Below are 144,179 nucleotides of genomic sequence, written 5' to 3'. Positions count from 1 at the left end.
CCTTCTGTGCACTTTTAGGCAAATTATGCTATGTTTAGCGAGGCGCTAGCGGGTGAAAATGAGTCCAGCTTGGTCGTGTAGTTTTTGCAAATGCTCGCTCACAAAAATAGCGTTCCTCGCAGATACAAATGAAAGCTTCGCCTTTCACATTTTTCACACATTTTTCACATTTTTCACACATTTTTTTTTATTTTAGCTTCTGTCCCAGCTTCTCGGATGTGCAAGGAGGCTGCGCATTTACGCTTGCGCAAACATGGCTGCCGTAAAGAATATGAGATTACAGCCCCTCACTCTACAGAAAGACATCTCGGACAAACAATAAGGCTTGATAACGCCCTGGTCTTATCACGTCTTGACGTACGAGCACCACAATTACGTTGCGTTATCTTAAGGGCACAGCTTTCTCTCCTGCGACAGGACCACTGGGCCACTGCGATTCACGAAATTTCGGCGTATTGCCCAAATGCGGAAGAGCTGGGGCGTTACAAGGTGGCTATGGTGCAACGTGTCGCAAGCCCTGTAAATCCTCCGGCCGGGCAGCCCAATGTATTGCTTTGATGAAGACAGCACATTGCAGGTGATACCCCGTGTAGAATGGAGGCTTCCTTGCGGCGGTCACAAGCGCGCCTGATATTCTGGAGAAAGAGGTGAGCTTGATTCATTTCGCTCTTGTCTTTTCAATTTGTTCGCTGATCTCGGCTTGAAATTCCTCAGTTGAAGCGCACAGATCACCTTTGCAGCTTACCTCAATACCTCACTGTCTATGGTGATCTGCGCCCGAGCTATGAATAGACGTTTTCATATGCATGATATTCTGTGAAGATGACAATCAAGGTACGGTTGTATTATCACAGTCATTCACGCTAATCTGCGTGAAATACGAATGAATTTTACTTCTTGCCTGCTCCAAGTGAGCAGTCCACACCCTCCTCCTTGTTATCACGGGCGGCATATTTATACTTTCCTTTGAAAAATATACTCGAAGTTGTGGGGCTCAGAACCTTCCAAACCATATATTCGTCCACAATATTGATACTCAAAATTCAACTTCAGTTCAATTCAATTCAAAATTCAATTTTCAGTTTAAACTGAGAAAGGAAATGAAAAAGAAAGCATTCCGAATTTTTCTGCAGAACTCAGTTTTCGCCGAAAAGGGCCAGTGAAAGCACATTTACTAGAACTAAGACGGCGATCGGCGCACCGTTGCTATGCCAGATGTGCTCCGTTAGAGTGAGCACGGCAAGGTCGTGGTCACGGGTCCTCTTGTGCCGCACAAGCAATCTTATTTTTTTTAAGTGAAGCTTTCTTTACCTACCCTTCCGTGTTTGGCATGGCTGTCTGCTGTCTTCTGCTGGGTCGGTCGATATCTCTGTGGATATATTCATCGGGTATATACACAAAGGTGTTATTTTTCACGATTGGCCGGTGCCGGACCTACTGCTTGCAAGTACCGCATATAGCGCAACCGCAGGTGGTCAGAGGCTGCGGGAGATGTTTTTAAGCGCGGACGTGAGCTCTAACACAAGCACGCTGTCGTCACCATGTCGCTGTCCTCATTTCGTCGCCTACGTTGTGTTGTGACCATTTTCTTCATTGTCATGCCATCATCACTGTTCCGTCGTCTTCATCCTGTCGTCCTCGCACCCTGTTGTCCTCGTCCGCCAGATTCATGACCCCGTCGTCACGCCCTCCTCTTCATTCCACAGCCGTCACTCTATCATCATCATGCTGTCGTATTCACGCCGTCGTTACCATGCGGTCGTCGTCATTGCGTCATCCTCATGCCGTCGTCATCACGTGAGCATAATCATGACGTCAACATTGCGTCATTATGTCGTCATCGTCATCTCATTCGTCGTCTAATTTGACGTCGTCATCGCATCGTTGTAATACAGGCACCATCACCCATTCGTGGTCATACCGTAGTCGCCATGCCACCCTGATCGTTCCATCGTCGTCATTCCAGCCTCATCATCCGACTATCGCCACGCCGTCTCCGTCACGCCGTCGTCATCATACTAGTTAGTTAGTTATGGGGTTTTACGTGCCAAAACCACTTTCTGATTATGAGGCACGCCGTAGTGGAGGACTCCGGAAAATTTCGACCACCTGGGCTTCTTTAACGTGCACCTAAATCTAAGTACACGGGTGTTTTCTCATTTCGCCCCCATCGAAATGCGGCCGCCGTGGCCGGGATTCGATCCCGCGACCTCGTGCTCAACAGCCCAACACCATAGCCGCTGAGCAACCACGGCGGGGGTCATCATACTGTCATCGTCATTACAGCGCCGTCATCCAATCGACATCGTGCTGTCGTAGTCCTTCCATCGAATTTCGACATAGCTTGTGAGAAGTGTAGTGCGTAAGCATGAAGAATGCGCTGCACCAGACTTACGAGCTTTGAATTGTGGATAAACTTAAACATGGCATGAGATTTCAAGGTGCACAGGAGGACTTGGGCGCATCGCCATTAGTCCAATAGCCTTTATTTAACCGCTTTACCGAAGCTTGGCTTCACGTAGAGGGAAAAAAACCACGTGAACGTTTGAAAAATAAAAACCAAGAACGCTGCACCTTGGCTATGGTGCAACAGCTCCGCTACTAAAGAAAAGCAAAATATCTCACAAAGAAGTTGAAGCGAGAAAGATGGAGTGAAGGAGGATGGCTCCAGATTGGTTTATGGTTCCAGCTATGGTTTATAAGGCATATCACTTTCCCCATATAGGCTAAGAACATATTCGTCGTACGGTACTCCATGGATGGTTATACAGCCTTGATAACATGAGTATCAAGGCAAAATGATAAGAGCCAGTTGTCTCTTCGAAGTGTGAAAGCAGAGCGTTGTCGACAATAATTGCCGCCATTAGGCAGAGATAACTGCACGGCTGCACCTCACGTAGGAAATGTGAAGAAAAACTTCTCGACACGTGCTTGGCTAAGCAATGTCACATGTGACATGGCAAGCGCAGCTGCTAACCTTTTCCAATAGTGTAATTGTAAATTGAGCAATTACGTTTCCACAATTTGGCGTGATTTCTTTATTCCTTTGTCGTCTTTCGTCCATAAACAATCCCTTCATCCAATATGAGCCCTTACTGACAACTCGTCCGTGCGCATGATAGAGCACAACATTTTAAAGGGACGCTAAAACAATCCACTCAATCTGTTTAGACTGATTAAGTGTTCACGCAAAGCTCCATTTTCGTTAATTTCGCAGGACTGACGTTGTTTCACTGAGGAGAAAATCAAGTACGTGTTTCCATTTCTTGCATTTCGGGCGGAAAGCCAACGCCGGCCCGACAGCGTGGCGTCACTCCTTTGAAAGCACTTTGTCACATTTGGGCTGTTGTGACGAGATAGAAGTTCTCAAAATTTGCTAAGTTCAGTTTCTTTTTTTTTCTTTTTGCCCAGTTAGCATGCAATGTAGTCGGTCATTGCCGATAAACAATTAACTAGGCCCTAGCAGGCGCTTTCACGATCTATGACGTCACCGCAAGCCAGTACGGGATTTTCACGGTGGTGTCGCCACGGGTCCTTCCTTTTTGCGCTTTCCTTAGTTCATGAATCCTCTTCTCGCGGTAAAAGTGTCTTTTCTGGGAGTGTTACTGTATAATTTACTATTGAAGCTAGACTTCATCATCATCACCATCATCAGCCTGGCTACGCCCAATGCAGTGCAAAGGCCTCTCCCATAGTTCTCCAACTGCCCCGGTCATGTGCTAACTGTGGCCACGTTGTCCCTGCAAACTTCTTAATCTCATCCGTCCACCTAACCTTCTGTCGCCCCCTGCTACGCTTTCATTCTCCTGGAATCCAGTCCGTAACTCTTAATGACCACCGGTTATCTTCCCTCCTCCTTACATCTTACTCCTGCCCAGGCCAATTTATTTTTCTTGATTTCAACTAAGATATCATTAACTCGCGTTTGTTCCCTCACCAAATCTGCTCTCTTCTTACCCCTTAACGTTACACCTATCATTCTTCTTTCCATAGCTCGTTGTGTCGTCCTCAATTTACGTAGAACCCTTTTCGTAAGCCTCCAGGTTTCTGCCCCGTAGGTGAGTACTGTTAAGACACAGCTGTTATACACTTTTCTCTTGAAGCTATACTTATATTGCTCCTAATTGTCACATTAAGCTCAACCTTGCCGTCACATGCCTAGGCGGTCTTACTGGAAGCCTGATTTATGCATTATGTTACCGAGGTTGTTTCATGACGATTATATTCACTGACCCCTAAATGTAGGTTGTAAACAAAAATACTTCTTTATTGTCACATGCGCAAATGTAAACAAAGGCGTCGCAGCTATATCGAGCACCTTGAGCTGCTCTCCGTTTTCTAAAAACTCAGTAAAACAACGGCCGCTGACTTCAACCTAGACACATGTCCGTAGCCGTCATGTTAGAGACTCAGTAAGGCTAAGTTTCTTCGCTACAGATCAGCAATATTTACACGTGGGCTTGTTTGTCTTTCCACGGCGACCGCTTTTCACCGGCTAACAAATGCCAAACGTTATCACTCGGCGCAATAATTTTATCTGGTTCTGCTTTTAAATATTGGCTTTATACATGTTACGTCACTGTCGAAAAGCATTGTACTCATCAAGGGATGACTACCCATTACTGTTTTTTTTATTTCATTTACATATTGTAGGCGATACCCGTGAAGGATTTGCTCCGTATACGTAATATAACAAGCAAACTAAGGACAGAAGCATCATAAAGGCGTTATAGCCTAGAACAGAAAGTCCATGAACTAACATCGGCAAAGCACGACAGACGTCGCAGACAGAACGCAAGACGATCACAAGTAAGCACAAACCCGGACAATAGGTGTCCATGGTTCCCGGTCCCAGTATAGAACAAGCCAACTTTGAGCCCCACATGTGGGAGTGCTCGGGCCTTGGTGTTATTCGCTACCAGGTAATCAAAGTTTTCCACGTGGAGCAAAGACCGCATACCTTCCGGGAGGGGGTTTACTCCGTGGGGCAGCCGCCGAAGCTAAAAAATAAATCCGTTCCATTCCACCCTGTGAAAGTGGATGTACGGCGAAGCTGGTGTGGACGTTTAACAAGGTACGACCACCTCACAACTGACGTTTGACGGCGTTACACAAGTACCACCGCCACAAGCAACGTACGTTGCGCGCACGTGTGCGGAAGTACAGCATGCATCCTCGTTCTTCTAGGCCGTCCGACAAGCGCAAGTGCCTTATTGAACTAAATTAATTTTTTAGAGTAAATTGCGTCAGAAAAAAAATGGCTGTGGCTTAGGTAAGGTTAAGCCCAGGATGCGAAGCATACTATCCTTTATTTTATTTGTTGAACCACTGTTTAGCTTGGTGAACTGCTGTTGCTTGGCTATATTTGGTTCGGCTAGACGAAGAAACAACTCATGCGTTACTCTGCTTCGCCTTGGACGCCCCGCATTGGACGCGGTGAGCGTCGAGCAACGCAGCGTTCGGCGCGGCAACGAAATGTGCGCCTGAGCAAGCGACGCACGCCTGAGCCTTAGAAACAGCTCGTTTCTAAGGCAACACCGCATTCACTAGAGGCGCTTTTGTACCGCTTTGAAGCATCGTACTCGTTACTCAGTGGTAGCGTCTCCGTCTCACACTCCGGAGACCCTGGTTCGATTCCCACCCAGCCGATCTTGCAAGAGTTGAGCCAAAGCCACTTCTCCTCTGTCGTGACGTCACGGTGTCACGTGGTATTCAAGGCGACGACGCCGCGCCTGAGGAGCTGGCTTGAGCTCTCGTAATATGCTTCGCATAAAATTGGAGGACGCTTGAGCTTCGCCTTCAAGAGTGGAACGCGATAGCGTTCCCGTCGACCCGCCAAGGGGTGTAAGACAGTGGGCTACGGCGCAGCGACTACGCGCCCCGCATCGGACGCGGTGAGCGTCGAGCAGCGCCGCGTTCGGCGCGGCAACTAAATGTGCGCCTGAGCAAGCGACGGACGCCTGAGTCTTAGAAACAGCTCGTTTCTAAGGCAACACCGCATGCACTAGAGACGCTTTTGTACCGCTTTGAAGCATCGAGCTCGTGGCTGAGTGGTGTAGCGCCTCCGTCTCACACTCCGGAGACCCCTGGTTCGATTCCCACCCAGCCCATCTTGCAAGTTGTTGTTTATTCATGAAGTGCCTGCTGGGATTTATCGCTCACGGCCAACGCCAACGACGCCGACACCGACGACACCGGCTTTTCTGCGACACGAGCTCCTTAACGCTATCGCGTTAAAACACGTGAAGTACGACTTAAACACAACCTTCAGGTGTGATAGCACCTGAGTGTAATTCCAATATATGAGAAAACATCATTCTGTTGCGCAGAAAATCAAACACAAAGCTTACTAGCTGACCTTTGTTTTGGGGCCCTCCGCCTGGCGCAAGTGCGTTATTGAACTAATTGAATTTCTAAAAGTAAAATATGTCAGAAAATTCTTGAAATACGGCTTACGCGCAACCGACAGATATGATAGCATTGAATTGTAATTCAAATATACGAGAAAACTTAATTCTGTTATGCGGAAACTCAAACACAAACCCCTTTTCCAGCTGCTGCTTTTTTTTTTATATGAGCTCGCCACGAAAAATCCCGACCTACTAAAGGCTAACAGCTTCGCCGTAAAGACACTAGACAGCCTCTGGGACGTCATCAGGAAATCACAGTTCTAGGATCTCATTTACTCCTGGCAACGCCGACGGGACGCAAAACCGTAAGACCCAGGTCCCTATTAGCTCCTCAGTCCAACAATATCATTTACAATCAATCAGGCATGAAAATGAGAAGGCTAACTAAAGATAACTTACTGGAAGATGGGAAAATTCGGTGATTTCACTGAAAGAAAATTAAGCCAACACAGGCACTCAGATTGATAAATCTGGGGAAACCAAATATATACATAAACTACGCCCTAGTTGTCACTTCGGAACTATAGAAATACAGTATATATTGATAAATCTGGGGAAACCAAATATGTTCACAAACTACGCCCTAGCTGTCACTTCGGAACTATAGAAATACAGTATGTGTACAATACTCTTCAGGGGAACTGTACTCAGGTTCTCCGGAAGCCGCGTATTTCGCGACCGCACGCAAGAGGAAACGATGATCGCGGCTCAACCTCGATCGGGAGAGGGAGGGAGGGGGAAGCGTTCTCCGGTAGCAACGGCGTACTTTGCGCAGGAGCGCACGGTCGCGCGCGCCCTATTATGAAAGCGATCTGCAGACGGCTGATACCTCTGTGAAAGCTGTGTTCTCGCCGCCCAGTTTGCGTTGAAGCGATAGACAGCAGGAAGGTCACTTCGCTCGCTGCTGCTGCCGCGCTTCCTCACGCTAGCGTTTTGACAGCGAGTGCCGGTCATCGAGTGTGATGTGTTCATTTTTGCCTGTGCGCGCTGACATGGTGCTTGTTAATTTACTTAGTAAGCGAATGTTTCCAAGTTTAAATGGCTGATATCCTTACTTTGTATAGTTGTCTACTAATATGCTATCGCAGTCGATGCTTCGCCTTTCGGGCTAAACTGCGGCTTTCTTATGTTTTTTATAATAATAGTTGTACGATTCATCTCCAATAACAGCGCGCACAAGTCTCGGTTTCTAAAATTTGTACAATGGAGTTGTAGAATGTCCTTCCCGTCATTTCTACAGTTTGCCGGAAATATTCTGCACAGCATTTCGAGCTTTTAAGATGTCTCATTTAAGCTGCAAGCACCGCATCAGTGTACATTATTCGAGATCAGATTTTGGGCATGAATTGCCTGCCAGGATGTTTGTGCTTTAAGGTGCCTGTTATTCACTTACAGCACCTCACATGGTTTACAGCATCTGAGGTGCAACAACAAGAAACATATTCGCACAGTCACAACGTTATGCATTGTTGTGTTTAAACTGGAGCCGACAGACAGGTTTTCTCATATATGTTATAGAAAGCTCCGTTGCTGCCTTTATATTTTGTCGGGTGAAAATGAACCGTGCCAAGTCAAATGACCCTCATTGGAGTAGAATCGCTCGCCAAGAACGAATAATCTGCAAGATCATTTTGCTCTGCTGCAGCCACGGTGTTTTTTTAATCATTTGGCGATTCTGCTCTTTTTTTGTTCCTCTTTTTCTAGACTTAATTTAAATTCGCGACCTCTCAAAATTTATTTATCTGACCTTGCCCGTTCTTCCGTAGTGGGCATGTTTCACTGTCCCTGAGGTCATCATCATTGCCATCATCATGCAATGAATTAATTTCGTTCACTGATTCATTCGCTTTGCTCGTGTTCGTTTACGTTCATTCTGTAGTGGCTAACGTGCTCATAAAGCAAGAGGAGAGGATAAAAAAACAGGAGTTTTTAACGCTACTCGTACATCGCGCGAATCGGCCTCGCAGCGACACTAGCGCCTCCTGGTGATGGTAACCTAAAACACATGAGCGCCTGGCGCGCTTTTTGCATGTAGCGGCTGATAACAGAGAGTGCGCAGCAGTCCTGTCAAACAGCACGTATACGACATCGAATGCGGTACCGGGGTCGCTACACAGCGCTCGAAGGCTTGAAGATGGTTAAATGCAGGCTTATTGCGTTTTAAACCGTAATAAATCTCACTAGCGGAGCCAAGTTACCTTTCTATTACGGCTCTGTTAGTTGACCCTGTGATGAGGCCTGCTAGCATTTATTAGACTGCGCAGGGTCAGCCAAGCACAGCGGCGATGAACTGACTGAAGAGTTCATTCTTTTCGTTCGGACGGAGTTGCCAGCGTGGTTTGTCCTCCGTTCTCCTTCTCTTACTCATTTCACTAATCCGCGGACGCGGATTGTGCAACGTTCAATAACAGAGGCGCTGCTGAAAGGGTGTTCTTTCTTCATGCAGACCATTCGGATTCTCCTTTGTTCGCATGTAGCTCCCCTCCTCCCGACATGTGATCTAGCCTAGCTCCTCGAGCATACGGTCGCCGCACTATACGCATGCAATCCTCGGTGCCCTGCGCTGCCAACGTTTCAATTTGCGGTGAGATCAAATTGGATGTAGTGCTCTTCGTCGCATTGTTTTAAACGGTCGTGCTGACGAGACAGAGAACAAGCCTCGCTGCGAGAGACAGATGCGCGTCAAACCGGATCAGCAGCAACAGCAACCAGTCTTATCGCGGGAGTGAACCGATAAATGTCCCGTTCTGCTGGAGTACTTCGACTGGGACGCCAAGCTTGTTTTCTTTTTTCCGTGCGCCATGGCCCGCAGACGGCACAATAGCCTATCTCGGTTTCAGATAATCGATGTGGAAATCGCCACTACGCTGTTGAAACGCCCTGACTGTACTTCGAATGGACCCGACTGGAGCCTCCATAATGTAAGTGAGCATTCTGAGGCGCCAAATTGTTTACCCCGAAGAGACACAAGTGACAGCCAAGGGCGAAGATTTTTTTTTTGTGTGTGTGTTTATGCCACTGACAAGTTCTTTCTAATGGTAACGTCTCTTTAGACAAATACGGGTATTGGCAGGACTTCAGTGGCTGGCTAGCTTCACGTCTAGATAGTGCCTGGCAGCTTCGACATTCTGGCTTTGCCAATCGTGACTTTCCTGTTTGAAGCTAATCATATTTATGACCTGTTCATGTTCTGTCTCAGTGCAATCCCGAATAAGTTTGCACCACTGACCAATTACGGCGTCTATTTTGACGAGCGGTGCTCACTCTAGACAGGAGGTGTACTGTGCGCGTGTGGTGTCAACGTTGCTGTCTTACTTCTTTTTCTGATGTAGGCGATGAATGTAGCCTAACGTTTTCATATTTGCCCCCTATTATCACCTGCACGCTCTCGGACTTCACGCCTTAGAGCACAACGATTATCAACAGCGTTTTATATTTTTAAGGAATAACGTCCAGTTAGTTTGGAAGGAGGCCTCACGACGTGATGACGCTATCTTACATATTCGAGGATTCTATAAAAAGAAAGAAGCAAAATGTAACAGGAATTCAAATTTGCACTGGTGTCTCTGTACGCGTCAAAAGTGACAAGCAAGTCTCTAACACATTGCGCAATGCTCTATCGCAAACAGTGCAGCTCTCTGGTGGTTTTCACTTTTATATTTTTGTGGGTTCTAATTCTTCAAGTGCACATGTTTTCGACCATGGTGTTGGCAATTATGCGCGAAAAGTAGTTGATTGGTGCTTAGCGTAACTAATAACGTGTTCTCTCGAGACATTTCTCTAAAGTACTTTATCGACATTATAGACACTTTGAAGCACCCCCTCCACTTCATCTCATGTCGCCATTTTCCCAATCTCAGTAGTACTTCCACTCGCTCAATGAAATCCGGCGACATTAACCGCAACATGTGTACTTGGACCACTGACACAATTGTCGACGCGAGCACTTTGGGCGGAGGGTGTCGTGTGTAGAAAGCTCTTTCATCTTTTACTGTTCCTTGCGGAAAGTATGTTTACAGTCCCTTTTGAAGGGACACGGTGTCTTCATAAGTGCATCTAATGGCTAATGTAGGGCACTAGTCGTTCGGCCAAGGACAGTTTACATTCATGGCGCCACTGGAAAAACGTTCTCCGAGTATACCACTGATATGTTGTGTTCTTCAGAAGCAAGTCTGACTACTTTCTTTTTTTTTCTACACGCGTCCATTGGCACTTCCTCGATCTCAGACACCAAAACTGCGGCTCAAGGGTGTCTCCCTAGCGCCGTGCATTGAAGCATTATCTAAAACGCTTTTGTGTCTGGACAATCCCAGGCCTAAGCCAGGCCAATGCTATAAGCTTCTACTCTAAGTTTGGCGGAACTGTGCGCAACCGCAATGAGCTCGAGAAAAAAATGTCTTCATCTCAGGTTCCGCGAGTTTCGTGAAGATTATCATAGAGCTTGTATCGAGGAATAGATAGCAAAAATATTGCTACCATAGTGCTTAATCATGTCTCTTTAGTAACAAAAGTTGAAGTAATAAAAGTACAATAATGATCAACTAAAGAAAAACATTCCCAATAGAAACAGCCAGAAAAGTAAAAGGAGAAAGAAGAATAAGCAATGACTTCCTCAACGTTGTTTTGACACGAGAAGCTATAAAGAAATGTCAGGCCAACAGAAAAATGATGCATTCATAGAGCAATGTACGCTACACGTATTTCTGGATGGCTCATAGACCTTTCTTTCAAACCAGCTGCTGTGTCTAAATGGTTATTTGATTGTGCTGCTGATCGCGAGGCTGTGGGTTTATTTCCCGGACCACTAGTGCCACATTTCTTACGATCTAAGTATGCTAGAACACTGACCTGCTAAAAGAAAAAAAGAACAAGGCTCACATAATGTGACGATTGCATTTCAGTTGTTCTTGTTTTTGCACTAGTGGGGGTTCAAGAGGTGTCACCTTCGTTATTTTAATAGGAAGGGCACATGCGTTTTGTTGAGCGTACAACTATTTATTTGTCAGTGCATCAGAAATACGTTGCACCAATATGCTACGCGGAATGCGAAGTTGTTCGCGTCCTATTTCCGGGACTCATATATGAAAATTGACGCTACAGTCTCAAGGTTCTTACTGAAGAGAAACTCTTTGAGTTCTCACTGGCTTTTATTGTACAATAACAACTACATGCGCGCCATATTTATAACGTACAAAATACAGCAGTAATATATAATCAAGTATCTTGTTGGATAATTTTAAATTTCTGTATACACTGCCTAAAGATTGCGTAATCGAAAGAAACGACTTCTTTATCTGCACTGCGCTACTCTTAGGACCCAATGGATTCGCTGCAATACCCGTCATAACAATAATGCACGTATGGCACTTGATAAATCCGGGGCTCTTGCGGCTGTATACTCTAGTATTGTGCCCCTTTGAAAACACTTGCGCTATAAAATTTCGGCGAACGTTGAAGCAACCTGAGTTGTTGTAATTGCAATGCGCAGCTCCTGGATGTATACATCAAGCAATCGTGCAATGAATTTCGTTGTTGATTTATTGTTTCGTTAGCCCCACTTATTTTTTTTTTCCTTCTGTAATCAGCATTCACCTTTTCTTTTCTTTTTTCTCCTCATTGTTCCCTGTGCAGCCACTATCATTGCCTCTGTGCAATAAAGGGAATGTGACAAACTGTCGTAAATTTGGAGAAACAACAAATAATAAGGATAACAACATCGTGAGTCCCGTCCTCGTCTCACCTCCGAAGCCAGCTGAGTCATGGCACCTGCAACGGAGCAGAGAGGCAGCTCCAAGCCAACCGAGAAGAAAGGGACGTGGCAAGCGTTCCTGGACTTCTTCACCAAACCGGTGTGCTACATGATCTCTTTCTCGGCGCTTGGAATCCTGCAAGGCTGTTACTACTCCTACCTCATCGGCGTCAACACGACGCTGGAAAGGCGGTTTGCCTACGGCAGTCGCACGGCGGGCTTTGTCTTCTTCTCCGACAACTTCGGCCCCATCCTTCTGGGTGTCTTCATCGGCACGTACAGCCCGAAAAGACACAGGCCCAGGTCAGTGCTACCGTGTGTATTCGTTGCAACCATTGTACAGGTAGCTTTCACCATTTCAGGTAGACAAAAAAAAACGCAGCGAAGCCAGTAAGAAGGCCGATATTGGTAAAGGGTTCTTACACTTCAACTGGACGTAAGAGCCGATTGCAGCTAATTGTAGTGTTGGGTATACTATTAGGGAAAATGGTTGGCCCATGCCAAACGGCACATAATTACTTGAAACATTCAATTTTCTACCCAAAATGTACAAGTGCTTAATTCTGCAAATATTGAAAGAAGAGAGGGCAGGGCTACCATTGCGTGTAAGGTCCAATTCGAAGGTGTTTTGGGGGGAAAAGCTACATGACATGCGCCTTCTTTAGTAACAAAGTGTGGAAAGCATGGGCCAACAAAACAGGACCCTATTCACAGGAACGTTCTTATGTTATAGGGAGAGCGGTAAAAGGCAAAGTAAAGGCAGGGAGCTTTACCAGCAAAAGTCTGGTTTGCTACCCTACCCGGAGGAAAATGGAAAGCAGGTTTAAAAATTATGCAGATCCCACGCACTGCGGGAATCGATCTAAGTGAAACTTTCTGTTCTGTTTGCTTTGATCGACGATAGTTAACGGTAATGATGACTGCGAATGTTTAATTTCTTCAACGTTTTGTCCAACACAAGAGTCGTGAGATAATGTTAAACATTACCTTGCGTACACCACTGCTGCTTGTCTGCGTAGTATACAAAACAGAAAGGAAGAGGTGTTTGGTTGAGGCGTTGTTACGCGCAAACAGGAACAAACAGGAATCGGCGCACAAAACCAAAGTGGCCCAAGTCACTATCACAGTCCATCTCGCAGCTCCGTAAATAGCAGAAAGCAGGCTAGCACTCTGGTTTCCTTTATCGACAAAACAGACTGGTGGGCTAATTGGTATTGCATGTTAATAGTTTTTAGTGCAAAGAAACGCACGACACGAGAGAAGGCACGCTGGACACACGGGACATTTAGCGCGCATGTCCGCTGTGACCACATTGGCGGATTGTCCCGTATCTCTAACGCGGTACATAGCAACTGCCTATCCGGTTCATAAACTGTGCAGATGCTAGAGAAGATGTGAAATGTTTTCTTCACAGGCGCGCAAGTGTCACAGGTAGGGCTGCCGAACCCACCCAATTATGAACAAGTATGACTTAAAAACGCGACGCCAAGCCACAGCCGGTACAACAGTCTCTTCACACCTTGGTAGACCAGGTGGTAGGTATTTCTTCACACGAAGAGTCAATGGACGTAGGCGACTGTTGATGAAACTCGTTGACTTCCCCCAAGGTCAATGTTCTATCGCGTGCCACCGAGCCAAGTGTAGCTGCTGCGTCGCTACTTGATAGTGGAATTGACACATATCTGCCACTGACATGCGCACAATGGACGGATTGGTTGGTGTGATCGTGTCCGCTGACACCGCAGTGGGCCGGCAACGACAGATAAAATATATCGTGTCCATGTTATGTTGCTCGATTGTGCAAATGTTGTATCTCTGACAAAAGTCGTTCATGAGAACCTCAGCACATAGAACTCTTTATACTTTGGAGGGCTGCATTCCCGTCACAAATAATGGCCGAGCGATGAATTGGCTCCTGAATAACAAACTCGAGTGCCGCTCGAAGCAAATAGAGCGCCGCTCCTGCAAAACTAACAAGGCAGGATGCCTGGATCTTGATTTCCTCAGACTCCACTGATATGAAAACTGTTCCTGCCAAACGATAACGTTTCACAGAACTTTCAGCATAAGCATGGGGTCGGGTGCTGTGTTCCTCCTGCAGAAATTGTAATGTTGCTTGTTTAATACAGATATTAGCACCCCAGCTTTTCTTTTGGAGCCAGGAATAGTGAGTTATACCTTGGGTTGATGCATAGGCCACAAGAATACGACGGCGCTTTTGCGCCTCACTCGGCTGCTATCGCATCATCTGGCCTGCCTATGCCTGCAATGAGGCCATGTACACGTATGCCAACATCGCTGCACAGCAATACTACTCTCTGCCATCATAACGGCAGAGAGGAGAAAATTTCATTGGTAAGAATTGCTTGTAAGAGAACGTCCCAGTTATTCGCGATGCTGAACGTACGCAAACAGCTCTTACGAATGAAAAAGTTTTTTTGAATTTGACAATAGGGGTAACACGCGCCTATCGTAGCGCTAAAAGCCCCGTGCCCAAGCCGTACTCTAAAGGTGAGCAGTAAATGTGTTTTCACTTGCGTAAGCGGAAACTACTTCCGCATCATCTCCTCACATTATCACTCGACCCAACATCCCCCCGTCCATGCCTTACATCTGGGCGAGCTTAGCCTGACCAATCGAATACCTTCACCAGACTCTGTGGCTCTTCCTAGTGCGCCACGTCCACCACATCTATGGGGCGCTGGCACCCGCTGCCAATCCGCCACAGTTAAGCACCACGTCCACAGGCAGAGACGACTCGGACTAATATCGTCATGCAATAAAGCGTTCTTTCCACTTTGCCACAGATGGGTGGGAGTCGCTGCCGTCCTCATGGGCGCGTCGTGCCTACTCGCCTCGCTACCCTATTGGCTGTTCGGCAAGGCGGATGAGGCGTTCAGCATGACGGACCCCGAGGTCGAGTCCGACCTGAACCACTTCTGCCACGACCAGGAAGAAGACCGGCGTTTCGGGGAACTCAACTGCGCCCAATCACGCAAGACTGAGACGCTTCCCGCGCTGCTACTTCTTGTCAGCTGCAACTTCCTCACGGGCATTGGCACTGCCGTCTACTACTCGGCGGGCACGGCCTATCTCGACGAGCTCGTCAGTAGGAAGCACTCGGCCGTCTATATGGGTGAGAGAGTAATGACAGTACCTATTGTCAGGGCTGAGTGAGTGAGTGAGTGAGTGAGTGAGTGAGTGAGTGAGTGAGTGAGTGAGTGAGTGAGTGAGTGAGTGAGTGAGTGAGTGAGTGAGTGAGTGAGTGAGTGAGTGAGTGAGTGAGTGAGTGAGTGAGTGAGTGAGTGAGTGAGTGAGTGAGTGAGTGAGTGAGTGAGTGAGTGAGTGAGTGAGTGAGTGAGTGAGTGAGTGAGTGAGTGAGTGAGTGAGTGAGTGAGTGAGTGAGTGAGTGAGTGAGTGAGTGAGTGAGTGAGTGAGTGAGTGAGTGAGTGAGTGAGTGAGTGAGTGAGTGAGTGAGTGAGTGAGTGAGTGAGTGAGTGAGTGAGTGAGTGAGTGAGTGAGTGAGTGAGTGAGTGAGTGAGTGAGTGAGTGAGTGAGTGAGTGAGTGAGTGAGTGAGTGAGTGAGTGAGTGAGTGAGTGAGTGAGTGAGTGAGTGAGTGAGTGAGTGAGTGAGTGAGTGAGTGAGTGAGTGGATGTTGTTTCACTGTCCAGGTATGATGCCGGCAATTTCCTGCCTGCCCTCCTCATAAGAAGTGTTCTGGCCGGCGGTGAATTTATAGTGAGCCTCCATTGTGATGCCCTAAACATATCTCGCATGTCCGTGGTTTGATATGACCTCTTCGAACCTCTTCGAATGCCCGAAAGGATTGAGCCCTGCGACTACAAAGGTTCTAACGCCTAAATACTGTGACCTAGAGGTTCTCTAAGAGGACCGCCTAAAGAATACAACGTTGAGAGTTTCAGAAAATGTGTGCCGAGCTAACATGCTCCGCCAGCACTAGCTATATATAGAAATCTATCAATGTATGTCCTACACACCAAAACTGACAGTCTGCTTCTCGTTATTATTTACCTTTCTTTCCCACGCTGTGTTAAAAGTGCTCCAGTACTTTTGAATATAACGCTGCCTTTTCTGAATATCTACATTGAATAGTTTTACTCAGGGCAGCACAATCATTGGCGCTGCCCTGAGAGTGCTTGAGTGGTTGAGCTTTGGTGGCTGAGACCATTTAGTTATCATTTATACGAATCTTTTCTAACAAGATATTCAAAAACATATCTGGTAATGTAAAGCTGCACTAACATAACTTATATCGGCCAACCTTCGTCACAGTTATCGAGTTTTTTTGTTTTCTTCCTTCTTTGATATGGTAATATTCACATAACAATGATGTGAAATTTTTTACAGCAATCATCACTGTCGTTCGAGGTTGTGGGCCCTGCCTGGGATTCATTATCTCAGCGCTCATTCTCGCAATCTACGAAGATCCGTTTTGTGAGTACCGACATCTTTGTTCGACGCTGATATTGAGTCCCCAAAAAGGGATCACTTGAATAAAAATAGTTGTAGTGACCAAATCAACTTCACTAAAAGTCGCTTGTTAGCCAATCCACTATAGTAAACTGCCTTAGTATAATCAACAAAGCCCACGTTAGCTATCACGGATGCCATAAACAAGCTACAAAGTCATAAGGTTACCGCAGGTCGCAAAAAAAAAACAAGCAAGTGGTAGAAGTTAGTTGGTTCAGCATTCGGAACAGAATTTTGATATTTTTTTTCTGTGCATTCGTACGTGCTTTTCTTTCTCAGCACAGAAGTGCGCATTTCCAACCTTAACTTCCCAGTATTATACACCACAGCTTCGCAATCTTTTTCACAAGCTTTCTCGCCCGCCGACATATATAATTGTTCAAGTGCTGATTGTTTTCGTTTTCCCGCAATATCGGCCCCTCGAGGATTAGGCGTTTTTTTTTTCAAACCACGGTATTACTTATTAATGACCACTTAAAGTTTTCGATGTACTTGAAGTGTACAACCAAGACCCTTGAACTTGAGTGTTTTCTTTTTATGTATCAAACCAGACAACCCAGGATTTGCAGACGAAGACCCACGGTGGATAGGAGCCTGGTGGCTGGGCTTCGTCATTCTCGGCTTCCTCCAGCTCGTGTTCTCCGTGCCGCTCTTCTTCTTTCCCAGACGCATGAGTGACGATGAATCGGACAAGCCCAATGAGGAAGAGAAAGATATGAGCATCAGAGGTATCTCACTGTGTCAAAAGTGCTTTTAAGGATAATCTTGCTTTGCCTACCATCCGGGCTTAGTGTGGTGAACATTATAGGTTAGCTCGTTTTTAAGCTCGTTGGTATGTGATGCTAAGAATCAAAACAGCGCAAGAAACTGGATAACTAAGGCGAGCAAGCAAACCTAATATCACAGATTTCGGGTCTGCTGGATATATATGTAGATATACATACAGTCTGTGCGTGTGTGGTTTTTTTCTTCAGGCAAATAGCTTCCTTTGTCTCTTTCGCGTGTTTTCATGGTTGGTCGGGGGTCGGACTCGGCAAAAAAATCGTTCGTTCGTTCGTTCTTTCAAAAAATAATTTGGGTATCACTTATTTTTGTATACGTGGTCATTTTGAAATGCAGAAACACGGAAATAGACTCTTATAATGATTATCTTCCACTTTTCAATATAAGCATGTGCCGTAATATTTATGACTGGAAAGGTAAATAATGTAGTCAGTTTATTTGTGAATTATTTGCTTTGGGTTTCTTTCAAATGATGCCTGCCTCGGCAGGTTATTCATCTGTAGTGACTTAATTCACGTAATGCTTGCAGTCAGTTTTTCATCTGTTCGAAGTAATGAAGTCCACCATACATACATACATACATACATACATACATACATACATACATACATACATACATACATACATACATACATACATACATACATACATACATACATACATACATACATACATACATACATACATACATACATACATACATACATACATACATACATACATACATACATACATACATACATACATACATACATACATACATACATACATACATACATACATACATACATACATACATACATACATACATACATACATACATACATACATACATACATACATACATACATACATACATACATACATACATACATACATACATACATACATACATACATACATACATACATACATACATACATACATACATACATACATACATACATACATACATACATACATGAAGGTAATATATGTACCGATTGCAATTACCCTTAGACGGACATATACAGGGCATTTCAGCACAACTTCAAAATTGTTTGAAAACTGCCGGTGGCAGGTAGCACCGTTCTAGTTTATGAGCTGATCTACTCGAAGAAGCGGACATTACTTGCACAATAAGCTAAAATACATAATCAACTAATTAGCAAGTATTCACTAAGTAAGTATCTAACTAAGTACCTTATGACACATATATCAATTAACAAATTCTAGCGGGTGAGACTGCAAGGCATATCCACTTGAAAATAATTGCGTGGATGACACCATTTACAAGACACGCGCCCTCAAACTTGCGATAGAAATGCATGGCCCTTCTATTTAATTTCTTAACAAAGCGTCGTTTCCTGCATTGAAGCACAAAAGTAACTGGAACGCCAATGCAATTCTCCGCAAGGTTCGGGAATTAGTATCTCGAAACAGGAGTCATCATGAAAATTCCTTCCAAGTGGATCCGCCTCGCGAACTCCCTGGCTGAAATTTATAAATTGCACTACATGCCATAAAGTAATTAGTTAAAACATAATTAGCGATTTTTTTATAATTGGTAGATGATCCATTTCATTTTTTCGTTCACGTAATGTCCGCCTCTTCAAGTAGACGAGCTCATGGACTAGAATTGTGCAATCTGCCACTGGCAATTTAAAAAATAAATTTGAAAATGTTCGCTGAAACACCCGGTATAACCGTCCGTGCACTGACCGACAAAGCAGTGTTGTTGATGTACCTCTTTTCTGCCTAAAAGAAGAATCTGACGTAAAACCGGACCATAAGTCAGTTCATAGGCACCTCTAAGGCACAACGACCTCTTAATAATATAACACGTTCTATTGAAGGAATTCCTTAATTTACATAATTTTCTTTAGTTCAACCATTCGGCATCGGGTATGTGCCACTTCAGAATGGTTATGTATCACTGTGAAAGAAGGAATAGAAGCCTCAAATGCATTTACATGGATGTGCCGATGTGCGCCGATTGATATGAAGTTGTCACCATTACGGTGCATAAATATAAACATTGCATGATATTGCACGTTTGCATAGGATGAAGGCAAACACAGCTGTACACATAACCGTTACTTGCTACACCGCTTGACTATAGCTTCAATATCCGTATATTCGAAGATGTGCATTCTATCCACACATTTCTTTTATCGTCGCTTTTCAAACTTCGCCGATTCCTAATGGGTATGTAGGCCTCTCGGGTACAGCAAATAGATTTCCGAATTCCCGCATGCGTACTGCGCTGTGTACCATTTCGAGATATCAGTAATACGGCACAGTAGGAGCAGATGTGATAAACAGCACCTAGCTGCTGATGACAGAACCAGACGTACTGTCTAGCCACCTCAAGAAGAATAAAGAAGGCTCTGCATGCTCAAACGGCGGGGTTGTCTGAATCTGGAACTGACAGCGCGCAAATGGGCAGTTCACAGGCGATGTCGAGAGCTGCTCCCCCACTCGCAGCTCAGCATTTTTTTTTCATTTCTTGTGAGTGTCGAGCCGATTTTCGAGGATAAAGCGGTAGCCCGAATAAAGGAGGCCTGTACGGGTTCCTGCCCTGACCACATGCTCGTAACCTCGTTACGAGAACCCAATCAGAGCTCACAATCCCGGCGGCTGAGCGGTAAGAAGTTCACGTGAAGAACAGACACATACTTCTGCAGCACTAATGGAAGCATGGCTCAGTGTCTGTGGCACTGGCCGGGAGTGAGAAGTGGAAAGAAAAAGGATAGAAGAATGAGGGAAGGCTTAGTGGGAAAAGGTAGCGTGCCATAGTGGGACTGGCAGTGGACGACAGCAGACTCCTGCGAATTGTCCTCCATGAAGTCGGCGACTGCATTGAAGACGTGGCTTTGGCGACAGATGGGAAAAATGAGTTCCGCGATGGCGGAGGTGTAGAGGCCATGCTGGCGGAGGGCAGTAGCGAGTTTTGCTCTTTACGCCGCGTGGGCTGGGTAGTGACACATAACGTGTTCCAGTGTTTCACCTGCCCCGCAGTCTGTGCAGGCAGGGGAGGAGGCCTTGCCCAGTCGGTGCTTTCATGCAGCCGTTACTTGTATATCAGCCAACTCAAATTCTCAGCAGGTGGATCAGCGCTTGATTTCACACGGTGGTTGGGATGCCCCTTCCCCCTTTTCGCCCTCTGTTCTTGCTTGAGCCACAACGGTTTTCCGTAGTTTTAATTTCATTTGCATCCTTTGGGTACTTCATGAACTTTCTGCGGGCTGTCTGTCTATCTACCTCTTTGTCTATCTATCTATCTGGAATGTCCCTAACAGTTTCCCTCAACTTAAGTCACTGGGCATGCGCCATGGCCTAATGCGCATTGGGCTGCTGCGCTTAGGAAATTTAGTTCGAAACGAACCGTCGTACCAACTTTAGGTATTGAGTATGTGGCCCTGGGAATGTGGCACTGGGTATGTACCGCGGTTCAATGAAACCCTTTGATGCAAAGTTGAGTAGGTGGGCGTGTTCCAGTGCACATGTGCTGCCTCTTCATGGACAAAAAGGGTGCATTAAAATTTCCCTGGTGCTCGGCGGAAACTGGTGCTCGGCAGTGGTGCTCGGCGGAAAGGCCCACGCCGCGCGATATGATGATGATTTATTCGTATCCCTCTTGAAACTAGGTGGTGAAAAAAGTCACCTAGCCTGCTCGATTGTATCCGGTATTCTGTACGTGCTCTTCAATCTATCATTTTTCCATACATCTCCATAATCTTTTTTTTCTTCAAAACTTCTCTATCTACCTATCTACCTTCTCTATCTATATGCAGCCCCTCTCGACGTAATGCTTTGTGGTACACATCAGAAATTTTTGGGAAAGAGCAGCGCAGAAGGAAAAGCCTACTCTGTTGCCTAAGTGTACAGAGTTTCCGTCTGCTTTCGCTCTCCGTTTATCTTAAGCCACCGATCAACTAGCCTAGTTGGTATTGCTAGCATTTCTTTTTTTCTTTTTCGGCAGTATAACGTGTTTATTTACTAAATGCAAACCTCCCAGCATATGTTCTAAATCTTTGCGGTTGTATATAAGTCCGAAAAAGTAGTTAGAGACATATACATATATGCCTTAGGAATACATATTTCCTTAAAATTAATCTGGAGTCCCCCACTTCAGCGTGCCCCATAATCAAATCGTGGTTTTGGCATGTAAAACCATAGAATTCAATTCAATTCAACAATTTTTTACGAATTATTATTGTGCCAAAAGTTCGTGTCATTGCTTTGTGTGTGTTTCTTTTTCAGATGCATTCCACGCTTCAAAGAGGCTCATTAAGAACCCGATATTCGTCGCTCAGATGTTTGCCCACGTCTTCAAGTGGTTTGGCGTCCTGGGCTTTTGCACCTACGTGCCCAAATATGTGCAAGAGCATTTTCAGCAGTCTCCTAGCGCTGCTTCAGTCTTAAGTGGTAAGGATCAAGTTGCTATCACTTTTGCATTTTCTGCGTCAACGTGACTAAGGTGGTATTACATCTGCCAGGAAGCAAGGACACAATATTTTTCAAGAATGATCCTCGCTTGTTTGCCCCTTTTCTTTTCCTGTCACCTTTAATAGAGTGAGGATGCCTCTTTTTTCGAGCTCAGCCAGCGCCCAGTGCTTCTGATCCAGATGTAATCGGCATCTTTTCATAGCAGAACACATGGCACAGCATAACATAGCATCGCGCAGACTTCCATAGCACAGCTAGTCCATGCTTTGGTTACAACAGCACATCGTAACACAGCCAAGCACAGCGTAGCACAACCTTACAATGCATCGCACAGCCTCACAGTATCGCATATCCAAGGATTGTAATGTTCAGATCAGCACTTGCGTATTACGCGAGTTAAGCATCGTACAAATTTGCGTTGAAATGAATTGAATGCCGTCCGCCATAAATATGCCTTTGTATCGCAGACAAATTAGGGTATCCGTCCCGAACTATAACAGTATTTTTGCAGTTGGAATCGTAGTCTGCTTATTACTTCAAGGTCTTACACAAAATGATATTTCTGGAAGTAATTCATGACCAACTCAAATAAAATTAGGGTCTCAATCCCCGCTGTGTAAACGGAGAACATTGCCAACGCGGTTATAATATATAGCTGCGTCTTTAGTTCATATTCATTGACGCGCTTTCCACTTTTGATGAGGCAGCAAGACAAATAATGACAGGCCGGAGGAAGTGTGGCTAATAGGGCAGTATCGAAAACGGCGGCCCCACATGGATGCACCGCATAGCCGGCACGTAAATAAATTTAATGAAACAAACTTCGTGAAGCGGTCGTTTGTGCCCCTAAATATGATTTTTTTCTGAAGCACTTGAAAACCACATACACAATGATGTGGCGTGACCTTCTGTGAATGAATATCTAATAAACCACTTTACAGCTGTGTCTCTTTCTTCGCTTCGTAGTTCTTGCTTTTACCAGTGTTTACTCGCGATGTGTTGTATTCGCTTTCAAGAAATAGTGGGTATATTCTACTGCCTCTCCTTTCGTGCGCGTGAGTATGTGTGCGTGCGTGAGTGCGTTATAGAATAAAGTTGTTTTCACTTTCGAACACATGCTTCTTCTTTCTAGTGTATATTTTGGTTTTAATTGAATCATGTGCCACCAACTCTAACGCCTTCATGCGAATGCAGCTATGTCAATAAGTAAATTAATAAATCAGTTTGAATCCTGGTTTCGCTCTTCTTAACCGTTCCGTTTTCCCCTTGCAGGAACGTTTCCAATAGGATGCGCCATGGTGGCGACGCTTGGCGGCGCATTCCTGATGAAGACGTTTAGGCCTTCGGCTCGCATACTTACTGCCATCATTTTCGCAACGGAGCTGATAACAGCGCTGATCTTCATCTCGCTCATGGCTTTCAGCTGTCCTCAGCCGCCATTGAGAGAAAAGGGTGAACTCAGATCAAGGTATTGTCTAATGTGCCAGAAGGCTAGGCGCAAAATGCCTTAAATATCGGAAACTCTGCGTATGGACCCCTGAACAATAATTGGACAGTAGTCAGCGCCTTATAAACAGACACGCAAATACTTACTTCATGTGATTTACATATTTTCTTTCGTTTCCTGTGTTATCGATCTCATAACATGCTACAAAACTGTGATACGCGAAAAACCTCAACTTCGTTCATTAGAGCTACCACGTCTGTTCAGCTCACGCCACATTCAGGTATGAGCAGTGTGTTGGCTGCTTGTGCCTATCGGAGTTATACATGCAATCAGAAATAATTTTGTCAGTTCACAACAAGAAGGGCTGGACCTAATGGAAAATGATCAAAGTATCCATATTCGCATTTGAACTGCTTATTGTACACAGTTTTTTTTTTCTATTGGCATATGTAATTTTTTTTCAGACTAGAGCTGAACGGTATTGTTGTTGTGTTTTATTGCATTAGAAGTATGCTAATCAGAATAGGAGTGATATCAATAGTACAAATGCACGATTTAGTGGTAGCGGATTTAGTGGTAGTCTACGCCACACTCTTGTTTCATTTCTGGGCTGAGCACATTGCCTTGTGCCTATTTTCTTTCCAGATTGGATCTCGTCAACAGCTGCAACCAGAACTGTTCGTGTGCGACCGAAGTGTTTCACCCAATATGCGAAGGCAAGACAACTTATTTTTCTCCTTGCTTCGCCGGATGCTTCACCAAAGGAACCGATGGCACAGCGCAGAGAGGGGTGAGGACCAATGGCTCAACCATTGTAATCCCTGGTGACAAAATTTCGCATTCTTTTATAGGTCTCAGCACAAATCTTTTGATGATAAATGCAACAAAATTAGTCAAATGTCCCTCTACTTCAGGTTATATTTGATAATTTCAGGATTCAGTCGAGGCGCGCTGTAGTGCCATTTCAGATACACGTGACTTAGTGATAAATATTGGTGCTGTTAACGTAGAAATTACAAAGATGGAGGACGAGAAGTTATGAAAACTGGAAAATAGTGTTCTTTCATTCACAGCAGCATTCAAACGATGCTTGAGGCAGGAGTTGTTGGTAAGTGAATACAAATAGTGCATGTGCCACAGGAGAAAGAGGTCTGCTCTAAAGGCAATATATTTTACCCAGAGAATATTATAACACGAAATGGTATTGCGAACTCGCAAAATGGTCTGAAAGACACCCATTCCCAAGCAAAAAAGCTAAAACCTACCTGGCTTAATCTTGGAGCCTCCTTGTATAAAGATGGCAACTATACCTGACGCATGTTTATTGCATATGCTTATGTTGTAGACTTACGATAACTGCATGTGCGTCGACGCATTCGACAATGACGGCTTGGCCCGACGAGCGAAGGATGGATTCTGCGAAAGTGACTGCCCGTTCTTGACCTTCTACATACTGCTGCTGTGCATCGCCTATGGCTTCTCATTCAGCACGAAGGCTGCTCAGATAGTCATTCCGCTCAGGTAAAACACGTTTCTTTCATTTTCATTTTGATTTGCGTACAACTTTATTCAGCTTTTGGCAATGAAACTAAATGTAGCACAGTTTGTGTCACTCGGAACGTTGCAAACCCCCCAGTTGTTGGAAGTCATAAGTAACTTTCAATCCGTGTATTGGTTATAGAAAAAAAAACCTGCTTAATCAGTTCCAAAATGTTATGTAACTGCTCGCTTAGCATTTTATACACGGAAATATTTACATACCTGTAGATACGCTCGGGAGCTATGGTGGCGTTAGTGCTGGCATGACAGTTGTGATGACATCATTACTGTAATAACATTTTGTTTCCTACCACGAGGCTTCAAAGTCATCCAATTTTACTGCAATAGTCATTGAGCTCCTTAGTATTGTATTGGTTATTGCATAATACGGTTGGTAAAAAGTACAGATATATAAACAAAACCTTGTACAGACTTGCGACCTAGCTTTATTCGCGTTGGTATGGTTTACGCTAGACGAAACTGCAAAACTAAGAATAATACTATTCTTGTTTTATTCAGGTGCGTCGACCAAAGTGACAAGGCATTTGCACTCGGCTTTGCTGAAGGAGTTCTGGCATTATTCTGTAAGTTACCCGAAATGAAACACATTGTCTTCTGGGTCACTACAAAAGCGCGTAGTAGTTTCTTGGGTGTCAACATGTTTTTCAATCTATAATGTAAAGCATGAGACGGGCGCACCATCGCCGTACCATCCCCGGATAACATTGAGACATGATCTCTCCCAGAAACAGCCGCTCTCGTGGCGAGATCTTGTGATTTTGTGCATAGCCAGACAGCCAGGGCCCGTATTCACAAAATGCTTTTGCGCTAGAATTGTTCGTAAGAGCAAATTACAGTCAATCCTGATACTCGACATATTATTAGCGAAGGTGACCAGCCAGTGGCTGGAAACGTTTACGAACAAAAAGCTTTGTGAATTCGGCCTAAGAACGCTTATTGCAATTGGCTATACTTAACTATGCATATCCATTAACGTAAACGCGTTGGCACAGTCCGATAACACAAACCTTCTGATCAGATATCAGTCTGATATCAGAAACCTTCTGTAGAACAACTTTGGCTTACCTTAATAAGTGTCTGGTTGTCACTGCTGCACCAGAATTTTTCATCGCACCTGTTTATCAAAGTTCTTGTTTAATAGCAGGCTCGTATTCGAAAGTTTATACTATCAGTTTTCGTCGAACAGTTTATTAGAGTTTTTAAAATCAGACCCATGTGACAAAGTTCCTGATAGTAGTCTGGTATCGGAAGCTTTCTTACATGAGTGTGATACTAAAAATTGTCTGAGAAACTATCCCACGAAAAGTTATGGCATTCATAGTAAGACGCCCATTAAAGTAAGCCCGAAGGATCGCTTGGCGACGCCCTGCTACAATTATTGTAGAGCTGTTCCCTAACTGATCGCAGAGGGAACCAAATCTATTATCGAGGATTTCACGATTGCTTCTTGCTAATTTTAATCATTCCCTTTTGAGCAAGCTGTACCCATTGCTGCTCCCATGTTATATGTGTTTGCACGAATATGTGCCTTTCTATCGAGGTAGGTTTTCCGCCCGTAAAACTGCCAGCCTACCCACCTTTCGGTTTGCGCATTGCTTGCTCATTTTCAGCGTTCCTGCCCTATCCCCTGGTGTACGGCTCGCTCGTGGACTCCACGTGCGTCGTCTGGGAAGAAAGTTGCGGTCAACGCGGCAACTGCTGGGTGTACGACCAGCGCACTTTCAACTACTCCTTGCATGGCACCACTTTTATCCTGCTCATGGTCGGAGTTGCCCTGAACTTCGTCGTGTTCCTCTTGAGCGGTCGGCTCGGAAACATCTACGGACGAGAGAAGACCTTCCTGGCAGACAGGAGGCGAGTTCCAGCCCCAGGAGAGGCCGACTTGAATTCGTCATCCCGAAGATCCTCCAAGGGATCCTTCAGAAAGCTGACGAGAAATGAGATCTTTCACATGGTGGCCACGAGTGATCCCGACGATGAGTGAAAAAAAGCAAGGACTCCAGTGTGGTCCCAGTAGCAACCCTTGGCCGGAATAGGCTGCAGTCTGCGCACACTAGATTCGTTCGACGGAAGCAATAGGCGGTCGCGGTTGTCACGCGAAAACAGACAATACTCGTTCTGCAAGTTTGTTTGCTTTCAGGCCTTCCATCAGCGATGACTTGCTGTGTGACTTGGTTTGAGTGACAACAGGTTTAATGGGCATTTAGAATCAAGCATTGTGTTCTTCTGTTGGATCCAAACTGCCTTTCGAGCATCGACGCCCGCTGTCTACAATGGCGTGTTACTCTGCAAATCACTCCCAGTAGCACACACATCAGTCCCAGACAATTTACCTTGAGCAGCAAAGTGCATCTCTCAGGATTGTGGTACTGAACGAAACATTATATACAGATTGTGGCTTCGAGGAGCTTTGCAATGTGCTTTGTTTACTGCTTCATATACACATGCGCTGAAGTGCCTTTCGGCAACATTTAACAGGAGCTGCAGCAGACTAAGCAATCATATAGTTTTCTTTTTTACAATAATTTAGACGCACGCCCCCTGTCAATATGTACTTATTATGTGTAGTATGGCTATAATTTGCCTCCTTTAGTTGTGACGATCTCTAGAGGCTTGTATGCCGAACTCGGCATCGTCAGTATCTCGTGAGCTTCAATTTCGGTAGCGCCTGCAACAACAGGCCTCTGTGACTGTTTTGCTTTTGTGTTAATGATGATATCAAAAGCACCGATGTCAGAATTGTATGCCCTGTCTCAGTCTCTGTTCTTCAAGTTCGCATTCTAAAATCGGACACTCATGCCTGACACAGCAGCCTTTTATATGTGTAATCGCAAGACTAGCGATCGCATGTGCGATTTTGATATATATAAAGTATTTAAACTTGACGCCATAGTAATGTGACAATGCAAATTTTTTTATGCTTTGAAGGTCAAAAATTCAAAATTTTTCCTTTTTTTAGAAGTTGCACTGATAAAGGATACTTCGAGCTCCACGGTGACATGCCAGTGGCTGCCAACCAAACTGCATGTGGACTGCTTCACAAATTCAGGACAGTGTAAAGGCGCTTCAAACACAACGTGCAGAATAAGGGCAAACGGATTATAATCTTAACCTAATCTGGACGAGACCATACCACCTTATGTACTCTATTCTAACACAAACTTTTCTGCGGGAAGATAAACAAAAAAGTTCATGCTTGCTAGATTCGAGTATGAAACTACATCAGTAACTAGCTATCGTCACTGGCGTAATACAAATTTTTGTAATCGAATTTGATGCACACGTCGTTGCATCGGTGCAGCTGTGGGAGCTGGGTAAAGCTATGGCAGCTTTATGGCCACTCGGGAAGTTCTTCAGGATAGCATTATACACAGAACATTTAAGAAATGCGGCATCTTAAATATGATGCAGCTGCCGAAGATGAGGTCCTTTTGGCTGTTAAGGAGATCCTGAATGCTATGAAGAGTGACGCTCGGGTCACTGTAGATCATGTGAAACACGTTGTTTTTTCGTCCGCGTGAGAACTAATTGCCATAACTGTCTGTTTTTTACTGCAAAAACAAGTAAGTAAACAATTAAGTGCATTTTCACGAACTAGGCCTGGAGGTAGTTGAAGGTAGCAAACCAGAAGCTTCTCCTCCAGTTAACCTCCTTGCCTTTACCATCTCACTTTTTTTTTATCTCTCACATTATATTTGCGTGACTACCGAGGCAAGCTACGAGACCCACCTCCGACTTCGTTTCAGAAGCACTGAAAACAAAACTTGTATTCGAATAGTCAACGTACGCCTAACGTTCTGCTCAGTTGTTTCTAAGCGCGCCTATGTTACTGCACGCGCACTTTTTGACGCACTCAACGCCTTTGCCACAGCTGCGGCCAAGTGCGGCCTACACCCAACTGTGAAGGGTCATGCGTATTCATTTAGGCTTAGCGCGGTCCGCCGATGTGCGATGGCATGGTGCACGATGCCGCGCAGTCAAGCAGCTGTGGCAAGTTCCGCTTGGGAGCTGCAGTCTGAAAGTTCACGAAATACATATTCAATGTAGCCTCTCCGAACTTTCGAGGTTATGGCCAACTACGACCAAGATTGTGGCAGTGAGGGCATGGGGTCACTGCAGCTGCTAACCGCCTACGTTAGAAGCAGCATAGGGTGCATGCATGCGTGCGTGCGTGCACGCGAGAAAGAGAGGGGAATAAAGGGAACGGAGGGAGTCGTTTTTTGTTCGTCACAGCCAGACGAAGTGACAGACCGTAAAGCCAGAGAAAGCATAGGGGAAGTTAACTATTATGTTTCATTAAAATTTAGAAATTATAAAGTGGATTGTTCACTAAAGACTGAGACTGATGCTCTGAGATCGCTGTTACTAAAAATTAATATTCGGAACTTTTAACCCTTTCTATATGCTCCCAAGAGAAATTCACGTGCACAACCTTTTCTACCAAGCGTGTATAGCATGAGCCAAATTACCTTTTGACACGTCTTGAGTAGTAACTTGGCCATCCCATTAGAGATTTAGACGGAGCTCTTGCATTACTGGGCGTGACAAAATCATTTGATATTTTACTCCATTGAGGACCAACGCTCTGGTTTTGATGCTCTTGCTCTGACACGGGACGATTACCTCCGCCCATTCATGGTGCACTTGTTTTTTTGCCGTCGTATCGATACATACACTACGACTGGAAAACCTTTCACTGGGTTCAAGTCAGAAATATGTTTCTTGTTCACAACGGTGATGGAAACTCCACTGTCAACCAACGTGCCGACTTCTTTTCCATTTATATGTAGCGGAACATATACCAAGTTGGTGCGCTCTATAAGAAATATTTTGTGTTGTGGTCGCGGTGAATTGTAATCGGACGTGTGTATCAGCTTTCCTGCTCTCCTCTTAATATGCGACTTGTTTATTCGGTGGGTTCAGTTCATCTTGGGATTTCACGTTATCATAACGGCTGTCAGGTTGCTCAATATATAACATACGCTTTTATATTCTGTAGTAACTCTTCTGTGTTATTTGACTTTCGAAGCTGGACACGACACCGCATGTCTTCCGACAGTCCCAGCATAATGAGCATGACCAATGAAGCCTGGAATAGAACAGAGTCAGCTAAATGCAGCAGTCTCCATTTCTCAAACAAATATTCAAGAACCGGCCCGGAGTTGTACTTGTAAGACATAGCGTTATCCCAGCTTCACACACACACAGTGAACTCTCACTTGAGTGAACTTAAAGGGACCGAAGGAAATAGTTCACTTAACTGAAAGTTCACTTAACTGAATATTCACTAGACCAGCATAAGACATGGCATACAGAGTCAAAAGTTTGAAGTTCAATTCATGGAGCAAAAGACATGGCATCCATAGTGTTAGAAATGTGTGAAAAGGAATTTGTACATATCAACAAGTACAAGGTTCATAACAGTAATAATGCTGCCTTTCCCACTTGGAAAAAAAATCTGCAATCTTCTTCTGCACTTGTGCTTTTAAAGCACAGGAAGTCACAAAACTGTCCAAAGAGTCAATGTTTTTGTACACTTCTGGCACAGCCTGCTGTTGTGCACAAAGTCTCTAAATTTTCCCATGCACCCTACCTCAGCTACAACCTCATCCCTCCAGGTTCTCGCTGCCTCTTGGTCGGCATCCTTGCTTTCGCCACAAATTGTTTTCCACGCGATCCCATGCCTATCCCGAAATCGCGTAAGCCATCCACTGCTTGCTTCGAAGCCGCGAACGTCCAGAAGAGCAAATTCCTTCGCTTTGCCCTGTATCATCGGGCCGGACAACTGGAATCTTTTGAGATCGTAGGTTGCGAAGCCATACCGCAACGGCATCGTCCACTTCTTTGAAGTACCCCATGCAGAGTCGTTTCCTGGCGGGATTCATCGAAGTTTCTCCTTCAAGCTTCGATGTTTGTTTCACAATCGCTGACAACGTCAACGGTGCAATTCCATAGTCCTTTGCAACGTCCTTGCCTTTGACTGTTGTCCAGGCGCTGAAGGTTTTCCAGCTTGTTCGAGAGAGACAACCGCTTCCGTTTCGTCGCACTCACCTCGAAAGTGGGCACTCAAATTGCCGTTGTTACTTAAAACTGGAAGCCTGAACGGAGCCGATGAAAAACACACCACGTGGGTCGTAAAACTAAGCCTTAGTCCTCTGAGCGAGTTCGTTAAACTGAAATATTGACTGTCCCGAAATTCGTTTAAGTGATACATTTTTGCATAGAATCTATAAGAAAACTGCCTGAAATTTTTAAAAAGTTCGTTATTCTGAAATATTCGATAAACCGACGTTCGTACAACTGAGAGTTTACTGTATATATATATATATTATAAACGAGATTTATTACATGAAGGGCCAGTGATGGATAGAGCACTTCACAGAGCAGTCTCCAAGCTCAAGCCAAGTAGCAATCCTGCTGCCCACGTCCAGGCGTGCTGCTTTATTACAATATATATATATATATATATATATATATATATATATATATATATATATATATTGCTTTTTTTTTACAGCAAGGCCCTGAAGGGCTCTTAAGGGGGGAAGAGGAGTTTCGCTATAGTCTTCATGCGGCGAAGGTTGGTGTGGGATGGCGTGATCAATATTTCATGCAATGCAACGAGTGTTGGAACCCCAATTTGATTTTAAATGTAATAATAAAACGTTACCTTATGCATATCTCATTCGATCAGACAACTTGTATACGTGTATATATTTACCAGTTGCTTTAAAACGTAATTATTTATTATAAAATAAAGGTTGCCTTCCATATAGTGGCTCCGAAGAGATTGAGAGTACTGCTGCGTTCTGTTTGATGTATCAGTTGCTCAGAGCGGCCGTATATCTGTGAAATATATAAATATATTTACTGACGTTCAAAAACCGTTTTTCTTTCCTTTTTTCTCCCAGGAAAGCTCGAGTGCGAACTGTATGTTTGGGATGAAACAGTTGGAAGGAATGTGACCAAATGTAAAAACGTTTACAAGAATTACTGTAAGTGTAGAAAGCACCGGGTTTTCTCTCGCAAGGCATGCACTTAGAAAAATAAACAAAGGTGAATTCTCAAGAAGTATGCTTCTTGGCGCTCCTTTGCAAAAGGTGTTCAGCGACATTTTATGCCATCCCACGGATTCCCGCATACCTAAATACTTGAACTTCTTCAACAGGAAACTGTGCAGCGAATCCCGCTTCTCACTTCCATCGTGTCCTATCATACGCATCACATGCTTTGTTAACGTCATTACCCCACATTGCATCGCGGAACCATACATTTCGTCACAACTGATCCACACCCTCGATCGATGTCGCCAGAGCTCGAAGGCACGTGAACATTCACGTTGTCACCAACTCTCCTTTGCTTTCCTGGTCTTCCGCCTGAACAATTAGTGTCGACAAACTGTCACAATGCCTGTGACAGTGCCACAATGCCTGTCACAACTGCCTGTGACGCAAGGCTGCCCTTACAAAGTCATGATTCTTTCTTATAATGGCCAACGGACCCGCCTATATGACACATTCGGGCTGCGATAAGACTATCACGCATCAAGCTCATCTGCGTCTATCCAGTTTCAGTGAGGTAAGACAACTATCAAGCACCTCACTTGACAGAATTGGCCGATGTTAAAGAAGAAAGGTATACAAACAAGCGGTGAACCTACATTATACAGTAGAATCTCGTTGATACGTTCCCGTTACGTACACCCGTGAGCAAAAGTATAAGGACCACAGGGTCGCCCAAAAAGCTGAATTTATTCGTAATTTACAAGCATAAACGGGAATTAACGAGTACGTAGAAAAGTTCGCAATGCCAAGTTTGGACTGCAGTCCTCAATTTCAAGTTGCGTTCACAGGCAGAGGGAAAAAAAAGGGTTTTACCACGCAACCCCTGCTTCGTATACTTTTGCGCACGGCTGTAGTTTCCCTACCCCAACGTTCGCAATCGAGAACAAAAATAACGCAACAGAGTTACGCTCACTTTTTACCGGTTCATCCGTTCCCGGAAAACACGATTTTTCAGCACCAATGTTCAGTACATTGCCATACTGCGATCGTATACGTTTTCTGGCCACTAGATCCAATGTAAACAAGAAAATTCGCGAGGCACGCATGATCGAGAGCAGTATATAGCCGCCCGTCTCACGCGAGAACGACGACGCGAAGTTTCTTATTCCGGTACCAGCAAATCTCCGTCCATGTCATCGCACGCAGCATTCACAGCTATCGCCGCCAAACATATTGCGATAAGCATCTTCACCTATCTTTTTTACAGCACGTCATCAGTAGGGTCATTGGTAGCGTCCTGCATGCTTGTAGTAGGCGATAATCCGTTCCCTGCTGCAGGCAGCGTGATGTGGGCATCACGTTTCGGTTTGGCGGCATCAATGTCACCCAACAATACGATTTAGTTTTGGTTTCCCATCGCTTTCTTAAAACACCGCACAATAGGAAACAGCAAAACGCGTCTCGGGCAGCTGGAGCAACAACAGCTCGACAGGCTTCGGTGTCTCGTGCTGCAACGATCCACGCGATGCTTCGCATTGCGTAGGTGCCAGCAATAGCTAAGTCTGTCAAATTTTTTTAGTTACTTCAGATGGGACATTTTCCTGCTTAGTATGTTTTTCCCGCAGTTTTTTCCAAAACGTATGAACGAGGTTCAACTGTATTTGTCTTTCCTGCATGAAATAAACACTAGTGTCCCTCAGGCACACTGGAAATATTGTCTGCAAGGCTAAGATGACTTATCTACTGTTAACATTATTTTTGCACATATGTGGGCCGGTGGCGTTTTCGCGGTGCTATGTTGGCAATTGAGTCAGTTGAAAATTTCTTTTAATGCTGCACCAATTTTCGAACAAGAGGAAAGAGCTTCTCAAAGCACCACTTCACCAGCTTGGATTGGGCTTTATTGTCCCTGTTATACCATCTCTTGTGATATCGGTCGGTAGCTGAACAAGCGATATCCCACTATATTTAATTTCCAGGGGAAAAAAAAATAAATAAAGCTTGCCTGCTTATATCTTTCAGTGTTAACTTTTTTTTTCTCTGCAGCAGCACTTGATCTTCACAACTCTTCGAAGAATTAAGTTCTGTTAGTCTGACTTCTCAATCTAGTAAGATCTGTTCATGTTTGTCTCTGTGTGCGTGATGCTATGCTTGATATTTAATTAAAGCAAATGTTTAACACAATCTTCCCTACATTGTGCAGTTGTCTAATATTTTGCCATAGCTATCAAGGCTTCACCTTTCAGGTGAAACTGTGACTTTATAATTAGTATACTGCAAGTTGCCAAGTTGCAAACCAAATGGCTTGAAACTTGGCATGTGCTGCTGCTGTCACATGACATAACAAAATGTCCATTATGTGGACCACACTGTTTGCTAAAATTTTGTAAATATAGTTTGGCTATATGTTGGACAGGCCAGCTTCATAGCTGTACTGTACTAAAGCAAGTCTTTCAATAAAGGGAGGATTTTATTTAAGACTTAGCCAAACACACACGCACACACCACACAACAGTTTTATGTTATGCCCAGTTTCCCACAATAATGCACACGCATGAAGTGAAAAATTGGGTAGTGATGTAGTCTAACATCTACTGCCGATGATGCCAGATGAACCAATGAACTATAGGTGCTTTGCAATCTGTCGCCCAACTGAACCAGACACCAGGAGCCAAGGTGTGAGCCCAATCCCACCTGCAAGATAAAATACCAACGACAGCTCTAGAGGCGCACTAAACAGATTTCTCAGATTTGCACTAGACATCATACTGCATACATGGTACATAGGACTTAGTGGTCCACTCTATAGCATGCTCCAAAAAAATAGGTTCCACTGGTCTATTTAGAGTTTTTCTTTGCTTCATGAATTAAAATGCATGTTTATTTGTTTCGTTTCGTGCAAAAGTGTATGTTGTGTCAGTTGTTTTGCAGAGCTTTGCTTTGAGGGCACTGGAAAGGCATAAGTCGGCAACAAATTAATTGTATCAACGTACATTCTTATCTGCACATCACAAATAACTGCTACAAATAGACCAGTCAACCTCACCGCAACGCTTCAGGCACCTTCGATACATGGGTAGAAGTGCGAGTGTTCAAGAGGGCAACGTGAATTGCATAAAACATCATTGCGGTTCACATGAAGTTAAGACCAGCGCAACAGAACTTTTTGCCTAAGACTTGAAAATAAAGGTAGAAAAAAATTGGACTTAGTGGATTACTGCAGTTTTGCGCGTGTAACCCACCTCGGCAAATAACCAACGCACCCAATTCCAACACCTCAGAAACAAAAAAATATCAGAGCCTATAACCTGCAGAGGTAACTTCATACAACAATGATCAAATCTATGTCAATTCGAATCTCAAATCAACACAGTCTTCAAGTCCCCGATCGTGAGTAAACGATTCGACTACGCCGTATATTCAGCCAACAGCTCTGCTCTCTACCTCTTAAGCTTCTGCTGTGCTAAACCACTACTACTGTGCGTGTGCTATTCACTAACTGCTAACACCGCCATACAGCAAAATGGCAAGCAAGAAGGAAGGGGAGAAAACGGACAGAGATGAATGGGCGACCATGAAAGAGGGGAAAAGAAAGAGTGGGGTTCCATAAGAGATAACTAAACTTTGAATAGCAGAGAACTTCACTTTGAAATGTGGCTTTCTGGCATCATACTCTACTGCCATGAAGCCACACCTCAAGGTGAAATGCACATTGTTGTGAAGTCATACCTCAAGGCATATAACCTGCACCCTAACTTAAGTGTTATTGAATCATTGGTGCAGGTTATATGCACAAAAATGTGTCATTTTTAGTGCCTAAATCATGAAATTTTGTAATGAAAGAGCATCCTGGCATTGCAACATCTATTTTCTCTTCTCTTGTCTGTACGAGTGACGATCTAGAGGCTTTCTGGGTTTCCGTAACTCTTGGTCACAAAAAAATTCATCATAGGCGTGTGCTATCGCTCACCCTCTGCACAACCCACGTTTTTCCGTGACCTACACGACAGTATAAAACTTGTTCGCATGAAGTTTCCTTCACCTTAAATTTCCTTCATCTTCCGTCCCACTTCTGGGCGATTTTGATCTTCCAAACATAACCTGGAACCATCAACCTTCTTCACTCTCTCCCCTTTCCGGCACAAGCTAAGGAGTTTTTAGACTTGTGTGCAGCTTTTTCATTGTCACGACTAGTAACACAACCTACACATGTAGCTTCTAATGCCGCAAGCACCCTTGACCTAGTTTTGACATCCCACCCTGATACAAGCTCTGAGATTACACACCTACCTGGTATAAGCAATCACTGCCTACTTCCATTTTCAATTAATGCTTTAGCCCCTAAACCAACCAAAATCATAAAAACTATACATATTTACAAAAACGCTAACTTTACCGCCATAAATAACGAATTAACTGCATTTCCCGACACTTTCTTACCGAATTTTGAAAATAATTCGCTTCAGCACGATTGGGATATGTTCGCCGCTAAAGTTCAGGAACTAACTGAAAAGTACATTCCATCCCGCAACATTACCTCCAATTCTGATGCTCCTTGGTACAATACCCATCTTAAGCACCTATGTAACCACACGAAACACCTATATCGCTCCGCAAAACACTCACCAATTGCCACACACTGGTCTGCTTATAAGTCCACATTTGACACGTACGTAACAGCACTAAAGAAGGCTAAATGTAACTTTCTATCTAACATACTTCCAACAGTGTTAAAGACTGACATTAAAAAGTTTTAGGGTGTAATCAAGCCCTTGCATGATGAGCACCTAACTCTGAAAGAACCATTGGGCATCCTTATACCTAAGGAACAGTGCGCTATCACCCTTAATGACACATTTGTGCAAAATTTTTGTCCCCTACAGTGACCGCCTACCTCCTACTCACCAGTACGATTATGTAGTTATGCCTCCAGTGATCATGGATACAGCTGGTGTTGTGAAACTTCCCCGAACCAACACTTATCACCTGGTTATGACTCTATTAACTCAAAATTTCTTAAAAATACCAACGCTGTTAGTTCAGTTATAATAACAAAACTTTTTCGGCAATGACTGAATGCACCTACTCAACCTAGCCAATGGAAAATTGTGGAGGTGGTTCCACTGCAACAATTTGGTAACAAAAATTTAACCACCAATTATCACCCCATCTCACTCTCAAGCACTTGCTGTAAATTGCTCGAACATATAATTTTCAAACATCTTGTTGACTTCCTGGAATCCGATGCATTTTTCACACCAGCTCAGCATGGATTTAGAAAAATATTTTCTTGTGAAACTCAGCTTGCAATCTTTATGCACAAATTGCATTGTACATGTATTCTCGATTGTTCGTCATTTGCAGATTGCATTTTTTTAGACTTCGCTAAAGCATTTGATAAGGTCTGTTATAAACTTCTACTTTATAAACTAAGTCAGCTGAACCTTCACACTAATCCTGAAGTGGACTAAATGCTTCTTATCTGATGGCTCTCAATTTGTAACTGAAAACTGCCATAGCTCCCTGCTTTGAAGCATAACTTCCGGTGTACCTCAATGTTCAGTAGTTGGGCCTCTCTTGTTTCTCATCTATATTAACGACCTCCCTTTGTCACTATCATCTAAGATTCACTTATTTGCTGATGATTGTGTTATCTTTCGTGAAATAACTAAAGCAGAGGATGCTAACCGCCTTCAGTCTGATCTAGTTAGTGTCGCTAACTGGTGCAAGCATTGGCTTATGGAACTAAACATTGGCAAATGTAAAGTGAGGCGTGGATACCGAAAAACTAACAGCATGCATACATATTACCTAAATAATGTTCCCTCAGATTTAGTTCACTCTCATAAATGCCTAGGTGTGCATATCTCTGCTCATTTATCCTGGAATGTTCATACCGACTAAGTAATCTGCAATGCTAACCGCATGCTTGCCTACCTATGCTGCAACGTTTCAACTGCCCCTTCATCCCTAAAAATGCTTCCTTATAGGTCTGAAACTTGAATATGCATGTGCTGTTTGGGATCGTGCCACTGACAAGCTAATTAATTCATTAGAACTCATGCAAAATACCTTAGTTCGTTTAATCATAGGTAACTACAACAGAACTGCAAGTGTGTCTGCCATGAAAACCAACCTTGCACTTACCCCACTTTCTTCTCATCGTAATATCGCACGTTTAGTTCTTTTTCATAAAGTATACCATCATTCAACACTCCGCAACAATATCATTTTTCAGCCACAATACGTATCGCTTCGAATCGACCACTGTTATAAAGTTGGTCTTGAAACATGTCACACTAAAACTTTCTTGGAGTCATTTTTTCTGCGGTCATCCACAGATGAAACAATCTTCCTGGTGAAGTCGTATCCATTTACAATAACCAAAGATTTCGAGCAGTTCTAGCTAACATTGTGTAGTTGAAGCATTTGTTTTTGTTGTTCTTTACTGTACAGTTGTAACCTAAAAACTTTTTGTATTTGCCACTTTACTATGTTAGTTTGCTACCAATTTATCATGACGTTGTTAACCCTAGCTAAAATTGTATAATCAGAAGTCTTTGTACTTAAACGTTTTAACTGCTTATATTTGTTTCTTTTCTAATTTGCTGTAACCCACTCCCCTCGTTAATACCTTTGGCCCTGAGGGTAACAATAAATAATAAATAATAAATTTGTCTATCGAAGAACATAATTCTGCTGTTTGTTTCGAGAATAGGCGGTGTCTACACATGACATTAAACATGACACCTGATTCTTGTGGGTTTTAGGCACTTGGTTGTGTATAGTGCTGCACTGGTGTAGAAATTCCAAACGATGTTTTATGGTTCCCTCAATCCCAGTCATAGCTTTGATGCTGACAATATTATGCAGCGTAAAAAATTCTTATTTTATGAGTTTCAGTATTTCCACAGATGTCTGTATGCTCTTGTAGCAATAACGGCCTGCAAAATAACATCGCTTTTTGTTATGCCGACATTTGTGTTCTTGCAAGCCATGCAAAGCAGTCGTAAGTGCTACCAAACTTGGGAAGCTCTTGATGGAAATACGTTGATGTATGTCTCTTGGTGATAAGTCTCAAACTTTGAGTATGCCAAGCAACAGTTCACAGATAGTTTCACATTTGTTTTCTGTAGTGTTCATTCCACACAAAAATTTGTTTGCAATTTTATGCTTGACAAGTTGTTTCACATATCGTGAGGAAGACAGATGCCCCTTTGTGTGGTTTGGACACCGCCTATGTAACTGTAAAAGGAGTAGCAAGAAAAGAAGTTAGACCTCCTTTTAACTTTGTTCAGCAAGGCTCGCCATCATGCATATCTCAGTAATGTTGAAGGACTTTGCTGAAGACAGTCCTGGTCACTAGGGGGCACTCATTGCCTAATCTCATAACGCCAACTGTAACAAATAAAATTATTTCTTTTGAACTCAACTAGAAATTTTTGGTGTTATGAGGCACATAAAACAAGCAGTGACTTTCCAGATGCATTGTACAGCACCACAACAGAGGAGCACTGGTATCAGAAAATAATCTCAGCTTCAATGCTTCCCTGAAACACACAACATATCAGTGATACAACTTACATCTGTAATGTGACACTAAATGTCACATGCATGGTATCGCACTTTACCTCAGCAACAAGTTCTATGAAATGCAAGATTAATATCTTCAAAAATTGTAAAGCACATTGCTGCATTTCCACCTAAGAACATGGCCCAGTGGCAACAAGAAAGGCAAAATAACCAACTACTACAGTAATTTAGACGCAAACAAAAAATCGCTTGAGCACTGAAAAGATGTTGCAACTTGAAAAAAACATTCTGAACTTGTTTTGGCAAAGTGCCACCTCCACCTTTAAAAGTTGTGCCATCTTGGTTACCTATAATATACAAAATATACACATCTTTCTTTACCCAAAATCAGCAGCAGTATCAGCAGTCATTAAAGGTTCAATGCTTGGGCAAGGATGCAAATATCATGTTTCTTGAATATTTACAGTGTTCTTGTAGCTTGACCAAGTGCTTTTGTTGAACATTATAGCACTACTAATGCAATAGAAAGAAAACTGATGCCTTGGAACTTGGGAATGGCATGGAGCTTTAAGCATTCCATGAACTTCAAAATGAATTAATCATTCAATCTCATAATAGATAAAATCAAACCTCATATTGAAGTGAGTTCGGAAATGAGTTTCCATTTTATGGCTGTACAAACATTGTGTACTGCTATTCAATAAAAAAATTTTAAAAATGAGTGGTTGCTAACTTGAAGGCAGTAGACAATGCAGTCACTAGTGTGAGAAATGGACAGATGGAATTTTTCAGACAAATGTTTCGGTGAGCGGTGTTTCGATGTACATGTGGATCATAGGTCTCACAAGAGGTCATTTATCCACGTAGTCACCAGCTATTGAGCAAAACTTGATAGCACTTGACAATAGCAATCAAAAGACCTAAGATTATAAAGTAAACATTTCAATTTCTATGACGATAATGAATAACCTAACACTGGGTATAAGAGTTTCTTGCTAGCTGTAATAAATTATGCACCAATCAGCATCATTAGGTGCTGGAATATAAGTTCAATATATAGATGAGACACATAAGTAGTTCAACACAGAAATTTATGCACAAGATGACCAAAAGATATACCGATTTCTGAATGCAATAATCTAGTCCTTAGCTGTAGGACAGCACGATACCTTCAGACGACAGTTATGATGACAACATAGATTAACATCAAACAAGAACTTGTGCCGTGACGCAGTACAGCCAAAATATTGAGCTAAGAGAGTATAGCTATATGTTGGAAGAAATCCAGGGAGATATATTTGTGTGGTGACTTAAAGCCTAATGGTCGAACCTGAATTCTTTGTGAAGAAAAGCCTCGCATAAGTAAATGGAATTGACAAAGAAGGTTTGTGATAGAAGCCTTGATAACAAAGTCGCTCTCCTCCAGGAGCCAAGGAGGACAGTTTTCTTCACTTTTCCGAGCTTTAAAGCAGCAGAAGAAAACAGCTTGTCACAGGGTGCAAGGATAACTCTGGGAAATTGCACAGAGGCTTCAAAACCTTCGACATATGCTGAACAGATCTATGACTTACCTGGTGAAGCGGATGCAGGTGCAAGTAGTGCACCAACAGGTGAGAGCCATGCCTCTGGCAAGACCACAACAGGTTGCGTCCTGTAGTTCCACACAAGGTAAGCGACTGTCATACCCTGAAACACAGACATGACCACCACATACTTATAAGTAGACTGAAGGCACTGGATGCAGTAATGATTTGTGTGTGACAACAAATGTAACAATTGTATCAAAGAACACTGTATCTCACTGCTTCTGATAGGTTATGTGTATCATATGCCAAAGTATGCAAGAAGTATGTTCAGAATTTGAAACAACTCTTTGCGTTATACTTACATATAGGAGATCACTCATTATGGGCATGTTCAAATTACACATCCCTGAAACATGCTATTGAACAGCAAATTTTCACGGTGATTTAGCAGCTAAATCTTCTCAGCCTGCACACACAACTTATTCCCACACATTGGGATTAACTGTCGTGAACCACTGGGGACCCACGCTGCAGTGAACATATGTTAATCATGCTTGTAAATGGAACGAGAGTTACAGGTTCTTATCATCGTGGCTGTTCAATTCGTAAGAGGTGGTAAAATTCATTCAAGACCTTCAAGGACTATTTCATAGGTTAACTGTTAGATAAATTGACGAGCACACTTACCATGAGTGCATAGAGAAGTGCTGTGGCTGCCAGCCTCACCTTGAATGTGTACATAGACTTTAGCTGAGCTGATAAAGGCAAAAATACAAATGTCACAATGCTGGCCGCATTTCGATCAAAACAAACATACAATTTTTTGTCTCTGAGTGGATCAGCTAAGTGGCTTGATATAGAGATTTTGGACTGACAAGTAATACATAGCATTCACGTGAAACACTGAGAAAGTGGAGCACGGTTCAAGAGGATCGACAAATGCAAAGCCCACTAAACGAAACTGCTGTAAGTCAGGCGATTTCACTTGGACAGCCAGTAAACGACGCGTACTACTTGCTCCCAGTAAAAGGACTAGCTCCACAAAATGTTTCGCAATTATTGGCGAGGTAAATAACGTCCTTATATACACGGATCGTGCTGACGGCAAGGTTCTGACTGGTATTCGTGCTGACTACACTGCAACTTACCCTGGTGCGCCAGCTCTTCCGACATCTTGTTAATCTTTCGTTGTATCTTTGCGTACTTCGCGAACTCGTCGACTATGTTCATGCTTCCAAGTTCGGCTCTGAGATCACATACTTGTCGACGCATGTTCGATTCCATCTCTGTCTCCTGTGAAATCACCTGAAGCACCTGAAATCAAAATGTAGGGGAATCATAAGCAATATAAAATGCAAACTAGCGCTTCTCGGTAAGCTTGTATCAGCAACCTTGAATAGGTTCAGCAAATTTCTTGCACTATTCGTATTTTGCAGTTCAGTGAAGACGTCACGGGAATACAGTGCCACGATGTGTACTTGCCATTCTGACGACAAATGGGATGAATGCCGTAAACATGCCGCAGAATGTCACGAACCAAAAGAAGACATAGCTTTCTTGAGTTCCCATGTTAAAGCTTTGACGTTAATTAAACGATAAAAATTCTTATCAACTGCCGAAAGGTATCCGACAACCAGAAGCCGGTCGCTTCATCGGTAGGTTACGATCACTGTGCAGTTGAGTGTCTCTTTTCGGACGGAAACACAATCGCAACCGCAGTCGAATACGAACAGCCACAAGTAGCTTCTTCCCTTGGCGATGGCCTTAAAAAAACAAAAAAACAAAAAAACTTTCGTTTCACACAGGTGTCAAAGTGCCTTTTTCCTTTCACGTATTGATTATATGCGAGCTCTTGTGTTTTCTCGGCTGCTAGCGCAGCCAGTGATTGTTACGAGAGTTCTAGGTGTCGCTAGACGTTTCCTGTTTTGGTTTCACTTTTCCCGTATGTCGCCGGCGGCAGGGAGAATGATCGGTCTATATTTTTAATTTTCACTGCCACCGTAAGCTCGTCTCTATCAATTCCGTGTACGCTCATATGAACAATACTGCATTTGGACTATCCATTACGTCTTCCGCCTGCATTGCGGCGCCTGACCGCGCGAAAAACTGATTTTGTTCGTCGCGGCTTTGACGTGCTTTCGTGACAGCTGTGCTCACAAGTTGTCGAGTGTTTGCGGTTGCTTCGTGGACTGCAGTGCGCACCCATGCTGCATCTACGCGTACTGTTTGAGCACGTTGAGCCAACCTCGGCAAGATGTGACACAGCCGAGCGTCTGCTTTAAGCATGGAAGACATATTCCACAAACTTGTAAAGGAAGCTTCACATCAGAAGCACCCCGCTTTACGTCAAGCATGTCAGGAAGCTCAAGGTATGGAGTTCTAGACCAACGAAACTACTAGCCATTTTTTTCCGACCAGTTGTTTTATATACAATTGTTGATAATCGTGTGCTCTTGTCTTGAAACCTGTCTCTTGTACTTGCAGAGGCCTTGGCAAACAAGTACGCTTTGTTGAGGAATCCGCCATATGAAGTCAGGTAAATACGATATTGTCCTTTCTAGTTTGTCCTTCTTGCGTTTCGTATGATTAGTTGCCAGATACAGCTGTGTTTGTTTCAGACAAAAATGCTTTGACGCTTTGCAACTGGCGCTGGAATCCAAAGAAAAGAAGCTTGTTTCCCTGTCCTTTAGTGGCTTACAGGTACGTTCTTGTGTTTGCTTAGCGCAAAAATACCAGCTTTGCGAGATAGCTTTTGTACCATATATGAATTGCCAAACAAATTAGCTGCATACTTAGAATGTGCTTTTCGTGGCTCCAACAGCAACGCTTCTCGCATAGCTTTCCTTAAGTTTTGCTTCGCTAACGTCCTAACGCCTGTGTTGTGTTGTACCTGTAACGTAGTTTGTGTCCGATCTCTGCAGTATTCCCATATATCCGTGCGCCACTATTGCAGTGACACTGTGTTTCTTCATCCGCGCAGATTCTTGTCATGATTCTGTCATGCTGAAGCGGCAGATTACAAAACCTTTGTGAAGCTTACTAGTTAACATAGAGTGGGAGTTTATCATATAGCTTGCACCACAGAAGGCATTTTTAATTAATTCCTTACATTGTAATTAAGGCCTTATGCCAATGCCATAAGAATATTTCGTTTACAGAGCAATTTCAGCAGCTTGCACTGTAATGGTCAGCACCTATAAATCCAATGACTGCTGTAATATGGGTAACATATTCACATCATGCAACAGCAATGTTTCTCTATCCTAACCCATCTTATATACTGCCAGTTCAGTGACCTGTGCAACAGGTGTACAAAGTTGCATTTTTTAAATCTATTCTGTTTGTTTACATCAGAGTAATTTAAATTTATACCTTCTAGGCAATCTTTTTTTCTTTCTTTGCTTTTGTCTTACAATCAAGAACCATCATTACTGCTGTCTGCATGTTTACTGGTAGCATCGACCAGTGGTTCTCATCCATTTACAATTGTTGCACTTATTGACCGGCTCGCAGGTTATTCAGGGCATCCCTTAAGTGCATTTTCTTAAAGCACACACAGACAACTCAAGGTTTGGCTAGTGCCAATTAGCAACAATTGTAGAGCTTGTTGTATTTCAGTCTGACAGGATTGCCCATTACATATTGTATATGGTCACTAATCAATCTGTGTGGACTATTTCTTAGTTACCTTGTGTGTCATTTACAGCATGTCAGGATTACCGTGTGGGTGCTTTCTGTGGTAGTCACTGTGCAATGTCGACAGGAGAAGTGGTATTGCAGGCTGAAAGTAAGGGTGGTAGTGTTGCATTCTGTTCACTGCGGTCAGTCTTTTCGTTGTTGTTGTTGTCGTCAACTGGTTTCCAATGTTCAAGTTCACCTGGATCAAAGAGAATAGCATGTCCTCGTGGAGACAGGTTTCGGCAAACACCCTACTACACTTATGCAAAGTCTTGATAGACAGTGCTCTTTAACAATGCATCTTTAGAATGGTCTCTGCAATTTCCGCTAGCAGCTTCTCAAAGACCCTGAGGGTATATATAGCTTAATATCTACTGGCATATATTGTTAACGGAAAGCACTCTAATTATACATTGCACAAACCAGAGAGCAGTTTGTTGGTGGTGATTTAAATAGCTTGAACTCATAACAATTTTGTCTGTACCAGCAGGCCTTGTGGTAGCCGTTTTCTCTTTTATGTTGACATTCCAGTTTTGAGGTGCTCACAGATACATACGACCATTTAACATGATGTGTCTCCAAGTATTGCTAGCTTATTTACTGCTACATTTAGTACGACCAGTGAAAATTCTTATGATACTAGCTTATAAATTGTGCTCACTGTATTACCAAAATTTTAAAGAATGCTTTGTAATAGCCTCAAGGTAGCCTTAAATTTTCTTCAACATCAGTATGCAACAGTCATCGTAGAAATCAGTTGTAAATAAATGTGATTTACGTTCACTGCACAATATGCAATACAATACTTTTTATATAATATGTGTCATGAACATGAAAACAGCATGCGAGCAATTATTTTTAATGCTTAACTGTTCTTTATTAAGTTTATACATATTGTCTACTAGCTGCACATTCTTAATCGTGCTTCATTTTAATCTGTGAGTTCTATGCAACTGTTTAGAAATTTTTTTTGCTTCTCCGGTATGTATGTATATATGCAAGACTAGCTTATCAATACAATTTCATCAGAATGTGTAGACAATGGGCATAGCCTGTCAAAATTGTTTCATTTGCTTTGTAGACTAGATTACATTCAATGGTTTTTCTGTGTCTTGATGCTTGTTGATGTTCTAAAAAGTTTGCAGATGGCATTTGAACAAATGTAACTGCCATTTAAACCAATATTTAAGAGAACTGTGGCCTATTGCAGCAAATTTGCTGGATTTTATGCAAGTTTCTTTCAGTGTCTTTCGAGTATAGAAAAGGCTAATAATTTAAAATCCATGCATACTTTAAATTCATTTTCAATTTATTAGCTGAAAGCAGAACAATTTCATCACTGCTTACATTGTAGAATCTTTTTGCCTTCTACTTTAGTATAACCGGTTTAGCATACTAATTCTAAACCCTACACATGCAAAGCTTGAAGTTAGGCTTGCTTAGTTGGTGAACAACAGCTGCAGTTTATCAGGTTAGGCAGGAAAATTTGCAATAAACAATAATCCCTTTTTTTAATGTCCCTCTTATAATGCTCATTTGCTGTGCGCATGGTCACATATTCTTTTAAAACATACCTATCATTTCATGATCCTTGCAGCAACTGCTTCGAGAGCAGCTCTTCAACCCAAACCTGGAATGTGATGACGAACAGCTGTGGCTGCCGTCTCAGTTGATGCGAGCAATCTCATCTCTAGCTTCTCACACGGAGGAAGCACAAGTCGAAGGCTTGAAAGTAAGCTTACCCTGACATTAGGCATTCTTTGACAGTGAGTCAAACGTGGTGATAAGTTCTGCGTTTCTATCAGGCATGTGCAGTTACCACAGTCAGAATAAAAACTGCTTACACGTGCATGCAGGGCAGTAGTCGCGCAAATACAAATTTATTTCCGTTATCACTCTTTACAAAGTAAAGGGATTGTGAGGCACAGTGATACTGATGCTTGTTAACCTGGCAGCTTGTTGCCAACAGCAGAGCATTCCTCAATGAGAATTCACAGCTTCTTGAAATAGTGCCATAATTTCATTTGCTATTGAGCTTGGCTGAAAGAAAATATTGAGGTGAAGAGGGAAGTGGGGGGCAGTGAGATGTTTAAGGCACATCTTTCTGCCTTTGCTTTATAATTAGAGTGGTCTTCCTATAAAGTAATTTCAAGTAAGGCTGACTTCCAAAAAATCAATGTCAATGCCTCCAGCCCACTTATTAATTTCACTTTGTTGAAGAGCCCTGAGAGATGTGTATTAGAAATTGGTTTTAATTTGTATGTCAGATAACGCAGATTTGGCTGGTGCCGTCACAATTGAATTTACAGAAGTTGACTTTACATGTGCTTCCTTTTCTTATTTTCTTTCATTTAGTTTTATTTTCCCAGCAGTGCCATAAAACTTGAATTTTGGCTGGGTTGCATGCAGTTAGGTTCTGTCTTTGTGCTTTCCTTTCTCAATATGTTTCTACACCACTCGGCACAACTCCTCACCCAATTTGCCTCCCATGGTAGTAGATAGAAGTAATGATGGATTAAAGGCAACTTACTGGCTGTAGTATACATTCAGTGATCACTCATATGATGAACAGCCTTTTAAAGGGCTTCTGCATAGTGTCAGTTCTCAAGCACTTGTTGCTTTTGGACACTAAACTCTAATTCTTGGATGGGCTCCCTTATGACTTGGTGCCTGTGCTGATGATTTCATATTCATGTATGTGTTTCAACTTGCAAGTGCTTACTGACATATATCATAGATGATGTACTTGTGAGCAAGTGGAACATTGAACATTGAGTAAGTTTGATGTTAAACACAGGGCACTAGTATCTCTTGGCAATCTCATGTGGCTTGAAAAAAAAAAGTGGCCTTTTGGACAGAATTGGGCATGCTTTCAAGAATTTATTTCACAGCTTATTCACTTCTGCAGTGCAATGTACATCTTTGTTCAAATATAGAGCATTTCAATTCTAACCTAATAAGGCCACATCTACCTAGTAAACTTTTCTATGGGGATAGTTTTAAAACGATCACCACTGCATGTGTTTTACTATTAACTACATAGAATGGCTTCATACTATACTATAGAAATGTATAAAGTTATGGGGGGGGGGACAAATATAAACTTTTTATAATATGACTCAAATATGATAGTAAATGTTGAATATCAAATAGTAAAATGCAGACGTATATATTTACATCAGAAATATTTCTTTCAGTATAATTAGATACCACATTTGTAGTGACTAGCAAAAAAAGGACAGCTAACAACCGGGGACAATTATGCTGAGGTTTAGACCCAAGATCACTAAATGTCATTAAAAATAAACTGCACAAATAGCCTCTCAACATCCAGGCTGCAAACAAGCTATCCAAGAATGAATGGCTGCTCTAGGACTAGCTTTCCAGAAACCCTAACTAAATTATTCCCCCCCCCCCAAATATGATTAAAAGACAGTGAAGGACTTGTGTGCCATAGACAAACGTAAAAGGGGCCACTGCAAGGAAAGCATCAGTGGCTGTAGCATAAAAGATAAAACTGCTACATAACTAGACTGCCAAACACAAAATGACAGACTACAAGCAAAAATCATAAATTGTCATCTAGGCTTCTGCTGTGACACCAAAAACAAAGCTTTCCATTATCCATTTTGTTTCTGCATTCTTTCTAAAACTTTTCCCATTGTTTGACTTCTGGTAAATTTCAATACTTTCTTTAACAAACGGGGAACGGTAACCCGACTTTCAGTCGGTTGTTGCAAAATGTTTGGTTAGCTTTGGTATTGAAAAATACTGAATAGTTCATTTTCAAATACAAATATTTAATGTGTAATATGCAATCCATATTCAAAACTTTGAATATTGGCCCAGCCATAGTAGAAAGCTCTTAACATTGTCGCTATTCTGGAAAAGCAGGATCTACATTAAATCCAGATCGAGCCTCCTCCAACAGACTTGTGAGAAATGTAGTGCATCTAGCCTCTCTAGTTGGCCACCTGAGCAGAAGGCGCACCTATCTCATTGAATAAGGAATTCAGATAAGCCTAGGCATTTGTTTATCAGTGAAATTAAACAGTTCAGCAGTTTTCTTTACTTCTTCAGTCCGTAGCAGTAGTGAAATGATTCAGCGTAATGTGCATGGCCAGTCTCCAACTACTTTGTGTACATGACAAAGCTTGCTGCCATGCTTGGCATTGATTGCTGCTCTACCTGTGAAGCAGGTGTCATCTCAGGCCTAGAGTGCAATTTAATTAAGTCCTGTGCAGCTGAAGGGCCTGTCACAGACCGCTATTATTATTATTTTTTTCCCTACCATCTGTGTGCCTGCTGTGGCTCAGGTATGCCATCGCAATGTTCTACTGAGCGTGCGGTCGCAAGTTCAATTCTTAACTACATTTTGATGGGGGTGGAATGGAAAAGCACCTATTTATTTTTATTTAAGTGCATATTAAGGAGCCCTAGGGGATCAAAATTAACTTGGAGTTCCACCGTGGCACCTATCATAGCCCCTGTGGTACCCAGGAAGGTTAAATATTTGATTGATTAATCAATAAATGAACAGATGATTCAATCAAACAGTTAATTGGCTGCATCTATCTTATACTCATGAATGGCTTAATTTTATCACTCTATGATTCTGTTCTCACTGGCAGGTGTAAAGAATGGCTGCCACCATTTTGATCGATTGAAACTTGATTGAAGACTTTGTTCGAGTTCTCCCCCTTTCTTTTGTGTATTCCGTGTATCCGATTCTTCACTGACATCACTAATATTTCCTAATACATCGGTACTCATTACAAGTATACATCCAAACATTCACTGTTCTTGAACACTTCTAAAGGCCGTGGCATTGAGATGTGTGCTCTCACTCATCGCTCAATCACCCTGCAAACACTCTTGCAGGTCATCCTACAGTGCTGCTGCCTTCAGAACTGGTGCCTCTCGCAAAATGCAGTCTTCTCGATCGTCACGCTATGCCTGGACATCTACAACCACGGCTCTGCTGGAACCAAGTCTGCTGCTGTGGCTTCGGCCAGCCAGAGTGTGCAGGGCTACGTCTCCTTCCTCTTTGAGTCTGCCGCAGATGATGCAGCAGACGAGGAGGAGAGGGTGAGATGATGGCATGCTTTATTTGGAAAAGGCTGGCAAGAGTGCACCGTATAGTACTGTGTTTGCCGGCTATGCAATCCCATCACATCATTTATAAGAGTGCACAAGCAAGGGATAGGAGTGCACAAAAATACTGCACAAGGGATTTTTTGTTCTGATAATGTCACGTGAAATGAAGCCCCTCCGCCCCTATTTTTGTATTGCCTCCGGGCCTGTATGAAGAAATTAAATGAAATAAACGATAAGTTGAAGGCCAATTACAACGAAATTGGGCTCTTATGCAGTTTCAAAGTGGGCTTTTTATGCAGTTTCAAATTTCATTGCAGTTGGCCTTTAAGCTACTTTAACAAATTGTACATCCTGAATACAAATTGAATTGAGTCTGCTTATAAGCGAAAATTTCGCAAGTCAGAACGAACAAGGGAATCAAGGGCAGACAGGTAGCGATATAACTTTGTTCTTGCCCAAGTTTTCCATGACATCGTGAATTTTGACCACATCTCGTTGTCACTAGTTTATTATTGATCAAAACAAAATTAGATACGTGCCAACACCCCCAACTTTTATGTGAAGTTCACGAATTCAGGCTTGTTCTATGATATTACTAATGCCTTCATCAGGTATTGTGGAAAATAAATTCTGTTGATGAAAACATTTACTTGTTGGTCTCCGACCTTAAATTTGGAAGACTGCTGATATAAGGGGTACCTGCTTGGAGCGTTTTTTTCTTTTTTTTACAATTTCCTGATGCAGGCAAAATTGGTGACAGCAACGTCACTGAACAAGTCACTCTGATCTAAAAACAGTATTGCTTGTCAGTCTGTGCTGTTCCAAGTTTTCTGCTGCTTGTGTGTTGCATCTAGAGATAAACCATCCTTAATAAAGTGCATCCTCAGGCCAGACATTGAAAGAAATCTTTCTATTCTTCCCCTCTTCCCTTCTTGTGCGGTGTCCAATGGATAATAAAAACTTCGACGTTGGCAGTTGTGGAACTAAAAGCTAGCCGAAATTAGAAGCTTGCCAACTCAGTCTAAAAGCGTTCAGAAACTTTTCAGGAACTGACGCAAATATTCACAAATAGTAGATTTTTGAAATGTTTTACAATTCAGTGATTTACAATGATATTTGCAATGTGATTTTAGTTAAGAAAAGATCAGTATTTGATGAGAAGATGGCATGACAGAAGAGAGGTGTACAGAACATAACTACTTGGGACTTATGCAGATTTGAAGTTTCATACCTTTGCAGTATTGTATATTATCGCAGAATCAGCAAGGAATAAGTACTAAAGCATGAAAATTATCCTGGGAAATGTTACTCTTTAAAGAGGTGGTGATATGGGCAAAAACTAGGCGAAATACAGTAAACTTCTTCTCAGCTCTAGTAGTAATGATGATCTGATTATGAGGCACACCTTAGTAAGGAACCCCAGAATAATTTTGACTACCTGGGTTTTTTAACGTGTACCCAATGCACTGTATACAGATGTTTTTGCATCTCATTCCCATTGGGATTCGATCCTGCAACAGCATGCCTAGCAGCTTGTAACCCTCTCTCTGTTAACAGTAGCTTTTTTCACATTTACTGTAATTATAAATAATATTACTCATTAATGTAACGAGCTTGTCATTAACCTCTCAACTGCGTTAACGACTAAAAAAATATTTAAGTCAGAATTTTTTTTAGACCTGCATATTTTGTACCAATTTTTTCACAAAGATATGATACCAGGAATGCCTATTGCATATTTGCTGACCTTGTGTAAAAGAAACTGCTGAAGTTATTGTGTATACTATCTATTCATCAAAATGACAAAAACTGCACATATGCACATGTGCAAAATTTGTGGGAAGTTCACGACAAGTTAACTCGTCATCGGCACCAGGGGACATCATTGTGATGACAAATTATCTCATCATCTGCAGTAAGAGGTTAATAAGTTTGTGGGAGGTAGCCTCACAGGGAAATGCACAAGTTTTATGGTCAGTAACTCATATCAGAGTTTTCTTATGTGCGGTGGCATAAACGCCCCTACCATGATTCTTGTGCATTGTTCATGAACAAAGTGATTCTCATCTAATAAAAAAAACAAGCCACTAGGGGTGGCAGCATGTTGTGTTGAGTTGATATTACTTGGAAAACGGGTAAATTGTCATGCAAATGACCAACAAGGAATGTCGTGAAGTATTCGTGCGAAAAAAAATATCACTAAAATGAAAGAATGGACTGTCATAAAAATCAAGATAAAATGTGAAACATTTTTTTGAATTATGAAAATGAAAAGTTTTTCTTGCCTATGCATAGGCTCTTCACTTGCTGTCTTGCCAGTGACAAACTCATCCCTTGGCATGAAAAAAATGTGAAAGAATTATCAGGGCCATCATCTGTCATCTTGGCAAAACTAAATACTGTTTTGAGGCTTCCCTTTAACATAAGATTTTGAACTTCTTTTCCTACTTGCAAAATGCTGTATATGTACTAGAATTGCATGATGTTAACTGTTTGCCTTGCTAACATGATTTTTTTTGCAACTCGCTCACTAACACCACATCCCAAACAGAAAAGTGTGGACGAAGGATGCGATCCCTATAACGAAGGTTTGTGCTGTTGCTGTTGCTTTCAGTGTCTCATCGTATTGTAACCTACCTATAACCCCTTTCCGTGTCTGGTTTCAACCTCTCTTTGTTTATTTTCCAAGCATGACAGTCCTGCTTTCGCCTGCTACACTGATTGCATGTTGTGCTTTTCTTACTTTATTTTTCTTCTGTTCTCTTACTTCTGTGACCTTCCTGCCTGCTTTGTTAAAGTAACCACTATTATAACCATGTTTGTCCGAATGTAACAACTGTTCTTAAGAAAAATCTCCGTTGGAGTAAATTAGTAAGCCAAGGAATCGGTCCTGCAAAGTAGGCAGTCATTTAGCTTCTGTGGAAGACAGCCAATTGACTGCATAAGCCTTGAACGATTCATTGGTTTGTTTGTGCATATATGTGTATGTGTGTATGTGCGCGTGCACGCATGCATGGTTTAAAATATCAAAGTAACAAGGGCTATGAGAGTCTGTAGTGGAGGGCTCTAAATTAATTACTGTTTTCTTTAATGCTCACCTTCCACATTAAAGCATTCTTGCATTTCTACCCCATCAAACTACGGTCGTCGTGGCTGGTGAATAAGCCTGATTTCACTTGCAGGTTATTGCGGGAGTTCCTGTTTTTGACATTATCGATAACCTTCACAACATTTTGCATTGAATCCTCCACTTTCCTAAATAATATCAAAGTAATAAGCTCCATATCCTTTAAAGGGGCCGTGAAACACTTTTCTAACTAAGCATAGAATGATGTCACTGTATTATGTTATGTCGTCTCACGAATCTCCTGCTGCAAAGATTTTTCTAATCCTTCAAGCACAAGTGAAGTTAGATGTAGTTATCGGACTGATTAGGCAGCTTTCTCTCTGCTTTCATTTCCACTAGCATGTTGGAAGCTACTCAGGGGAAACAGCAATGGGTTGCAAGGGTTGAATGTTGAATGTTGAAAAGGTTGAATGCAAGAAGACTCATGGCAGCACCCTGTGGTGGCCACAGTATCTACACTGTGTTTTTCATCTCATAGCAGAGGCAGCAATGTGCACCTGTCTTGTTTAGACCAGCAGTGCAAAGCTGGAATGGTTTTTCGGTCTTTTTGAGATTGCAGACATGTATATATTCTTTTATTTATTTGACTCGTTTGCGCAATAATTTTAATACTGAGAATGTTCTCATGATCACGAAATCAGCCAATATGTGTGATGGGTCCAGTTGTGTACGATGAGGCTCCCTTATGACATTGCGTAAGTGAGAGAAATAAATTTTTCGCTTCTTTTGACATGATATTGTGCTTTTCCTGCTGCACGGAGTGCAATATTTGGCTCCCATGTTCACAGGAGCCTCGTTAACACAGCGGCAGCGTTTTCTCACTATGTTCAAGAAGTGTTTCAGGGCCCCTTTAAGATTGTGAAGTATGAAGCTTCCCATTAGGGTATATTCTTTCTGTACATGGTAGCAAAGGAGCATGCACTGATTGTTTAGTTGGTGGCACTCGGTGTCCAAGCATTGCACATTCAGTCTGAGAAATGTCGTAGCAAAGTGCCCTGGGTTTATTTTGGCTATATTACGTCCTTTATCAGACTCCAAAATGCTGTGCATGGATCTTCTCCACTTTTCTTCATCAGAATGCAGCAATCTCAGCTTTAAAGTGAATGTGAACTTTTGTGCTGAGCAAGCAGAACACTTTAGGCGCTAAGTTACTGCGGTAGATGAAAGTATGTGTTGTTCGTTGTACAACAGCTGCATGCCTAGATTTGTTTTGTACGGAGTTGTTCTGCATCATGAACCTCTTCAATTAAAACAATTGTTTAAAGAATTATCTCTCTGCAAGATATCCGTGGCATCAAGAAGCCCCCTGCATGTATAAAATCATTTTTGTGTTAGTGGCCATTTCACAAATGAGCTTGTAACATGCATTCACATTGGGTAATATTATGGGTCGGATGATTTAGCCAACGAAGCTTTTAAATGGGGGAGCAAAAGCCTTAGTGTAGTAACTCAGAAGTTACAAACTTATGCACAAAATATGTGCCTTTTTTTTGTTTTCTGTTTTATACCGCCTTTGCATAGCTGCTGCTTTTTTGGCTGGTTGTTAAAGAAAGCAGAACATAATGTTTATTAAGCCTAGTATAACTGAATCTTATGCACCGCAATAGTGTCCAGAATGTAACAATAGTGGCATCTTAACAATATACTTGCTAATGAATAGCGGGTGCGTAGAAAGAGCTTATCACCACAGAACATGTTTGTTTGCTTGTTCTTATTTTTGTCTTAGAAATTTGTGGGCATGTATGAGCAGCAAGCAGGCTTGCCTTTTTGAGTGCAATAGTCAAGAATTCTGTATCTATGCAGACGAATTAAATGTTTTTTCTTGTCATTATTGACAACCTTTTAATAAGTAGAGGCAGAGTTACATGTGCTCAGTTTAGATAAATATGCAGAGATGGTGGGTATTATGATATTAAGGTAGGCTATTTACAGATGCTTTAAAGTTCTATCGTGAAATTCACCAGGACACAGAGAAAAAGCTACAGAAATGCAGACAGGACAGTACTGTCCTGTCTGCACATATGTAACCTTCTTTCTGTGTGTTGATGCACTTCAAGATCTGTTGAACCTGAATATTAGCCAACTAACCCGTCTCACCATATTGTTGGTCAAAAGCATTCTTTATTCAAGCAACATCACCTGAGTGGCTGGCATATTTTATCTACGATAAGCATTTCTTTAACTATGACACTTAGGATTAACATAAGTTTGGACTTTTATATCTTTTTTAAATAGTTCATCTGTTCATTTAGTGTTTATTTCATTTCTTTTTCCAGTAGTGGTTGGACAGCCTCTCATAACTTGTATGTCTGATTATGTATATGCAAACCTGCAGTTCATAAAAAGAACAGCTGATTACAGCTTCAAGGGAAGTATCATAGACAAAACTAGTTTAAAGATAAAACATGGCATATTGTGCTCAATGCTATTATTACATCTTGCCTCTCAGTGTGTTAATTGTGAACCATATCATTCTGTCTCTCTTCAAACTCTATGCTGGAACTAGACACATTTGTAACATCCACTTGTTTGCTTGTTCTTTCAGGCCATATTTCTCCATTTGATGAAGTCGTGCCTCTGTTCCTCTTCCTCTGTGAAAAGCTGAAGGAAGACAAACGGTGATATAATGTTCAACTTTGTCATAGCATTTCGTGTGACACTGTTTGCCATGCCGTGCTTACTTACATATTTGCATTTGACTTTTTTGTTAGGAATGGTGCCAGCTCAACGGCTCCACTGCTGCTGCACTGTATTCAGACAGGTCTGAACTCTCTGAGAGGACAAGCCAGGAAAAGTCAGCCTTTTCTAGACTTTGTTTGGTGAGTGATACATCCTTGTAAATCTTAGGTGTCACCAGTGTTTGACATCACTAAATCTTATTCAGCTTTGTTATTCAGCTGGCACGTATGTTTCTTTTAGCATTGCTTTTTTAGCTGATTGTTGAGACAGAAAACTAAACAGCAGTCCTGGTTGCAGTGATGCCTTATGATGCTATGTTCAAACCAAGATAATCTGTAATGTTCTTCTTGAATGTGAACCTTCTGGTTGGGCAAATTTATAGTAACATTAGGAACTTTCAACTCAGTGGGAATTGGGGAAGGTATCTCTACAATGAATTAATCAGTGCAGATATTTATTTATTTATTTAGTTAGTTAGTTATTTATTTAATTATTGATTCATTCATTCAGTGCCTCTGCAAAACCATGATATGGGCAGCTTCTAAGACAGCCACAGAAGGCAGTAAAAGCCGCATGGACTTTGGTTCATCACCGTGTCACAAGATATTGCAGCCAAGGCTGCTGTTTGTGATTCAACCAAAATATTCTGTCAATGCACCAATGCTAAAATGATAGTGCTAAAACATGATAGCAACACTAAAATGCACTTGTTAAAGCTCTATTTAAAAAGTATCTATTTGCGTGTCCATTGTCCAGGTGTGTGTGCACGCACACACATGTGCATTTTTATAGCAATTGAAATTTTAGATCCATTGTTTGCTGTCACTTGCTTTTCCTCACATACTCATTCTTATTTTCTTTTTTTCTCATCTACTCCATTGCTCCTTTTTCTCTGCTTTCTTGTCCAATTTTAATATTCGAGATCTTGTAACTTAACAAAATTCAGTTTTGCAATTGCAAAATCTTGGAACCTAAATCAGTTTCTTTTGTCCTGTTCTTTCACTCTGCTATAGTAAGGCTGAGCAGAGTTTTCATATGTTTTCTCATATTCAGGCAGCAGCTATGCCCAAGGCTAGTGGGCTGCCTTGGCTCGCCACTGAAGGACAAGAACATAGTGTCGGCGCAACGTTTTGAGAAAGGTGAAATGGGCAGGGGATCAGGCTGCCTCACAACTGCTCCCTCATACCACGCTGAAGAGGCAAGGCTTGTCTATGGGTGAGCATCACTGTGTACCACACTTTTCTCTGCATGACTGCCAGGAGCTTAGTTAGATGTTCAATTGATAAGTGGCTGTAATGTGTATTGCTATTCACTTGAGCTTATATGTGAGGCCTTTCTATGCTTGAAAGGCTGAAAATGATAAAATGACATGTTGTACTTCTGCAATGTCATAAGTGTTCAGGCTTCATGATTGATTGCTTGATTGATTGATTGATTGATTGATTGATTGATTGATTGATTGATTGATTGATAATAAACAATTCGATTATTTCACTCTTTCATTCATTCAACTGGTTTAATGTCCCAAAGCCACATTGAATGAGAGACACAGCAGTGGAAGGCACCGGAATAATTTTGGCCACCTGTGGGTCTTTAATGTGCACCTAAATCGACATGAGTGCATTTTCCTTCCGTCTCTCATCGAAATGCAGCTGTGGTGGCCAGGAGTTGAACTTGCTACCTTATGCTCTGTAGCAGAAGTCAGCATTAAGGCTGTTTTGGCATTGCTGGTAAATGAGTTGACTGTTTTTGCCTAGTATCGATCCATGTAATTCAAAGGGGACCTGTGAGCTCATGTCTTATGTATTCAACATTAGCTCGAAAAATAAATTGCCTCTGTGAGCTCTGCAAAGGCTTGTGCTGTCATGGTTCTTAATAAGTCATCTTTTCCTCATGCAAAAGAAGCAAACGAAGTAATAGTAAGGTTTTGTATAAAGTTGCGCCCACTTCATAGGGGGGCAGGCGCCATTGTCATCAACTGGGTCTTAAAGCCAAAGAAATGGTAGGTTCAGAATCGTTGACTCACGGGCCAGTTGGTACATCACATTGCTTTGCTGAGTGAATTAAGGGCAAGATGAAACAATGGGGAGAGGACAGATGATGTGGACAGCGTCTGTCCTGTCTGCATCTTTTCTTTCCGCCCTTATTCCACTAAATGACATAGCAACGATAGGATGGAACAAAGCAGGAACTGGTGCTTAAATGCCAACTGCAATGTAATTTCACTTTAGCTAAATTTGTTTAGATTATGTATATGCTATTGAAGCAATCTTGGCAAAGCTGCAGGGCTGGTAACTGTCTAATTCTTTCTTCAGTTAATTAATTCTTTCAGTCATCATCATACCATTGTATTTGTGCTGTAGTCCTCACACTGTCATTCTAACATTGTGGTTACTTCAGAAACATTATCAGATTGTCGTCATGCTGCCATCATCATACTGCCTTCGTCATTCCATTGATGTCATTCCTTCTCCATCATTTTTTCATAATCATGCTGTCATCATTCAGTCATGGTTATCCCGCAGTTGTCATGCAGTCGCCGTCATTACATTGCTGTCATGCATTTGTTGTCATGTCATTGACGTCATTCCAACTTCTTCACCTGGTTTTTGTCCCACGCTTGTCGCCATCCAAATGTTGTCATTTTACCATCATCATCATAATCATTTCAGAATTGTCATCTCAATGTCGTAATGCCACCATCATCATACTGCCTTTTTCATTCTATCGGCACCATTCCTTCTTTGTCATTCCATCATTGTTACTGTGTCTTCATCATACAGTCGTCATCATGCCGTCATGATCATGGGTCAGTTTGGCAAGCGAGTACTATACCAAAGTGGGCCACTACTTGAGGCAGTGTATGCCACATATAGCTGAAGCAATGGAAGTCTCAGAATGACCACTACGAGTTTTAAATAAACATTTCTTCAGCTATATGTTACGTTGCTACATTACTTAAATGCTAATCAGATTACCTTTGACAGTCATCATTAGGTAGGTTCTGCCATAATATTTTTTCTTGGATATTATAAAATGAACACAATGGTTTATTTCTCATTATTTGGAAGGAAAAAAATTATGCAAATAATGGCAAATTCACTCTTAGTATAGTCCTCACATTCCTATCTTCGTTTTCTATCTCCTACCTAGGTTTGTTCTGACACGCACACTTCCGCAAGAGTGCCATTGTGCCAAGGTAAAAAAAAAAAAAAAGAGAGAAGTGCTGTAAATGTACAACAGTGGTAGAAGCACACAAGAGTGGTCCTTGCACTACGGCATGAATATTTAAATGGAAAATCGCCGTGGTAATGATGCACAAGGTCCAGGAGCCATCACTCCTATCGACAGACGCACGCTCCGTGCGGTGCAAACACGTCCACGAAGCATAGTGTTTCACAGTGTGCCAATAAATATCTTGACTATGTGAAGCCAGAGAGATGAGAAAATATGCTCCTAGAAATATACAACAAATGGCGGAACTATCTCGGAGCTCGCCAACTTCATGTTACTGTACACATATGACTGGAGAGAGTATTGGACATAATGGTATGTCAATGGCACTGAAAGGGTTAATTAAGCCTGGTGTACACAAAGGTGCTAAGTCTTGCATTCTGTAATCAGTTTCACAGTTCAGTACTATGAGGGTTGTTGATTTGTAGCTAACGATAACCGTAACTAAAGTCATTGTGTATTTTCTCTCTACTTTCACTTTGCAGCATTGCCCTGGAGTTGGTGACCATCGTGGGTGAGGTTGGAGCCCTGCGACCTGTGTTGGGGTCTCTGTTTCACCGGATGTTGCTTTACCCTTTGCCCCAGCACTGTCTCGAGCCACTCAAGTTTGTCAAGCAGGTGATTTCATCGGCTACAACCTTTCCCATGGCATCTTTAACCCTCATGGTGCCACTCTCAAGATAACTAGGAGAACTTATACCACCTCTTGCTACTACCGGGAACACTTGTTTTGTGTTTCAAGTGCTCTCATTAGCTCTCTTGAAGCAACTTGTGCAAGAAGCGATATTGCAGGCTTGTTGCACCATCTTATAGAGAGGATAGCTAAGCACATAGAACTCATAAGCTAAATTTCTGACTGCATGTAGAGCACATGCTACAGTACTCTATCCTTTTGTGTCAACAGTGCAGCCATGGTGAGCCAGCGTGGGTGGGTGATATATGCTTTTAAATATGAACTGCTGAAATAATATGACTAAGACAGAAGCGATGACAAAGTACTAGCTCATCTGTACCAAAGAATGTCCGCTGAACCCACATACAAAAAAAAAGGAGGGACAGGAAATGTTACTAGACTAGGTTCAGTTGTTTAACTCTCCATAGGTGCCATATATCGCGGGTGCCCCTGTGCCTTGGTTTGCCGCCAGAGTGCGGGAGCGATGCAGGTAGCTCTACGTGTGTGCATCTCTGCATTGGCAAATGTGCATGGGTCATCCGACTTTGCAACTTACGAACGCAGCAAGCGTTTTTACCGATGCATTCTTTAAAGCTTTATAGCAGATTGCTTAAAGAAAAAAACTTTACGTAGCTGTGAAAATGCTTGCAAGCAGACTTGCACATTCAAGGCAGGTTCTCGCTGCAGGGACGTAGCATAAATATGCATTCCCGTCACCAAATAAACCTGGATGATATGGGCCGCAAGCTCATGAAGATGCACATGGCATTGAAAACGCACAAGAGTGTCGCAAAAAGCACCGAGACTGCAGCAAAACACACGTGCACAAAAGAAGCAACATGTGAACAGCCTCGCACAGCGCTTCGCTGCCCCGCCTGCGCCGTGCTGACCGAGCAAAGTGCGACAGCAGTGCCACGAGATTCTAGGATCGTTGGTGGGTCCACACAGTCACAGGAGTTTGAAAACTGAACCTTGTGTAGTAACGTTGGGAGAAGAGGGGGTGAGGAGCAATCCAGAGAAAAAGAAAGTAAACTGTTGACTATTGTCTTCCAGACACTTTCTCAAAGGAAGCACAAACTAGCACGCTTTGGCCCTTGCGTATACTATAATATCACTAAAACCATCCCTTCAATAAATGTATAGTATCAAGAAGAGAGTGAAAATTACAAATTTATGGAATTTTCGCGAAATCAACTCAGGAAGAAGCTCATGGTAGCCTGTTTAAAACAGGAAATATGACACCGACGCAAACATAAAAAAATAGTACATACACACATTTTTTTCTGGGACAAGACAGAGGCGGGGGAGCTCAAAACTGTCTTAGTGTAGTTGATTGCTTACATTGTCTCTTCCTAGTTTGCAGTGCATTTTCCCTGTTTCGTGCAAGTTGTTTTATTGGAAGTAACATACCTACTAAATATTCTACATTTGCAGATGCTGAACAACCCGGAGCAGTTGCTACAGTTTGCTGGGCCTCCTTTGTGGGAAGACACCAAAAACCCACGATTGAGCAGCCTAGACCTGCTAAAAATGTAAGCAACCCTGTGCTTGTTCAGCCTATTGTCTTAGTTTCAAAGCATTCAGTTGCACATCAACATTGATCGTTTTGCACAGGTAGTAGAAGTAGCCGAAACTAACTTGCATACAGATGATTGGGGGAATTACCAATTCCCAAACTTTAAAAGTAGCCACGAAATTTCCTGAGGTAGCTAAAGCTAGCTAACCTAGGCTTCACGTGAGAAGAGTAGATGAAAAAGCAAGGACCACCATGTCCCTACGATAGATTAAATGTAAGGCTATCGTGTTATGTTTTAGTCTGTGTTGCTCTGAAACTGACCTGTCACACAACTCGCGCCAACTTGCCTGACAATATGTACTACTGTCCTGTGCAGGTCATACACCCTGTGTTTTTGTGTATCTCTTGTTGTGCAGTTTTTCACGTTAGATACTGAACGATAATAGTGTCATGCCCAAATGTTGCCTTGTGTGTTCCTTGCCTTGCCACTTTATCGAGCTGCATAATGTTGTTCATGCAGTGTTGTTGATGGGCTTGGAGAGTGCTGCCACAGCAATGAACCCAGTGTCTGCTACATCAGCGTTGAATGTGTGGTGGCGCTGCTGTCGAGTTTGGAAACCCTGGTTTCAGGCTCCAAAATCTCGGACCAAATGGCAGAACGCCTGAACTCCACATTCCTGACATTGCAGAGTGCAGATTATGTTGGTGAGCGCAGCTGTTCTGTACTGAAAGAATCATGCTTGGTAGAAGTGTGCTGGGACAAAGTCTGTTAAGCCTTATTTCCGGTTAATATGAAAAGCTTGAGGACCTTTAATTTGATTTCTCAAACTGTAGTGCACTTCTGGGACTGCTGACTTCTGAAAAAAATAGGCCGTTTTTCCAAAATGTCAATATGGTATTTTAAATCTCTACTATCAAATCTCCTGTGAAGTGAATGTGCTCTTTTATAGTCTGAATATTTTATTAAGGCACTGTAAATTATTGAGGCAATTATACATGATGTGTGCAAGCATCCTAATGTTTGAAATCTTCGAAACTGCAATCAAGTTGGTAACTGACAATCAAGGCAGTTTTACTGAGTAGTGCCCGAATTTAGGAGTAAAATGCAGTGTATAAAATGGGGGTCAAATAGCCTTTCCATAATGTTTTTGCTTTTTCTGAAACCACCATTTGTCAGATAGCCCACACATCCTGTGTGTGATTTGGCAATGCACCTCAAATCATATTGAAGTACAGTGTGCTGCTTATCCCATGTTTTGCTGCTGTTATTTGTACTTGGGAGAACCTTTCATGCAAAACTTCAGGTGTCTTGTTGGTTCACTTTTGAAACTTAAACTCAAACTCAAACTCGTATATAATGAATCTTTGGATATAACAAAGGTATTTGCTTGTTGTATGTAACTTTGTTATAACGAGGTTTGACTACCACATAAACATTGTTTCGTTATAAATGTCTTTGTTGGATGCTCCTGACTTCTCAGTCTTAATATTGTATGCCATGTTTTGCACAAACACTTTATGGAAGAATGCTTTTTGTTTTGTTAATTGCAGGTGCATCATTCCTGTACGAAAAGTCAGCTCGAGGTGGCATTCGAAACGGTTGGCAACAGACGCACATCAAAAGTGGAGAAACTGAAACTGCACCTGTGGTTGAAGAAGCACAAATTTTGCACCAGACCAGCATTAGCCGAAGCTCTGATGTCCACTTGGAAGATATCCAGGGTTCACCGAAGCACTCACTCGTTAATGAAGCTCTTGAAGTGTCAGAAGCATATGGTGTGGAGCCTCCTGAGCAGCTGCCCGTTGAATGCAAAGGTATCGATGAAATGAAAGAAGAGAATCTTGATCCTGGGACTCGTCTACCAGAACCAGGGGCAGGAGATGCTAGGGAGCATGTAGCAGTCACTCCAGAAGAGAGTAGTTTGCCAGATGAGGAGCTTCAAAGTGGCAGCTTTATGGAGTACAGCCAAGGTGATGAAGCGTCAGAGTTTGCAGATGAAAGCCTTTATGACACTGACTTGGTGAGTATTGAGGTTTTTGTATTTTTCATAATCTGGTGATGATTTATAATTTGGGCAGTTTTAAGTCTCATGACCTATTTCTACCTATATTTGGGGTTTAGTGAAGTCACCTAAAACTAAGAACCACTGTAAGAAATACACTGAATTTGCAATTGGAAGTTTTGTTTTGACGAGGTATTGAACAGCAATATGCCTCTACCCCCCCCTTCTCACAAACACAGACAAAATAAAAAGAAGGAACTATGGTTGTAGTTATGCAGAAAAATTTGTTGCAGTTTTGTTTGCCAGTTCTTAATCTGGAAAATCAAGTAAATTCAGTATTTTACCACTGACTTGTGTGCATTCAAGTGTTGTGTGTTGGTAGCTTTTTTACAGTATGTTCTGAGTAAAAAAACAGCAGACTGACATCGTTCTGAAATTATTGCACATGTAGGCTGAGAAACCATTGGAAGAAAAAATGGACATCTCAGCTGAAGCAAGAACTTCTGTAATGGAGAGAGCAGCAAAGACCTTGATGAAAGATGTCAACGAAAGCGAGCGGAACCGGCTGGAGAAGTTCTTCGAATCTAACAACGAGTTTGCGGAGCGAGAGCGCAAGACATCCAGGGATTTTGTCAATCACTTGGCCTCCTTTCTGCCGCGACTTCTGCACGTTCTCAGCTCCATTGAGGCTGACCAGGAGCTGCAGCAGTTTGCCAGTGACTACGCAGAAGGTGACTCCTGCCACATTTCTCTAACTGTTAAAAGCAAAATGTTTGCACTCAAGAATACAGAAGTTTGGTGTACAGGATAGCTTGAGGCCACTAAGGACATTATGCTGGGGCAGTAATTTGTTGGAGTATCTATTTTATCCTGTGCCGGCAGAGCTCAGATGTCAGTAGATGGTGTCATGAAAGATATTTAACCGCAGGCACACTTTCCATCATCATTTTCATGTCCTGTCACCATCAAATGCACAGATGTGCTCGGGCAATCACTGTGGGGTTGGATGGAGCTAACGTCCTGCATATTCCTGCCCTTTAATGCCTCCAGTGGCTTATGTTAGCTCCATACTAGGTAACTGCATAGTCAAGAAGTGTCTCAAATGGTGCTATTGAAGAACATTTCATCATAATAGAGAAATCTGAAACCTGTGCTCATTATTCAGTGCCATTAACTTCACCAGTGCACATGATACTTCTTCAGATTTTGTTTCATAGACATCTGTAAGCTGTGCAGGATACCAGAGACTGACAGACACTCTGCCCTGTTTGACAACCTTGATGCAGGGGTGCCATCACCCCATTTGTAGCCCCATGGCCTGTGGCCAAGCGTACTAATGACATAGGTGACACAGATGTTATGCAGGTTCTTCTTTCACAGAAAAGCAAGAGTATATGCTAAAGTGATTAGTATTCCAGAACTCGGCCTTAGCATATGTGGTATTGTCATGTGCATTATGCCTTTTTCTTCTCACTTTAGCACAGAAATTTACAGAGGATTTACATGTTTCTGCTTCAGCCCAGATTCTTCTTGCAATGTCAGATGGTTTATTCACTGATAATTATGAACATTGTGTAGCAGCCAATCTATATTAAGTAATGGACACAGAAGTCCTCTTATAACGATAATGACTGTCTCCACAGTCTTCAGACATGTAAGCTGTAGAACACCATAAAAGTATCATTGAGATTGAAAGTTTCTGGGTTGTAGTACTGATGAAAAAGCAGAATTTCCAGGGAGCATGGGCACATATTCTTGAATTCAGAGTTGCAGTCTTTGGTTATTTTGTATACAACCAACACTGTCTCCCATGCATTTAGATGCTGCATACTCAAGCCAGACAGGAATTGAGATTCTTCTTGGAATATGTACCCCGGGAACTTTTGACATCTGCTATACATGACATGTGGTGTACGACAAGCAGCAAATAATGGGAAATAGCAGGTTGGCAAGAAAGCTAACAAAAAATAAGTGTGAGGAAAGGAAAAAAAACTATTGAATGGAGAAGCATGTAACTGAAGATGTCATTGTGATTATGGCTGAATTATGGCTAAAGTATGTAGCAAGAAAATTTCTCAGTTTTGTTGTGCTGAGATATTGTATTGTATGTATTTTTTTAACAGTGGGCAGTGCGCTGTGCTTTGAGAATTGCCTGTAAAGCCTTATGACATACCCTCTTGCATTTTTGTTCAGCCCTCTGGCAACAACAGCAGCAACAACACACTGGCACTGAACTCGAGAGCACGCCACAGCATATCACAATTGTTAATGCTGATGGCATCTACCTGGCAACCTATTCAGCCCTCCTGTTGGACCTAAAACTCATTCATAGCGGATACCGCAAGAAGCTCACTAGGGAAGTGCCATTGACAGAGGTTGGTAACTTACAATTTAGTTTTTTCTTTTAACCCTTTCCGTGCCAACTTAATTTTCCAGAAAACCACCGAAATTTCCCTGATTTTTTTACGACTGATTCTTTGAGAACGGCTTTCATTATTGCAATATCAACAGTTCATCCATTATTCTTGTATGTCCTTGACTGTAAGCTTTCTTTTTTTTCTTCGTATTTCCTGTTGCAGATAGGCACGGCTACAGAAACAATCTATATGATGCTTGATATCTCATGGAACAGAAGTCAAGCACATTTTTTTTCTGTACAATGTGTTATTGCTGGCATGGCAAGGAAACGAAGTTGCAGAGTTGTTGGCAGCAAGGCACTTTGGTTTGGTCTAGCCACATTCAAACAAGAGAGGCTGCCAGAGGCTCTAAATCTTTCTTGCAATTGTCAGTAACAAAGTTGAAACTTCCAGTGCAATTCACTAGCATTTTACAGGTTTGATGGTTTACATGAGGTGAAGAAATGTCCAAAACCACCACTATTTCTGCCTTGTAAAAGATGGCTGCCATTTTCTGCTGCCAGCTCACTCTGCGCTGACATATTTAAAACCTGGTGGATTCAGACTTCCAGTGTTTTTCCGCCAGCGATTCAAAAAATGTGTTTTCTGCAACGCTGATGCCGTATAATAGTGCACATTCCATACCAAAATGATTGCCACTCATCTGTGGCACTGAGTAAAATATGTGGACAAGTGGGATTCGTCCTTGACACGAAAAGGTTTAAAGGGACCACAAAACATGTTGAACATGGTCAGTAAGCTTGTGTAGTCACCAAGCGTTGTTACTGTCATGAAAATCTGAGGCATCTCTTATATCTGTATATGCAGGAGGGAGCTTACAATTGTGTTAAAGGCTGCTTGTCGTTTCCTTCAATTTTAAAAGCTCCTTCCACCTATTTTGCTTAATCTTATGCAAGAGTAAGCACAATGGTTACTGGGAGGATTTCGTAAACAGTCATGACTAAGCACTGCCTCTGCCAAAGACAGAAGCTGAGCAATCTCTTCACTGACAGGGCAGTGGCTTGATCTGTTAGTGGAGAATGCTACCACGGTGCTGATACTATGAACTTTGAGAGATGTGGTGCAAAAGAGGGTCATGACAAGTGTAAGGTGCAAATGACCAAATGCCTTGTTGCACTAGTGCATGAGAAAACAGGGCGGTTACAAGTGGTAGAATAAATGGCGTTAGCTGTGGTGCAGGCTTGGTGTTTCTTGCTTCAAATTTTGAGCTCATCAAATCGTGTGGGGTTCTGAAAGACCTGCTTACTCCATGACATTTAAGTGTAAGTAATGCTTTATGGCATTTTCGTTAAACTATTACGCTCTTCTCCGATGCTTGAGCGCTCGCTAGCTTTCTAAGCACACACTGACACAGCCAAAGGTGTTACGAGAACAATGGAACAATGATTTTAAAATGATGTTGATGCTATAATGACAGAAATTTTATGACAATGAGGATAATAGAATGCCAAAGACTGTATGACAAAAGTTGAACAACTACAGCGGCATCACGACAATGGTATGACAACAAATGCATGGCATTGACTCTATGGCAATGGCACAGCGACAATTCTGAAATGATGACGATGTTATAACAACAACATTGGGACGACAACAGCATGAGGACAATGGGGTGACGACAGGTGTAGCACGATGACGACGTGATGATTACTTTATGACGACTATGCTATGACGGCTGTATGGTAATGATGGCGTTACGACAACAGCGTGACCATTAGATGATGAAGCTGAAATGACGACAATGGAAGGACCATGACTGCATCAAGAAGGTGTGACAATGAATGCATGATGACGATGGTATGACAATGGTGCCATAGTTGCAATTGAATGATAGCTTGGTTATGATGAAATGATGAAGAAGAAATGACATCGATGAAACGATGAAGCTGCCTTTGTTTTTCGATCAACATCATTCCTTCTTCACCATACGACGACTGTATGACAGTGGCAGTGACGGTTCGTAAATGATGACAATAATATAACAATGACAGCATGACAACAATGACATGGGGGCAATGAGATGGTAACGATAGCATAATGGTGACTATATGACCAAATGGCATACTGCCTTTGACTGATTTGCGTCACATCACCGAGCAATCCTCTCTCACCTCTCTCACTGCAGACAGCACCAACAGCGCGAAACTGAGGAATGAGCTAAGAAATGCTGTAGCGTTTTAAGGTCTTTCGGAAACACACTCAACACACATACTGTTTTGTATTGTACAGTGCTGTATGCCATCACACAGAGCTGCAGTTTTTGTAAGCTCTTCGAGTTTTTGTTAAGTTGTTAACCAAATATCTCATGCGCAGGAAAAGTTTGTGGACGAGGTGCATGGAAGTGGCGTGCTGGTCTATCTCTCAGCAACATGGCTGTCGGAGCTGTACCAGCAAGTGCTTTCTAGAAGCTTGCTGTGTGAAGCTGGATATGAACCTGATTCCAAGACAAACCTTGCACTCATCAACTTGCTCACAGGTTAGCACTCATGCCTTGCACTCACATTTTTTTTTATTTCTGTGTTCTCACTACTACATTTGCTTCCAGGAAATCACTTGCTGAGTACAGGCTATATATGCCGTTGGGGTCCAACTGTAGAAACAGCTACTGCTGATGGATATAATAATCCCATAAAACATATGGATAAAATATAAAAGTTTCGTTCAGAGCTCTGACATGCAATAATTGCTATTACAAGTTCATAGCGTTTGATGTCAGTGTAAATGATTAGGTAGACCATACTGCACTGATACCGCTTCACTTCTTCACCACCACCATTGGTGCCAAAGCACCAGTTGTGTTCTTGTTGGCTGTTCTCTAGTGTCAGGGCACTTGGATGGCTTGTACATATATCTTGGGTGCTGGTGATGCTTCTTTCCTGCCCACAAGTACATTCAAGCATTCTCAGTTTCTGGGTCTGATTCAGGCTTAAGATTTTGCAAACTGAAAGTGATGCACACAAGCACATTTCAGACTGTTGTCAGCTTAAAAAAACAAAAACAGCTTGTCCATAGAAGAAAAAATTTAGGAAGTGGCAGCACTATTTTAGACAACCTTTACCAGCCTATGTCCTTTGACAATATACCATCACTGTTTTGTTCTCTGAGGCTGTCGATGGGAACTGAACTAACATGACTAACACTCAACACCAAAGTTTATGAATGTTTGATTTGCAATGTTTTAGTAGTTGATTCCATCTTATGCCTGCAGATTTTCTAATTTTCTCACAGCACTTAATAATTCTCTGCCCTCCTAGACTGCACTTCCCTTCCCTTCACTCATTCTGTAACTGTAATAAACCACTGGTTATCTGTCCTATGCATTGGGCCCCAGGTGTAAGATATAATCAGCTGGTGCTAGACCAAGGTAATTGCAAATTAGTAGGAAAGGCCTTCGTCCTGCAGTAGTCATCAGTAGGCTGATGATGATCATGATGTTCAAGTAGACGTGTGCCTATCACCTGCTCCATGTTCTGCATGTCATGCTATCGCAAGTAATTATTACATATGAGGTCAAGTTCATTGTTACTCGTGACACTTCAAGCTTGTCACATTGCACGTTAATTCTTACTTTCTTTTGTATTTCTTTCACATGGATACTAAAAGCCAGAAGTTCAGGAGCATGGTGTTTCATAGCTGACCATTACAACATTTGCAGAAATCATGCTTATGAATCTCTGCCCTTTCATAGATCTTTAAAAAAATAGTGTGTTCTTTTATTAAACAACTCTGTTTCCTCACTATATGACTCATCAATCCAGTTCACTTTATGCACCATTTTTCGTGTATGTTATGGCAAAAATCATTACAAGAACTTGGATTTGTGGCACCGCATCATCAGTAACGGGCTTCCTGAGCCGTGCCTATGATGCTTATTAACGAAAGATATAGAAAATGATTCAGAAGATGTTGTATTGCAGGTGTGTCTCAATTCAGCAATAAGCGAAATCAAGCATATGGATGTTCGGTATCTGATATGCAAAAACAGAGTGAATAAGTTATGATAATTATTTAAAAAGATATGATTGCGTTAACATAGGCTTTCTTCAAGCCTTTTGTCTATACCAAGAACCGCATCATTGATATCCTGTTTGAAGAAACTGCACATTAAAAGGAGGTTGCTCATCAGCTGATACATGCTATCATTAAAAGCACCATGTCATTGTCAGGTATGTAATGTAAGAACCTCTCTAGCCACTGGTAGTGAAGGCTGTTTTGCTTTCTTTTTCAGATGTAGATGGCCTGGGAAGTGATCAGTTAGGTTCACGTCAACTCTCTGATTATCGAAGACTTGAGAGGGCTGCCACCAATGTGGTGTTTACACCTCACATGCTGGCTGGTAAGTGGCTTGGCTACCCTTAAACGGAAAGCTAAAAAAAAGAAAGAACTCTGAAATGGAATACCTTCTTTGTTCTCAGTGAGACAAAGATACATGTGAGGCATGCAATCTGTTAAGAAGTCAGCATAAAAGGTGTGTTTCTATATTTTGAATCATTGCACAAGGGACTTGCACTGCATGTTCTGAAACACAAGCTGTGTAATTTGCTGGCTTTTGAATTAGATAAGTTGAGCTGTCTTGCATATGTGACCTAAATTTAGGTGGTAGTTTCAGGTATTCTCGCAGAAGTTCATGCTATGTTACTGCAATGTCATATTCGAATTGCCGCAAGCGAACATTGCCATGGAGCAAAATCTTATAGAGAAAATCGCACCTGGCAGACTTTTCCTCAAGGCATCCATGTCCTGCAGGAGTTAAATGAGCAGAAGTTGATTGCAACTGCCACTGGGAGAATTGTGCCATCACCTCATCTGCGAATGAGGTTATTCACGTACTAATCCCATCTGAGTGCACATAATCTGGTTCTTTTGTAACCACTTGTCTTTCTGTTATTTATTGCAGGCATGAAGTTTGCTCGCCACGTGCTGACTGCCTGCTGGGACACTATGCTGGAGGTTCTGTCGGTGCTCCTTAATGGCACCAACTCCTGTGGCATTGCAAGCTCCTTGGGCCTCTTGCTGGGCACAGATGGTGCCAAGGAAGACCATCGCAAGGCCCGGGAGGCTGTGGCCAACTGCCTTGATGGGCTGCAGTGTGCTGCCAAGCTCTGCAACGTCCTTGGTGAGATTTTGTTCTCTGCATTAAGGCATTCAACTAATAGAAATTGATGGGCTTTAACAGTTCCAAGGTGACACCTTGATTATAACAGATGCCGCAGTAGAGGGCTCTGAGATAACTCTGTTCATGCCAGTAGCTCAGTTGCTGTAGTATTCTGCTGTTGAGCATGAGGTTCTACTCTGATGGGGATGGAATGCAGAAATGTTAGTGTACTTATATTTAGGTGTATATTAAAGAATTGCAGGTGGTCAAAATCAATACGAGCCCTGCACTACAGCAACTGCCACAGCCTGTGACTTTTTTTTGGAACTCTGGACCCCATAATTTGATTTAGGTTCTTTAAAAGATTATTTCTACCTCTTGGGGTTCTTTAATAATGTTTCTATGTCAACATGGGCTACTATTTCTGCATTGGACATATGTTAGAATGAAAGCATAGCCAGTATGCAAGAACACCAGGCATTCAAAATTAATCTGGTGCCCTTCGGTGCGTCATCTCTCATGTCCTAGATGTTGCTTTGGGACGTTAAATGCCATTTATATCACTACATGTTCACAGCTATCCTCATTAGTGCAAAATTCATGCATGCGAGACTACTGTTGTGCTTTCGGTCACATGGTTCTGTTTGTTATAGGCCTGCAGACGAAATGTGGGGCCATCTTTGCCCAGCTGGCAGCGGCATCGTGTCCGGTTTTGGACCCCAGTGGGGCTGTTGCAGGCCACTCGCGTAGGTCGGCTTCCAGGAAGGACCGTCTCCGCAAGACAATGCTCTCTAGCCGCAGCAAGTCTGTGCGGCTGCATGCATCGCATGTTCTCAGTATGGATGTCCTGCTCAGCCGGGGCCTTGAACTGGGAAGTCACAGCGCTGTGTGCTGGAAGCACGTGTTCAGGTGCAGTGCCGCTTTACGATCTTCTCATGTGTCTTGGTTGCTACATTCTGAAATGGTGTGCACAGTTAAATCACGCATAAAGCGCATGAAGTAATTGAGCTGTGATTTAGCTCATTCTTTATCGAATTAAGAGATTTGCTGTAAGCATTCACTTTAATCCTTTTTCAGTGCACAGGATTTGTTTGAAACTCAGCAAATGTTTTACTACAATGGTCATTTATCTGTGCTGTAAAACCTAATTCGAAGTCTTCCAGACTGAGAGGGGTACCCCAATTAAACACGATTTTCAATTATCCCAGAACAAAAAAAATGTAAATATGAGTCGTAAAACGTCATACAAAGGCAACACACCCTTATTGATTGGTGAGTAGTGCTAAGAATTGCAATAAAACCAAAATTTTGGGTGCTGCACGGTGTGCCACTAAACTTTCAGACTGATCCACGAGCACAATGTTGCAACCATAGTAGAGTTTAATCAACTCGGCACTAAACATTGTGGTTGTAATTGAGAGAACAGTGTTACACTCACAAACAATTTTCTGTGGTCATGAAGGGAAAACTATGGAGGCGGAGCCTCGACACATGTGTTACCGCACCAAGTAGTCCGCCAGCGTTTAACAGTGCTTTTGGTTGCTTGGAAAAGACGCTGAATCAGCGCAGCTTCTAAGTGCGATGGTTTCACGTTTGCCCAGACGCGGAAGGGAAAAGTTGCAAAATAAGTAATTTTTTACATTCATTGGTGCGCTTTGTTAACTGTTGATAATAAGGTGTTTATGTTTTCTCTTCCCCAGCTTAAACCAATGTGAATGAAAACGTGGGACTCTTTTCAGAAGCGCTCTCACCTGTATGCACTTTGCCTCCGTAGCTTTCCTTTTATAGCCAGAGAAAGTTATCCGCGAGTATAGTTAGGGCGCGATGTTTGGTGCTGTCTATTATAGTAAGAAAGAGGCTACTGGAAGAATGAAAGTACAGTCTGAAGAAACGGAAAATAATATGAAATGATGACGTTAATAAATTTGAAGACATGTAAACCACCTCTCCACTTGTAAGCAAGGCTCTGTCATGGGACTTGTGCGCTGCAACACAAGCAGCAAAGGCTGTGTTTCCCAAATTTGCCACTTATCTCACTCACTTGTCGAGTAAACTTCTGAAACCGTCACAGTCCCCACTTTGAATGGCAGCCTCTTTGTCATTAGTCAACTTCTACCAATCAGCTTGCAAAGCTGTCCATGACAGTACACACATATCAATTCAGTGGTACTTCATACAAATATGCCCATATGCCATCCAAGCTGTCTACCCTGTAGATTATATTTATGGGGACCAGCTCTTTGCCTTCATGTCTTATCTAGGCATTAGCTGTGGTACGCAGCAGTGTTACGTTAAATTAGATTAGGGTAGGCATTGTTAAGCTCCGCTACCATAAGTGCTGCCACACCTCTGCAGCACTGCAATGTGAAGGATGTCTTCACAATGGGCATGCTTAGCATAGAAAAATGGGTGGCTGAAGTGTTGTCGAGAGTCCCTGCCTCACGATGGTGGTTTGATAACTTTCTATGTATCAGTGTTGATTATGATGAGGCTCAGCTGCACTGTACATGTTCAGGTGCTGCAGCTACATATTGGAGCTGGAACAGAGCTGCTTCCAGGTTAAGCCAACCTCTTCATCACCTTCGGGGTCTTCTCACCTGAAGCTGCAGCTCTCCTCCTTCTCGTGGGGTGAAAAGGTTCAACAGGCACTGAGCCCAAAGCCCCAGCCTTCCTCTGACTGTCTGCTGCTTCAGCCACCATCTGAGCAGTTTGAGTGAGCTCCGTCCTTGCCCTCAGTCGAATGTTCCTTGTCATGGTTTCTCTTCGCAAAACGTGTAGCTTGCCTCATTAATTTCATTTATGTCTAGCTAAAAGGGCCCCTCACCAGGCCCCATTGCAAATTTTGGTTATGCACTGGAAGTTTGAGGATGACATCTAGAAAACTTATTACGACAATAACTTTTTTATTGGTTAATTATTAGAGGATCTGCAAGCCACATTCCTTCCCTGCCTACTCCCATACCACAGTCGAGAGACTGCATCATACTTACGCCACAAATCCCGCCTCCTTCTTTTTTTTCTCTCTTCCTTCTTTGCTATGTGGTCCACTTCTGGTTGGTGTTGCACATTATGCATTGGATGATTCATTATTGTCACGTGCCATAATAAGTGACTTTGCAGGATGTGTGTCTTATGTAGAAGCGCTTGCGCTGAAACCTTGACTCTCTGGCTAGAGGCAGGGCGCACTTAAAAAAGATGTCACACTTGCTTCTTTTCAAAATTCCAGCCATTGTTGTACCATGCAGCCGTTTCATACTTTGCAGACACAAATGGCACCATGTGACCTACGCAACCCTGCTTGTCTATTTTCAGTGACCAGACCTGGTGACGGGCCCTATAAAAGGGTTCTGGAGCGCCGCTCACTGATTAAGCTGTTTCTACACTCGCCCCCCCCCCCCCCCCCCCCCCTCACACACACGCATTTTCTTTCATAATTTTAGGTGTTTGTCCATGCTTGGTGCGGGGTGCTCGCAGTACATGACCAGCCATGAGCAAATGTTGCTTCTCATAGTTATTTTTCTCTTTTTTTTAATCTGTAGCCTGTGAACATGCTTCACTGTACCATTATAACAAACCTACCAATTGTAGCTTTCATAATTTACAAGAGTATAGTAGTACCTGAAGTTTTGCCAAGACAAAAGAAGGTGCGAGGTGCCGATGTTGAGATGCAGAAAGGACTGAGATGCAGGATCGATCAAAGAGGGTTATTGTAGAGCTCCCTTTCAGGCAAACAAAGTGAAAGAAAATGCCAGTCTGAAAAACATTAGCTACAATAAAGTTTAGTTCAGAAACAAAAAATAAAGCATTTAAATTTGACAAGTAATATGCTACTTTCATTGCTAGTTGCCATTAATGGAGAAATGGTGTAATACACAAAAGTAAACATATTGTGCAACCTGATAACATGCTAAAATGCTAGTGTCATTGTAAATATGAAGTAGATCCAGTAAAAAAAAATGGCTGTTTTTTTTCTTTAACATTTTGTTATGCAAATAAATTAGTTAGTTTCTCTTGGAGTCTTTCATATTCTGGGTATAAGATCCACACATTAAAGCGCCAAAACTTTATGGTGAGTTGCGTGTTTTTTGGTGAAAATATTACCAACTTATTCGTGCGCTCTATATGTGCAATTTGGCATTAAACAAGAACTATGTTTTTTGCCAACACCAACAAGAAGCTTCGTTTATAGCGATTCCCATAGCACGTGGGATCTGCTTTGTATATGTATATATGAAACATTAACTATACTATAAGGCAGTTCTCTCCGCAGCTAACTTGTAGGAAAAGTGCCTTTTGCAACTGCGCACACTTGTAGATGTTTTTTTTTTTTTTTTGTTACGGTCCACCCTGCTTAGACCGTCACAAATTTCCTTGGATCCTTTGGCCGTGAAGTCTACATGGTAACCTTTGTGCACTTCATTCAGACATCTGTATGCCCCATTACTTCCATCACTACTAATCCCACATGGTCATTTGGAATTCCTATATGAAAGTCCCTATGATCCCTTATAATTGTACGGAGCTTTTTGGGACATGTGGGTTGTGTCAACAAAGTAACTGACAACTTCGTTCAATATGCAGGGAGGAAATGGCAGTGGAAGCCCTGTCAATGCCTGGTGTTGGTCATGCGGGCAACGCCAATGTCGGGGACCTGGTGAAGAATGCCACCCAAGCCACTGGCTCCTCCATCCTCGTGGGCAAGCAGCTGCAACCATTAATAGAAGCACTCTCGCAGCTGGTCGACAGGTGTGTGCATTTGCTTTGACTCGTGTGGTTGGGTCATTCAACAACTTTGCAGAGCACATGCCCACCTTGGTTGGCCAGGGTTTTTGCATAGTATTGTTGTCGTGCCAGCGAAAAGCCAACTCTAGGCTCAGTGCCTGTCTGAATTTTCTGCTGTTAATGTTAATGTATTGGCATACTAACCACACCAAGCATGTACCTGCAAGTCTTCATCAGTGCAGCTGATTCTTTGCCACCCATCACTGTGTTCTCCTTCCTTTGATATCCACTCGCTTGGTCAAACGGATCACTGGTTATTTTTCTAGCCACAATATAAGTGCAGGTCAATTCCTTCCCCCTTAATTTTGAGCTAGAATTTTGGCAACTTCCATTGGTTGCCAAATTTAGGTTTCTTTTGATATCTCAACAGTATGTCTATTATTTCTATAGGCTTTAGTGTATATACAGGGTGTCCCAACTATCATGCACCAAGTAACTCCTGGTGAGTCTGCTTGATGGCGCTGCTTTCGGGGCAGGTTGGTGCATGGTCGCATGGTATATTATTGCTATAGCAATTTTACGGACACTTCAGGCACATTTCTGTCATCGGCATTACTGCGATGTTCCATATAAAGTCCAAATGCAATAACATCGTGGCCACGCACTGTACACTTTGTGTGCTAGTGAAAGCGTGCGAGAGTGAGCAGAGTATCTTGGCTCAGTCTCGCACACGCAATGGAGTAAGGTGAGAAGGAAGTGCATTGTCTTCGATCACGTGCAAGGCACTGCCGGAGTAGGGAGGTGGGTGTTCTAATCCATAAGCGACTGCGTATGGTGCAGCTGAGCGCGGCTATATGGGCCCTATTTTAGAAGTGATCTGTGATGCGGACAAAGTCTAGGTGCATTAAGAGGTGATGGCTTTGTGAGTGCTATGTTCTTGCCGCTTAGAGACAGCACGAAGGTCAATTTCTCGTTGCTGCTGCCACGCTTCTTCACGCGGACGTTTTGACAGCAAGTGTCCGTGTTCATCAAGTGATATGTGTTCATATTTGCCTGTGCATGCATGACACCATGCTTGTTAATTTGGTTATTAAGCGACTGTTTAGAAGTTTATACAGCCGATAAAACTACTGTCCTTACTTTCTATAGCTCTCTGATAATTTGCTATCACAATCAATGCTTTGTCTCTCTGCTGAAACTGAGACATTTTTTTCATATTTTATGCACTTACTTTTGCAACTGGAAAGAATAAACTTGCAATTAGCATATTGCTGAAAACATACCAGTTTGATGTTTGATATAGTAAATTTCTACGACTTTATAATTGACATCTTCACAATTGGAACACTAATTTATGAGTTAGATGTCACAATTGAGCAGTTTATTGTCATCAACAATAAATATTACTTGCAGATGTCCATCAAACTGACCGGGAACATTGTATACTTACTTCTATTCACCAAATATAATCAATATATTTTTTTAAACTATGCGCATGATGGTTGCGACACCCTCTAGAGACACTACGAGTAGTGAAAGAGTGTAACCTGAATGCTTATAAGCAGGGTCTTTCCCTCTGTTTGTGCTGGACAGGCTTTTTGATGAGGCAGCTGGCAAGCTGAACCTCTGTGCTTTGGTCGACTTCCTGTCGGAGCTCTGTGCTGCCAGCCGGAACCAGCTGTTCAACCATGGCGCCCCGATCAGCGCTCGCCACCCTGTGCTGCTGCTGAACAGACTGAGCGAGGTTATGCTTCGATGTTCCCGTGGCGGTCGACCACTAGTGCACATCATGAAGGCCTGGAGTGTCGTGGCTCCTCACTTTGTAGAAGTGAGTTCTCTTTCTGAGACTTGGAAGGCTTAGTAATTAAGTGACAACCCATCCCATTGTGACTTTGTGAACTGTGAAATTCTGGCAGTGAGGTTGGCTGTGAATAAACCCTGCAACAGCTCGCTATGGCACTGCATAACATTCGTGACATATATCAGAAGTGGTGCGGGTTGTGTGCACGTTGAGATTTAGACTGGGATATACATGGTCTGCATGATCTGCCACATTATGTAGCGTCCCAGCAGCATTAGCATATTCAACACCACCAGAAACAGTGCAGCATGCGCATTATGGCTGTGGCAGGTGGCGTGGCATGACAACATAGGTGAACATCTAGCGGAGAAGGGATGATGCACATCTTGGTACCCGTGTTGTAACATGTAACAGGCAGCTGGACAGTGGACTGATGACTCAGGCTGTCTTCGTATCAAGGCCTTGGTGACAACACTGACAGACACTTGCACTGTACCGGTCATGTATGGTACTAGCATATGGCACAGGCCAGTAAGAGTGATCTATTGCCAGTGTGGACATTGTGTTGATGTTGTGATGCAGAGCGAGGCTGGTGCTATTGGTAGGAGCACAGGTCAGCAGCCAGCTTTGCATCAGTGCTACTGGTTGGTGCCACTGAGGTGCTCGAGACAGTCGTCATGTCTCTAACTCCAAGTGGAAAAGGAATACAAGGGTGCTCAATGGCAGAGACAGTCACAAATTGTTTTTAGAGCTCAATTATTAAGGATGGGCTGTTTTAGTGTGCAGCTATTAAATAAGTGGCGCATATTCAAGGATCCTATAAGAAATCCTTATCTTCTTTGTTCGCTGCTCTGAACATAAATATTTCAGGTATCCTAAAATCGTGTGTTAGCTCTGTATAGACTTGCTGTTAAGCACTGGGTGTCACAGCGCAATGCATAATTACAATTCATGGGTTCAACTGCCTTTAATGAGGGCCATTTCTTCCCTAAGGTGGCTTGTCACAAGGACCACGTGATTGCCAAGAGGGCAGTGGCTTCAATCCATGACATTGTGGGTGCCCTGTTGTCGACACACATTGATCTCCCTCACTTCCACTTCAATGAGGCGCTGTTCAAGCCTTTTGAGAACATTCTCTGCCTGGAGCTCTGTGACGTTGACATTCAGGAACAGGTAGGCTGCCAGGGTGCTAAGTATCTATAACACACATTATGCTGTCGCATACTGTGTAATGCTAAGCTTTCTTAAACACAAATGCATTGCTTCACGCAAATGCCTTCTGGTGTGCTTTGCCACTCAAAATGTATGAGATTTAAGGAATTCTGCTAAGCAGGCTTTGAGACAGTGTAGGTGAGAGTTCAACATATAACTTTTTCACTCTCAGGTTCCACACCTGCATGAGGTTGCGCCATATAATGAGAATTGAAACATCATAACTAGTGCCAAAAGACACAGAACCATAACAAGAAGGACACAGGACACGATGCTAGTCTTTAACTAATTTCTGACTTTCCAAACAGACATAATCCATGGGGGGTGTACAGAACCAAGACACTAGAAAAAAAATTGTTTTCCTTTCACAATGAAAACTCATGTGGACAGATTAATAGGCAGTCTCTCTTAGTGATTAGAGCTCCAGTGGTGGCCAGGCAGATCATTTCCTTGTGGTATTAAAATATTGCACAGCCACTAATATGCTCCTTAAACAATTTTTTCTTTCTTCAGATTGTGAGCTGCATCTGTGAGTTTGTCGAAGGATCAACTGCAGAGATTCGCTCTGGTTGGCGGCCACTGTTTGGTGCTCTGCGGGCTGTGCGTATGCCATGTGCTGTAGCAGGACCCCACAGTCAACATGGCAGCTCCACCAGTAGTGCCATATCAGAAAGAGAACAGCTGGAAAGAACTCATCACCTGCGAGTAGTTCTTGACGTGTTTGATGCCTTCCTTGGCACGGACAATCCAAGTGTCTTTGCTAATGCTGCTGTGGACTGCCTCCTCTGTCTTCTGAAGCATGTCCGAGGACCAGGTACCTCCTTCCAAACTTGCAAGGGGTGCACTTAACAATACCTATTTGTTCACATCTGCTGTATCCTTACAGGCTAGGGTAATGCCTATGATGGGAAGAATGTTTGCTCAATAAATAGCTGGTAAGATTGTAAGAACTAGTACAAAGAAAGTGATGCAGTAAATTACAATGTAGAGAGGAGCATAATGAATGTGCTTGTTCAGTCATTGACAGGCTAGGGCGATCATGCATGCAATGAAAAGCAATTTCTTCTTTTTGCATAGGTGCTTGTTTGTAAATGAAACGGGTGTTACAATGCATATTTTAAAAAAGTGTCTAGTTGGGTTGTGGCAGGGCTATGGGCAGATAGAACAGATATGAATTGACTTTCGACATCACGAAGCTTTAGAACACCTAATTCCATTCTGGTAATCATGGCATTCAATAAAATGAGGTTTATTATAAGGTGAGGTTCACTGTAATACCACATATATACAGGCTGTCTCAGTTATCACACACCGAGCTTTAAAGAAGATGGCTCATTTTACGCAAATAAGATCGGGTGCATGTTGTTTCAAGTTCAATTGGGAAATCACCAGTATTTCCTGACATCTGATTAGTTAATTAAAAGTAATTATATGACTTTTTAATTATTGTTCTAATCGTCAAGATGAATATAGAGAGTTGTAGATAACCGAAAGAAGTGTCAAAAATGAAATGTTTCCAGCAAGGTGCACTTTGCATTTGTATTTTTTCTAGTGAAGTAAGAAAACCCATAAAATATGAAAAATATCATGTGGCTATGCACCCATGTGCTTGGGATAGTAGTGCCTTCAAACAATCTCTGTGGGAGAGCAAGCATGCATGCTGACTAGTCAAGTTCAAATTATATTGCGAAGGCCAGTTTCAGGATCCAAGCAATGGATGTATTGGCACATAGAAATGCATAAGTGCCAACTGGTACTTTCAGTTTGGATCAAATTAACAAAAAAAAATGAATCAAAGTCAAATTAACGGAATTCTACTGCACTTAAGTGCACTCACACACATTGGGCAATGAGCATGATCATTTGTTTTGCCTGCGCGAACACTGATGGCAGCGCCGTTTCATCTCATGACATTACATTTTGCACCTCGTCTGGGGTGCACACATTAGTCATCAGTGGCTGCCATGCTCCACAGGGCTTTCACACAAATGAACATACATAGCTGTGTATTGACATCAAAACATTAATTCTGCTTGTAATGAACTCCGCATTGCAGAAAAACTTATAGCCTTTTGGTTACCTTAAGCTAGCAAACAGAGCTAGTAAATGGGTTTAGTCAATTTTGTGGAAGTCCACATGGTTTAGAGGAAGGCTTATGCAAGAACAAACTTCAATCCATCGAACAGTAGCAGAATGTTACATGGCAGTAGCAGAATGCTACAGAAGCAGAATGCTACTAAATACCTATGGAATCTTGCTGTTCTTGAAAATCAGACTTCATGGTCCCTGAGACATACATTGAACCTAGATTCCATCCCCTCACTATGCAGTGCTCTCAGGACAAATTTTTTTGCAAATTGTGAATTTAGGAGACCAAAGTAGGTCCATTGGCTGCCTTTTACAGTTTGGTGGGTGGCAGTTTTAGGTTGTATACTTGATGTGATGTGTAATGATGTGTGTTTTGTTGAATTCTTGTGTGGTGTTGGGAAGCATATCTGTGTAATCTAAGAGTTGGGACACAAAGGAGGTAGGCCATAAAGACATGACAGGGCACTTTGTCATCTGTGAAATTGAACTTGCCTACAGTATTTTGATTTTGCGTACCAGAGTTAGGTACTTGTGGCCTATAACACTTTTGAGCTCATCATATATTCGTTTGTCACTGTGTGACATTTTCTGTTTTCATTTTGTTTTCCAAGTGTTAATGTCATAAATTTAGTCAGTCAAATAGTACATCACTGACAACACAGCCTCCTGTCACTCAAACCTTTTCAGCTGAGTTGCAAGACCAGGCTGACCCTGAGGCATGCCTTGCTCAAGACGTGGAGGTGATCCCACTCAACTTGTGCCAAGCTGCCCTGCGCTACCTGGAGAGGTGTGCCCAGATGCTCTCCTCGATGTACCTGATGCCGGCATGTCCCGTCTTCCACTCAGCTCGCAGGTGAGCCTCTTTCCCTTTGTAAGTTTTTTTTTTTGTGTATTTGTTAAGATTTCAGCAAACCTTTTCCATCTATTATATACAGAGTAGACTCCCTTTAAAAGTACTATGTGACACATCTCCTGCCTAATTAGCTGTTCATTTGCTTTCTCCCAGTGTCCCTGTGCTTTTATCATTTCAGAGATCATTGCGTTGCATTGTTGCATTACAATTCAGGTCTGTCCTTTCCCAGTCAAATGTCGGCATCCATATGCTTCACATTTTAAAAACTCTGCGTTGCATTACGCCAGTGAATATACTTTCGTGCGTAGCGACAGCAGCATCGACGTCACATGAGGATTCCATAGGCGCTCGCGTCTACACGAGGCATGAGCAGCTGGCACGCTCCGGAATGGGCTAACGTTCCGAAAGGGATTAAAAAAAGACTACACTAAGAGATCGGGTGTCAATTTTTCCTCTCCCACGAGAGCCCGAGACTTTACCAGTCTACGTGGCCGCTCGTCACCACAGTTTGGTGACCATGGATGTGGTACTACCATACGCTCCTGTGGTAGAGACAACCATGGGCAAGACCAACGCTACGAGAGCTCAAGGCCAGAACCCTTTCGAGGAATGCGGTGAGCCCTCCTGTTCGGCCATTGCTGTGCGCCTCCCACAGTACTAGGACCAGCATCCCCTGGCGTGGTTTTTTCAGGCCGAATCACAATTTCAAGTTGCTGGTATCCGCTCTCAAGCCTCAAAGTTTCATTACGCCATTGCAGCGCTCTTGCCCGCCGCCATTGACAAAGTAGCAGATTTGTTGAACTCCCCATTGTCTACTGCCGCCTATGACGATCTCAAGGCAGCCCTGCTACAGCGTACAGCAGCTTCACAGCGTATCATCTCACATCAAGCAACTTCAGTCCGTTGAAGAACTTGGCGACCGATGGCCTAGTCAACTTCTTTACCAAATGAGCCAGCTGCTCGGAAACAACGTGAGATCCATCGACGTTGTGCTGTTGCGCTAATTATTTTTGCAATGACTCCCGGCTAACGTGCAGATGTTCCTGACGACAGCCACCACCATGGACCTTACCGGACTTGCCGCTTTGGCCGACAAAGTCATGGAAGTAGCCACGCCAATCATCGCAGCCACGGCATTGTCTCCGGGTGACAATACAATCGCCCTGCAAAGCCTTCGCTGCTTTTCAGCAGCACAATCTCCGCTCAACTTCTTGTGTGAGTGCCTGGAACGTATCATCTGTGGAGCGGAACATCGCCGCACGTCATCTCGTCGCCCACGCAGCTGTAGTTCCAGCAAATCAAGATGTACGGGCACCTGCAATGAAACATCAACTACAACGTCTGGAGTTTGCTACTACCACCGCCATTTTGGAAACGATGCTTGTCAATGTCAGCGTCTCTGCACTTGGCCGGTAAACAGGTCAGCCAACCTCTAATGGCGACAAGTGGTCCAGCCCAACACACAACTAGCCTTTTCTATGTGACGGACAGAGTTATGGGACAACGGTTCTTAGTTGACACAGGAGCTACTGCCAGCATTCTCGCTGCAAACCACTACGACCGAAAAGTGACACCTGTGTCGTTTTTGCAAGCCGTCAATGGCACCAGGGTTCGAGTTTTCTCGTCACGCTCTGTTGGCCTTCAACAAGCGTTCCGATGGATTTTCCTGGTTGCAGGCGTCAATCGTGCAGTCATTGGAGCAGATTTCTTGCACAACTACAGACTCCTCGTTGACGTTCAACGACACCGTCTCATTGACTCCATGACCCAGCTATCCGTTCTTGGCGTCCCATCATCAGGCACATCACCGATCACACCTATTTCTGCCATGTTGGACGAACCTTTCGCCATGCTCTTATGCGAGTTTCCCACTTTGACGCGCCTGCCAGACTGGACGCAACTGGTGCAACATGATGTGTGCCATCACGTCATCACGTTTGGCCCATCAGTCTATTTCCGACCCTGGCGCTTGTCCCCGGAGAAACTCAACATCGCTCGCGCAGAGTTCGGACGCATGCTGCAACTTGGCATCATCCGCCCTTCCTCCAGTAATTGTGCATCATCACTTCACATGGTACCTAAGAAGACAGGAGACTGGCGCCCATGCGGCAATTACCGGGCACTAAACAATGTTACAGTTCCTGATCACTACCCTCTACCGAACATTCAGGACTTCACTGTAACATTGCACGCTAAGATCGATCTCGTTCGCGCCTATCATCAGCTACCGGTCGCTGAAGAAGGCATTCCCAAGAGTGGCATCACCACACCCTTCGGTCTTTTTGAATTTTTCTGCATGCCTTTCACTTTACAGAACGGGGGCCAATCCTTTCAGCGCTCCATCGATTCCATCACCTGAGGCTTGCCTTTCATTTTTGCATACATTGACAACCTTCTTGTTGCAAGCTCTTCCGCAGAAGAACATCTTCACCACTTGCGGTTGTTGTTTTCACGCCTTTCCAGTAAAGGAATTGTCATCAACGCCGCCAAGAGCGAATTCAGTCAACCCGAACTCGATTTCCTCGGTCACATCGTCGACGCTACCAGCATTCGACCACTGCCGTCCAGGATTCGCGTCATAGAAAAGCTTCTCTGACTGACCACACTCGCCAATCTTCGCCAATTTCTTGGATTTGTCAATTTCTACCACCGATTCATTCTCGATTGCGCACGACTTATGGCTCCGCTAGACGCTCTGCTGCTAAACAAACATAAACAAGTGCTTCAGTGGACTGAAGAGGCCACCGACGCTTTCACAAGAGTCAAGTCTGCCCTAGCCGACGCCACGCTGCTTAGACACCCAAAGCCAGACATGCCCATTGCCATCATGACCGACACTTCAAACACCACCGTTGGTGCCGTTCTGCAGCAATTCATCGACAATGCATGGCATCTACTCACCTTTTCCTCCAAGAAACTGAAGCCTGCGCAGTCCCGCTACAGCATGTTCGGCCGTGAATTACTTGCCGTTTGCCTAACTATCAGACATTTTCTCTTGTTTCCTAGAAGGCCGTGCATCTACTGTCTTGACTGACCACAAGCCCCTTGTGCACGCTATGAATAGTTCGGTTTCCTGTTACTCGCCTCGCGAGAGTCAACACCTTTCCTACATCTCCTAGATTACCGCAACGTTCCGCCACATCAAGAGCACCAGCAACGTTCCAGCCAACGTTCTGAGTTGCGTCACTGCTGTTTCCACATTGACGTCCGAACCTTTCACCATCGATGTTGATTTACCCGCCAGTCAACAGCGTTACAGCACCGAACTTCGTACGCTCTGGAATTCGTCAACGTCCCTGACATTGGAGGACATCATTGTGACCCCAGATAGAACATCCGTCGTCTGCGACACTTCTGCCGACACACCTAGACCATACATTCTGGCATCCCTTCACAGATGTCTATTCGAAACCATACACAACCTGTCGCATCCTGGCGTACGCGCGACACAAGTTTCTCTCCAGTCGTTTCGTTTGGCCTCGGCTAAACACGCATGTTCGCGATTGGGTTTGCTGCTGTTTGTCGTGTCAACGCTCTAAGATCCAGCATCACCCCATTCTGCCTGCACATCTTTTGTTCCACTGGATGCTCGTTTTGACACCGTACACCTGGACCTCGTTGTCCCTCTCGCTCCTGTGAAAGGAAATCACTACATACTGACATGCATCGACCGCTATACACGGTGGCCAGAAGCGACGCCTATATCTGACATCTCAGCACCCACTGTTGCAGCAACTTTCATGTCTACATAAATGGCATGGTTCAGCTGCCCGTCCACAATAGTCACCGATCGCAGTCGGCAGTTTGACTCAGCACACTTCAACGAACTACTCGGAACGACACGTTTTTGCACAACTGCTTACCACTCACAGTCCAATGGACTGGTTGAACGTTTTCACCAGCATCTCAAGGCCTCCCTTGCGGCGCATGAATCGCCGGAGAGCTGGTTTCTACATTTGCCTCTCATCTTACTTGGCATCAGAGCCGCACTCAAGAGCGACCTAAGTTGCTCCTGGGCTGAGCTAGTCTACGGCACTCGCCTATGCCTTCCATGCGATTTCTTTGTCGCCACCACCAAAACACCTATGCCATCACCTGCCGACTACGTTGCCGAACTGCAAGCTTTCTTCAGCCAGATATGTCCCGCGCCTACCCATTCTCAAGAAGCAAGGTCTTGTATGTTTCTCCCGCACAGTGTGTAGATTGGGTGAGCAGAGGACGAAGGACTGAGCAAGGCTCTGCTGTAGGCAAGCAGTTGCAAATTCTTGATTAGATTTCAGGCAGTGGGAAACCAGATCCCTAAGATTTCCAAAGGTTGCGCGAACTCTCTTATACAATTTTGCTGCCGTTGATGTGGGAGTTGCTCAAATTTTCATACATGTGTAAAGGCTTTCCTTAATGTTTTCTTCTTATTTTGCTTATGCAGGATCAAGTTAAACTCTGAGCCCAACTGTGTAGATCCAGTCTTGCCCAACATGGAGCTCATTCTGTTCAAGGAGCCAGATTCTGTGTCTCAACACTCCGATAACGAAAACGCAAATGACGAGGGGGCCAGCAAGGTGTGGTACATTCAGGTGAGAGTCCATATTACCTGGCTGGCACTAATTGGCATATGTGAAAAGGCACACGCAGTAAGAGCTTCGTTTGTATCTCAGAAGACTGACAAAAACTTGAATTATTGGGTACTGTAATTTTCAATTATCTAACGAAAACCTACCGAGAAAACATTTGGTAGAGAGTTTGGATCTGTTAGTAGCAACAGTTGAGCTCGTAGATAACTGTAGCATGCCTGCTGTCTGCTGATAATGCATAAGCGCTATAGGTGATAGTACAGATGTGTGCCACAAAAATGCTGGTACTCATTGTCTGACATTGTCCATATTTTAGTAAGGCCAGTTATACCAGTATTTAGTTGTGTATGATCTTGTGTGTCTCTATGTCACTCGATTTTTTCACATATTGCCTCAGATTTTCCTCTCCTTTTTCCTGATTCATTTGGCACATTAGTTTTCTCAGATTCACCATGCAGCATTTGCTGTGGCTTGTAAGCATTTACAAATGCATGCAGAACACTGAGGTACTTTTGATGCCATATTGTGTCAGCCAAGTTGTTTGGTTTCAAGCTTCAAATAACAGGTAAAAAAAAGCTTTATTAGAATTTATGGTTCTGCAAGATGATCCTTTCCAGTTTCCCGATATTGCACATCCCTTTTCTGCTTTAACCCTTTCCCTACCGAGTTTTCTGGCCAAAAACAATACAAAAATATCCTTAAAAGCACTTTATTTGTAATACACATGCAAAATATTTTTTTGAATATATGCACAGAGGATTGGCTTCATTGCACTGCACAGTGGAGAGTCTCCAACTTTCTGTAGTCATTGCTGCAAAAAAATGTCTCTTGGAAATCTTAAACAATACTGTGACAAGTAGGGCTCATACATGTGGTACATTTTAAAGCACGGAATAATGCGGTGTGCTACTCCACATTCCTCACACCAACTATGCGGTTCCTTCCTGGAGGTCTTTGTGACATCTTTTCCTGAACACTTCAAGCAGATGAAGCAGCATCTTGTTGGCTTCTGTTTTTTTGCAGTGGAAGGGAGGTACCTTGGAAAGTGGCAAGCGAGGAGTCTCGGTACCAAATTGTCGGACACCCTTCCTTTCGTGCTGCGAGTTTCACTTCGGAAGTTTTCAGTGATTAGTGCCTCCTCGAGATTCAGTCGAAAATCTAGGTGTGTGTTTTTCCCAGCTCCAGCTTTCTTGAAAATGACAAAAGCATTGAATGTGGCCAGGTCCAGAATGTGACTGAACACCTTCTTATAGAATATCTTTTGTTGGTAAGAGAATCGACAGCTGAGGAGGGCAGGAGAAGCTATCTACTGTTAAGCAGTACCCACAATCAAGGTGTGTCTCCATCAGTGAAAGGCTGGTCTTACCCTTTGTCCCTTTGTTCTTTGTACTTTACCCTTTGTCCCTATACAGATGCTCCTATTACTCTCGATCATTGCTTTCCCAGTGTATATAATCACAGTGGACACATACCCAGATGCCAACTCATGGAGCAAAAAAGCTTCAACCCGAACCGGGCCCTTTTGAGAGACATGTATGGCTTCCAAGCGAGGTTCCCCTTGTACAAAAGTAGGCTCTCATCAACAGAGACATCGCATTCTGACGTGTAAACAGCACGGCAACACTCCATCTCAAACACAGGCTAGATCTTCCACAGCCTTGGCTGAGGATGATTTTCTTTGTCAAGGCCAGCTTCATTGTCAACAAAATGAAGGTTCATGAGTTCATTGAAAATTGGCGTCCGAAGGATCGCTCTCTATGACCAATACATAGAAATTTCTGGTTTTGGAATTATCCCCTGAAGAATAAGTCCTGAAGAATAAGTATCGCCAGAAACATGTTGAGCTCTTCCGCAGTCAATTCTGAAACATATGGCTCAAGTTGCACTGGGTAAGAAACTGTTCAGCATAGCGGTTGATTTCATGGAGAATTAAATCTGTTATTTCATTCGTTAGGAACAATTCAAAATACCACGCACAGTTCCCGTCCTCTGTCACAGGTACCTTCATGCCAGGTGCGACCATGAAAACAGACCTTGGAGGCGCCGATGGGTGGTTCTTTGCATCTATTGGCATCCACTGCCGACACATTGAGATGCTGTCATTGTTCGAATCTGACGACTCGGAGAAGATGTGCTGCTCATTATCGCCTCTGCCACTCTTGGAAGAAAATTGAACTTCTTCTTCATTATCCGAATTCGACAAAAATTATGCAAACAAAAATTGTTTTTTCTTTTTTCCGGAGTGGAGCCATTGCTGGCACATGCACGCACAAAGGACAGTGCCATTTTTAAATCCCAGTTGCCAGCGTCGAAATGTTTCTTGACCAAAATGGAAGCTTTGAGTGCATTTTTCATTTTTTTACTGCGCCATCTTTGAAGCCAAAAAGAACTAACAACATTTATCACGGTAGCTTGACTGTGGCAATGCGCAAGTGCTTGTTTCAGCGTAGACAAGCCCAACTCGTCTTCGGTGGGAGCCGTACAAACCGTGCGGACGAGCTCAGCTCATCTACGGTAGGGAAAGAAACAAATATGTACCATTTGCATTTATGTATGGCTATTCTTACTATTATCTTTGTGTGGTAAATCATGCATAATTCTTTACCAAGTTTGGATATTTCTTGAAGGTATGTACACCTGTAACATCTACTTCATGTATGTCTGGGATCAAGGATAAAGGGAATCTTTGACACCTTTAGAAATATGGTGGGGCTGTTTGAAACCAGCAGTCAGGAGAAAAATTCCTGGCCTAGCTGATAGCTTGAACTTCTCATCCCAGAATGAAATAGCTGAAGAGCGAGTACCCGCCTTCGTTGACCAGACCGTGAGCCTGGAAGAGCTTGATCGGCCAACAGGAGTGCTGCATGTGTGGTTTCTGCTGCTGGAGGGCCTGGCTGGGGCAGTGGCTACATGTCCTCGCCGCTACCAACCGCACACAATTGACACACTCTTTCAGATGTTCAGAGGACTTCGAGAGGTTCCTGGTAAGCTTCTTGCAATTGCATTCCCTTTTAAGCAGAGCAAGTTGGCTAACTTATGGAGGACACTAGGGTTTGAGTGCATATGTGGGAAACATAACCAAGTCATGCTTGGCAGCTTACTACTACTATCCATGAATAGGGTCTGATCAGTGCATTCTACCAATACTAAATTGTGGAGCAGGAAGATTGAGGTTAACAAAGAAGCTAGAAAAGAAGTTGAGGACCACGCAACAAACGATGGAGCCAAAAGCGTTGGGGGTAACCTTAAGAGACAAGACGGCAGGGACTAGACAACAAACGGTAGTAGCCAACATTCTAGTTGACGTTAAAGGAGCCCTGAAATACCTTTCTAAGTAATAAGAAAATCACCTCACTATTAAAGGACATTGACTCGCTAATCTTCTGCCACAAAAATTTTTTGAATTCTTTATGTATGGAGTTAACAGGTAGTTATCGCACTGCTATGCAGCTTTCTCTCTCCTTTCGTCTCTACTGGTGCGCTGGAAGCTACACAAAGGGGATGACAAGGGGCAATACCCCCCACCACCCACAAGTTGGGCATTTTCATTTGTTTTTTTTCTTTACGACGCTACTTATGGTTGAGGCGTGCACGGCTCTCTCTAGATGTGAGATCAGTGTTTGGGCGTTTGTAGCTAAGTTATTTACAGAGACAAATCAGACCACACAGTTACATAGTGTTGCGCCGGTGAGAGCGCTCGTCCCTGTATCTACGTTATGCAGCACGTTGGGGCAGTCTCGAAGGCTGTGGGTGGCAGATGCAGCTGCGCGCCAATGTCGTGTGCAGACAAGAAGTGCAAAGATAAAGTACTTTTCGGTATTTTTGAAATTGCAGACATATTCATTTTTAATTTATTTAACTCAAAATTAGCAATTGTATAGCATTGCTGAGAATGCCATTGCAGTCACGGAATCTGCCAATACTAGCTGCTTGGCTGCTTGGGCATAGCTGCTGACAACCTTGCGAAAAAGAAAGCAAGCAATCCTTTGCTGTTTTTGATGTTGGATAGTAAATATCCAGCTGCATGCAGAGCAATAATGTTTGGCTAACATGTTCACAGCAGCCTCCTCTACCAATCAGCAATGTTTTCTTAGTGTGTTCAAAAAGTATAAGAAGAAAAAACAGAGCTGTACAGGCTATGTAATGCACAGGGTAGATTACCTGTGGCATATTAGAGTTGCAGAAATGGGTGTCAATAAAAGGAAAGAACAGCTGAGGATGGCAGAAAATTAGGTGGTGTGATGAAATTAGGAGATTTGCCGGCATACAATGGGGTTGCCTGACACAGGACAAGGGTTAGCGGAGGCCGCTTCGAGAGGCCTTCATTCTGCAGTGGACATGAATAAGGTGATGATAAGGAGGATGATATTCATCATCAGGGTTCTTGCTTTTATTATTGAGTACATGAATTCTACTTGGTAATAATGTACATGAATTTAAGCTTCAAGTGCACCTTCGCAGCATTTCGGAGAGCTCCACCATGCAGCCACACCTGCAGGCCAAATTCACATTCAGATTCACCTTGCAGTGACACTGCATTGCATAGTAGTCTAAGTTAATTAAGGTTTCTTGCTTCCTTTTGATATTGAGATGCATAATGTGTGCGTGCAGCAATTTTTTTTTTCCTTTTTCACACTTTCCACGCTTGTGCGAAGGGTGCCAGGGAGGTAAAATTACCCTAAAACACTTGAATGCTTTTAAATCTCTAGCGTCACCGAATGTACTCATTTTTGTTTCTCCTTTTTTGGCAAGCAGGCTCAAAGTGTTTATTAAAAGAGCACGATAACTTGAAAAATTGGGGCTGTATCTGAAGTCCAAGTGGGCAGGTTCCTAAATTGTTGGTGCAAATGAAACTGGCCATTGCAACCAATGAATTGTTCTGTGTGGGGGGTAGGTTATAAGTTGCTTTAACTGTATATATATATGTTATGTATACCTGCATCATGAGGGCAGTAAATTTTACGTAGCACTTCTGCAAAGGATCTACATTGAGCTTATGAGAAATGATCATCACCAGATTAATGGCTCTACAAAATCTATTCTTTTGCAGGGCCAGAATTTGGTGTCTATGCCGTGAACCACTTGCTCCTTCCTATGCTCCAAGGATGGTTGCGTCGAGCATCAAAAACATACCGTGGTTGGGATGGCTTTGCCAACAACTTCAAGCAGTGCTGTGGCCTGGCGACAGAGCTGGTGGTGGAATACCTGGGGGAGCTGTCAGGTGAGGGCAAAACGGAAACGCCCACTAATGCTTTGACCACAAGCATGTTGCTTATAAAGCAGGGCAGCAGGTCAGCTCACAGTGCTTATCCATTGCATGAAGAAAAATTCTGATTGGGGGAACACGGCACCGCAGTTTATTGATGATCCTCAGCTTAAGATGTGCCTATTTATCTTGGTGGCCACAGCTGACTGTGCTTAACTTGTCCTATGGATGTGTATTTTGCAATTCATTGACATAAAGCCTATAATTGATAACCTGTCCTAAACCTGATCGATAGCATTAAACGTATGAAACCATTCCATATGTAGGCACCAAAAGTCTGCCATATTTAAAGTGCAACAGTTTTGGAAGCTAATGTTTTTTTTATTAGATGGCTTGCACTATATGAAGTCATTCTTTTCACTAATGACTGCGTTGGTAAGTGCCGTAAGCATATGTTTGAACAACTAAATTCAGTGATTAATTCCATTCTACTTACTTTTGTCATGGTAACAAAAGGGAGGAGCTTGGAGAAAGCAGTTGCTCAACAGAGTCAAATTAACATTGTTAGCCCCTTGCTTTTGTACATGCAGCATCTGGTGCTCTCACCCAAGTACGAGGTCTCATGCTTATGGTTCATCAGCTGTTCCTGGTATTAGCCGAGTGCATTGCTCAACCAGTGGAGGTTGTGTCAAGGCTTGGATGTGCCTGCATGCGGTATGTAGCATTTCTTTCTTTTTTTTTCAGTTTTATTTCTTTATGCTTTATCCGTGGTTACCCATGTTTTTCAAAAGTGGGATTTTACGTTATAGCACCTCCACAGATGCCTCACTGTGCGTAGCACAGTCGACCTTGACCAGTTAAATGAGAAGCAGAACGTAAATTACATATTGTGTAATTTAGTCATTCGAATGTTTGCATATTAAGATTAGGCAAGTGATTCTTCGCATTGTGGCATCACAGTCACGAGAAGAATAGGTTTCCAAGCTTGAAAGCTACCTGAGAATCAAATTGTCTTGAAATTGCCAGAATACAGAGAACTAAGTATTTCACGATGGAGTGCGAATTTTTTTTAAATTTCTTTCTCTTTTCTTTTGTATAATTTTTTCTTGCAACACACACCTTGCAGTGGACATTAATTAGTCATAGTAGAACGTTGTGGAGCTTTGTCCGTTACTGCCAGTATACCTGACAACCATTTCAGGCCGTTTGACAGTGAGATTTGCATTACTGCGAGAAAATAGTCGTTTTTATAGGCCATGAAACAAAAATTATTTGCTACTACAAACAATATTTCAGTGCACATTGCAGCATAGCATGTTGTGTGTAATGAAATGCTCTTTCGAGAAACAAACGTTGCCAAAAAAAAATATATTAGGTAGGTCATAAAAATTCTAGAAAGTGCCATTTTTGCAGCCAGGTGATAAAAACAATAAAAGACATGATATCTACAAAAACATTATTATCAAAGAAAATTCAGAATATATGTTTCAAGGATAAAAAACTCAGCAATAGTGTCTGAAAAAACTGACATTCTTCAGATACAAACAAAAATTAAGACCAGTTCATCGCTTATGCCATGTGATGAAGCAGTTCCTGGATTTTGTGAAGCATAGGGGCACTCCATACTTTTCCCACGAAACATCTGGTTTTTGTTTAACTGTTGCAGTCCTTGTAACACATTTTGCATTTCCGCCTCTTTGACATCTTCTGAGGATGGTCCGTTGAGAAGTCCAACAAACGTGTTTCACCAGTTCATTAGTCAAGCACCTCTTCCAGGACCGATTGCTCTCAGCGTAGCTGGGCAACTACAAGATTATGCATACAAGCATATCTGTTTGCATTTTTGCAGATTGTCTTTATCACCTCTACAAAGAAGAAGAGTAGAAAGAAATTCCACGCCATTGTAAACTGTCTTGCACTGATCTGTAGTGCTGGGCCTAGATGTGCTCTAGGCGGCCTTCTTGGCGTGAACGGAAATTTCTTTGCTACCGATGGCAGCACATCATAACCAAGCAAAGTATGCACCCTGAAGATAATCAGTAGAGCTCTCAAATCCAACAAAAAAGATCGGCAGATAAGCTTGCACAAGGAAGGAGACCGCTCAAGGCCGTGAAGGAAACTCGTCGGTGAGCAGCTGAGGATGTCCCATGCTGACTCAAAACATTGTCACCATCAGAGCTCTAATCTGGTTTGCTGTCATCTTCAGAATCATAACTCGAGTCCTCATCACTAAATTCAAGTGCGGGTGCAGCATAGTTTGGAGCAGGACGCTTTCCTCACGACATGGCCGTGCAGGACGATGCCATGGGAGCGACTTTTGATAACTGTGCACCAAAACTCTTGGAAACTGATTGAAAAAGCCATGTCTACATGTTGGACATGCGACGGAGCTTCAGAAATATACTTTAGCGGAATAAGACGACTCATACTCCAAGCCAAAGCTCAATAGTGAACAGGTGGCGTCATTTTTAGTTAATTATCACCGCTCAGCACTGTCGGACAGCAAAGCCAGCGATATAATTTAATTCGTGACTTACTGGGAGTCACTTGATTACAAAATTTTGATGCTAGTGCGGCGTGATCGTAAGCAGCATGCTTTTTTCTCGAGCGTGGCAGAAGGTGTTCGCAAAGAGGTCCGTCCAAATTCACAACATCGCTGGAGCGCAAAAATTTTAGCTGATTCTGAAAGTGCAATGCTTGTACTAACTACTGGATCGTCTTAAGTGGATAATAAATGGCTGCAACATGTCAAAATTGGCAATCTAAAGCATTGATCACCGGTGATAGATTTGAAAAGGCCTGGTAATGAAAAAGCTAAATTAATGCTTTTGCAAAAGAATATAAGTGGCATACATGTATGTGAATCAGCTTTATCTGATAACCTTTAACTTGTAGAGACCCCTACAAGATTACTATCATCTGCAAAGTGCAATATTATTCATAAATCAAAATAAGGTACAATAGATAGAAATCGCAGCAGCAAGGTTACTTTTTTGTCACGAGTTGAGTGTTCTTGCATTATTGATCAAGCGATATCTGTGCCATTTACTTGTGAAGAACATTGAAAAGGTGTCTGCTATTGGAGCTCGTCTAAAACTTGCATCAGGTGAGAGTGCAAGTCAATAACTTCTTTCATTTTTTTCTTTGCTAAGTCTAGCTTTGCCACAAATTCATATACAAACAGGAAAATGTGAACTGTAACATATGCTAAATTAAACCTAAGTGTGGTGTTGCCGGTTCGCATATTCCTTTGCTGAAAATTTTGGTACCCACTAACTATACATCAAGAAACAAACTTAGTTATAGAAAAAGCTTTACGATTATAATGAGAAATGACGGTGCATATTGTGACGATAACTGGGAGCCTAATGTCGGACATTCTGTCACAACGTTGTGCATGATCTGTTAGAATAGCATTACATGCAAATGTGAATTCTCTTTGGCACATAAAGATGTAAGCTTTTCTTGAAAGCATCACTGCTTCGTGGTTGAATTCGTAGCTTCTTAAATTGTGAAATTGGGTGAGTTTATCATGTGGTATCTGAAGCGCGGTTCTGAAAGCACAAGGCACTTTTTCAAGCTTTTATTTCACACAATACAATGGTATTTTATTGGTGAAAATACGGTATCATCTAATGATGTTAATGGGAATTTACATAAAATGTGAAAGAAGAATGAAGCATCGCAGAGATTACAAAAGTTAACCATCCGTCACTTGAGTGGGCGGGCATTTGTGGACCTCAAAATCCATGAAAGTTCAGTCATATGTGTTTGGCAAATCAAAAAACAATAAAAGACAGGCAATTTATTACATAAAGTTGCATTTTGTACCTTTCTTCTTATCTGTACTTGCACTTGGGCAACTGTGCTAATGAATAAATGAATTAATTAATGTGGTTAAGCTTTAGAAGCTTCCCTTTCCTTCTAGTCTGCTTCCAAATGAAAACACCCATTAAACTCCCGCCCATCCGCCAAGTGCTTCATAACAAAACCCGTACAGTTGCATAAAATGCTTGCTTGAATTTCTCGAATTAATCTTGCGCATCTACGATGTCTTACTGCTTTATTCTGACCGTGGGATTTCTGAGCAGGTCTGATGACCGCTGGCAAGATTTCGTCGACAGAATATTTGCTCCATAGGAAAAGCCCGGTGTACTTTAATTCGCATCAGCACGTAAAGCTCACTCTTCGCAGAGGCATGTCATGCACTTTGTTGATTTTAGTTCTAACAGTCGCCCTTTTGCTGCCTTAAATATTCAGTCTCACAATGTCGACCGTGTTTCCATTTCCTTTGCCAAGACCTATTTTGCGGGCCTTTCCTTTTTGCTTGTCGGCGTCCCCGCGCCTCCTCCTTATCCGTCCTAGCCGCTGTCGTCGTCTGCTCTCTATTCTCACGGAATCCCATTACTGTCTGCCATTTTTCAACCTCTCTATCTACCCTGTACTGTTGTACGCTGTGTAAAGAAACGGGTGAAAGCCTGCGACTGGTTACTTCTTTCTCCTTACCTCTAATAGACGTTTATGCCTTTCCGTTAGGCTTTCTCCAGGCTTGCACTGTTACTATCATTGTTCCTCTGTCTAACGGAAATTTGACTGCATTGGGCCTCACCCCTTTCCCGTCTCACCGTGAAACGAACGAGGCAGTCTTCCTTTACGGGAATGAAGGCTGCGCGCCTCAGTGCGCTCGCTGTCAAGGCTTCCTTTCTTCCTGCTTCTTCCTTAGAGCAATACCGTATTTATCCGAATATAAGGCGAGGTTGTTACCCAGGATCATTAGCCTCGAGGTCACCCCCCATTTTGTATGCGAGGTTAATAGACTCAGTTACTGTTTCAATATGGCAGCTGCAGCGCCACATTTCCGGCGATCCAGATTTTTAAACGGCAGCGCAAATTGTATCAGCTAATTTGGGAGGTGAAGCAGTGCCATATTTTCACGCGTATAACCCGCATCGATAATTCGAGAAATTAAACAGTAAAGGCGATGCGCGGATTATATGCGAATTTCTCCTTGAGGGGTGGCTTCACAGCAGTGTTACTTTCACCTTATGCTGTGGCTTCACAACGTGGCGGCTTGTGCTGCTGTGAATCCACACCGCAAGGGGAAGTTCTCGCCAATCCAGTTTCGTTATAGACGATCTGCTGCACCCCACGGGCTGCATTTCAAGCCAGAAGCGCCTCTTCCGAGCGATTCTGGTGTTCGCCGAGGACATCGCCCTAGCCGATCGCCTCTGAGCCCCCTCCCCACACCTACGCTGGTTCGACCGCTGCTGCTGCTTCCCTGTTTCTTCCACCACTCTTTTCTACCCCTTCCCCCCTGTGCAGCGCGGTTGAGGTGTCCTCATTTGAGAGACAGTTACTGCGCTGCACTTTACCCCATGTTTCTTCCTTCTCAAACAAGAATCTCTCCTCCTACGGAACCGCCTTCCTTTTCTCACCTCCGCGTGTTGAATCTTCCTTCACGCCAAGATCGCTTAAATTTTTTCCCCATAAGAAGCTGAGCATGGTGGCAACTGCTATCACCCTGTTTCAAAGGGGACGCTCCTACCTTCCATCCATACATCCATACTGTATAGAATGCGGCCCGCAGCAGCGATCAGCTGTTGCCACAACGCACGCGCGCATGTGCGCGGCGAGTGAGCCCATTTGCATTTGATGCAGACTCGGCACTGTCGCTTCAGCGCACCTTAACTGTAAGCCAGCATGCTGCCGGCCAGCCAAGCTAGCGCACGATGTACTCTTGTCTAAAGGCTCTGGCGTCAGATAGGACATGTTCGGGCGCCAAGCGCCTCCGGTCACGCTGATTTAATTTTTGCCGGCGAAGCGTACTGCGCCGCGCGTGGCGCACGTCCGCGTTAGGCCGAGCTGTATCTGCGCCTTTAATTAAACGGTCCCTGAAACGGTTCGTACAAGTTTTGTAGACGCGTAGGGTACAGCTACAGAAAAACATTCGCAGTTCCGCCTGAAAGGCGAAGCGCCGATTACGATAACAAATTAGTAGATAGCTGTACGAAGTAAGGATAGCAGTTTTAACGACCGTGTAAATTTGTAAGCGTTCGCTTACCAACTAAATTAACAATGATAGAATGCGTAAGCGTGACTCAACGAGAACGTAGAAAGAAACACACACACGGAGACAGCGCTGTCTTTGTGTGTCTGCTTCTTTCTACGTCCTTGTTCAGTCGCGCTTTTACACATTCTATCAAGGATTGAAACCAACTAGCCCGTCAACGTGTTTTAACTAAATTAACCAGCACGGTGTCAGGCGCGCACAGGTAAACGCGAACAAACATCGCTCCATGACAGCGGAAGCTGTGTGAAAACGCTGGACATGTAGGAATCGCGGCAGCAGCCGCGAGCCAATTGACCTCCGTGCATCTGCCGTTTCAACGCGTACGAAACGCCGAAAGCACAGCGCATACGAAGCTGCCGGCACTACGCGCACTCGGCAAACATCGCAGATAGCTTTCAAGATGAGGCCCGCGCGGGCGCGCACTTTAGCCACGTCACAGGCCGCTTTCAAGACACCCGAGCGCCAGCAACGCGTCCCTACGGCTTTCGCCAAGGGCGTCTACTACGGCGTCCGCGATTCGCGTGGCCAACGCCGTTGCAGACGCCGCGGTTGTGTCCACTCTGTACGGAGCGGCGGGCGAGGAGGACATCGAAGCACCGTAGCAGCCGCCGGAGAAGAACGCCCCTCCTCCCTCGCCTGACCTCCATTGCCTCACGCGCCACAGGAGAGGGCACGCATCCGGGCCGTTTTCCTCGCTGGCGCACGCGAGATTGAACCGCGTTTGCCGGCTCACCCTCACAAGCTTTCACTTATACGGAACCTCACGGCGACGGCGACGGCAGAAATCCGCCTGGAGTGTCCACACAATTGCTATCGCAATAAAACATTCGTGTCACAACCTAAGTGATGCGTCTGGTATTAAGAGCGCTACGGATGATTACAAGCCGCCGTAACCATGCTTTTCCACCTCAACTTGTTCGCCTAGTGATCGGGGCTAGGCTCCGCCTTCACTGGCTCCGCGTCATGTGACGTCGTGTCGCCTACTTTCGGTGTTTTGGGGCTAGCGCGCGAAGCCTTTCCAACCTCTCCGCTAGCCGCCTCGCCTTTGCCGTGCGTGTACGGTATTCCAGTAAACGCAGGCGAGCTGGGCGTTTTGACGGACGGGCGGACACGTTAACTAAAGCCCCTCCATACTACACCCGCTGTAATGAAGGGGCTTTAGCGTAAACGTGAGCGGCCTGGGCGGTACATCCAGCTGGTGGCGCAGAGCTGAACTGACCAAATACAGAGCTAATATAAATGTAACAAATGTAACACTGCATTGCTATCTTGTAGACAGGCGTGATTACCAGGAAAGTACGTGATTACCAGGCAAGTACGTGCGCCAGCGTCCAAAAGTAAAGTGTCTATGTATCGAAGAATGCGCTTCTACAGACTTCCTGGGGGTGCTTACTTAATGACTTTCATGCTCTCTAACAGCTCGTAAAGCCGCACTGACACGATGGACCAAGAGAGCAAAGCGTTAAAACCAAGTAAAACGAACATTTTATGCATAGACGAATATGCATAGAATATGAAAATAACAATGCGAACGAAGTGACAAGCCACTGGAACGGCCGTATGCTATCCATCGTTTAGCGGAATCGACGCATCGGTTGACCCCGACACGCTATCGGGCCAGAAGTCCAAAAAAAAAGGGGGGGGGGGTTCCAGAACGCAGACGTTGCACTCAGTTTTGTCCTTGCGCACGTTCATGCGACGAGAGGCATCCGGAATGTATACTGTTAGTTTAAGCCAAGATTCCGACTCTATATCATGTTTAATACAATTCAATTTAGACATAAGTATACACACTTCAGACAAGTGCCTACGATCCCGAGGCCCTTTCTCGTCATCCGAGGCTTAGTCCTGAGCTCCTCCCGCTGTTCGCCTGTCTTGCTCAATTAGCTTCGGCGAAATTGCTCGGCTTTGTCCCCTGGCTCACGCTGCCGGCCTTGATGGAGTAGACCGCCGCGTCGCCCACCGTCTTGGCTGTGGCCATTGCAGCTGACGTGTCGCCGTCTCTATCACGGACTTGAAGCGTGCGCATCGCTGCGCCAGAGGCCTCCTGCCGGGCGATCACTGGGAAGGGGTCGCTGGCGTTTCGGCCCACGGAAATGGCGTCGCTTCTGTTCCCGCCTGCAGCGTGCTGCCTTTCCAGGTCCATACTGATCTCATTGCCAGCATTCACCGGACCCCTGGGGCTCACGGATGACGAGGGTGCGTCGCCCATCCAAGAACCACCAGCTTGAGTAGGCCTAACGAAACCGTCGCTCTTCTGGACAGCGGCCACATTGGCGGCGCCAGAGGGCGCCGCGACGTAGTTGCGCACCTCTTCGGCGTTCCGCTTCAGCTTGCTGTAGTTGGTGAAGGAGTACGTGAGGACGCAGGCGCATCCCAGGATGGAGACGCCCAGCACGGCGATGATCACGTACAGGCCCTCGCGGTTGACCAGCACCACCGGCAGGTTGACGTGCGCCCGCACCTCGGGTTCCATCGCGCTCACGATTCTGCGGCCGATGCCGGTTGAGTTGGGGGTGCAGTGCGACACGGTGGAACTGCTTCGAACGCGATGGTTGCGTCGGGAACTTCAGTCGCCTCGAGTACCGCCTAGGCTCCCAGAGCATCCAGAGTGCGACGCCGCTGCTGAAACGAGGGGGGGGGGGGGGGGGGGGGGTGCTCGAATGTTCGGCAGTGCGCGTTCTGCTCGTGCTCTCCGCCACGCGACTTCTTCGTCTTCAGTCTCAGCTGTCGCTTACGCGCCTCTTACCTGGATTTTTTGCATTGCGAGCACTTCCGCTTACTATGGTATGGACCTGCCCTTGAGGTATATTTGTAGAAGTAGCTTTTTAAAGTTCGTTCTTGAGTTTCGCGCCATTGGCAGCGTCTGCAGTGAGGGAAGTGAGCGATAGGGGCGACAGGCGCCAGAAGGTGTCATCTAATCTTAGTAGCCTTGCGCGTCTTTAATTGTATGCAACACCACCGTCACAACTTGTACCATAGTTGTAGACGTGGTTTTCGTAGTTCTCTCTGCCACAGCATTCTGAGCTATGTTCTTGCTATTGGCCTTTTAGTTTGCACATGGACGGGTATACGCTGTGAAGTTAGCATATGTATATATTTGTCTATTATTTCGTCTTTCTGTATCACCCCCCCCCCCTTGTAATTGGGGGGGGGGGGAACCGTCAGGCATCTTTTTCTTTCTTTCTTTTTCTTTTTTTTTTGCAGTCGTCGTTGACTAGCTTGTGCGCCAGTGAATTTGACGGGTCGCGCTTTTAGTAAACAACTCTCAATATTTACTTTTCTGTAAGTCTTTATCTATATCTTTCTTGGTATTAATGTTTTCAGTTTGTTACGCGCCATTCGCATTAATTAAGCTGCCGCTGAAGTCAAGCTTGCATCTTCCTTCATTCACGTATTCGCTGCACGTCACACGCCTATGTAGCTTGCGCCGTCGAAAGTTGAACAGGTTTCTTTATTGCACGTAATTTGGTTTTCGTTCGCGCCCAGAGAAATTGGCTCGAGAGCCTCGTGTAGAAAGGGAACAGTGCGTTTCGCGGGCCAGCTCGCGCGTAATTAAATTTTTATCTCGGCGACCTCTTCTCTTAAGCCACCTTCGGCAACTGATTGATTCCTTTTCGCGGTCTCCTTTTCTTGCTTTTCTTTGTTTCTTTGCGATTTGTTTATTTTTGTCGAGCGTGATCGATACGAGAACCGCGTTTCGCGGTCTATCCACCCTTGCGTGCTTTCACGTCTGGTGTCCGCGTGCGCGTTTGAAGCTTAAAGTTCTGACTTCGTTTTTCGCACTGTCCAGGACCTCCTTCGTTCCTCTCATCTTCCTGATAGTGTAAATTCCGCTTCGCTTTTCATCGGTGCTTATATCCCTTCTTCTTTTTGCCTTTCGCATATTGTAAACGCCGCTTCCGGTATGACACCCTCCCCACTTGATGCCCACTTCGGCTGCAGTACTATTCGCCGGCCCCTCAGAGAAGGGAAGGCGCTGATATCCTCCGAGAAAGAAAAAAGAAACGATGATTAGTCATTCTGTCTGGTTTGTGCGTTGTCCCCTTCCTTTGTTCCCACGTATACATTAGAGAAAGACTTGAAAGAAAACGAATCGGAGGGGCACAGGAGATAGAGGGCGCTGTTTATCTCGGACCAGACCAAGCGAGTGGTTTCGGCGGGTGCTGCGCTCTCTCCTTCTGTCCGCTGCCCCGCGCTTCGCACTCGAATGTTTTCTCCGAATGCTAATCAGCAATGGCTAGATTGCCCGCGCTTCGGTGGAAACAATCTCTTGACGTCGTCTCGTCCGTCGCCGCGGCCGCCGCTTCGGGACGATTAATTACTCGGGGGGAGAAAGAACCGCCACGCTGGTTGGTTCTTGGGCTTCCCTTTCGGATGCTCGCGAGTGTGTGGACGGGAAGACGACAGGCCACGTGACTCGCTTATATATTTGGTTTCGAGGCGAGGCGAAGAGGTCTTGGACTCTTCACTCTTTTCCTATCTGCAGTAGCGTGCGACGCCTTACTTTTCTCACCCCTTTTGGTGCCTTCTCTTTTCCTCTCCCTGTCTCTTTATTAATGGTGTGTCGGCCTTTAATTGATTAGCGTGTGATTTAAACGTCTTGAATCGCACTGCTCCGGTTTGCCGTAGATAGCTTTCTTTGATTCTTTACACAAGGACAATCAACGTCTAATGCATTGACGGGAAAAGCTTGCGAGGGTGAGCCGAGAAGGGTGGTTGCTTGATGCGCGCCGTCTTCCAATGCGTCCAATGTTACAGGTCACGTGATCAAGCACGCGCTAGGGGAGGAGAGCGGGCATCCTCTTCTCTAGCCCGGCCGTGGCTGCACATGGCTGTCCGCGCGGCTGAGCGCACACGCGGGCCGCTAGCCGCGTCTTAGAAGTAATCTGCGACGGGTGCAAAGTTTGGGCGAGCCAAGATGGCTCGTGGCTTCACGCGCACTGTCTTTCCGTGCGCTTAATGTGGAGGTTGCTTGGTCTAAGTTTCGGAGACGCGATGAAGCGAGCGGCAGCGCGAAGCGTTCGCTCGCCGCTGCCGGCGCTCTCCATCACGCCAGCGTTGTGGTAGCGAGTCGTCGTGCTCATCGACTGAGATCTATTCATGTTTGTCTGTGCGCGCGGAACGCCATGCCTGTTAACTTAATGAGTAAGCGAACGCTTTGCTTCAGTTTATACGTCTGATAAAACTAGGAACCTTTCTTTGTGTAATTGTACAATTCTTTGCTTTCGTTATCGATGCTTCGCCTTTAGGGCGAGACTGCGAGATTTTTGTCGGTTCGCCCTGTTCCTTTCCCCCTGCGCATGGTGGCCAACCAGACGCTTACCTGGTTAAAATCTGTAAATCTGCGCCTTCACTCGCTCTGTTATGCTGCTTTGATGACTACATATATATTGTAAACAGCAGTTATGACTGAGATATGGGACCGATCGAGTTCTTTCAATCGTTCGCCACACCTCTGAAAATATCGAGGACGAGCACGTGTAAGCACGCAGTGCAACTCTATCGGTCGGCCTAAACAAGAAAAATGGTATAACATGCATTGGCTCTTAAAAGCGAAAATATGAGCCGCGAAACAAAAGCTAACTGTATGTCATTACCTTCAGACCAAGTACGAACTTTGTTTCCTCAAAGCATCTGCAGCTTTCGTTTACTTACGACGCAGTCTTCAATAGGGCAGTGGGAGTGCTCACTGTTTCTCGTTTGCTTGTTTTCTCGTTCCTTTAACACCCGCTGCAAGGCTCTCTGTATATTTCCTGTTTCGTATGCATTTCTTGTCGTTAATTGGTCTTGTCGTTTGTGTTAATGCCGACCCATGTTCGTGCTCCCAAAACCTTGGGCTCTCTGCGCGCTCTTCTTGTATTCTTCAGGTGTTGGTTCCCAATGTTTCTCTTAAATCTTTCTCCCTCTTTCTCTCATCTTCTTTCCTTTGGCCACTACGCATTTTGGCGAGACCAATTTCTCCTTCGCCCCCTTCTCTTGTGCAATCCCTTCTTTGCCTGATTCCCTGCTGTGAATGCACGGCATGCATCGCTTCTCTTTGTAACTGCAATAAAGAGAAATAATAGCGGAACAGGAGGAGGCAGAGCCGTGCAAGAATTAACAAAAAAAGGGGGGGGGGAATCCTGATCAGGGTGGGATGTGCGTTGGGGGCGCGCAAATTTGGCATCGTCACTAACGACGCTTGACTCACCACCCCCATCGCGCGCAAGTCGCCACCGTTTGGTTTCCTTTTACCGCTTTCTTTCTTTCTCTTCCTCTCTCTTTGTATCTCTCTCTCTCTTTTTTTTTTTCTTTCTATATCTCGCTTGGCGTCAGGGGTGCATCAGCTTTCTTAACGCGCTTTGGCCCGCTTTGGAATGCGTAATTAATGCTCCGTTAATTACGATTTTATCGCGAGCGCCGCTCGCTCGCTTTCTTCGTTTCCCCGACTCCGCGCGCGCTCCCTGGCGTTGTGTCGCGGTGTGGGGGGGGTACTATATATCTTTCCCCGGTTCTCGGAGGCAGCCGTACGTGCTTACCCGTTGGTCTCGCAGGACGTGGCTCGCGGGTGCATGTGGCGCCTGTGGGGCAGGTCTTTCGTTCCTTTTTTTTTTTTTCGTGATATGAGTTCCGTGCGTACTTGCGTGTGTGCGTTCGTGCGCTTTTCTGTTCTTTATTTTCTAAAATACCTCGCTCCGTTTTCTCCTTTTCTTTAATCAGCAACTTTAGGAGGGTTGTTTATACATCCTGATAAAACGTTAACGGGCTTCGCCTGATTACTAGTCGCATATCGATCGTTCGGTGCTTCTTTCGCTTCTATACAACCTCCAATTAAACGGGATTCAATGTCAAAGAAACCATAGTGTGACGTCGATCAAATATGGCAGTGTAAGCGATTTTTTTTTCTTGTTTCTTTTCCCAAGCGAACTTGGAGTGTTTGCAGAGGGAGTGTTGTCAGTTAAATGTAACGTTCGTACGATGACGGTGCAGTAAATTATTTTGCCAAATGTTTGTCGTCGCAGGCGAAATGTGCCTATACAGAGCTGTGTGCGCGAGTGATTATGTGACTAACAAGACACGGACAGAAAAAAAGACTGGATGGCGAAAGCGTTGCATTCATTCAGTTCGCGTTCGTGTCCTATTTCTCGCGTCGTTTTCCGCATCATGACTTCACGCCAACTCGCTCATCTTTTAGTCTTAGTGAGATTCGTTGTCTGTCGTAAATTAACCGCCCAGGTGGTGTAGTGGCTTTGGTGTTGCGCCGCTAATCCCAGAGGTCTTGGGATCAAATCCCGGCTGTGGCGGCCGCGTTTCGGAGTACAAAACTAAAGAAGAACATCCGTGTGCCATGGAATGGGTGGGGGTTAAAGAACGCATCCAGGTAATCAAAATTAATCCGAAGTGCCCCACTACGACGTGCCTCGTAATCATATCGTGTTCTTGGCTGGTTCGCGGTATATATATATATATATATATATATATATATATATATATATATATATATATATATATATATATATATATATATATATATATATATATATATATATATATAGTACGAACAAAGCCGCCCACGTATACTTCTGATGGGGAACCAGACGAGTGCTCGCTTCGATCAAGTTTATTCGATCACATAACTTTCTAAAGCTGGCAAGATCGACAGCGGTAAAATCTCCGTAAATACAAATTTGTTCTGCACATATAAAGGTGTAAATAAAGGGCCCTTATATAGGGGGAGAGGTCTAGTTCACAGACCGCTAAAAGAATAGGCCCTCCCCCGATGCTTATATCGTGTCAACCGCTACTTCCGTGTCTGTGTCAGCCATAAATTTATTTTATTTTAATGACATTTGGCTATAGGAATGACGCAGGTACCTGCACAACATTGCAAGCTTTGTCTCGGATAGAACTTCTTCCAATTTCCTAACCTTAACTGCTTGTTGACGAGTGGCAAGTTACCCTGACAGGTCTGAAATTGTATGCTTTTCTTGGACACGCACAAAAAAAACACAGAACGATAAAAAGAAAACTGAACACTGCGACGTGACGGCGTTCACGCACTACTGCGTCACAGGCGCCGTTATCTTGGGCGCGAAAATTCAATCCCGACTTTTATTTTATTTTCCTGGAAGTCGTCTTTTTATCTGAGCGAACATCTGGTAGGCTGGGCTAGCCTTGTCAAAGCGTAATCAACCTAATATGCCCTAATTTAGCCATTGCTTCTAGCGTTGCTTTGAAATGGAACGTTGATGTTGTTTTGTGCGGTCCTGTACACCTCGATGTGCGCTGGCTCGTGGCTATCTGCGCAGGCGCGCATTTATACAACGGCCAACGCGCGCCCTCGATCGAGGCCCCCCCAGCCAAAAGTATTGTCTCTCTCTCTAGCCTTATACATGCCGAACTTGCTGTGCCCCTCCACTGCGAGCTGATATCGCATTTCACGCTGTATAGCCCAGTGGCTAGGGCGTTGCGAGGCTGAGCTCGAGGTCTGGGGTTCGATCGCAGGGGCGGCTCTCTCATTTAGATGGGAATGCAATGCAAAAGCGCCGCTCGTGCACTTGGTTTGGTTGCACGTTACAGAACCCCAGGTGGTCAAAGTGAATCCGGAGTCCTCCACTATGCAGCGTGCCTCATAATCGTATCGTAGTTTTGGCCCGTAAAACCCTGGAATTAAAGTTTTTCTGAACCGCATCGCTTTCTGTGATTAGGACCGCTGAGGTGCCAGCCCCGACCTCGCCTGCTCGGGCCGCCGAGACCCTAACGACCGTATCCGGCAACTTGAACCCATGGGCAGAGCCGCAGAGCGTCGATAGCTTCAGCGATTCAAGTGAGCAGAGCATCCTCAACCGCCAAGTTGTACACACGCTTCGTGTATGACTAAATAAAAACGTTTTCTGAAAGACATAACACAACTCCGAACATGTCGAGGCAGAACATCGGCGAAGCGTCCGCTCGGTCGGTGGAGCCAACAGTGGAGCACTCTTCCCAGTTGGGGAAGTTTTCTCTTTCAACTCGGAGACTAGTTTTCCGTTCGCCGCAGCTCGCATTTCGGCCGAACTCCGCAACATCACCGCCGGCGGCTGTCCGGTGGGTTGGTTTAACGCCGGTGTTGTTTGCCGTTCGTCCTTTGGGAGCTCCGTCGCAGTCGACGTTGGCTCCGCGTTGCCCAATTTGGCCACACTCTGCGGCACACCGCGTGGGTACAACGGGCAGACTTCTTCGTTGCCGGGGTTGGCGGCGCAATCCATGAGTCTCAATTAAGCCGGTTCGAACTTTGCTAACTTTTGTTCGTTCGCGACTCCTATGGCGCTGCCAAAGGGTCGAAGTTTTCGGTGCGTTGTACGTAGCCCGCGAAGCCGTACGGCTACCACTCTTCGCCATTCCGCGAAGCAAGGGATCGCAGTCATTTAACGGGTTCTGCAGCCATCGCGCGGCTGATTTTATTTTTCTTTCATTTTTTTTACAGAGGTCTGTGTCAAATGAAGCGGGGGAAAAATGATAACCGTGAAGTTGAACGTTATGAAATATATGGGACCTCCTGGCGCTAGATAGTACGCTTTTGAAGCCTTTTGTGTACTTATAACCACTATACACGAACGTAAGAATGCATTGTGAAAAATACCATAGAGACAGTTCTGATAATTATCGCGCTTTTTTTAATGAATATCCTGCGAAGCAAAATGTCGCTTCAAGCAAGTGACTATCTGAAGACACAATAATACACTATATTATATTGCTCGAGCAATACCCAAGGGCTTAGTGTACGCGGCTATATGGAATCCATTGGTAATCGCCATGGATAGCCATAAAATTTCGCCTGGGTGAAAACTAAGGCCCCGGCTCTATGATAAAAATGGAAAGCGGCAGAATAAAGACAGGGTGGTTTGTGCGAAATTCTCAAGCTGTATAAGGAACGCCACAGCTATAGTGGGAGCGCGGAGGGGCAGGGAGATAAGCCCGGTGGTGCAAGCTCGTACGTATATTCGCGCCTCAGTTTTCGCCAGGAACGAGCGTGAAAACCCGTCGAACCGCGTGCATAGATTTATTTCCATCTCGCGCAGGGCGCGCGCTCTTAACGAGGCGTTCGAGAAACGCTTTGGATAAAAGCAGCACCGCTGCACCGGCAACGACAGCGGTGGCGGCGTTAGCGGTGAGGCGGGGAAAAACGAGCAGCAAAATTGACGCCTATACCGACGAGTGACGGAAACAGCTACAGCTCCGGCCTCCACGGTGGAACGTGACCGCGTTCTTTAGCGCGTAAGCCGCAGTGCGGCCATAACGCGCCCATTTCGCCGGCCTAAAAGCCAAATTCTCGTCTTCCGCCGCCCGCACACGACGAACGACGTTATATAGCTTTCGCGTGATGCTATACGGGAACGTGCACTTTTGAAAGGAAAAAGTGCGTCCGCAGAATAGACGACCGAAACCAGGCCGCCGTGGCTTGTTGTTGTTTTGTCTCGATCGTCGCGCGCTCGTGGATGTCGTTAAAGGAGCATCGAGAAGTGATGGCGCATAATAGCCCGGAAAAGTTGAGGGGCTCGTGTCGCCCCCTTACTTGCGAACGCGTGCTCTAAAACGCTCTGCGCGAGAAATCCTCCTCCTTCCATTTACCCTTTGTCGCCTTTCGCGTCCTGTAGCCCTTTCGCCTCCGACTCCTTTTTGCCTTCTGCGGAGCATTGCTGACTGCGCTTGGTTTTCGAAGCGCCATTTCGCGGGTAATAGGAAATAAAGAAGGGAGAGAGCTCTGGTGCCAGCGTCCGTTGGGATTGTGTTAGTATACTTGAGGAGGGAGTAGTGAGAGGCTGGGCAAAGTATGCGGGAAGAAGACTAGGGACAGATGATCATAGAGGGGGGAGGGGGAAGGGGTTATATAGGCGAACGAATGCCCTTTAAACGGGTAGCCATGGCACGAGTGTGTGAGAGCCAAGAAGAGAAAGAACTAATTGGACGTTTTCTACGCCGCGTGCGCCCCCTTCCGTTTGGGGGAGGAACAATTGGAACGTTTTCGGCGTGGATGCGCGCGAGTTATGGCTTTCTTCCAACTCGGCGCCGCCTTGCCCGTTCTCTCTCTCTCTCCCTCCTCGGCATCCTCTTTATTCGCATGGGAACTTGTGAAGCCTTGCATCCTTTCTCGGGGCACGGAAGCGTTTCCCTCGCGCGCTCTCTCTTTGCAATGGTAACGCACCGCCCCTGTTCCCCCGACTTCTTCCTTCGTCGCGAGCATTGCGATTGTTCGCACCGCGTGTTCACGCATCGCTCCGAACTGCGGGATCCGCCGCCACTCGAAGATCGATTCGCGGGAGCGTGCTGCGTCCGTGGTTGTTTGTGTTTGGGAGTGTTGTTTGAAGGGGTCACGCGGGGAAGAAAGCAAGGGTTGCGCGGAGTGAAGTTAGATGGCGGGGTTGGGAGAAGACGCGCCGCTATAGTGAGGGGGGGCTATCATGCGTTTTAGGCAGCGGGCTTGCGGCGAACGAATTTGAGACCCGAGAGTCGTCGTCGCGCGTTCGGGCTCGCCAAGTATTTTGAGGGCCCGCGACTTTTGTTCTAAACACAGGTTTGGCGCGAGAGTTCCATCGGTCGCAGCGTCCCTTGCGACGTCGGCGCCGAGATAAATGAGACCGCGTTTCCCTAACTTGTGCCCGTCGCTTCCTGCGTTTCAGATCGTGAGGAATGGGTCGGTGGTTATTTTTGTGAATTGAATCGTTACTGTAGCGTTAAGCCATCTTAGATTATTTGAACCGGGCAAAGGTCGAAGCGTTGCTTAGGCTCGCTTTAGCGTCCTGCTCGTCGGAAATTTTGGGCCGTTGTGATGTGGTTGTCATTAAAATTGTTTCCTTCTTGACCAAAGTTCGTTGTCCTGGCACGGGCGTTTCGCAGTGTCATGGTTTCTTCGTGGTTTCGGATTCGCGCATTCTGGGTGTCTACTTTCTTAAAGAGTATGCAGAAACTTGTGGCCTGTCATGACGTTGGCTGTCAGCTTCCGTCGGTCCTTGATGTCATAGCACCTGCAAGTGTTTTTAAACTTCTCTCGAACAAAAGTTATGAGGGATTTCGCAAAGCACCGTGTTCAATGATTCACTTAAAGTTTTCGCTTCTTTGTCATATATGCTAGTCGGCAATATTTCTGACTACGTTTGGATCGCAAGTTATCAGTCTGGTTTCTTTAATGTCTGTTGGAACTGCTATCACGTCATTCCTTAATTCCACTCCGTACATATCCGATTGCGCTATACGTATACGCACGTGTGTGTTTTCCTCGCATCAGCGACTTTCAAGACAGAAAATGAAACATCATCAGAGAAAATAGGCACCGTCTGTCGAACGTATGCCGTCGTCGATCGTGCATGCGGTCGTAAGTTGCGTCAAGCGAAATGAAGGCTGCGAACAATGCTGCCTTCACGGTTGCTTTTCCCCTGGTTCCTCTTCCGAAAGTTGTATTCAATCTCGACCGGTGCGCCAAGCAGGGCGTTGTTGCACAAACGTACAGAACCTGCATGTCTTTCGTCTGCAATGCACCGAGCCTTCGCGTTTCTCTATAAACTCCTTACCGCTTTGGCTCCTTAACGCCTCGCCGCTATTCTGCGCCCCCCCCCCCCCATTCCCCCTCCAGCAGTTCCCCAGCCCTGCGCGAGCTTCTCAACCCGCGCTCAATTTGCTTCGCGCAAGTGCCGCGTCCCTCCCGAGTCGCTTATTAAATTCTCATGCTCTCTTTGGTTCTACGCGCGCCCGCCGCGTTTGCCGCGCGCACTCGGCTGTATAGAGCGCGGAATCGGGGCTGATGCAAGTGCGAAGCACAAGACAAATGATAAAAGTGCGGAACAGTTCTAAGCGCGCGAAATCCCGACGGCGCTGGTCAACCCTTTTTTCGTCGTGTTCTTCGCGTCCAGCCCCCCGAGTCCGAGGCAACAGTAAAGAGGATGCGAACAGCGCGGGCGGGTACAGTATATATATATGCCGCCGGGGTGTGAGTGACCACGTGTCGCGTTCGCCACTGGCCGGTAGCGCGCGCATCGTGTCCAGTTGGCATGCATGCATGCTCGCTTTGTCCGCCCCCCCCCCTCCCTGCTGCCCCATTCGTTCCGCGAAATTAGTCTTCGGGTCCGGCTTCATTTTTCACCGCGCCCCATTAGCGGTGACGTGGACAGCTGCGTGCCTGCTGCGACACATGCAGTATTGCGCGGGACGTTCTCTGCCCCCTCCCCCCCCCCTCCTTTCCCCGCGTTCTAAGAGGAAGCATGCGGAAGTCCGAGTTCGCTCGCTTGCTTCGCGTGTCTCTTCGGCCTCTTGGTTAACGTATGCGCCGTTTGAGCTCTGATCCCCTTGCTTGCGACAGTCGTTCCGGGTTTAAGTGCCGCACATGTATATGTGTGTTGTATAGCATTGAGCAAGGCGGGCGTCCGGCTTCATACGTGTGTGGGGCGTTACTTGGAGTTTCTTTGGATGGAGCACGCGACCTAATTGGGCCGCGCCGCCTTCGCTTGTGCGAGTGAGTGCACAGGTTTGTCGAAATCATTCCTGTACTATTAGCCATATAGAAGCGATTTCGACAATCCTGTGCGCGCCTGTTAACACATTCCCAACTGCTTGCTAGAAAGAAAAGTAAGGAATTGTACCATCGAGCGCCATTGACCCCTTGTGATGGCTTGGTGCAGGTTGCTTTGTAATATGTGCTGAAGTGGAGGAGACCGACAGGCGACCGTGCTTGAACTGGTGATTTGGACTACATGTGGCGACAAATGGGCGACCGCGTTAACGTGCTTCAGTCGACCCGCAACGCTCATTCGTATTGCCAATATCATCTGTGCTGGTTTATTATTCCTTTTTTTTTTCAATGTCGGAAACTGATCGCGAATGATTTATCGGCACCGTTATGCTGCGGCAGTTGTGCACCTTTACCACGCCTGGACCCTCGTCACTTCTCACTTCGCTTCGTGCACTTGGCATGTATTGTTTAAGTGTATATTTTCTTAGTCATTAACCAGTCCTCTGTGAGAGAGTATCGCATAATATTGCCGCCTGTCGTATAAGATTGCTGCTACACTATAGCTTTATCCGAAAATTTTGCTGGCGGCATCGTGGTGTGGTTTTCGCGTTTGCTTGAACTGCCGTTATTTGAGGCCTCACCGGCCGGCGAGGTACGTGCCAGTTTTCCTATAACCTGCGTTTTTGTGATATGCCTACACGATATTAAAAGAAAGATCAAGAAAAGAAAAGCCGCTGCCACCTTCTCAACCATAAGACGGCAGTGAATGAAAAATGAACAACGATAACGTGGCAATTCCGTATAATTGCGGCAAAGCTTCTCCGAATGCGGCCGCCGCTCCTGCGCGTCTCGGCGCACCGTGATTTTGTTCACCCTGCTCGGCGCTGTCTCGAGACTCGGCCGACTGTCTCCCGCTGGCTCTCAAATTGGATTAAGACTCTCCCGTGTCGACGCGCGAGGGCGCGTTCTTGTTCCACTGCGACCGCCGTCACCGCTGCGGCGGCGCTAAAACCCCGCGCCGAAACCCCGACCCCCGAAACGCTTGAGCGAAACCGTGGGCTGCGCTTTTCAGTGGGCGATTGTTACTGCTCGTCTGTCGCACTGTCTTCTCGCCGTTCCTATTCTCCCCCCCCCCCCTCCTTTTTCTTCCTTTTTTGATTTTAGCTGGAAGTTTACGGTATCCCACTAGAGTTCTTAGCCTACACGGAGCGACTTCTCCCGAAAAAGAAAAGAATAAAAAAAGGAAGAAGAAGGAGACGAAGAAGGAAAAAAACAAAACGAAATAGCTAAAGCCTCCTGACTGCTTAACTCTGGCGGGGATATGTCGGATTATGTGTGTCGGTGGTTGGGGATGATTGTCCGCGGCTCCTCCTGCCGGCGTCTTTGAGCGATCGCGCCGTGTGTGTTTTTGCACGTGGAAATCTTTTAGAGATCCTTCCTGCGTTGCGGCCCGCGTCGGGCAGCAGTGCGTTGCTCCTCGCCGCCTTCTCCGCCTGCCTACACGCGCGGCCACATTCTCTCACCGCTAACCACCTTGCGTCTGTCTTTTGTCATTGCTCTCTCATATCTGCTGCGGATCTTCAGAGGCCCAAAAGCGGATTACGAGGAGAACGCAGTCCAATTTGTACTGTCGAAGACTTCTCCACGCCCACGAGTCTTTTTCTGCGGTATAGCCGAGCGCATGGTAGGCGCCATTCTTTAAATAGTTGTCTGAAGCTGTTATTAAAAAAAAAAACTTCACGCCATTTTGAAGCGATGCGTGTCGTTCTTGTCTTTCGTTGTGGACTGTAAAGAGCCGGAAGGGAGCGCCGAACTCACTCGTGATATTTTTTCGCGTTTTTATCTCTTAATAGTTTCAAAAACTAAAGTCTGCTCAAGTCCGTCGATACTATCTATTTGTCTTGCGTGGAACCTGTAGTATACGGCATGTTGGACGCCGTCCAGTAGTCATCCGTCGCGAACACCCAGTAGCAGCATCACGGACTCGCCTCCTCGTCTGAAGCTTCAGCCTGAGTCGCCTCCTTTTTGTTTTTGTTTTTTGTTTGTTTATAGCGGCAGTGGCATTGCGCTACTAAAACAGTCGATCGTCTATTAAACGCAATGACGGCTCCAGTGTAAAGGAACTTACCCGAAGAGAGACCTGTAAAACATGTGCCGTGGAAAAGGGACCTTTAGAAGAAGCTAAGCTGCACGATATTCATATTTTATCGCCGGCAAAATCGTACACCAAGCCCGCCTTGTGCCACCCTTTAATTCCTGTTAGATTCTCTTACGTGTCTTATTGGAGGGACCAGATTTCTTATATAAAGATCACGGTGGTTCCGTGACAATATCGCTTGGCTAACCTGCCGCGTGCCACCACCCTGCATGATTTTCTACACGCCGTCCGACTTCACTAGGCGCGCTCATCATGCACTTTTATTTTTGGAAACTGCGTGTCAAGCTTTTCGTTTGCATCCGTTGTGCTCTGGCGCGTTTGTCGTGACCAGAAGGATGTGCTAATATTAAATGTTCATTTTGCTATAGATATTTAGCGCTACTGGAGTGTGTATACGGTTAGGATTTTTTTGTAATTCTTTAAGTATGTTTTTTTTTTCGCGTTAGCGCTGGGTGTAACAAGTTTTTTTTTTTTCGTTTCAGCTCACGCGCTGACCCGTTTGAGATTTCAGGCGTTTTATCTTCCTTCTTTTGTCGTTATTGTTTGTATCTCTCCCTGATAAACTACATGGTGTTGGGCTGCTGAGCAATCGAATCCCGGCCACGGCGGCCGCATTTCGATGGGGGCGAAATGCGAAGATACCCGTGTACTTAGATTTAGGTGCACGTTAAAGAACCCCAGGTGGTCGAAATTTCCGGAGACCTCCACCACGGCGTGCCTCATAATCAGAAAGTGGTTTTGGCACGTAAAACCCGAAAGAAAAAAAAAACCTACATGGAAGTGATTTGCGCCTTCCTTTACCGACTTTCAACAGGTGCTCTTTGCGTTTTACGCGTGTAGAAGGAATATTTATTTACCCGCTGTTTTTGATGCTACACTTTCTTTTTTTTTTTTACCAACTGTAACCCCCATACTCAATACCCTTCGGTGGGCCTGTATGGTATTATGAATAAATAAAAAGAAATATTGCAGAAGTTTGCAACTGGAAGCGGACAGTGGTCGCAGAAAATTCGCCTGTTGCTTCGTTTTGCCGTTTTAATCGGCATCACTCTTCAACGCGCCATCTAACTCGTTAGCCTTAGGTTGTATAGGGCAGTAATGCGAATCGTGATTCCCTAGTGCTCCCTGCAGGGAGTTAAGTTCCTTAATAACCACGACAAGCTTTTCATCATCAGCGAGGCGTGTTTGTTTATTTGTTTATTTCTTTTTTAAAAAAACTCGTTTGAAGAGTTCCTTTGTAGGGGAACGACAAATTCTCCTTACACGTTGCGGCTGTTGTAATGTTGTAACGTTACACGTTAAAGCCACAACGCCAGACCTGCTCCTTGTTCTCTGCTGCCCGCAGGCACCTGCTGGTGAGCGGCGGCCCTTCGCTGTCTCCCGACCTCTGGCGCGTGGCGACGTCGAGCGTGTGGCGGGCCACGCGCGCCACCCTGCTGTCGGCCCAGCAGCTGATGGTGTGTTTCCACGCCGGCTCGGAGAACTTCTACGGCGACGTGGGGCAGGCCAAGGTGGCCGTCCGCAGAGACTGCACCCGCCAGGAGGCCGACCGCCTCAGGCAGCTCTGCCGGCAGGTCAGGGCTGCTGCGGCGCGTTGGCGCACGACTTCGGCATACCTCTTCTGCACGTGATGTCCTGTTCGCGATCGGATCTCGCAATCCGTTTGAATAGTAGTGCCCTCAAATGAATAAGCGTTGTGCGACGCATTTTGCCCACGAATCGGCTTGTCACTTCGGATCTGGCAGCGCAAACGGTACAGTTTGGGAGGCAGCGCTGCATGGTCGTAGCAAATAACGAGGCAAGAGCGCGCGGGATTCTCTTGAACCAAAAATGGAGATGGTCTCACGTGCAGTGTTCCTGCTTGTTTACTATCTCGCTCTTGTGTCGCGGCCAAACACTCCTGCAGACCTCGGCGTGCACTTTGTGTGTTGCATGGCTGTGCCTGTACCGCCGCGACTGTGCGAGCGATTTCGAATCTTGCTCCCCGCTTGCGTTAAGAAAGTGGCCGAAATCGCACAGTTTGCAGCTATATCGCTGAACGCTAAGTTACGCAGACTATACTTTACCTACCTAAACTACCTTACGACTCGTAGTTGAGATTCCGTATTCTTGATAGTACTTTGGGCCACGTGTATACTGTTGATTCCGAGCCTATCGTCGTCGACTGAGCACCAGGAAATGCACGTGTCGTCGACTTGCGCGTCTTGTGCAGGTGTTCCTTCTGGACGCCCAGCGCGCCACCATGAGCGTTCCGTCGTGCCGGGCGGAGTCGGCGCCCACAGCGGTCGACCAGGAATGCTCGTTCATATTCCTTCTACACCCGCCTGACAGGGACCACGTGCCGGCGACGGCAGCGCACCCCAGCAGCTATGTCGTCCGGTGCGTTTGTTTCTCCCTCTGACTCTTTCATATCTAGCGCGATCGCTTCCTGCGTAAACATCTTGTACGCGAAAAACAGTTGCGTGTGTTTTGATTCAAATACGTTTGTAGCTATGCGCTGGTGCTCACCAGATGATGTAGCTTGCGCTGGCCATGATACATGCTAATATACATGGCCTGGTTTTTGCAGCGCGAAGCACTGAAGTTCGCGAAAGAAAAGTAAAAAAAAGAATGGTTAGCGAAAGAAGGACAAACGCGAGCGCTCGTGTGGCTCTTTCTTTCGCTAACCCTTCGTACTTTTCTTTTCTTTCCGCACTTCGTTTCCTCGCGCCGCAAAAATTACGCCATGAACTTAGACCAACTCCCTCAAGTCGCTAGTGTTATCCAATATATTAAAATACATATGCTGATGCTGATGAAGAGTTGCCGACTTATTGCTGCAAGTGATCTAGTCTTCTTGAAATGCCGGAAAAAGAATGTTTCGCCTAAAAGAAGGACTTGGAGTCAGTGACGACAAATGTTGTGCCAGACAGCTTAAGAAGTTAAGCGAAGTTTCTTGGGCTTTCAGTATACTACTACGCGGGTATACCTGAATTTACAATAAAGCACCCGTGTTAAACTTGTGGGATTGTCAATTCCTTTGAAAGAAATATTAACTTGTAGATTGGCCTTGTTTTTTGTTTTTTGTTTTGTTTGTTTGTTTTTTTACGCTTCCACTGGGTTGCGTTTCGTGACGGATATTTAACGCATTTTCGCTTGAGAAAATGCTTCGCGCACTTTCAGGTTTGCTCCTGTAAAGGATACCTCATTGCGAGCACGTGAGCAACGCGGGAAAGTCATACGTTAGAAAGCGGTGTCGCCAGTTTTGTTTTATTGCGACAGCAGTTTATGAACACTCCGGGTGAATTTTTGCCTCGATGTGGTGTACTGTATAAAATCCAGGTGCAACATGAATGAGCGACCCACGCGCCGTACTCTCGTGCGCCTAATGTCGCAGGTCACGTGATCAAGCGCGCTCTAGGGTTGCAGATCACCTCCTCTAGCCCGGCCGTGGCTGCGCATGACTGTGGCGCAGCTGAGTGCATATGCGGCCCGTGCACCAGATTTGGGAGGTAATATATAAGGCGGGTGCAATATTTGGGCGTGCCGAGATGGCTCGTGGATTCCTGCGCGCCGTACTCGGCGCATGACTGTGGCGCAGCTGAGTGCATATGCGGCCCGTAAACCAGATTTGGGAGGTAATATATAAGGCGGGTGCAATATTTGGGCGTGCCGAGATGGCTCGTGGATTCCTGCGCGCCGTACTCGGCGCATGACTGTGGCGCAGCTGAGTGCATATGCGGCCCGTAAACCATACTTGGGAGGCAATATATAAGGCGGGTGCAATGTTTGGGCGTGCCGAGATGGCTCGTGGATTCCTGCGCGCCGTACTCTCGCTTGTTTAGTGTGGAGATCGTGTAGCCTAAGTTTCGGTAACGAGGCTGAAAGTTGGGCAAGTTGGTTTACGTTCGCGGTGAAAAGCAGCGTGAAATGAACACGGACGAACAGAAGAAACCCACGGACCGAGGCTCAATTGCACAGACGCGGTGAAACGAGCGGCAGCGCGAAGCGTTCGCTCCTCCCTGCCGTCGCTCTTCATCACGTCAGCGTTGTGACGCCGATCGTTCGTGGTCATCGAGTGAGTCATCGAGTTCATGCTTGACTGTGCATGCGCGACACCATCCTTGTAAATTTAATTAGTAAGCGAATGTTTACTGCGATTTATACTTCCGGTAATACTACGAACCTTACATTGTGCAATCGTCCAATAATACTTTGCTACCGCTATCAACGCTTCGCCTTTCGGACGAGACTGCGGCTTTTCTTTTTTTTTTGATCATTTGTCAATTTCGATTTAATTTGCGTAGAGAAATAACCAGACGTGGCAAGTTACAATGGATAGCGATGCTTGCAGTTTAAATGGAAACGTCGTCACAAGAACACCGCGGGCTGACGTACGGCAGACTCGTGTAGGGACGAGCCATCGTCATCCTCAATAAATCCGTTTTCTTCTACAAAAGTAAACCTAATTGCTTGCTCTGATGAGAAGAGGAAGATGGCGGCCTGGTGAGCGCGAACACAACACACAGATTGCATTGAACATGAGCGTCATCGAACAATGATAGTTTCTTCGCAGGCTTCCAATGCATGGGAGGAAAAGAAGCGCGGCGAGTGATAAATACGAGTACGTTTTCTTTTGTTTTAGTGCTTTCTTTTGAAATCTTCTGTGGCTGCTGCTGTTCTATGAAGATTTAACGGAGATGCGTTCACCGCTGCAACGAAATAGCCTTGGTTACGGCTTCTTTTACTGGCATTACCGGAGACTCATTAACAGCGATTAACTTCGCGCATCAAGAACATTGCACATTGCGTCACGCCTTGGCGTGATTCTCGCATTCTTCCATTAGCGTTGCGCACGTCTATCGTCTAAGCTTTTATTGACTTCTCGTTGCTTGGTTTAAAACGGCTTGCAGGAGTGGAAGACTGAAGGAATGACATTTGGCAAAATCCTCTAACCCCCATCCCCTCCCCAGCCCACTTCTTTCTTTTCCCGCGTGTTTTCAGGAAATCGCTGTTATTTAGCCTTCTACGCTGTGCAAGACAAACAGCCCATTGCTGTTTGGGTTGCTCATTGGGTTGCTCATTGCTCTTGCTACCTTTGAGCTCTTATTCGTTGCGGTCGGTGTTTGTTGTGTTTGCTTCTGCCCTTTCGAGCGTGCGTAATCAACGCCTTCTTTCAAATCCTTGCCGCCTGTTGTTTCTTTGCTTAGCGTCCTTTGCTTAGCGTTCTTTGCCTTTTATTTCCTTGTTTTGTTCGCGTTGTATTTCTTTTACCTTGAACGATCTCGCGAGTACAATGAGCTGTTTGATTAGCCTCTAATGTGAGTTTAACGATGCGTTGACGACTCCGGGGGCAACGGATGGTTCCCAGCACAGGCGCGAAGTCGGAAGCGATAAAAAAAAAACAGAAAAAAAAGAGAAATCGAAGGGGTGATACGACTGCGTGGGCAGCGATGCATCTGTATCGGGAAACGGCGAGAAACGAACCGTTGCTGCTTTCCTCCGCAGAATCCGTGACAGCGTACCGCTCGTATCTGTCTCTCGCCTCGTCTGCGCTGAGCACTCCAGAGGTTGTTGCTAGTTCAGTTTTCGCTTTTCGGGACCGGGAGATAAGGAGAGGAAGGGGGGGGGGGGGTTATTTCCTAATTCTTGGGCTTAGAAAAATGAATCGATTTAAATACTTCTTCGAATTCGTTTTATGCCCCCTCACCTTTTTTATTTCCATTTTTAAGTTTCTTTCTTGCCATTAACGCTCGTTTGTTAACATTAACATTAACGTTAACATTTGTTTGCTCTCCTCTAACGATAACTCTCTATCCGCTGTGGGTGATCTTCTTTCTTTTTCTTTTTTTTTTTACGTTTGAATATGTTACTTTCCGATTGCATATATGTGGAGCTCGCGCAGAAAGACTGCGCATTTGCCCCTCCTTGAAAAGCCACGCATGCCTTTATTCTAAATTCGAGTGCCCACATTCCAACAGGTTCGTGAATCCCCAACAGTGTTGTATTTTTGTGTAGCCTGTCTAATCTTCAAACCTGCCGAGTCGCCTGTTCTCTTTCCTCACTAGCAAGCAGCGTCACGTTCACTAACGTCCGGTGAACGGAAACAAGCGAGAAAGGCAATCGTCTGTTGTCTTTGTGTAGTTGAAAATCAGTGCTTCTTTCGTAGCTCATACGCGCGATGTTCCACGCGTCAAGACAGATACAGAAACGGTTTTCGTGCTCTAAGGAGGTCCTTGCTTCAGTCTAAGGAGGTCCTATAGAGTTTACAAATGGTTTGAAGCGGCTTTTTTGAATGCGTAAGCGTTTCTATGCCTACCCAACGAGGACACCCGCCCGTCCGTCACATAGACGATCGCTTTCAAGATAGGGTCTGCAGCAGCGAGCGATTTGACCTTGAAAGCCTCTCGCTTTAGCGCGAACTAAGCGGCGATAACACAGCGCACACAAAGCTATCAGTACTGGGTGCCTGTGTGCCCATCTCAGATCGCTTTCAAGGTAGGGGCCCCCCGCGGCCGCGCCTTACGCAGCCGTGCAATACGCTGCCGCCTCCGGTGTACAGTCGATCACGATTGATAATGGTTCGCATCGAGAAGAGGCAGCGTCATCGTCCACTTCTACGCACGAGATATACCAAACGTGACACTGTTCAATTACATCACGTACTATGGCACACATCGGCCAGTGCTCTTCCTCCACGAAGCAGCGGCATCATCAAAACGCACCATCGTATAACATGCGTAAACATTGCTATTATACTCGCCTCTTCGTCGTGTCATGCTGGTCTCAGTTAACATTTCGATGTTGCAACCACGCTTCTGCGTTTCATGATTCTTTCGGGGTGTTTCTCGCAATTATACCAAACGTAGCATACGGCGACGAAAGAGCAGGTGATTAGTAGCAAATGCGTACCCATCATTCAGATAATTGCCACTGGACATTCGGCGTGTAATTCCTCTCACTCTCTCCCTCCATTTTTTCGCTTAACTTTCGTGCATATCTTATTTGTATCGTCACTAAGGCAGTATAGTGGTCCTCAGCGGGAGTTACTGCAAATTACGGCAACTATACTTTCACGACGACAGTCAGTGTAACACCTATCACTGCATATGAGAGAGCAATAGAGAGAGAAAGAGAAATAAGGTCGTATTGTAACATATATTGCTTACTCGCCGTTGCTTTTGGCCGCCCCTTGCGCACTAACGATGCTGCTTGATGCATTTTCTTCTTGCCCGTTGTTTTTCTCGTTTTAGGGTTCCGTTCCAGCAGCTGGTGGTGGGGCTTCTGTCTCACCAGATTCTGCTGCAGACGCTGGCCACGCTGCTGCTCGAAAGCACGCGGTTCCGGCTGCCTGCCCTTGCCAGCGTGCTAGCTTGCCCCGCGTCACCCGCTCGCAGCAAGGAACAACCCGGGCAGTACCGCCTTGCCGGTGAGACCTCCCGGATATACTAACATCCCTGCATTTCTTGCGGCGTAGCTCATCTTTACAGTGTTCGAATGCTTAATGTTCATATACTTAGAATGGAGTCTGAATGCGTGAAGTCGTGTGTTGAGTCAAGCCAACTTCGATAGTCCGTGTGAGCTATGAACACTAGCGTTCAATTTGTGTAGGACAAACAAAATAAGAGGGCACTCTGGGGTGCTGGCAGATTAACTCAGCTTGTCGGATACATGCTTGTCACCCTTCGCACTGAAAGGTAATGCCGGCAGAAGCGGGAGGGGGCAGCGTATGATACACACAATTTTTATAATTACTGAAGCTTGTAGTGGACCCTGCCTAGGCAGCAGAGCATGATAACGAATTGTGGCGCGGCGTCAATTGCAAATGTACAGGTCGTTTTTCTTTTATTTATTTCTTTTTTTTGTCTTTTGAATTTAGCTCAAAACGCTGCGACTTACGCGGTTTTTTAGTGCAATGCGTTCTTTTGACCGCAGGTCAGCTGGAAGTCATACCCTTGGAACAGCTTCGCAGCCTGCTGTCCGTGCTCGAGGAATCTTACAGCACGGCCACCGACTTCGACGAGAGGCCGGGCCTCAAGTTCTTGGTGCAGAAAGTCGCTCGCTGCGAAGTGGCCGCCAACCTATTCAAGCAGGCGGCCATCAGCTGGGCCATTCAGGCCGTGGTCCTGCTCGAGCTGTGCTTGGGCCGACCCGCTGCTCAGCCGCTCACGATGGACGTGGTGAACCGGCTCGTGGCGTCCGGGGGGTCTCCCGAAAGCGCCGGCGACGGAAAACGGGATGGAGAAGAAGGCTCCAACGACGACCGAGGCGATGTCAGCGAAGGTGACGACAGCGAAGGTGACGAAGAGCCCGAGCGAAGAGCACGCGCGGGAGGTTATCGGCAAGTTCAAGACGAAATCGAAGACTCGAAAGGAGAGGACGAAAAAGCCGAAGAGAAGAATGACGTTGTCGGGAAGGAAGAAGAAACGCTGCAATGCGAAGAAGCCACGAAGGATGGCAGTGCTGTTGGTGCTTTCGAGGAGGAGAGTGAGGGGAAAGCAGACCAGGACGAGACGGCCCGGGACGAACCTGAGCGGGACGCAGCTACAGGCGAATGTGTAATTCAGGGTGAGAGCGCCAATAATGACGTAGCCCAGATTGTCGACAGTCACGGCGAAAGAGGCGAGAACATCGAGTGTGGAAAGAAAGAAGAGAGCGTGGAGAACTTAGGAAAGTGCGGGGATGTAGCTCATCCGGCACGAAAAGACGGCAACGTGTCGTCGTCATCGTCTGAAGTAGGACCACTCGAAGACAGGGAAAACAGAGGAAAAGCACCGATCGACTCCTTCGATGAGGATAAGTGCCAGTGGAGAAAGAGGAGGCGACGACGGTTGCGCAAAGAGAGGCACATTTCCGAGTCCCTGAGCATCAGGAGAGCTAGGAACAGCGTTAGCGAAGTACGTATAGCGCGGTTCCTCATTTCCTCTTCACGTTATGTCGACGGCGTCCGCAATCACTAACTTGGGCATGCGCTTTCACCAGTGGCTCATAACTTCATTGAATAAACAAGTTCACGAAGCGTTGAAGGTATTCTCACGTTGTCATGACCTGGACGAATCAGACATTTCGACAGGCGGGAGTTAAGAAGTTAACAGTTTATTAGGCAGGCTTGTGCACAGCGAAAATAAGAAACGATCAAAGCACAGTGTTAGCGGCGAGCACGCAGGCTTCGGCCGTCGAAATCTGATCTAAGGGTCAAGTGCGACGGCTATTTGTGCGTGACTAATTGTACATTCCAACGTAATCGTTGGTGCTCGCGTGTGTTTGACAATGTACGCCACCGTTCACGTCGTACGCGCAACCTGATTGACGTAGTGGTTGCGGAAACCCGCAAGGTGGAGAGAAGTAATGACTAAAGGGAAAATCAGAAATGCAACCAGAAAATCAAAAAAGCAACCTGATTAGATCATACTTTTTCGCTATAAGATCGGATCGGTGACAACATGCTGTTAATTTCCAATGTGTGCAGGCGCGCCAAGCGATAACTTTGTAACAGCAGTTAGACGATGAAAAATGGCCGGAAAAGAAAAAAAAGATAAACTATGTACGTGTGTCAATATCTTGATGTTATTAACCTGACGTATGTGCGTTTTACGGTATACTTACTGAACCATGCTCGAATGGCAGATGGAAATTCTTGGCTCGCATTTTCAGTGAACTTTTGTTCTTTTCGCGCTCTCTGTCGAGAATTAGCATCGAAAATGCTGTGGCCGATTATCCATCTAAGCGCTGGAACATTGCCATACATCTTGCGTTGGTGTGTTCAGTCTGGTACTGGTAGATCTCTGCGAGAAAAAAAAAAGAGGGGGGGGGGAGTGAAACCTGATGCGCAGCTGCCTTGTTTGATGCTTCCGTGTATAGGCGAGTCGGGCAGTTTGGTCGCTCTGATATCACCTGAAAATGTAATGGCAGAGTAAGGTGCAGGAGTAGACATTCTAGAATTAGAGGAATGTTCACGGGATGGGAGTATACGAGCCAGTGGCCGTGCACATCACGGCAATTCGTCTCTTTTATAACGCGACAACTATAAGTTTCAATGGGGACCGCGTAGAGGCATGCCTTTTATTTTGCTCGTGTAGTCCAACGAATGCTTGGCTGCGTTGCGTTGTCAAACTGCAGCGAAGCCAGCGTTAGGGAATGTACCCCTGGGCATTTGATCTCGAGCGAGTTTCTTCCTTTTCAACTGTACGGGTGTGTTTTAAATAGAGTGAGAATGTTTCGAGTTCTTGTTAGCACGGTTCTCTACTTCTAATGTCTTTCGCTTCGGCTTAGCGTTGACCTTTTCGTCTGTAGCTCTGCGCGCACTGTTTTTATTTTCCTTCCGGCCTCTAGGCTAGCGGCGAGGAGTGGAATCCGTACCGGCGGCTACGGTCCCTTTTTGCCGAGCTCTGCGCGCATTACGCGCGGGTAGCTTCTCCCGAGGCCAAGGAAGGCGCCATCTTGGATCGCGTGAGCGACCAGCCCATCTTCTTCCTCATGGCGCAACCGGATACCCTCCCGGAAATTTTGCCGGACAGACGCATATCGCGGTGAGCAACTCGTTTGTCTTCTTCTTTCCCGTTCAGAGAGAGGTGGAAGTGACGATCAGGTAGGTCACCGGTCTCGGCCTGTTGTCGTGCAGTGAGGTCGCCTTAACGATTCTTAACGATAAGGGTCTGTGGCTGAATAGTGGGACCGCGAAACGATAACTGATGCTTCAAGGTGTCTGTCTTATCGGCGCCCGTTGTGCTGGTTTGGATTGGCTGACGTCTTGCTATCGTCTAGTCCTGCAGTGTCACAGGTGCATCGCTTCTAAATAGCGAGTTTGTACATGTAATTACGTCGCTTGTGTATGTTGAAATATATCTTTCGCCTTGTTACTGTTTTAGGAGGGTGCTGAGCAATTTTTTCTTCCGTGCGTTCGCACACGCGCTCATAAACGCGCCAGGTGTTCGAATTATTGTATTCTTAGCAATGTCTTGTGCTAGTTCAGGCACGTATGCTTCGTGAGGATGTCAATGAACCGCTTTTCTATGTTTTCTGTTGGGGAGTGTGTGTCCCGGCTGACAAAATCGGCGAAAGGTCATTGAAGAACCGTACCGAGTTGAGCGAGTCGGTACAATTGCATCCGTACCTACAGTGCAAACAAAACATCTTTTGTTCGCGCTGTAGGTAAATATGGAAATGTCATTGCGCACCCGCCGACATGGCTCGATTTCTGCGACGTTCTGCCGTGGATTAGATTCGAGGCCGCTGCGACCGCGTTTCCAACAGAGCAGAATGTACAAGCGCAAGAGACTTCTCCTCTAAGATTATGGGTACACATTAATGCTGCGGGCTGTGCAGCGCTCTATGGAACAAGGAGACAGTAAGTTGTGCAGCTGAAACGCAAAAGGGCATTTATTCCACCTTCTGTGCAATAAGTAAGCTAATACGTAGATAGTTCCTTGAGCGAGTAATGATCGACCGTGCCCGACGCCGAAGCCGTTCGTGGCCGCACTCTCGTAAACGGAGGCGCATTCTAGCGATCCCGAAGCCCTCCGCAGTTCGCGCCCGCGGAACGAACCCACGAGCGCGCGCTCGGTGCTCGAGCTTTGCCGCCCCGCAGCCGGAGAGGAGAAAGTAAGCTCTTCCTTGCGCCATAGCACCCACACTTCCAGTAGCGTTAGCATCGGAACACTGCGCCATCGCTCGTCGTTCTGCGCAGCTCTGACATCCGACTTCGCCGCCGCGTTTGTGCTATGCGGGGAAGCCGGATGCTAAGAGACGCGAAGGTCATGCGGAGGAAACGACATCTGGGGACGCGTGAAGGTCAGCGCCTGCATCGAGGAGGCATCATCTTTCAAGACTGCAATAACTGATTATGTTTTGAGTTTATCACCTTAATACTAATAATTGTTTGAACATGTATTTTTATTATTATTATTGTACCCACCCCCTCTGTAACGCCCTTCTGGGCCCTGAGGATATTGTATATAAAATAAAATAACATACAATGTAGTCGGAATGAAGTCCGGAGACCTCCCCCTACGGTGTCTCGCGAAGCCTGGATGTTGTTTTGGAGCATTAGGCCCCTGCTATCGCTCACTAGAGGTAACTGCTCCTCTCGCGCTGCAGGGCAGAGAGCGCCGGCTCCGCTGCGGGGTCCGAGCCAGCGCCTCGCCACCCGATTCCACTACTGGCGACCGACTCGTCGTCAGACTCTTCCGAGCCCGAGATGGCGGCCGCGTCCGAGTCGGCGCTGCAGCCCGACCGCGTCTACTCGATCGTCACCGAGCGCGCCATCCAGTCCATGGTGTCCGAGTACAAGCGGCGCAAAACGAGGCACTCGATGCCGGCCCCCGTGCCAGCGGCACCGCCTTCGACAGCAGCAGGCACCCTGCGCCACCAGAGGTCGTCAGTAAGCAGCGTCGTTAGCAAGAGGTCCTCCCTGTCGAAGGGCGCGTCGATGGGCTCCGAAGAAGGCGCAGCGCTAGCCGACAGCGTCGGCACTTCGCCTCCCCCACTGCCTACAGAGGTGGAGAACCAGCGCAGAAACTCCATACTCAAGGTGGGTCGACATTTGGAAATGTTCTAATCTACAGGGCCGATTTTACAGCGAGCCTGAAATTTTCCTTACTCTGTTTATGCCATGTTGCTTAGTTTATTGCAACTTTGGAATTCGACTCTGCTCTTGGTGTGGTATCAGTGACTAGTTAAAAAAGTAGAAACAAAATAAATTTCACGCAAGTCAGTACTTGAACTTGAATCCACTACTTGTGGAATGGCTGTTCTGCCATGAAGCTCATCCCACAGCTTGTAATGCATTGCTCAGATTGGCATAGGTAGTTCTGGCGTCACCTCCAAACTTTTCAGTGGAGCTCCACTGTCACAGCATCAAAGGCATATATGGTGCTGAACATCATATTGTCGTGGCAACATCTAGCTAGCCCGGTGATACTCAGCAACACACACATGGGCAGCCTAGATCTTCATTGTGGGGCAGTGAACCATGCCAAAAATATTGGAGAAGGACGCAGCAAAAGTCTATTTGATGTCAGGATATGTAAGAAAAGTTTTTGTGAAGGTATGGAAGTCAAAATATAGAGGTTTTATAATGATTGTTTGTTTTTACCTAGAACTATACCAATGTCACTTTGTACTGAGGAGAAGAATGCAGAATTATTGATAAAACCTACAAAGGTCTTGGTACACTTACACATTCTCATTGCTGAGAAGCTGTAGTTTTGGTTTCAGGATACAGGTCTGTTTTGTGACCTACATGCATGATAACCTGATGATTATACCAGGCTTTCAATTTTCAGACCCATGGTGTAAAGAACATTTTGTTTATTAATTAACGTTGGCATTTGCTAGATTGTGCTAGTGTGAACACTGTTTTAATGAAATGGTAAATGATTTCCTGGCTAATTTTAGAATTTGCTTACTCAAACTTTGTACAAAGTGTTTGCCTAAACACACCAGCAGCCACATATGCAACATCACCGATGGAGTTGCTGATAAATACAAGATTGGATAAGATGTGGGCTGTTTTTCAGTTTGTATATAAGACTAAGGCAGGATTAAGGAGTGATATAACGACACAGTTTTGGCCAACAATAAAGAGGCAGGGTCTGCAGGTGAGGTACGTCCCTCTTTATGCTCTAGATGTGGCACTGTCATTGAATGGTGGCAAATGACACATAAACGCTGCAACAGGGTTGCCAAAATTGTTGACATCGTTCCCTCCAGATACTCCTGTTATACTTAATATCCCATTTTACTTTTTTGCGTGCTCGAAGGTATCAAGCAAGAAAAAGGGTGCTCTTGATCAAGCTTATTTGCAAACAACTTTTATTTCAAGGGATACCAAAAATTTTTTATGTAGATTATGACGTAAGGAAACACATTTATTGTTAAACTTCACACTAATTTCGTTTCCTTTGTTTTTTCCTCTTTTTTTGCAATAGGATGCAGAAGCTCACGTACAAGTCTGGTCCCAACTTGCCCAATCTGTTCTTGAACTTCACCTTTCTCTTTGCGAGGCTGAGTTCTTGGCCCTAGTTCCTGTTTTCTATGCAGGTGTTGAAGTGCTAATCAATTGTGGGCCTGCAGAGCCTGAGTTGAGGGCACTGACTGTGGACTGGCTGCATCGCGTGGCTCTTAGCTTAGGCTTCAGTGGCAGCCTGACATCTTCCAGCAGCTTGCGGCGACACATCTAAATAATGGGAAACGAGCTTTGTGTGTTGGTGTTCTCTATAAGGTGGCCTAAATGTTGAGCCCAGCTTTATTGTTACTGAATTTTATCCACTGGCAGCACAACTTCTGAATGAGCCCTTAGCAATCCTTTTAAAGATTTCTGCCAACATTGCTGCCTATAGCTCACTTTGTGGGACCATTTTGGCCTGCTTGATCTTAATTAGTTCTGCAGTATTGTAACGAGACACCAATATGAAGCATTGCTATCTTTTTATTTGTTTTAAGGTGACAGATGCTTTCACATGATTATGGCTTTGCTCATTTTGGCCGCAATGTGCTTGTCCTGCAGTTGATACTACAAGCAGCTTGACTTAGTTCAATGTAAAACACACATGTAAAAATTGAGTTTCACTGTAATTTGAGGAAGATCACACAAGCTCCATTCACATAACACACTTTGTTTATGCAGTAAACAAAGGTTTCAGCACATGACATGCATGGTAATGGTTTTTTTGGGGGGAAGATGAAGCAAATTCTATCTAGTTTGACCATATATATTTCTTTGTACTGAATATAAAAGGATTATAAAAATGTTGATCGTCCCATGTTTGAATGTATACCAGGGAGCAACTGTGAGCACACGTATACAGAATATGAGTGTTGTAGCACAGAAGACTGTTCATATATATGGGATGGCTCTGCTTTCTCTCTACTTCTTTCAATCACCTTTTCCTGTGATTGTTATCTGCATTTACTTTTTCGCTTCGTTTCTTGTCACCGTTAGAACAGTCTGTCTTATTAGGTTGAACGTTCACTTATCATCTCTTTCTCTTCTGGCTGGTTTGTAGCACTATTTGTAGCACTATTTGTTGTAGAACCAGTTTCTTTACCTTAGCAGGCTTTGATGTACCTCAACATCAACTGACCTAAGGGACACCTTTATAAAAAAGTCAAGTTCCCTTCAGATTTCACCAGAGCTAGGCATATCCTTTCTTCTGCTTACACTGTGCCTAATTAGCATGCATAATTATATTAAGTAAGCTAAAAACGTCACCAGCACCCAGTCGAGAGTTTGAGATGGTGTACTCTCACGTCTGTTAATGCAGTACGTTGTGTAAACAAGCATATTCAGAGTTTCTGAAGAATCTGTGCATTTAATTCCACTTTAAATGACTTGTTTGTATAACATATATGGAATGAGTTAAACAGTATAGCTTTCAACCTATGTAAAGTCATAAGGAAGATGTCTGAAACTGTGCTGGCATAAAACTCATCATTGGCATATAGAAAACCTTTCAGTATTTGCATTTTCCTTCTGCAAGGCAAATCATTAGTGGTCATTTATTGGAATGGCTATGAGACTATCCTTAACTGTATGTACAAATTCAGTACGAATTGCAAACCATTTCTGACAGTTCATAGTCTACTGTTGCACTGTTTGACTTCCTTTGATTTTGCATCACACATACTTTAATAAAGGTGCCCTGTTGCTGTGTGTTTGTGAGAATTCTTGCTATGTGCTGTAATGTTCCATATTTTTATGGAAACAGAACATTAGTAAATAATGAAGTGCATACTTTTCTCAAGTCATGCTTTGTGTTGCAACATTGAAATCTTTGTTTTGCATTTTCTTTCTGTGTGAGTTGTGAATGAATGTATGGTTTCTATTGACTCCTTAAGATTCAATTTCAGGAGGACAGGACAATTTACTAGCCCTTGTGGAATTTGCTTTCAAAACCAAAAGGATAATATCTATGAGTGACTTGAAGTTTTGTTGCCAGTTCTGTAACCAGTAATGGCTCTGCCATTATGGTTATGATGTTTCTGCACTGACAAACTTCACTTATAGTGATCAGTTGTGGTTTCAGACTTCTTGAGGCCCTCTTGAGGTCTCAAGAGATCTCTCGTGCAGACCTCTTTAAAGTTCTTGAGATCTGTGAAATAGCATTGAAATGCAATGCACTTAACTAAAAATTTATTTGCTTTTTCTTTTGTGCAAGCCTTAGCTGCACAATTCTATACTATACGACGACAACACGTTCAGGCCCTGTCCAGCACACTCTGGAACGCACGGCACGCTCAGGAGCAGCAGCGGTGGCCTGGAGACACCATGTCCATCACGGCCTCAGTGCCTAGCTCGTACTTCTATACTGTGACAGTGTGTATAAGCAATGCAACATTCTTTCAATTCCTGGGTAAACTTTACACTTTTTGCTAATCTTCATGACATGCGTTCCAGGTGTATGAGCGACGAAGGTGCATTTCTTTTGAAAACTGTTTGTTGGATGTAAAATGTTCTGTGTGTATGTCTTAGTATCCCTTTTTTATCCTTTTTTTGTGGTCAGTGCATGGTTGGGTGCCAAAGGTCTTTATGTTCACACAGATGCTAAGCACAGTTCATGGGAAATCATATATATATATATATATATATATATATATATATATATATATATATTGTACACACACACAAATGTGTGTATGCCCATGCAACTTGTCCACATCGCGAAGAACATTCAGGGTCAATGTGGAATCTCTCGAGCTCTTGTGTTTCATGTGATTAAACATCAAAGGAAATCAGTTTTCTCTGTCTTCTCATTCTTTTTGTACTTATCATTCTTTTGCCACTTGATGTCTGAACAACTCGCCATGCACATTCCTTGACTGAGCCTACATTTCATAAATGTTGCAATAAGCCAGAATTATAAGCTCTGGAATTTAGGAATGTAATAAAAGCGTTCAATGGCACAGCCATAAAATCAGAATAGGGCTGATTAATATCAGATGAGGAATTATGGTAAAATATCGCTTTCATAAAAGTTTAAAACGGAGCACTGTTGTTATCCTTTACGATTTTATTTGCAAGTCGAAGATTGGAACGGGTTCTATGCTGTGGATAAGCTTGGCCCATATGTCGCGAGCTGTGGAGTGCAATTATGTTCGATGCTTTCTCAAATGCAAGCATGATTCCAAGGTACCCAATGCAGTCTAGAAAAGCGCAAGTAAAGCTGAGGGAATACATTCAGAATGCCAAATGACTCAATGGAAAGCGTTCATCCAGCAGCACCTACCAGATGCAAATGATGGAATGAAATGTACTGTACTACGTATTTCAACCACAAAAAAAAAGAACTAACTTGATAAGTTGTAAGTTGCAAGCTGTCGATATACTTGACGGCCAACGGCAACAAGGCACCGCCGTCGGCGCTCCTGACGCCGTGATATTAAAGACCATCTGGTTAAAGCCCGCGTCGCCACCGACACACGAAGGGGAAAACGAAGCAGGACCCCGACGCGGCAAAGCTTCCACGATACTGCGGGCGGGATCTGTGTTTCCCCGCCCGTGACGCGTAGGTTTCCTCGGCAGGTAGGTATCCTAACGACGCGCGGAGGGTAATACATAACCGGTGGTGTTGCAGAAAACTGAGCTTAGCGCACGTCGTTGAACACTCCTCTATCATTGGTGAAAGCGCTCGCGGCGTCGCGTCTCTCGCTCACCTCCCTCGCAGCGGAAAGCGCGAACTGTACGAAACTTGACCAACGAGCTTTTAAAAAAATTGTTAGTTTTACCCGAAGGCGAAGCATTGAAAGAGGTAGCACTCTATATATAGGCGTCTCAGGAGGCTGGCGTGATTAGCACGATTAGCAGGCCGGTAGCGTTGCAGGTGTCGCCGCTCGATGGCGTAGGTGATGAAGGGGAGAACACGCAGACGCCTGCAGACGCTGCTCGGCGCCGTCGGCGCTCTCGTCCCAGTTTGAACTTGGCTGAGCTTGAAGGTCAGATTTACGGAAGCAGGCGTTTTCTGCGTTTGTACCTGGAGTAAGAGCGCTATTGCTCTAAAAAGCTACATCACCGTGACATGTCTACACCACAGTAAGCGGCAGTGCTCGCAGCGCATCAATTACGTGAGAGGCGCGTAAGTGCCAGCTGGGACTGAAGACCAAGAAGTCGCGTGGCGGAGTGCACGTGCAGCGCGCGCATTGCCGAACGTTCGAGACCCCATTTCAGCCACGACACCGCGCTCTGGAAGCGCAGGTGGTACTCGAGACGACTGTGGTTCCTGACGCTATCATCGTGTTTGAAGCATTTCCACAGTGTTGCACTGCACGCCAACTCGGCGGCATCGGCCGCAGAATCGTGAGCGCCATGGAACCCGAGCTTCGGGCGCGTGTCAACCTGCCGGTGGTGCCGATCAAGCCATCGCCTCCTGTGTTAGAGGAGGCGCTGATCAACCGCGAGGGCCTGTACGTGATCATCGCCGCGCCGGGCGTCTCCAACCTGGGATTCGCCTGCGTCCTCACGTACTCCTTGACCAGCTACAGCAGGCCGAAGCGGAACGCCGAGGAGGTGCGCCAGTACATCGCGGCGTCCTCCGGCGGCGCCAAAGCGGACGCTGACCACCATAAGAGCGGCGGTTTTACTAGGCAGCCTTCCGGAGCTGCCGGTTCTGGGATGAGTGACGCACTCTCGGCGACCGTTCTGCTGTACGCTGGGAACGAGATCAGCGAAGCCCTGGAAAGACTGCGCGCAGAAGACCGGAACAGAAGCGACGCCTCTTCACGAAGCGCCAACGACCATTACCCTGTGTTCGCCCTACAGGAGACCTCGGCCGGCCGCAGCGAAGGGAACGCCTCAAAGCTACGGTAGAGACGGCGGCACATCAGCTACAGTGGCCACAGCCAGGACGGTTGGCGCCACGGCAGTCCACTCCATCATGGCCGGCAACGTGAGCCAGGTGTCAATGCTGAGTGATTTCGCCTCAGCTAATTGAGCAAGGCAGGCGAACAGTGGGAGGAGCTCAGGACTAAGTTCCGGATGACGAGCAAGAACCTCGGGATTGTAGGCTCTTGCTCTGAAGTGTATATATTTACGTCTAAATTGAAATGTAGAGAGGTACAGAACTCTCATATTGAATATGACATAGCCCGAGATGTGACTTGAGAGGGCGAAACATTCTCAATGCCACTTCTCGGCATGGACGCGTGCACTTGAATAAACTCAGCGTGTCGTTTGAGTTATTGGTCTTCTCGTTTTTGGCATGCTGCCGTGTCGGGGGTCAACGACTGCGTTGATGCGATACCAGCAGACGACTGTTATAGGAAACGACCGTTCCTCTGGCCTGTCATTTTCTTCGGATCTCATTATTTTCCTATTTTTTAATGTTTTACTTGCCTCATAAAACGTTGTTCGTTGTATTCTGTATTAACGCTTCGAATTCTTTACGCGCGCAATTCGGCATAGCTCTCCTTGGCGCTCGCTTAACAGTGTGGATTTATAGGAGGAACTCTGTGGGATGCATTCGTTGGCCCACTGACATCATTTGGACGCCGGCGCATGTACAGAAAGCTTCTTTTTTTTTCTTTCTTTTTTACCTTTTTTACCCTTCTTCATGATGCCTCCCGACCAGACGGGCTTCCGTCAAAACCTCGACTTCATTAACCTTCGCCGGGCGTACGGCCAGCCAGTCATCACCGAGATTCGCCAGTACATTTCACTGACAAGCAGAGCCTCTGCATTCAAAAATCATCTTAACTTCAACCTGACCTGCAAGTCCCGAGGACTTATTCCACGCTCGCTACGTCTCAACAGGCCTGTACGTTCAAGTTTTGGTTTCAGCGTGGTTGCCAAGGCGGAAAAACTTCTTTTACAAGCCAGGATCTTGGAATGCAGACAGTTCGTGAGGAACCTACAAAATGAAGCTTTCTTTGCGCGCCGTCGCCTTGAGCACCGGGTCCCAGACGAGTTCGCAAGCATTCAACTACACGCAAATTTCAAGGCCAGGCTACAATCCCGTCGTACGCAGGAGACTCACGAAAGAAAACTTGCTAGACTGTCGCCACCCGCTGATGCCTTGCACAGAAACGTTGCCCCGTCCGCCGTGCACAATCTCTCGTCGCACAAGCCCAATTCGGCAGAACTCGCAGTCCTGAGCCTGGGCTTGAACTTCAACCTTGGACCGCAGAAGGATGCAAAAAGGTTGGTCTGTGCGGTAGAAAATGCTATCAGCCAAATTGAGCCTTCAAAGAGGGAGGAGGCACGAACCCGCACCATAGGCATTCTCTCGCGGCTTCGCGCCCACCCCTCCGTCTCCCCGCTTTCAGCGGAAGAAAACAAGGCGATCAAAGACCTTCGCTCAAACCAAAATCTCGTCATCCTCCCGGCTGACAAGGGCAACGTCACGGTGCTACTCAACAGGACTGACTACCGTGACAAGATGCTGTCACTTCTTGCGGACGAGGCAACGTACAGTTGTCTGAAGAAGGATCCCACGCTGAAGATACAGAGGGAGCTACAGAAGCTTCTTACGGATGTGTTCCGGTTTGTAGATCCAAGGCACAAAGGGTTGTACTTCTCCCTTCTGTGCACTAACGGTTCGGCGCCGGCGCTCTACGGTTTGCCAAAAATACATAAACCTAACGTGCCGATGCGACCTATTGTTGATTTTACTCGCTCTCCGCTTCATAAACTGTCGAAATACCTTCATAAGGTTCTTTCCCCTCTCGTTGGTAGAGGCAGCACGCACGTTCGCCATTCTGAAGACTTCATAAACAAGATTCGTCATTTTACTCTCGACGATCAAGAAGCGCTTGTCTCGTTCGACGTCGTGTCGCTTTTTACAAGCGTTCCTATTCGACTCGCCGCGGAAACTTGCACCGCCGCTCTGGACGATGACCCTACCCTACCAGAAAGGACGCCCATCGACGTTCCTGACTTGAAGAGGCTCCTCCTGTTCTGCCTGGAGAACACTTACTTCACTTTTGAAGGCACCTTCTACAGGCAAGTGCACGGGACACCGATGGGCGCATCCATTTCGGTAACCACTGCAAATTTAACTATGGAATGGCTTGAGCGTCGAGCACTCGCCTCTTTCAACTCGCCGCCCAGAGTCTTCCTACGTTACGTAGACGATGTGTTCTGCATAATTCAGCGAGAACAAATTCCTTCATTTTTGTCACATTTGAACAGTATTGAAGCGTCCTTACAATTCACAGTCGAGGAAGAAAAAGATGGCGAGCTTCCTTTTCTGGACGTCCTCGTAAAGCGTGACAGGCGCAGTCTGGCATTCACCGTGTACAGAAAGAGCACACACACAGGCAGGTATCTGCATTTTAATTCAGTGCACCCGATAAACCAGAAGAGATCGGTAGTAGCCTCTCTTGTCGGCAGAACCAAGCGTATCTGCACAACGCCACAAAGCCGTGCTGCCGACCTACAAGAGGTCCACCGTAATCTCTCGGCATGTGGCTACCCGAAGTCGTTTGTGAACTCGGTGGAACGCCATCTGTCTCAGCCCCCAAGGCCTGACTGTGTGCTCCCAAGAAAACGCGCCCCCATACCGTATGTGCCCGGTGTGAGCGAGAGCTTAGCCCGCGTTCTACGCGGCTATGACGTCCAGGTAGCTCACGTACCGTCCCAAAAATTGCGCCACCGGCTGGTAAACGTGAAAGACAAGCTTCCAAAGACTAAGTTTCCTGGCATCGTCTACGGGATTCCATGTGAAGACTGCGACTGCGTATATATCGGCGAGACAGGAAATTTCGAACAGCGGTTGAAGCAGCATATCAACGATGTAAAAAAGAAAAAAGTCGCTTCAAACGCCTTGGCAGAGCATGCAGATGACTTGGACCACAGGATTGATTGGGATAACGCGAAGATATTAGAAAAAGAAAGAAATTTGACGTCAAGACACCACTTGGAATCTCTCCTAATCCAAATGACAGATAACACCCTCAACCGGAATGACGGAACCCTCCCTCCCATCTACACGCGCTGCTTACAACATATTTTAAAACCATATAAACATTGTATCGCACGCCCTTGATTTCATTGTGAACAAGGCTCCCGTCAGGGGAGCCGAAACGTCTTTTCTTGTATTCATTCAGTGGTCGGTGTCCTTCTTTTTTACCCTTCTTCATGATGCCTCCCGACCAGACGGGCTTCCGTCAAAACCTCGACTTCACAGAAAGCTTCTACAGCTTCGCTGATTGGCTGAAAATTCCGCCATTGGAGGCATGACAATATGGCGGAATTCGACACTCCCGAATAGCACCCCTACTTCAATGGTCTTGGCAATGCCTGAGGAAATTCGCCAGATCTCGTCATCGTTACCGGAATGGGATATTCGACGATCTCCCGGCTCCCCCTGAGTAGACAGGCAGACTCTTGCCTCTTCAACCCCTAAAGAGATTAGGCGAGAGAGGTGCTGAGGAGGTAGATGTATACGCCCCAAAAAAAAAGAAAAATTCGCTCGTAACTAAATCTTACAGCGGCTCCCAATAGGCCTATATTCCGTTCCATACATATATAGCAGTCAACACTATGGATGCTAGAGAGACTCCTTGTGGCTTCGTTTGCACTTCCATATAGTTCGGTGTGATTGATTTCGGTGTGATGATGATGTGAAACTAATTGCGTAGCTTCCGCAATCAGTTTTCTCTCTCTTGTTCTTTTTGTACTTATCATTCTTTTGCCACTTGATGTCTGGACAACTCGCCATGCACATTCCTAGACTGAGCCTACATTTCACAAATGTTGCAATAAGCCAGAATTATAAGCTCTGGAATTTAGGAATGTAATAGAAGCATTCAATGGCACAGCCATAAAATAAGAATAGGACTGATTAATATCAGATGCGGAATTATCGTAAAATATCGCCTACATGAAAGTTTAAAACGGAGCACTCTCGTTATCCTTTACGATTGCATTTACAAGTCGAAGATTGGAACGGGTTCTATGCTGTGGATAAGCTTGGCCCATATCTCGCGAGCTGTGGAGTGCAATTATGTTCAATGCTTTCTAAAGTGCAAGCATGATTCGAACATACCCAATGTAGTCTAGAAAAGCGCAAGTAAAGCTGAGAGAGTACATTCAGAATGCCAAAGGACTCAATGGAAAGCGTGCATCCAGCAGCACCTGCAGATGCAAATGGCGGAATGAAATGTACTGCACTACGTATTTCAACCACGAAAAAAAAAAACTAGATAAGTTACAGGTTGCAAGCTGTCGATATACTTGACCGTCAACTGCAACGAGGCACCGCCGTCGGCGCTCCTGACGCCGTGATTTTAAAGACCATCTGGTTAAAGCCCGCGTCGCCACCGACACACGAAGGGGAAAACGAGGCAGGACCCCGACGCGGCAAAGCTTCCACGATACTGCGGGCGGAATCTGTGTTTCTATGCCCGTGATGCGTAAGGTTCCTCGACAGGTAGGTATCCTAACGACTCGCGGAGGGCAATACATATCCGGTGGTGTTGCAGGGAACTGAGCTTCGCGCACGTCATCGAACACTCCTCTCTCATTGGTGAAAGCGCTCGCGGCGTCGCGTCTCTCTCGCTCACCTCCCTCTCTGCGGAAAGCACCAACTGTACGAAACTGACCAACAAGCTTGTCAATTTTACCTGAAAGCGAAGCATTGAAAGAGAGAGCACTCTAGGCGTCTCAGGAGGCTGGCGTGACTAGCACGATTAGCAGGCCAGTAGCGTTGCAGGTCTATACCACAGCGCTCGCAACGCAATAATCTACGCAAGTGCCAGCTGGGACTGAAGACGAAGAAGTGGCGTGGCGGAGTGCACGTGCAGCGCGCGTTGCCGAACGTTCGAGATCCCATTTCAGCCACGACAGTACAGGGACCAACTGTTAACCTACAACGAAATCACCAAGCACTATTACTTAGGGCGCAGGGCATTCCCGTTGCCACATCCTAAATTAAATAGGCCGCATGCGGTTACATTAAGGCTTCTGCAGACACGGACGTACCCTAACCCTGTCATCATGAATAAAATTAATCCGGACTGCGGGGTTTCAGTCTATTGTAGTAAGTGTGGGGGTTTGCTCGATTTACAACACATGCTGTGGCGCTGCTTGGCGTTGGCCGGTGATGGTTCTCGAGGTGAACAGTGGTGGCAGCGAATGCTGCACAGTGAAGTGCTGGCGGACCAGCTCAGGGCTGTCCAGAGGGCCCGTGTGATAGCAGAGGGGCTCGGCCTCTCTGTACCGACGTGGGAGTGGCCCGCATCAGTCCCAGACTGATCCCTCAGGACCTAAATAAAGTTCTTCATACCATACCATACCGCGCTCTGGAAGCACAGGTTGTACTCGAGACGACTGTGGTTCCTGACGCTACCATCGTGTTTGAAGCATTTCCACCGTGTTGCACTGCACGCCAACCCGGCGGGATCAGCCGCAGAATCGTGAGCGCCATGGAACCCGAGCTTCGGGCGCATGTCAACCTGCCGGTGGTGCCGATCGACCCATCGCCTCCTGTGTTAGAGGAGGCGCCGATCAACCGCGAGGGCCTGTACGTGATCATCGCCGCGCCGGGCGTCTCCAACCTGGGATTCGCCTGCGTCCTCACGTACTCCTTCACCAGCTACGGCAGGCTGAAGCGGAACGCCGAGGAGGTGCGCCAATACATCGCGGCGGCCCCCGGGGGCGCCAAAGCGGACGCTGACCAGCATAAGAGCGGCGGTTTTACTTGGCAACCTTCCGAAGCTGGCGGTTCTGGGATGAGTGACGCACTCTCGGCGACCGTTCTGCTGTACGCTGGGAACGAGATCGGCGAAGACCTGGAAAGACTGCGCGCAGAAGACCGGAGCAGAGGCGGCGCCTCTTTACGAAGCACCAACGACCATTCCCCTGTGTTCGCCCGGCAAGAGACCTCGGCCGGCCGCAGCGAAGGGAACGCTTCAAAACTGCGGTAGAGACAGCGCCACATCAGCTACAGTGGCCACAGCCAGGACGGTTGGCGCTGCGGCAGTCTACTCCATCGCGGCCGGCAACGCGAGCCAGGTGTCAATGCTGAGCGATTTCGCCGAAGCTGATTGAGCAAGGCAGGCCAACAGTGGAAGGAGCTCAGGACTAAGTTCCGGATGACGAGCAAGAACCTCGGGATTGTAGGCTCTTGCTCTGAAGTGTATATGTTTACGTCTAAATTGAAATGTAGAAAGGTACAGAACTCTCATATTGAATATGACATAGTCCGAGATGTGACTTGAGAGGGCGAAACATTCTCAATGCCACTTCTCGGCATGGACGTGTGCACTTGAATAAACTCAGCGTGTCGTTTGAGTTATTGGTCTTCTCATTTTTTGCATGCTGCCGTGTCGGGGGTCAACGACTGCGTTGATGCGATACCAGCAGACGACTGTTATAGGAAACGACCGTTCCTCTGGCCTGTCATTTTCTTCGGATCTCATTATTTTCCTATTTTTTATTCTTTTACTTGCCCATATAACGTTGTTCGTTGTATTTTGTATTAACGCTTCGAATTCTTTACGCGCGCAATTCGCCATAGCTCTCCTTGGCGCTTGCTTAACAATGTGGACTTATGGAAGGAACTCTGTGGGATGCATTCGTTGGCACACTGACATCATTTGGACGCCGGCGCATGTACAGAAAGCTTCTACAGCTTCGCTGATTGGCTGAATGGAAAATGGAATGGAAAAACTTTAATTCTCTATATCTCAGAGAGATTGGCGGTGGGCCGGTGTCTTCATGTTTTGAGTCCTGGCCGCTTCACAAGGTCGGCGCCCCTATTCCAGGGCACCGCTGAGTCTTGCTGCCTCGCAGGCGTGCTGCACAATTGCCCGTTGGGCTGCGAGCTCGCTGCTGGTGAGCAGACCCTCCCATTGTTCCGCACATGGGTTATTTACTTTATGGAATGCGAAATTACGCTTGCATTCCCACGTGATGTGATATAACGTGGGGGTTGTTCCGCACCACGGACATGTATCCCTGTACTGGGTAGGGAACATTTTGTGTAATGTGTGCAGGTTGAAGAACGTACCTGCTTGCAGTCTTCGCCAGCTTACTGCCTCATGTGTGAGCGATGTGTGGGGTGGGGGGTATTTAAGTCTCCTTCCTCTGTAATGGTTAAGTATTTCTGCATACGTCGGCTCCACCGTTAAGGGGGCCTCTAGGGTTTCCGACTGCCCTGCTCGGTGCGTGAGTTCGCGAACTAGGCGGTCCACCCTTGAGTTGCCCTCTATACCGGTGTGTGCCGGTATCCAGAAGATCCTATGTTTTATCTTTTTGTTAGGAGGCTCTGTTTTGAGGAGGATTCTCAGTGCTTCCTTACTAACTCTGCCTTGTGTGTAGTTCCTGCATGTTGCTTTGGAGTCCGTTAGAATTATCAGAGATTTCTTCCTGCGGTAACCTTCAGCCGCCGCTAGAGCTACGGCGACTTCCTCCCCCTCCGTTACAGTGCAGTTTCTCAGGGTCGCGCAGCTAATTGGTTCTCCCGTGTGGTTTACCGCTGCTGCCGCAACTCTAAACATTCTAGTGTTGCGGTCCCATGGGTATACGGCCGCGTCTGTGTATACGGTGTTTTCTAGTGCGGCTAGGTTTCGTTCCACGAAATCTGCTCGTGCCTGCCTTCTGGCGGCGTGGAGATTCGGGTCCATGTTTCTCGGTAGGGGGCTAACCTGCAGTGTCTGGCGAACGCTGTCTGGGATGCTAGCAGCCCGATCCTCTATTCCGTCTGTGTTATGCCCTATTCTTTTTAGGAGCTTGCGGCCGGTGGCAGTCTGCTGGAGCCTGGCGATCTGTGCAACGAGCTGCGCTTCCGCGAGTTCTTCGAAGGTGTTGCTCAGGCCCATCTGTAACAGTTTATCGTTGGGCGTGTTTCTAGGCAGATGTAGCGCCGTCTTATACGCTTTCCTTAGTAGCGTTTCCGTCTGTTCTTTTTCGTGCTTGGTCATGTTGTGGTACGGGAGCGAGTACGTGACTCTGCTGACCACTAGGCTTCTGACCAGCTTGATTGTGTCTTCTTCTCTCATTCCGCTTCTTCTTTGAGACACCCTCGTTATCATTCGGCTTACTTGTTCTGTCGATTTTTGTAGTAGGCTGATTGTGTGGCTGCATTTCTTGCTTCCTTGAATCCACATGCCTAGGACGCGTATCATGCTCCTTTCAGGTATGTTTTGTCCCTCTAGCTTTACTATTAGTTCTTCCTTGGTGGGGTTTCTTCCCACTCTCAGGATTTCTGATTTTTCGGTAGAGCACGCCAGGCCCCTTTCTCTAACGTATTCTGCCACGCACTCGGCCGCTTCCTGCAATTTTTCTTGCTTGTGTCCCAGGGAGCCTCGATTGACCCAGACCGTGATGTCGTCAGCATATATTGCATGCTGGATGCCATCAATCTTGCTGAGTCTTCGAGCCAGTCCGATCATTGCGATGTTGAAGAGTATTGGTGAGATCACGGAGCCCTGCGGCGTGCCTTTGCGTGGGGTGGTAAAGATGTCGCTTCGCAGGTCCCCCAATCCCACCGTTGCCGTGCGTTTGGTCAGAAAGGCCCTCACGTAGTCGTGGATTCTCTTGCCGCAGTTGGCGTTGTTCAGTCCTTCCATGATGGCTTCGTGGCTAACGTTGTCGAAGGCCCCTTTGATATCTAGGGCCATGATAACGTTTTCGCCTGCTCTGGGTGAGGTGTTTATGATTTCTTCTTTTATCTGTAACAGGACGTCCTGTGTTGACAGGTGCGCCCGGAAGCCAAACATGCTGTGCGGGTATAGCTCCTTGTCCTCCAGGTGGTGTTGGATTCTTCTGGTGACTATCCTTTCGTAGAGTTTACCGAGGCACGAGGTGAGGGAGATGGGCCTCAGGTTTTCAATCTGAAGCTTTTTGCCGGGTTTAGGTATCATCACCACGACAGCGTGCTTCCATTCCTTCGGTATCGTGCCCTCTGCCCACAGTGTGTTGAGGTATGCTGTGAGCTGATCTATCGCCTCGTCGCTGAGGTTGCGTATTAGGGAGTTTCTGATCTTGTCGGCGCCCACGGCTGTGTTTTTGGTTGTCGCTCTAATTGCCGCGTAAACTTCCTCTCTTGTAATCGGTCTGTCCATGTGGGGGTTCTCTGTCCCCGGATACTCCCCGTCGTAGCCTTTGGGATTGTCTTTGCCGGAACATTTTACACGCACTGCCTCCAGTAGTTCCTCGTCGGAGCCTTCGTGCTGGTGGACAAGTTTCTGGATTGCTTTGCCGCTTTCTGTTTTCGTTTTGGTTGGGTTCATGAGGGCTTTTAGTATGCGCCACGTCTTGGCTGTGCTGAGCGTGCCGTGCAGTGAGCTGCAGAACTGCTGCCACCCTTGCCTGGCCAGCTGTGTTGCGTACTCTTCTGCCTTCTTTGTGATCTCTGCTATCTTCTTCTTGAGTTTCCTGTTTAGCTTTTGTCTTTTCCAGCGTTTTGTGAGCCCGCGTCTTGCCTCCCATAGCCCGAGTAGCCGCCGGTCCACCTCCGGTGTTTGTTCTGTTCTATCTATTTCCTGCGTGTAGAGTTCTTGTATCTGTTTTAGCTGTTGGCTCCATTCCTCTATAGAGGTGATTTCCCTTTTTAGTTGTTCGCTGTGCTTACGGAAGGCGTCCCAATCTGTGATATGGGCTGTGCCGATTTTTCTTTTTACATTCTCCGCTTCGATTGTGGTTTTCAGTACATAATGATCGCTGCCTAGGTTCTCCAGCAGGTTCTCCCACTCGGCCTGCTTTGCTCCTTTAACAAATGTTAGATCTGGGCAGGTGTCTGGGCTAACGCTATTACCCTGGCGCGTTGGCTGATTTTCGTCCGTTAAGAGGTCGCAGCCTGTGTTTTCTGCCGCAGTGCATATTTGCTGCCCCTTCTTTTCGAATTTCTGGTATCCCCAGCTCGGGCTTTTAGCATTGAAATCCCCTGCAATTATTAGGGTGTTCGACTTGGCTAGCACGTTTGCTTCTGCAAAGAGTTTGCCGAAGTCGCCGTCTTTCTGCCTGGGGGGACTGTATAGATTGACTATAAATGTGCTTTTAGCTTTGTGCTTCTTTTTGGGTATTATCTCGGTTATTATGTGTTCGATTTTCGTGTTCTCAATTCCTTTGCTGAAAATTCCGCCATTGGAGGCATGACAATATGGCGGAATTCGACACTCCCGAATAGCACCCCTTCTTCAATGGTCTTGGGAATGCCGGAGGAAATTCGCCAGATCTCGACATCGTTACCGGAATGGTATATTCGACGATCTCCCGGCTCCCCCTGAGTAGACGGGCAGACTCTTGCCTCTTCAACCCCTAAAGAGATTAGGCGAGGGAGGTGCTGAGGAGTTAGATGTATACGCCCCAAAAAAAAGAAAAATTCGCTCGTAACTAAATCTTACAGCGGCTCCCAATAGGCCTATATTCCGTTCCATACATATATAGCAGTCAACACTATGGATGCTAGAGAGACTCCTTGTGGCTTCGTTTGCACTTCCATATAGTTCGGTGTGATTGATTTCGGTGTGATGATGATGTCAAACTGATTGCGTAGCTTCCGCAATCAGTTCTCTCTCTCTTGTTCTTTTTGTACTTATCATTCTTTTGCCACTTGATGTCTGGACAACTCGCCATGCACATTCCTAGACTGAGCCTACATTTCACAAATGTTGCAATAAGCCAGAATTATAAGCTCTGGAATTTAGGAATGTAATAAAAGCATTCAATGGCACAGCCATAAAATAAGAATAGGACTGATTAATATCAGATGCGGAATTATCGTAAAATATCGCCTACATGAAAGTTTAAAACGGAGCACTCTCGTTATCCTTTACGATTGCATTTACAAGTCGAAGATTGGAACGGGTCCTATGCTGTGGATAAGCTTGGCCCATATCTCGCGAGCTGTGGAGTGCAATTATGTTCAATGCTTTCTAAAGTGCAAGCATGATTCGAAGATACCCAATGCAGTCTAGAAAAGCGCAAGTAAAGCTGAGAGAGTACATTCAGAATGCCAAAGGACTCAATGGAAAGCGTGCATCCAGCAGCACCTGCAGATGCAAATGGCGGAATGAAATGTACTGCACTACGTATTTCAACCACGAAAAAAAAAAACTAGATAAGTTACAGGTTGCAAGCTGTCGATATACTTGACCGTCAACTGCAACGAGGCACCGCCGTCGGCGCTCCTGACGCCGTGATTTTAAAGACCATCTGGTTAAAGCCCGCGTCGCCACCGACACACGAAGGGGAAAACGAGGCAGGACCCCGACGCGGCAAAGCTTCCGCGATACTGTGGGCGGAATCTGTGTTTCTCCGCCCGTGATGCGTAGGGTTCCTCGACAGGTAGGTATACTAACGACTCGCGGAGGGCAATACGTATCCGGTGGTGTTGCAGGGAACTGAGCTTCGCGCACGTCGTTGAACACTGCTCTCTCATTGGTGAAAGCGCTCGCGGCGTCGCGTCTCTCTCGCTCACCTCCCGCGCTGCGGAAAGCACCAACTGCACGAAACTGACCAACAAGCGTGTCAGTTTTACCTGAAGGCGATGCATTGAAAGAGAGAGCACTCTAGGCGTCCCAGGAGGCTGGCGTGATTAGCACGATTAGCAGGCCAGTATAGTTGCAGGTGTCGCCACTCGGTGGCGCATTGGGTGGGATTAACGTAAGATTAACGGCGAACACGCAGGCGCTGCTCGGCACCGTCGGCGCTCGTCCCAGTTTGAACTTGGCTGAGCTTGAAGGTCAGATTTACGGAACCAGGCGTTTTCTGCGTTTGTACCTAGAGTAATAGAGATATCGCTCTAAAAGGCTACGCCACTTTAACAGGTCTACACCACAGTAAGCGGCTGTGCTCGCAACGCAATAATCTACGTAAGAGGCGCGTAAATGCCAGCTGGGACTGAAGACGAAGAAGTCGCGTGGCGGAGTGCATGAGCAGCACGCGCACTGCCGAACATTCGAGACCCCATTTCAGCCACGACACCGCGCTCTGGAAGCACAGGTGGTACTCGAGACGACTGTGGTTCCTGACGCTACCATCGTGTTCAAAGCATTTCCACCGTGTTGCACTGCGCGCCAACTCGGCGGCATCGGCCGCAGAATCGTGAGCGCCATGGAACCCGAGCTTCGGGCGCGTGTCAACCTGCCGGTGGTGCCGATCGAGCCATCGCCTCCTGTGTTAGAGGAGGCGCTGATCAACCGCGAGGGCCTGTACGTGATCATCGCCGCGCCGGGCGTCTCCAACCTGGGATTTGCCTGCGTCCTCACGTACTCCTTCACCAGCTACGGCAGGCTGAAGCGGAACGCCGAGGAGGTGCGCCATTACATCGCGGCGGCCTCCGGCGGCGCCAAAGCGGACGCTGACCAGCAGAAGAGCGGCGGTTTTACTAGGCAGCCTTCCCAAGCTGGCGGTTCTGGGATGAGTGACGCACTCTCGGCGACCGTTCTGCTGTATGCTGGGAACGAGATCAGCGAAGACCTGGAAATACTGCGCGCAGAAGACCGGAACAGAAGCGCCGCCTCTTCACGAAGCGCCAACGACCATTTCCTTGTGTTCGCCCGGCAGGAGACCTCAGCCGGCCGCAGCGATGCGAACGCTTCAAAACTGCGGTAGAGACGGCGACACATCAGCCACAGTGGCCACAGCCAGGACGGTTGGCGCTGCGGCAGTCCACTCCATCATGGCCGGCAACGTGAGCCAGGTGTCAATGCTGGGCGATTT

General features: G+C 45.3%; 3 protein-coding genes across 7 annotated transcripts in view; 2 read left to right on the top strand and 1 right to left on the bottom strand.

Annotated features, from left to right (window-relative positions):
- The window catches only part of LOC135906383 (solute carrier organic anion transporter family member 74D-like), a 243,897-nt gene extending 216,140 nt beyond the window's left edge, over window positions 1-27,757 (top strand). For 2 of the 4 annotated variants that reach the window (XM_065437757.1, XM_065437756.1), the window contains 10 exons: window positions 12,042-12,462; window positions 14,967-15,295; window positions 16,529-16,615; window positions 17,203-17,379; window positions 21,680-21,844; window positions 23,138-23,333; window positions 23,958-24,102; window positions 24,658-24,833; window positions 25,371-25,435; window positions 26,483-27,757. In XM_065437757.1, coding sequence (XP_065293829.1) covers window positions 12,170-12,462; window positions 14,967-15,295; window positions 16,529-16,615; window positions 17,203-17,379; window positions 21,680-21,844; window positions 23,138-23,333; window positions 23,958-24,102; window positions 24,658-24,833; window positions 25,371-25,435; window positions 26,483-26,856 — 2,007 coding nt within the window. In that variant the 5' untranslated portion in view covers window positions 12,042-12,169 and the 3' untranslated portion in view covers window positions 26,857-27,757. Of the gene's footprint in view, window positions 1-417; window positions 648-9,250; window positions 9,332-12,041; window positions 12,463-14,966; window positions 15,296-16,528; window positions 16,616-17,202; window positions 17,380-21,679; window positions 21,845-23,137; window positions 23,334-23,957; window positions 24,103-24,657; window positions 24,834-25,370; window positions 25,436-26,482 lie in introns of those variants that run through there. The other 2 variants (XM_065437753.2, XM_065437755.2) reach the window with 2 other exon arrangements.
- Window positions 27,758-34,327: 6,570 nt separating this feature from the next.
- LOC135906377 (guided entry of tail-anchored proteins factor 1-like) lies at window positions 34,328-42,695 on the bottom strand. The gene is made up of 5 exons (XM_065437746.2): window positions 42,418-42,695; window positions 42,084-42,249; window positions 41,623-41,690; window positions 40,981-41,095; window positions 34,328-34,570 (listed from the first exon to the last, which is right to left on the bottom strand). The coding sequence occupies exons 1-5, from the start codon at window positions 42,502-42,504 to the stop codon at window positions 34,500-34,502; spliced, it is 507 nt and encodes a 168-aa protein (XP_065293818.1). The 5' UTR covers window positions 42,505-42,695; the 3' UTR covers window positions 34,328-34,499.
- A 180-nt stretch (window positions 42,696-42,875) lies between these two features.
- Window positions 42,876-127,228, top strand: LOC135906376 (brefeldin A-inhibited guanine nucleotide-exchange protein 3). 2 transcript variants are annotated; one of them, XM_065437744.1, is made up of 36 exons: window positions 42,876-43,304; window positions 43,420-43,471; window positions 43,554-43,635; window positions 46,211-46,345; window positions 49,495-49,701; window positions 52,262-52,298; window positions 55,383-55,455; window positions 55,549-55,656; window positions 56,570-56,731; window positions 59,236-59,368; window positions 60,858-60,955; window positions 61,460-61,644; window positions 62,491-62,960; window positions 63,394-63,673; window positions 65,136-65,317; window positions 67,673-67,835; window positions 69,588-69,695; window positions 70,257-70,475; window positions 71,108-71,363; window positions 72,970-73,167; window positions 75,036-75,200; window positions 76,770-77,004; window positions 77,971-78,150; window positions 78,703-79,003; window positions 80,965-81,130; window positions 85,557-85,704; window positions 88,481-88,685; window positions 90,752-90,922; window positions 91,498-91,621; window positions 113,946-114,174; window positions 114,813-114,979; window positions 119,833-120,008; window positions 120,515-121,476; window positions 122,912-123,108; window positions 124,676-125,108; window positions 126,508-127,228. In XM_065437744.1, the coding sequence occupies exons 1-36, from the start codon at window positions 43,220-43,222 to the stop codon at window positions 126,757-126,759; spliced, it is 7,344 nt and encodes a 2,447-aa protein (XP_065293816.1). In that variant the 5' UTR covers window positions 42,876-43,219; the 3' UTR covers window positions 126,760-127,228. The 2 variants fall into 2 exon arrangements, with proteins under 2 accessions (XP_065293816.1, XP_065293817.1); XM_065437745.1 differs by lacking the exon at window positions 72,970-73,167.
- Window positions 127,229-144,179: the final 16,951 nt, after the last annotated feature.

This window comes from Dermacentor albipictus, chromosome 5 (assembly GCF_038994185.2).
Source record: "Dermacentor albipictus isolate Rhodes 1998 colony chromosome 5, USDA_Dalb.pri_finalv2, whole genome shotgun sequence".
NCBI lineage: Eukaryota > Metazoa > Arthropoda > Arachnida > Ixodida > Ixodidae > Dermacentor > Dermacentor albipictus.
This window is presented reverse-complemented; position numbering and strand designations above follow the sequence as displayed.

Coding starts and splice junctions, on each gene's coding strand:
- LOC135906377 (XM_065437746.2), bottom strand. CDS start 42,504: ATGGGAACTCAAGAAAGCTATGTCTTCTTTTGGTTCGTGACATTCTGC. Junction 41,691..42,083: donor GGAAGAGCTGGCGCACCAGG/GTAAGTTGCAGT, acceptor TGCCTTTATCAG/CTCAGCTAAAGTCTATGTAC. Junction 34,571..40,980: donor ACCTGCATCCGCTTCACCAG/GTAAGTCATAGA, acceptor TTTATCTTGCAG/GTGGGATTGGGCTCACACCT.
- LOC135906376 (XM_065437744.1), top strand. CDS start 43,220: ATGGAAGACATATTCCACAAACTTGTAAAGGAAGCTTCACATCAGAAG. Junction 71,364..72,969: donor TGCTGGAAGCACGTGTTCAG/GTGCAGTGCCGC, acceptor GTACATGTTCAG/GTGCTGCAGCTACATATTGG. Junction 91,622..113,945: donor CTTGGATGTGCCTGCATGCG/GTATGTAGCATT, acceptor TGCTGCCCGCAG/GCACCTGCTGGTGAGCGGCG.